The 127,620-nt window shown below is 41.2% G+C and overlaps 5 protein-coding genes and 1 pseudogene across 5 annotated transcripts; all 6 read right to left on the reverse strand.

Annotated features, from left to right (window-relative positions):
• Nucleotides 1-12,563: 12,563 nt before the first annotated feature.
• LOC139317613 (vomeronasal type-2 receptor 26-like) lies at nt 12,564-22,589 on the reverse strand. The gene is made up of 3 exons (XM_070944701.1): nt 22,220-22,589; nt 15,106-15,192; nt 12,564-13,465 (listed from the first exon to the last, which is right to left on the reverse strand). Exons 1-3 carry the CDS (start codon nt 22,587-22,589, stop codon nt 12,564-12,566), a joined length of 1,359 nt encoding a protein of 452 aa, XP_070800802.1.
• A 19,231-nt stretch (nt 22,590-41,820) lies between these two features.
• On the reverse strand, nt 41,821-44,749 carry LOC139317614 (vomeronasal type-2 receptor 26-like). Its single transcript, XM_070944702.1, has 3 exons — nt 44,711-44,749; nt 43,824-43,950; nt 41,821-42,716 (listed from the first exon to the last, which is right to left on the reverse strand). The coding sequence occupies exons 1-3, from the start codon at nt 44,747-44,749 to the stop codon at nt 41,821-41,823; spliced, it is 1,062 nt and encodes a 353-aa protein (XP_070800803.1).
• Nucleotides 44,750-56,125: 11,376 nt separating this feature from the next.
• On the reverse strand, nt 56,126-57,710 carry LOC139317615 (vomeronasal type-2 receptor 26-like; annotated as a pseudogene).
• Nucleotides 57,711-60,081: 2,371 nt separating this feature from the next.
• LOC139317616 (vomeronasal type-2 receptor 26-like) lies at nt 60,082-71,726 on the reverse strand. Its single transcript, XM_070944703.1, has 6 exons — nt 71,638-71,726; nt 69,037-69,328; nt 65,703-66,563; nt 64,768-64,995; nt 60,653-60,779; nt 60,082-60,158 (listed from the first exon to the last, which is right to left on the reverse strand). The coding sequence occupies exons 1-6, from the start codon at nt 71,724-71,726 to the stop codon at nt 60,082-60,084; spliced, it is 1,674 nt and encodes a 557-aa protein (XP_070800804.1).
• Nucleotides 71,727-75,282: 3,556 nt separating this feature from the next.
• Nucleotides 75,283-106,555, reverse strand: LOC139317617 (vomeronasal type-2 receptor 26-like). The gene is made up of 6 exons (XM_070944704.1): nt 105,719-106,555; nt 105,074-105,301; nt 103,210-103,336; nt 100,338-100,770; nt 87,991-87,995; nt 75,283-75,746 (listed from the first exon to the last, which is right to left on the reverse strand). The coding sequence occupies exons 1-6, from the start codon at nt 106,553-106,555 to the stop codon at nt 75,283-75,285; spliced, it is 2,094 nt and encodes a 697-aa protein (XP_070800805.1).
• Nucleotides 106,556-122,838: 16,283 nt separating this feature from the next.
• LOC139317618 (vomeronasal type-2 receptor 26-like) lies at nt 122,839-124,976 on the reverse strand. Its single transcript, XM_070944705.1, has 2 exons — nt 124,931-124,976; nt 122,839-123,713 (listed from the first exon to the last, which is right to left on the reverse strand). Exons 1-2 carry the CDS (start codon nt 124,974-124,976, stop codon nt 122,839-122,841), a joined length of 921 nt encoding a protein of 306 aa, XP_070800806.1.
• Between the last annotated feature and the right edge of the window lie 2,644 nt (nt 124,977-127,620).

The following is a 127,620-nucleotide window of genomic DNA, read 5'->3' on the forward strand; positions in this document are numbered from 1 at the left end:
GTTGGAGATTTGCCGGGTGGCTACCTGGACTTCGCCTGCACCGTTCATACGGCACTATAAACTGGACAAGTTTGCTTCGACTGAGGCCGCCTTCGGTCGTCAGGTGTTACAACAGGTTGTGGCCAGTGACATGGTTTCGGACCAGCCTGGCCCCTCCCAGACTTGGGGACTGTGAACTGGGGTATGTCCCATACTGGCTGCTGTCTCCACCAAACAATGGAGAAGGGGCGTTGGTCCTACCTGACACGCTCCTTCTCGTTGTGTGGAGACAGCAGCCAGACCCTCCCTTTGCCTGTCTGGTCCTCTTGTGTTTTTTCTTCTTGGGTCTTTTCTTTCTGCCTACCCACATGCCGAGTCTGCCATTATAGTCCTTCATCAAAAGCTGGAGCTGCCCGGCAACAAGGGCAGACTTTAACATGATTGGCTGACTCAGTCCTTCAGCTGATTGGGCGAGTACTACCCATACTGGCTGCTGTCTCCACACAACGAGAAGGAGCGTGTCAGGTAGGACCAACGCCCCTTCTGGAATCTCATTAGGGATTCATTAGGATTGCAACATACTCTGTAAAGAATAAAAGCAACAAGGATTTTATCTCTCCAGACTCATCCTACGTAGAGAAAAGATAATATACAGCAGAGTTTTAATCCATTGGTATTTTTTGTTTCTGGAATCTCATTAGGGACTTGGACTTAATCACTGAGAATTTGATAATGATAGGGCAAATCACTCTATACTCGGGGAACCTTCGGCCAGAATATGCCATATATTTAATATAAATATATAGTATAGTATAGTATAGTATAGTATAGTATAGTATAGTATAGTATAGTATAATATGATACAATACAATATAATATTAATATTTTATATATATATATATATATATATATATATATATATATATATATATATATATATATATATATATATATATATATTGCTCCTGGAAGCACGAAGCCGAGAACACCAGCCTGAAGATGACGAATGAGACTTCGTCGAAACGTCGCCAAGACACTTCCAATTTTACGTGGGAGAAGACCCGAATAACCAAAGACCTTCATACAAACACCCGCGAAAACCTGCGAAAACATATATATATATAATTAATATAATATAATAATATAATATAATATAAATATATTTAATATAAAAATTGCTGCAGTGCCATAACAATCGAAGCCTGCAATTAAACACAAAATACTTGAGATTGAGGTGGAAAAACTCCTTCTCTATTTGCAAAGGTGACATCTCCAAAAGGAGAATGAAGAAATACCAGAACAGTTCACGTTTTCCAATTGAGAGAATATCTAATTCTCTCAATTGGAAAATTCTCTCAATTCTCTAATTCTTCCACCAAATATGAATCATGAAATATGAATCACACACTTCTTTCTTCCTTTTTAAACTATCCCAAATCAAATGTGTTACTCGCAGGGGTGGGTTGTACTTACCTTTACTACTGGTTCGCAACGGGGCCACGCGTGAGCTCTTCTGTGCATGCGCAGAAGCATTTTCATGACATCAGGGTCAGTGGGCAGAGCCTCTTGCCGGTTTTACTACCGGTTCTATAGAACCAGTGTGAACCGGGGGCAACCCACCACTGGTTACTTGATATATAATATGTAAGCAAAAGGTATATTGGTGATTGCATATGGATCTAAGTGTCAGAAAGGAATACCCTGAAAGTAACTGTGTTTGCAAGGCACTGTCAGCCCTGGAGGCCATCTTTTACTTTTGTTTGCTGGATCCGTGTCCCTCCTGGCTTGTTTTGGCCGCCCGGGAGGTGACTGGAGACTGGATCCAGGCAATTGTCAACTCTTCTTTGAGGGAGGGGGTCTTCCCTGCCTCTCTTAAGGAGGTTATGGTTTGACCCCTCCTCAAGAAGCCTGCCCTGGATCCAGACTCACTTAATAACTATCGGCCTGTCTCCAACCTTCACTTTATTGCGAAGGTTGTTGAGACCCTGGTGGCACAACAGCTCCCACAGTTCCTGGAGGAAATGGAGTACCTAGACCCATACCAATCGGGTTTCCGGTGTGGGCACAGCACGGAAACGGCATTGGTCGCTCTGGTGAATGATCTCTGGCGGGCCTGGGATGGAGGTTGTTCCTCCATCCTGGTCCTACTTGACCTCTCAGTGGCTTTTGATACCATCGACCATGGTATCCTACTGCAGCGGCTTGAGGGGTTGGGGGTGGGAGGCACTGTTTTACAGTGGTTCTCCTCCTACCTCTCAGGTCACTCGTAGTTTGTTTGGGCGGGGGGACAGAGGTCCACCCCGAGGCCCCTAACTTGTGGGGTGCCTCAGGGATCGGTTCTCTCCCCCCTACTCTTTAACATTTATATGAAGCCACTGGGTGAGATCATTCATGGTTTCGGGGTGAGGTATCATCAGTACGCCGATGATACTCAATTATACATCTCCACCCCAGACCACCCCGGGTATGCCCTTTCTGTGATGTCCCGATGCCCGGAGGTGGTGCGGGTCTGGATGGGTAGGAACAGACTCAGACTCAACCCTTCCAAGACTGAGTGGCTGTGGTTGCCGGCATCACGCGCTCTAGAGGTCCCATCACTTTTGATGGGGGGGAGGTACTTGCCCCCATTGGAAGGGCCCACAACTTGGGTGTCCTCCTGGATTCCCGGCTGTCTTTAGAAGAACACTTGACGGCCGTGACCATGGGGGCTTTTGCACAGGTATGCCTGGTGCGCCAGTTGCGCCCTTTCCTAGACCGTAATGCCCTTCGCACGGTCACTCATGCCCTGGTTACATCCCGCTTGGATTACTGCAATTCCCTCTACATGGGGCTGCCCTTGAGGTGCACCCGGGAGCTCCAGCTGGTCCAGAATGTGGCCGTACGGGTGGTTACGGGAGCTCCTCGTTACTCCCGTGTAACACCTCTCCTGCGCAAGCTGCACTGGTTACCAGTGGTCCACCAGATTCACTTCAAGGTGCTGGTATTGACCTATAAAGCCCTATGTCAGCGTTTCGCTGGCATAGATATATATATATATAGAGAGAGAGAGAGATAAGCTCTGAACTTCTGCCTGCTAAATCCCTTTGATGTCCGGTTGTTGTGGAAATGAGGGGGGAGACATTCCTGTGAAATGACGAGATAAGTAGTCATTGGAGTGACTTGGAAGATAGCCAATGAGAAGCAGATATTTGGGGATCGGAAAGGGAGGGATTGGGGGGCAAAAGGTCAGTCTTGTCCGCATCGAGTCATGATCCGGTGGCTGTGCTCAATTAAAGAAAAGATTTCCTTAAAGATTGGCAGTTTGGAAAGTCATTTATTTTGAGATAGCATCAAAGTCTGACAGACGGACAAGACTCAACTTTCCAAGCCAAACTGGCAAACCTCCAACCCTCCAGCTCCCTACCAGATGTTTGGACGAATTGGAGGCAAGGTTCTGAAGCCATGGCAGCAAGCCAGCTCTCTACTGAAAGTCTACTTCAAACGGCTGTGAACCAGCCATCCCTCCCTACTCCAGCCAGCTTGGATGCAACGGGGCCACCCCCTCCCCCAGCAAAGCTGCAACCCCCCCTCCCCCCCCACTGCCACAGAATTACCAAGGACAGACGATCATGCTCCAGCCCAAGAGAAGAAAAAATGATGAACCTTGGTGGACTTTGCCAAAATCTGCAGAAGCTGAATTCCCCTTTCCAGACACTAAAGATAAGGGGAAGCCCCTGAGTGAAGGGAGAGGGGCCGGATGTCAGCGTTTGGCTGGCATAGAGATAGAGATAGAGAGCGAGAGAGAGATAAGCTCTGAACTTCTGCCTGCTAAATCCCTTTGATGTCCGGTTGTCATGGAAATGAAGGGGGGAGACATTCCTGGGAAATGATGTGACAAGAAGTCTGAAGAATGACTTGGAAGATAGCCAATGAGAAGCAGATATTTGGGGATCGGAAAGGGAGGGATTGGGGGGCAAAAGGTCAGTCTTGTCCACATCGAGTCATGATCCGGTGGCTGTGTTCAATTAAAGAAAATATTTCCTTAAAGATTGGCAGTTTGGAAATTCATTTATTTTGAGATAGCATCGAAGTCTGACACCCTACATGGCTTAGGCCTGGGGTACTTGCAGGACCATCTCCTGCCTGCTTCCCACCATCCTGTCCGCTCTCACAGTGCCGCTCTCCTCAGGGTACCGTCGACCAGGCAATGCCGTCTGGCAATGCCCAGGGGTAGGGCGTTCTCTGTGGGTGCCTCTACCCTTTGGAACAAACTACCCACCGAGCTCCGGACGGCCCCAGATCTCTGCTCCTTCCGTCGAGGCCTGAAGATTTGGCTATTCCAACAAATGGGTTGATGCTGATTCTTGGGTTTTATTATTTATTGATTTTAATTTGGTTTTAACGGGATTTTATTATTTTATCATTGTATGTTTTTAATCCTGTGTTCGCCGCCCTGAGTCCTTCGGGAGAAGGGCAGCATATAAATACTGCCAAATAAAATAAAAAATAAATACTTTGGATCTTCAGGGCTGCCACACTTAGTGCTTGGGAATCTGGGAGGGGAGATTGCATCGAGTGGTGGAGATATTTAGCCATAATAACATTCCTTTCTCTGAGAGACAAGGACATTCTGGCCTGCAGCTGGAGTGGCGAGACTGGGAGGCATCTCCAGTTGGTACAGTGCATTGATTGGACCATGTGATGGACATGTAGGTGCAAGGGAAGGGACTTGGACTTTCTTTTGGATGGGGAAAATCTGTAAGCTTTCAGATTCATGTTTTCCCAGATGTGCCAATATGACATCACTAATAAAATGGAACTTTGAGGAACTCCAAGCCTCAGAATCTTCTTTCTTTGGGGGTGTTACTTGGAACCCTGACAGGCACTATATGTGCAATTTCATCCTTATCTTAGGAGGCATTAAGAAAAGGTAGAGAAACAGTTTGGTAGTGGGGTTAAGACACCAGGGTAGAATCCAGGAGACTATGACTTCTAGTTGTGCCTTGCGCACAAAGCCAACTGGGTGACCTTGGGGCAGTCACTCTCTCTCAGCCCTAGAAAGGAGGCTATGGCAAATCACTTTTTAAAAAACTTGCCAAAAAACCTGAAGAGACTTTTCATTTACTGAGAAGAATATTAGTTAATTAGTTTACTCTATTGTTATTGCACATGGTACAATGAAATTAAATGCTGTCTTCAGTGTACATTATAACTATAAAAATAAAACACAAATGTACATCCTTTACATTATATATAATTGAAATTGAAAACCCAATATTGCACTATACCATAGAATTCAATATGGTTATTGCTCTGGGATAGAAGCTGTTTTTCAGCCTATTTGTCCTTGTTTTTATTGTCCTGTACCGTCTGCCAGATGGTAATAGTTAAAAAAAAAGAAAAGAAAAGAAAAGAAAAAGGGTGCCCAGGATGAGAGGGATCTTTAAGAATGTTTTGAACTTTCTTAAGGCAGTGGGAGCTATAAAGCTCTTCCAGAGAGGGGAGAGGGCAACCAATGAGCCTCTGGGCAATGACGTTAGCCCTCTGGAGTGCTGTCCTATCTGCTACTGGCAATTGGCAAACCATACACAAATGCAGTAAGTTAAAATACTCTCTATGGTGCAGCGGTAGAAGGTCACCAGCAGTTTTTCATTCAGTTGTTGTTTCCTGAGAAGTCTCAGGTAGTATAATCTCTGCTGGGCCCTTTTGACCAGTGCTGCAATGTGAATGCCCCAGGTCAGGTCCTCTTTTATGATAACACCCAGAAACTTAAAACTGGTCACTTGTTCCACTCGGTCTCCATTGATAAGCAAGGGCTGGAGGTCTGATCTATTCCTTCTATAGTCCACTATAAGCTCCTTGGTCTTATTTGTGCGTAATATAATGTGTAATCCGAGTCAACAACATTAATAAAGTTGCAAGGAACAGAATCATATTGGAGAACAGACATTCTTTTGGGTTAAGTGTTGTTGGAAGAAATATCCATCTGGTTCAGTTCCAAGTGGGGAGAAAGACACTGGAAATGTTATGTCCTTATAAGGACATCCGCCCTGATTGGCTGCTAGCCATCGGGCGGGAAATTTGAATCCCTGTCAAGGGGCGGTGCGTCTGCCGGAGCGAATATAAGGAGGGCTCCGGCAGCGCGCCAGCAGTCTTGTCTTATACCTTTGTAACAAATAAAGTTACTAAATGTATCGAGCTGGTCACGTCTTCATTTCCTGCACCTGATCTAACACTGGCGACGAAGGACTAGAGAAGAGAACCTGAACAAGACTCGTGGCACGATCGCCCACCGAGCTGAAGTCACTAAACCACAGCGAACTCCGCAAGCTCCGATTGCCGCACTGAACCCATTCGACCCATCCCGAGAGAAGTGGAGGTCGTACATGGTCCGATTCCGGCAGTTCCTGCGAGGCAATGGCTACCAGAACCTTGACGATGAGCGGAAAAGAGCCCTCTTCCTGGCTCACTGCGGATCGGACGTCCTGGAGATGGCGATTGACCTCGTGGCACCCAGGGACATTGAGGAGATGTCCTGGAACGACCTGCAGGAAGTCCTACAGGAACACTACGCACCCACAGGCACCCCAATCGCCAACAGGTTCACCTTCCAACAGAGAAACCAGCGGGAAGGTGAATCCATCAAGGAATTCGTGGCAGCGCTTCGCCAAATCGCTGCCAACTGCGAGTTCGACAACGTGGACAATGCCATCCGAGACCGCGTTGTTTTTGGAATGAGAGATGTGGGTCTGCAGAAGAAGTTCCTCAGCCGAAAGAGGATCCCACTCAAAGACGTCCTCGACGAAGCAACAGCGGCTGAAACATCCGAGAAGGCAGCCGCCGCGATGGTAAAAGCTAGAGGGATCCACAAGATCCACAAGTCGGGCCTGACCTCATCAGACGACTCAACCACGCAATCCGAGTCTGATGAGGAAAGGGCCGTCCACAAGGTTTCCCGCCCCCCCAGGTGGGAAAACCCACAGCATGGCGACCGGGGAGAACGATGCGGCAGCTGCAAAGGCGACCACCCCAGGGCAACCTGCAGATGGAGGGACGCAACCTGCCGCCGATGCCTGAAGAGGGGGCACATCGCTGAGGCCTGCAGAGCAGCAGATCCAGCCCCGGAACCGCCCAGACCACGATTCCGCGAGAATCGCAAAGATAACCAGAGGACATCCAAACGGTCCTCGAACCAGCCCAGGCGCGGGGAGGAGGAATATTCCCGTAACAGAACTGTGCACCAGACCACCATCGCACACACAAGCGATGAGGGGACCACCAAGTTCCACGTGACGCTGCTGGCAGAGGGGTCACCGTGCAAGATGGAGGTAGATTCCGGATCCGCCTACTCCATCATGGACTGGCAGCACCTACAGCAGCTGAAGCCATCCTGCAAGAAGACCCAGCTGAAAACCCCGAAGTTGAGGCTTGTGGACTTCAACGGAAACCCCATTGGAATCCTGGGCAGAACCACCATCCACATCAAATACAAGGACTTTAACGGAGAGCTGCCCATCACCATCGTGGAGAACAGCCGACCGAACCTGTTAGGAGTGGAGTGGTTTAAGCCGCTGGGGCTTTCCATCGAGGGCATCCACGAAATCCATAGGGACGAACTCGACACCATCCTCGAAGAGTTCAAAGAAGTCTTCGATGGTAAGCTGGGGAAATTTGTGGGGAGGCCAATTTCCTTTAATCTGGACAAGGGAATCACCCCAATCAGGCTTAAGCCCCGCCGAGTTCCGTTTGCCCTGCGGCCGAAAGTAGACGAACAGCTGGATAAGCTGATCGCCCAGGGCGTTCTGGAACCGATCGATCATGCCTCATGGGAGACCCCCCATTGTGACCCCACTGAAGCATGATGGGTCTGTGCGCATCTGCGCCGACTACCGTTGTACCATCAACAAGGCGTTGGCACAGAGCGCATACCCAGTCCCAGTCGTGCAACATCTGTTGCATTCCCTGGGAACGGGCTCAATTTTCGCGAAACTGGACCTGGCCCAGGCTTACCAGCAACTGCCAGTGGATGAAACAACGGCGGAGGCACAAACAATTGTCACGCACAGGGGGGCATTCAAATGTAACCGCCTCCAATTTGGAGTCAGTGCTGCCCCAGGCATTTTCCAATCTATGATGGAACGCCTTCTCCAAGGCGTTCCAGGGGTGGTGCCTTACTTCGACGATGTGCTCATCTCCGGTGACTCTCGAGCTCAACTCCTTGAAAGACTCAAGCTTGTCCTGCAGCGTTTCAAGGCCAAGGGCTTGAGGGTCAGGCGGGACAAGTGCATCATAGGAGTACAGGAAGTCGAGTTCCTGGGCTATCTCACTGATAGCACTGGCATCCACCCCACCAAATCAAAAGTGGAAGCAATCCATGAAGCTCCAAGCCCAAAAAACAAAACGGAGCTTCAGGCATTCCTTGGGTTGCTCAACTTCTACGCAATTTTTCTAAAACAGAAAGCCACAGTTGCTGAGCCACTCCACCGCCTGCTGGGGAAATCGGCTTCCTGGAAGTGGGGCCAGGAAGAGGAAGCAGCATTCCGGGCCATAAAAGGACTATTGACGTCCAAGAGCGTCCTCATCCAATACAGCGAGACGCTCCCCATCAAGCTGACCTGTGATGCGTCGCCTTACGGGGTGGGGGCAGTTCTCAGCCATGAACTGCCCAACGGCACAGAAGCCCCGATCGCTTACTTCTCGAAGACCATGTCCGGCGCAGAACGGAACTACAGTCAGCTGGACAAAGAAGCCCTGGCCATCGTGGCAAGAGTGAAGCGCTTCCATGAATACCTCTATGGAAGACGTTTCACCATAATCACCGATCACAAGCCACTCCTGGGACTCCTCGCAGGTGACCAACCCACCCCGACCTTCATGTCCCCGCGGATGACGAGATGGGCCATCTTCCTAGCCGGCTACTCCTATAGGCTCGTGCACCAGCCAGGCACAGCCATAGGAAACGCAGACGCACTCAGCAGATGCCCATCGAAGAATCCGGTTGAAGACCCAGCCCCCACGCTCCACCTATTCCACATAGATGACGACGCCAGCTGTCCAGTCTCATCCGCAGATGTGGCCGTCCACACCCAAAAGGATCCCACACTCCGCCAAATGAAGTCTTGGATCCTCAGAGGGTGGCCATCGGAAAAGACAGAAGAGAGGTTCAGCCCGTTCGCCAGGAAGCAGAAGGAGCTGTCCACCATAAAGGGCTGTCTACTATGGGGAGACAGGGTGCTGATCCCAAGCACTCTACAACGGCGGACGCTAGAGACTGCACAAAGGGCATCCGGACATCGTCCGCATGAAGGCCCTGGCACGGAGTTACGTCTGGTGGCCCTCCCTGGACAGAGACATTGAACAATGGGTCTCCAGATGTGACCCGTGCCAAGAAGTTCGCCCAGCGCCGCCGCAATCCGAAGTCGCGAAGTGGGAGACCCCCAGCAACCCCTGGTCGAGGATACACATCGACTTCGCGGGTCCGATGCAAGTGCGACACCTCCTCATCGTGGTAGATGCCTTCTCCAAGTGGCTCGAGGTGGTACCCATGGCATCTACCACAACAGAAGCGACGATCCGAGCCCTCCGCCGCCTTTTCGCCACACATGGACTACCGGACGTGCTGGTCTCCGACAACGGCCCCCAGCTCACATCCCTTGCCATGGAGTCCTTCCTGGCAGGACTGGGCATCCTCCACGCCCTGTCCGCCCCGTACAGGCCGGCCGGAAACGGACAATCTGAACGCATGGTGAGGCTCACCAAAGAGGCACTCACCAAGATGGGCCAGGAAGACTGGCAGGAACGGATAGACAACTTCCTCCTCACCCAGCACATCACGCCGCATGCCACCACCCACAAGAGCCCGGCCGAAATGCTGATGGGCAGAAGGTTGAGGTCACCCTTGGACCGGCTGCACCCCCAATACAGCCCAGAAGTGACCGCAACCGCCAGCCGCCCACTTCGCGCCTTCGGCAAGGGAGATTCAGTTTTCGTGCTGAATTTCAACGGCTCTCCTAAGTGGCTGAAGGGAAAGATTGACAGCACAACCGGCCCCAAATCCTACACCGTGGAGTTGGAAGATGGACAGGTCTGCAGACGTCACATAGACCAACTCCGGAAAAGGTGGGGGGGAGCACACGAAAACCAGCCTGACGAGGGAGGCCTACAACACCCAGACGAGGTAGGCCTCCAACACCCCGGCGAGGTAGGCCTACCACACCCAGACGAGGTAGGCCTACAACACCCCGGCGAGGTAGGCCTACACCACCCCGGCGAGGTAGGCCTACACCACCCCGGCGAGGTAGGCCTACACCACCCCGACAAGGTAGGCCTACCACACCCCAGCGAGGCAGACCACCGCCATCCCGACGAGGCCGGCCCAGCACACTACCAGGCACTGTCACGTCGGCAGTTCAGCAAGGTAGACCGGGGCCAGCCGCACAGGGGATGGCAACACCAACCCAGCGAGGTGGGCACCCGGCACAACAGGGCCAGGGACCACCAACCCAGCCCGCAAGTAGACCGGGACCTGCCCAGAGGAGAAGCATCGCACCCCACCAGTGACGGCAGCCTACGCCAGCCCGGCCAGGGAGACCGCAGTTCCAGGCGAGTAGACCGGGACCCAGCCAAGACGGGCACCCCACTACCCATGGGCGAGGGTGGCACACGACTCCCCGGCGAGGGCGACCCCCGCCCATCTCAGAAGACAGCCAGGAAACAACAACCCGACCCAGATGACCCCAGGCACCAACCAGCGGTAGACCAGGGACTAGGGGGAAGGGAAAGCCGACAACAACCCGGCCAGGGAGACCTGCACCACCCCAGCAGGGGAGACCTCCGCCGCTCCGCAGAGGTAGCCCCTCAACAACATCCCGACCAGGTCGACCACCGCCAACCAGACGGGGTAGACCAACGCCAGCCCAACCGAGGGGACCAACGCCACCCCTGCGAGGTCGAACAGCACGCCGCAAGCCAGAACCACCCGCAGCCAGCGGACCGGACCCGAGGGCACCGAGCGGAACCACCACCCAGACGGCAGCAAGCCGGACCGCAACTGAACCGCAGCGCCTGGGAGACCAGGGAGGAGCAAGCGACAGCCTGGGACTTACCGAGAATCAGACGCTCTTCCCAGGTCGGAACCGAGCAACCGAGACGAGGCGATAGATCCACAGGCCAGGAGGAAGACCACCAGAACCAGCCAGCCAAGGTCTGCGGTCCGGCCGGAGGCGCTGAGGGTGACCCCGCACACTCGACGGCCGAACCAAGCCCAGTTCCGGGGAGGGAACCAGGAGACGCAAGAGCCCCGTCCATCCAGGCCGGAGACAGAGAAGAAGTGAGACTGCGCAGGTCAGCTAGGGTGCCGAGGCGTCCTACGTACCTGCGCGATTACGTGACTTTTGTGGACGAAGTTTAACAGTTCCCGGACTAAGGGGGGAGGAGTGTTATGTCCTTATAAGGACATCCGCCCTGATTGGCTGCTAGCCATCGGGCGGGAAATTTGAATCCCTGTCAAGGGGCGGTGCGTCTGCCGGAGCGAATATAAGGAGGGCTCCGGCAGCGCGCCAGCAGTCTTGTCTTATACCTTTGTAACAAATAAAGTTACTAAATGTATCGAGCTGGTCACGTCTTCATTTCCTGCGCCTGATCTAACAGGAAACATGGAGACTGATTGGAAAGATGGTTTATTGATGGACAGGAACACATGGATTTTGAGGTCCTGGGCATCTGAACACTTGGTTTGATGAGTACATGGAATTTTATACAGTTTGTCCTACAGCACTTTTTATTTAGAGGCTTGTTTTGTGTATTTTGTTATTTGATTTTAATTAGTTTGTCTAGCGAAGGCTAGCAATGACTTGGGGTTTTTAATCTTATTTAACAAATGTAATTAATCCTGTCTTTCTTGGGGTTTTAATCCTGTCTTGAATGGATTAATAAATCTGCATTTCTAAAAGTTGGCCCCTTAGTTTCTACTTGGGGCAGAGAGCTGAGGCTTTGAGTTTCTTGTCATCCAAGAAGCTTCTTCAGTTCTGGCTAAATGTTGGGGAATGAAAAGATTTATTCAAAACTGAAGAACCTTCTTGGATGAGAAGTGAAATGTTTCCAAGGAAAAAAGAACAAGAAAGCCCAGTTGCCTTTTGAAAAGCACCTTTGGGATGATGATGACTTGGATGATTGAGAATCTCCATAAACATTCTCATCTTTTCTCTATTTTCTTCTGTTTAGAAATATAACAAGTGGAACAAAAAGACAAAAAGCAAGCTTAAATTTTATTTCTCCCATTTCTCCTTCACTATTCCCCCCCCCCTTTTTTTTGGCTTGGCATACCTCATTTTCCAACAGTCTCTGTGAAAGGCTTCAATAGCTCTTAGGTTACACACAATACACTTCTCTACTTGTCAAAAAAGCAATCAAATCTGATATATAAGGGAACTATACTATAAGAACTCATGCCAAATGTCACATTATAGACTTGCACATTTTTGGTATAAAAGCAAAAAATCCTAGTTTTGCATCACTTCTGCAAGATTCACATCAAACTATTAATGAAAAAAAAATTAGGTTTCTGTCACAGTTTGGAAAAAGTATAGTGCAGTGGACTAAAAGAATCAGTTTTGCTTCTTTATCAGCTGTTCCTTTCTGTTCAGATTAGGCCTCAGAACAATAATGTAGCATTTAGGGGCAAAGATGCAACCCAGTAATCCAGCTGCAGAAGCCAAAATGGAGAAGATCTCCACAGCCACCATATATTTCCCTTTGGTACTCAAATAGGTGGGAACAAATGATATCCAGACACTACAAAACACCAACATGCTAAAAGTGATAAATTTGGCTTCATTGAAACTATCAGGCAGCTTCCTAGCCAAGAAAGCCACTGTAAAACTGATAACAGTCAAGAAACCCATAAAACCAAGGACAGTATAAAACATTATGGATGAACCTTCATTACATTCCAGAACAATTTCTTCAGATACAGAATATGTGTCTGAATCTGGGAATGGAGGAGAAATTGCCAGCCACACACTGCAAATGATGACTTGTGCCAGAGAGCAAGATAGGACAATAATGTAGGCCAGCCTTTTTCCCACCCATTTCCTCATTTTGGAGCCTGGCTTGGTGGCCACGAAAGCAAGAACAACAATGGTTGTTTTCCCCAATATACAAGAAAGTGCTACAGAGAAACTTATGCTGAAAGCAGTTTGCTGCAAGAGACATTTCACCTGATCTGGTTGCCCAATGAAGAGCAAAGTGCAAAGGAAGGAGAGGAGGAGAGCAATGAGAAGAATGTAGGTGAGGTTACGGTTGTTGGCTTTGACAATGGGAGTGTCCCGCTGTTTAATGAAGATCCCAAGTACTATGGCTGAGAAGAAAGAAAAAAAGACAGCAACACTGGTCAAGGCGATTCCCAATATTTCTTCATATGACAAAAATGTGATCTGTTTTGGAATGCAAGTATTTTGAGCTTTAGTTGGGTATTGACCTTCTGAACACCAGAAACAGTCATCTGCATCTGAAAAAGAAATAATTTCAGTCGTATTTAAAAAGTTTATAAATGTCAGACCCAGCCCAAGAATAACACAGAACAGCCAAACTTCAGTTTTTTTTATTTGTTCACACCACAGAGACAGAACAAGCTTTCAAAATAAAGTCTGAACTCTTTTCATTTATACTTTGGTGTGTTATGAATAATGAAGTCTGGATGTTCACATACCTTTGTAGTCTTTCTGGTAAAGGAGCCTTAAAATGAGACCTAGTCAGTGCTTTTATATTAATTTTGCTCATACACTATAAGGGTATAACTCTCAATGAAAATGAAAAAAAGGAGAAAGTTAGGATATTAACAATTAGGGGGCTGCAGACTAAAACATACAAAAAACAGTTACAGGAATTGGATAGGTTTAGTCTAATAAAAAGAAGAGCTAGGGGTGATATGATAACAGAGTTTCAATATATAAGGGGCTGCCACAAAGAAGAGAGGGTCAACCTTTTCTCTAAAGCACCAGAAGGCTGAATAAGAAGCAATGGATGGAAACTTATCAAGGAGAGATCCAACCTAGAACTAAGGAGAAAGTTACTGACAGTGAGAACAATTAAATCAGTGGACAAGCTTGTCTTCAGGAATTGTGGGTGCTGCATCACTGGAGTTTTTAAAGAAGACATTGGACAGCCATTTGTCTGAAATAGTATAGGGTCTCCTGCTTGAGCAGGGGGTTGGACTAGAAGTCCTCTAAGGTTCTTTCCAACTCTATTATTCTATGTTCTATGCTCTGTATGATTTAAGGCAACTACTTTTTCATGATTAAGAAATTAGACTATATTTTATTCTTTCAAAAATCCTTTGCAGTTTGCCAATACTTTATTTGATAATAAGAGTAGGAGGAAGATTTGTTAATACTAGATTTGATTATGTTTCTTTTCTTATTAGTCCTCTATGTAATAGAGTTGTGTCAGGGTTCCGACGGATGCCCTAATTAAATCATGAGCTTCGAGCCAAGCTTCAAAAGAAATCCAGTTATTTATTAGGAGCTCCGTGTCAGCACATACCCAAATGAAGCCAAATCTGATCTCATGTAATTTAAGGCCTGTTTCCTCCCTCCTTCCAGAGTGTGACATCAATCATATTTGCCAACGGAGCAATTTTGCAGGTTGTAGAGATCACTCCCCTCTGGCTGCTGTAGTTAACCCTGGGAGACAGCCTTGAGAAAGATATGTCTGGAATGTGCTCCTGTCTTTGGCTGCCATGTTGCTTCATCGGTTTCCCATCCCCCTTTGCCTATGACAACTCGAGAGCAGGCCAGGGATACTTTGCGTGTTGACAAGTTCTTGCTTTCCCTTCCACATGTTCATCCCTTAATGGGAAATGTCTCATTTCACAAACTAGGACAACCTTATGAAGAAAAAACCCTGTGTGAGAGCTTATGAATATTCACTGCTGTATTCTGAGGAACCCATGATCAAGTATGCTCCTGAGGAAAGGAGACTTGAGAAGATAATATTAGATAAAAAAAGAATTCTTGCACTCTGCCTACTCCAAACCTTTTTTTTTTCAAATAGTAGTCCCTGTCTATCCCAAATTATGAACAACTTGTTAAACTTGTAATTTGATTCCTGGAAAACGTATTAGGACATTCCTTATATGATATTTCTTACCTGCCTTATTTGAAATCTTCCCTTCTGGACACCGGAGGCAATCATAGCAGCAAAATGGTTTCCCTTCTATTTTGATCCTACTGTAGCCTGAAACACAATGATCATTGCATGCAGAAATGGGTTGCACCTGTTGAAAATTAATAATGGAATATTCAGAAACTATTTCTTAATATTCAGAAATTCCTACATTTCAGATACATGGCTTCCACAGTTTTTCTTATACATTTCAGATTTTTTTTTCAATTTGGATATGACATGAATATATTATTCACTTGGCAAATCCAAAGTTGTACAAATAAATTTTCTATTTCACATCTTTTGAAATAAATATTCATAATAATTTAACAAAGTTGGAAGGGACCTTGGAGGTCTTTTAGTCCAACCCACCGCTTATGCAGGAAACCTTATACCACTTCAGACAAATGGTTATCTAATATCTTCTTAAAAACATCCAGTATTTGAGCATTTACAACTTCTGGAGGCAAGTTGTTCCACTGATTAATTGTTCTAACTGTCAGGAAATTTCTCCTTAGTTTTAAGTTGCTTCTCTCCTTGATTAGTTTACACCCATTGCTTCTTGTTCTACCCTCATGTGATTTGGAGAATAGTTTGACTCCCTCTTCTTTTTGGCAACCCCTGAGATATTGGAACACTGCTATCATGTCTCCCCTAGTCCTTCTTTTCATCAAACTGGACATACCCAATTCCTGCAACCGTTCTTCATATGTTTTAGCCTCCAGTCCCCTAATCTTTGTTGCTCTTCTCTGCACTCTTTCTAGAGTATCAACATCTCTTTTACATTGTGGCGACCAAAATTGGATGCAGGATTCTAAGTGTTGCCTTACCAAGGCATTATAGAGTGGTATTAACACTTCACGTGCTCTTGATTCTATTCTTCTGTTTATGCAGCCTAGAACTATGTTGGCTTTTTTGGCAGTTGCAGCACACTGCTGGTTAATATTTAAGCGATTGTTCACTAGGACACCAAGATCCCTCTCACAGTCACTACTATTGAGCAAGGTACCACATATACTGTACCTGTGCATTTGTTTTTCTTGCCTAAATTCATCTTAATCTAAGAATTCTATCGGAATTCTATTGGAATCAAAAACACTTTTATAGACTGTTATGACTTTCACTACATTTCACTAATATTTTGCATTAATTATACATAATATTATGTTTTTCACAAGAGCAGCACAGTGGCCTAGTGGTAAATACGCTTGTCTCCCACTCATAAGATTGTGAGACCAATCCTAGGTAGCAGCAGATGTTTCTCACCTAGGAGGCAAAGAAAAAACATCTGCTGTGAACTCTGCATGGTGTCAGGAAGGACACTGGGCCAGCAAATACCCAACTCCAGTTGCCCTGACTGTACCCTGAATTAAGGGATTACAGGGTCATAAAAAGGGAGTAATATTTCAATTTTCACTACATTCCTTATTCCTCAAATACAAGAAGACAGATTGAAAACTTACCATGTGATGTGGACATGGGAACTTGCATTTATTTAATATTTATTAAGGATTTACAGATGTAGACCAAAATAGCAATAGCACTTAGAGTTATATACCGTTTCACAGTGCTTTACAGCCCTCTCTAAGCAGTTTACAGAGTCAGCATATTTCCCCCAACAATCTGGGTCCTCATTTTACCGACCTCGGAAGGATGGAAGGCTAAGTCAACTTTGAGCCGGTGAGACCAGAACTGCCAAACTGCTGGCAGCTAGTGATCAGCAGAAGTAGCTTGCAGTACTGCTGTCAGGCCTGGAAGCTATCTTTCTCATTGCATCTTCAGGCCTGCCACATTTACTACTGGGAGAAACTGGGAGGGGGGATTGTATGGAGCATTGGTAATATATAGTCATAATAACATTCCTTTCTCAGAAAGTCAAGAACAACTTGCCCTGCACCTGGAGGGTTGGAACTGGGAGGCATCTCCAGTCGGCACGGAGTTTGGATTGGGTGACGTGATGGACATATGGGTATTGGGCAGGGTCTTGAACTTTCCTTTGGGTGGGGAAAACCTGGAAGCTTTCAGATTCGGGTTTTCCCAGGTGTGCCAATATGACATCTCTAATAAAATAAAATAAAAGGTCTCATATTAAGACCTACCTGGTGGCGATAAAAGTGGCGAAGTATACCTATTTTGCCACTCTTATTGCGTCATCAGATAATCGCCTGGCTGCCCTGTTTAGGGTGACCCGCTCCCTGCTCCACCAGGAAGCGCGGGAGGACCCCTTGGAGGGTAGAGCCGAGGATTTTGTACAGTATCTGTATGACAAAATCGCTCAGATTCGGGAACATCTGGACTCTGACCGGGTAGATTCAGCGGGGAGGACAGAGGCAGGTCTTGTGAGTATTATCTGGGAAGAGTTTGATTCTGTGACGCCCGAAGACGTGGACAGGATACGGGGCAGACTGAGCACAGCCACATGTTTACTGGACCCGTGTCCCTCCTGGTTGGTGCTGGCCTCTCGGGAGGTTACACGAGGCTGGCTCCAGGGGATTATAAATGCTTCCTTGAGTGAGGGTGTCTTCCCTGCTGCCTTGAAAGAGGCGGTGGTGAGGCCTCTCCTCAAGAAACCTTCCCTGGACCCGGCAGTGTTGGCAAATTATCGTCCAGTCTCCAACCTTCGCTTCGTTGCGAATGTTGTTGAGAGTGTGGTAGCGCGACAGCTCCCCCAGTACCTGGATGAATCGTCGTATCTGGATCCGTTCCAGTCGGGCTTCAGGCCTGGGTACAGCACGGAAACGGCATTGGTCGCGTTGGTTGATGATCTTTGGAGGGCTCGGGACAGGGGTTGTTCCTCTGTCCTGGTCCTATTAGACCTCTCAGCGGCTTTTGATACCATCGACCATGGTATCATGCTGCACCGGCTAGAGGAGTTAGGGGTGGGGGGGCGCCGTCCTACGGTGGTTCTCCTCCTTTCTCTCTGACCGGTCGCAGTCTGTGTTGACAGGGGGGCAGAGGTCGACCCCGAGGCCCCTTGTATGTGGGGTGCCACAAGGGTCGGTCCTCTCGCCCCTTCTGTTCAACATTTATGTGAAGCCGCTGGGTGAGAACATCCGTGGTTTTGGGGTGAAGTACCACCAGTACGCTGATGATACTCAGCTGTACATCTCCACCCCGGACCACCCCAATGATGCCCTTGAAGTGATGTCCCGGTGCCTGGAGGCCGTGCGGATCTGGATGGGGAGAAACAGACTCAGGCTCAACCCATCCAAGACCGAGTGGCTGTGGTTTCCGACATCCCGATATAGTCAGTTGGTGCCATCACTGACTATTGGGGGCGAGTCACTGGCCCCCACGGAGAGGGTTCGCAACTTGGGTGTCCTCCTGGACTCACGGCTGTCTTTAGAAGAGCACATGACGGCCGTGGCCAGGGGGACTTTTTATCAGGTCCGCCTGATTCGCCAGTTGCATCCCTTTCTGGATCGGGACTCGTTAAATACAGTCACTCATGCTCTCGTTACTTCCCGCTTGGACTACTGCAATGCTCTGTACATGGGGCTCCCCTTGAGGAGCACCCGGAAGCTCCAGCTGGTCCAGAATGCGGCCGCGCGGGTGGTTATGGGAGCGACGTGGCGCTCCCATGTGACCCCCCTCCTGCGCGAGCTGCACTGGCTCCCGGTGGTCTTCCGGGTGCGCTTCAAGGTTTTGGTTACCACCTTTAGAGCGCTCCATGGCATCGGACCGGGGTATCTACGAGACCGCCTTCTGCTACCAATAGCCTCTCACCGACCAGTACGCTCCCATAGAGAGGGGCTCCTCAGGGTGCCGTCGGCCAAACAGTGTCGACTGGCGGCCCCCAGGGGGAGAGCCTTCTCTGTGGGGGCACCTACCATCTGGAACGAGCTCCCCCCAGAGATACGGAAGATCCCGGACCTGCGCACGTTTCGCCGTGCTCTCAAAACTTTTCTATTTCAGCAAGCTGGCCTTGCCTAACTCCCATCTTTTAAATTTTTAAATTTAAATTTTTTAATTCGTGATTTTATAAATTGGGTGTTTTAATCTGTGTTTCGGCTGAAATATTTAATAATTTTAAGGGATTTTTTAATATTTGTATTATCTGTATTTTATCTTGGCTGTTCACCGCCCTGAGTCGGAAGGAAGGAAAGAAGGATTCCATTTAGAAACTTGAAATGAATAATGATGAATAACATTTGGCAACTTAAAATAAATAATGATGCAACTGGCTCTAATGGTTGCAAAGCCAAGTTAAAAAAAAGTTTGCTCTGTTTTGATCTTTAAATATATAGCCTTAAATATATAGCCCAATCCTCCCATGGGGAGGATTACTCTTTCTCCAGTGATAATGTCCCTCCCCTTCCTTCCTTCCTTCCTTCCTTCCTTCCTTCCTTCCTTCCTTCCTTCCTTCCTTCCTTCCTTCCTTCCTTCCTTCCTCCTGTGTTCCAAATACAACTTCTGCTCAATATCCTCTTTCTCCTCCTTTCCACTGACCTCCTATTTGTTTTCCTTTCTCCTTCTTTGCAGGTTTCTCACAGCTGTGTGAATCAAGTCTTTGTATCACTGATATACATATTTAACAGATTAACAGAGTTGGAAGGGACCTTATAGGTCATCTAGTCGAACCCCCCGCTCAAGCAGGAGACCCTACACCATTTCTGACAAATGGCAGTCCAATCTTTTCTTGAAAGTCTCAAGTGATGAAACTCCCACAACTTCTGAAGGCAAGCTGTTCCATTGGTTGATTGTTCTCACTGTCAGAAAGTTCCTCCTCATTTCTAGGTTGAATCTCTCCTTGGTCAGTTTCCATCCATTATTCCTTGTCTGGCCTTCAGGTGCTTTGGAAAATAGTTTGACCCCCCCTCCTCTCTGTGGCAGTCCCTCAAATATTGGAACATTGCTATCATGTCTCCCCTGGTCCAGTTTAAATAAGGCATCATGTGATTATATATTGAAGATAACAGTCCAGATGCGTTTTGAAAAAGCACCTTTGAGAAACCAGGTAGAACATTTTGATACAATTCTTATTGTTATTCTGTGATCATATTGAAAATAACAGTCAAGATTTTATCAAAGTGTTTTACCTGATGTCTCAAAGAGGCTTTTTCAAAAGGCAACGACACTGGGGTTTTTTTTTCTTTGAGGAAGAGGTTTTGCTGTTCATCCAACTAAACTTCTTCAGTTCTGAAGTGAGAGAAATAAAATTATTCCTGTAAAGAAAAGAGCCTTAGTGACTCCATATTTGAACTTTTCATAACCTAAGCCAGGTGTCAGCAACCTGCTGCTCCAGATCCACATGCGGCTCTTTGGGCCCTCTACTGTGGTTCCCTGTTGGGTGATCCCACCACTAGTTGGCCCCGCCCTTCGCCCTCTTCTTCCAGTCACTCCATGCCTGGCCTGAGAAGGTAAGAGTGATGGGGGGGGTATGGAGAAGTGGCCGGGGCAGAAACAGAGAGAGGGGGAGGGAGAGAGAGAGAGAGAGAGATAGAAAGATACAGAGGGGGAGGAGAGAGGGAGAAGGGGGGAGAGAGAGATATATATATCAAAAGGGTTTTGTGGTTCCCGGTCTTTTTTAACAACCGGTTCTCTGTCCTAATGACCGGCTGGGTACACGTGGCAAGGGGGTCATGTGACTGGTGGAAGTAAGTGACATTGAGTTGGCCATGCCCATCCAGGTTTTGTGGTTCCCAGTATTTTCTTTTCTGTGGGAAATGGGTCCAAATGGCTCTTTGAGTGTTTTAGATTGTAGACAGCTAACCATCTGTGTAAGACATTAAGATAAGGAATTATGTATGACGTTGATTCTGGGACAAATAGAGCTATAAACTTGCTTAGTACATTCCAAGTTAGGTCAGTCTGACCTAAGTCAAATGTCACAGTAGAAGGAAGGAAGGAAGCTGACATGTTCAGATTAATTGTATTGCTATGAAGACATGTGTCATGGGGATTTCTGATTCAGGAAAATGTTGCGGAATAGCTAAAAACCTATGTAACATCCGATAAGTGGGGGTGTATAATTGTTTTGCTGATAGTTTGAAAATGTATTTAAACCATGTATTCAGATTTGTACGATGTTCTCTCTCTTCTTGGAGAACCCTTTTTCAAAAGCTTATGATATATCTTTTAAATAAATATGCTTTTTATTGTTCATGGTCTCCGCATTTCTATATGAGAGGGTTTTTTTCTCACAATTTCTGTTCTGAAGCGAAATCTCTTCCTCAAGAAAAAATACATAGTCCAGTTGCCTTTTGAAAAAGCATCTTTGATGTCAGGCCTGGAAGCCATCTTTTGTATTAGGCCTTCAGACCTGCCACGTTTACTACTGTAGGCAATTGGGAGGGATTGTACAGAGCATAGGTGATATATAGTCATAATAACATTCCTTTCTCAAGAAGTCAAGGCCATCTTGCCCTGCACCTGGAAGGCTGGAACTGGGAGGCATCTCCAGTTGGAACGATGCTTGATTGGACCATGTGATGGACCTGTGGGTGCTGGGCAGGGACATGAACTTTTCTTTGGGTGGGGAAAATCTGGAAACTTTCAGATTCGGGTTTTCCCAGATGTGCCAATATGACATCTCTAATAAAATGTAACTTTGAGGAAATTCAAGCCTCAGAGTTTTCTTTCGTTGGGGGTGTTACTTGGAACCATGACATTAACCCGAATCAACATTTGAGACAACTATGACCTGGATGACTGAGAATCTCCATAGACATTCTATCTGATGGTTCTGGTAGTTTCTGCTTAATATGGAAAAGGAATTCCATATGCGATTTCTGCTCAATGTCCTCTTTTGCTTTCTTCCCACTGACCGCCTCTTCCTTTCTCCTTCTTTGTAGACCTCTCATAACAATAGGGTCATGTTGAAAATAATAGTCAAAATTGCATCAAAATGTTCTATCTGATGTTCTAATGATTCCTGCTTAATATGGAAAGGGAATTCATTCCCCTCTTACCTGCCACACATTCTTATTCAAAATTCCCACTTTGGAACTTTTTCTAGTTGACATCCATTTGTGCTGGGATGAAAGCAAGGTTTGAAAAGCATGTGCCACAGCATGGACAGCATTGTAGACACTGTAACTCTGTCCAGTCATCCTGGTGTCAAATACTGATTGAGGAAGGGTCTCCAGCTGCTCCTCACCTGTGCATTCGTTCACAGCATCCTCCTCTAACATGGCATTAGAGAAAGAACATTGAAATGCACTTTCCCAAAATATCCTGATCAAACTGTCTTCCTCAGCAAGAGTAACTTTTCTCATCTGAAGAAATCTCTTGAATTCTAAGAGATCCTTTGAGGAAACTCGAAAAGACAGAGAACCATGGATGAACTCCATACTCTGATATCTTTGAAAAGGAGCAGATGAGAACTCCATCTGGGCTGGCATTATCCAAATTTTGTCTTTTCTCTTCACTACATTGTATTCAAATTCTGAAATGTAGGGCAACATTCTCAATACTCTTGTTTCCTGGTTTTCACAATAGATGATGACAATGTTGGCCCTGCTCCTCATGGTAACCGTGTAAACTTTTATATAGTGTGTAAGTGTACCTGCAACTTCATTGGAAACGGATCCTTTTGGTAACTCTTCCACAAAGTCAAAGCATATACCTTCCTGAGAAAATAAAGCAAGCCTGTTCTGTCGAAACCCGTCTCGCTTCTCAGTACTTTGGACAATCAGCCCAATCCATACCCACTGGAAATAGAGCAACAGTTGGATCATCCCCTTAATTTGAAGATCTTCACTTGGAAATGTCTGATGCAAGAAAACAGCCTGTGTGCTGACATCTATTGCTGAAGTAGAGCCATAGGTGAGCTGAGAAAATTACATGTGGAATCCAATAGTTATGAAAATCAAATATCAGAACTTATTCAAAACACACTTAGCAGATAGATGTGGTGTGGCAATCAGTGAGAGAGATCTTACTAAGTGAAAAAAAAATAAGTGTAAAACAAAAGACTCTTGCTAAGGATCTCAGGATCTCCATCAGCCGGATCTCCAGCATGGGTTTTCCCTTTGATGCATGCTTGCTATCGGCTGCCATAGTAACAGGGAGGGGAGCATGGCATTGGGGTTTGGGAAGTGTGCTGGTGTGATGAAGGACCACGTGAACTAAAAGGGAGGTTTGCTCTCAAGAATTACTGCGCTGCTGAATGGAGTTGTTTACACCCAGTCAAGGCCAACCGTCCTAGGACGCCAGGTGGATGAAAACACCTAAAGATGTGCTCCACATGACACTATGTGGGATGTGGATTGGACATTTAGCCTAGGTCCCTGGGGGAAGGGATTTGGGGAAACTTTCAATATGTAATTTCACGCCTTTTGGATCAGATCTTGCTTTCCTTGTGCCGCTATCATTTCAAACAGTAAAAGTACCTCTTCTCTACTTCAATGGAGTCTGGGGTTTTCTTTCTTGGGTTTTGAACAGAGGCAGGCCTGACATTAGGGCTTGTTTAGAATCAATTGATATGAAGTAATAACTATCTAAAACATAAAGTGAGGGTTCTGATTTCTCTTTGTACTCTGAAAATAATATTAACAGATATTCTTTTCCTAATTTTTTTTAGATAGGATTTTGTGTGGTCTCTAAGAATTGACACCAATCTGATGGGTCAAAAATCAATAATCATAAAGCAAACAATTAAAAAAAATGCTTTCAGAAGTTAATACATGTGTGGTATTGTGATTATTATGTACACCAGCACCAATTTATGAAGCATTGTAACAAATGTTTCTCAGTGATATATTTTGTATGCAGTTCCAAAGACTAAATCAAGTTACCAGTTGTTTATAATAAAAAAAAAAAGCCAGGGGTTTTTACTCACTAGATATTTGCACTAAGTAAACATCTATTTCACAAGTTGTGAATTAACTCCTATCAATTACCGTTAATGTCGAAATTTGTTAATTTTTTAAAACAAATGTATCCCATAAGAATATATGTATCCCAATACTCCCACAGCATCAAGTTCCGGAATTCGAAATTTAAAAACCTAAATCCTATGTAATCCTAAATCTAAAAACCTAAAATTACTGCTCCTAATTAAAAAAAACCCTAATTTATAGATATTATTAAATAAAAATAAAGTATTTTACAGCTATATTAAAATAGCTGTTACGGGAAGATAAGGAGCTCACTAAAAAGGCTGTCACATGGCAGCCATCTTCTCACCTATCTCGTTAATCGTTTTCACACCACACACCATTCAACTCTGTTATTGTGTTCATGCATCCCAATCATAATTATTGCTTTGATAATGGATAGCTATCATTTGTTTATTCAAATCTGAAAATTTATCAGAGAATTTTACAGTGTTATTTGTTCACATTTCATTTAACAACTTCTGTATACAAATCACAGATGTTTTTCTGTGCATCTTTCTTTGAAAAGTATATCTTACCTGTGGAATCTTGTAAATGCTGAGAATATTTGACATGAACTGAGAAATGAAAGCATTAGGTCCAGCAAGAACAGCTAACACATTGTCCTTGAGATCACACTTGTAGTTTGGGATAAAATTTCTGTCAGATGTAAATGCCTTATTCTCCAATGTGTAAATAGTATATGAACGGGGTATCAGGGGTTAATTTATTCTTCACTCCTTAATGTATTCATAATTCACCACTCCCACATCTAGCTCCTCCCATTGTATATATAAGGAGCTGTCTGCATCTTTTTCCTTGCTTCTATCTGTGAATATTCAGTGAATATAGAATGCCTGCTGTAAATAAAAGAAAATATATTCAAACCTCTAACTCTCACTAATCTTATTGAGTCTGATCCTGAAAATATTGCAACAAGCTGGTAGCAGAGGATGGTTAATTGACTCAATAAAAACTTAAAAATGTCTAAGAAAGATAGGCCCAACACCAGGGCATACAGCAAAGAAATGGAAACAGAACAAGAAATAATCAACGAATCCACAAACGCAATTTCGAGAGAATCCGAAGAATACACCACTGAAGACGAAGAAATTATAGATGAAAATGATGACCAGGAGGAAATCGAAATAGAGAATAACGAACTCAGGTCAGAAATATTAAAACTATTAAAGAGCCAGAAGAACGATGAAAGCCTCATCGCGAACCTCCAAGATATGCTGAAGAACAGCGGAGCAGCGAGAGAGAAAAACATCACTAATGAAAAGTCTAAAGACCCAAAAACAGTGAGTGATATGACTGCAGAAAAAAATATTGTGAAGAAGAAAAACGGTGATCCAGCGTGAAATTTTGAATGGCAGCCATCTTGGTTTCAACAGGCCTCCAAGGTGAGCGAAGCAGAGCCAATCAAAAAGCTCAATTCAAAATTTCTGGCGCGAAAAACGTTATCAGACAACGAAAATGAAAAAGAAGATTCAAACTCCTCAGAAGAATCAGAATCAGAAAGTGAAGGTGATTCAACAAACTACCAAATAAAATCAGCAATGAAAACGCTTTTTGCTGCATTTGGGCCAAAACTAAAAATTACTAAAAAGCTAACGAAGAAGCGAGCGAGCAAGCCAATGCCTCAAGACCTGCCCGCTCCCATCCTGACTACGAGAGCGCCGACGCCCGAACCCAGAGAGCCCTGCCGATACCGCCCCACGCCACAGACCGAAGCAAGCACCAACGCCCTCAGAAGAAAAGGAAGAACAGCCGCCGTCGTCAGGACTCCCAAAATCGAACCAGAGACCGATTCATCTGAGGAGGAGCGGAACGAGCGAGCCGCGGTGAGGAGAACCTTTCACGACGACTCCAAGGAAGAAATGGACAACGCGCATGCGCAAGACTACGCAGATGGCCCGGGAAGACATGAACTGGCGAGGAGACCGTGCAGGCTCGTTGCGAGCATCCCCATGCCGTTTTGTAACTTTCTGCATTTACGAGACCACGGACTACCTCAGGTTGTAAGTAATGGACCTAATAATGTCGGAAATTTACCCAGTGACTTCCCAAAGCTAAGGGTAGATGGCATTAATTTGCAAGAATGGTATCAACAGCTCCAGGTTGTCTTTATGAAGGAAAACTTACTGTTTTTTATCACTAGTCCCCCAAAAAGACCTTGGACTCTAAAAATAGATTGTTTACACCATAGAGCATTTTTCTTATTAATATCTAGTGTGTCTCCTGCAATGTATCACAGCATTAAGCCAAATCTGACTGTTTCAGAAATTATTCAATGCATGTTTAATTTGTTTCACAGTGACAGTGTAGCTACCACCACAAGGATGTCTAAAGATTTCTTTTCATCTAGGATAAAACCAGGGGTTTCCATAAGTGAGCACTTAATATCTTTAAACAAAATAAGAGCTGAGCTGCATTTGAGGGGGGAGGTGATTTCAGACCAAACAATGAAAAGTGTTATTATCAACTCACTTGATCCATCATGGGACAATTATATAACACATTTAGACACAATCAATCTAGGATACTTATCCATAGAAAGTCTATCCAATAAATTAATAGCAGAAGACAATTCAAGAAGGAATCGTTCTAACAATCACATAGAACACAAACCATATAGGAAAGTAGCTTTCCAAGAAAAATATAATGAAACATTTAAATGTCATAACTGTGGATCCAGGGAACACAATAGGAGAGATTGCCCCAAGATTTCAAAAGAAAGACATAGGTCAGAATATAGAAACAAATACAATTATAGACAGTCTTCCATAGATAGACATAGATATAGAAGCCCACCAAATTACAAAGAGAATAGAGGGGGCAGAGATAATTCAAAGGATAGAAAATCTGGTTCACTAAATGGATTAAATAAACAAGACAACACTAACATACAGCAAAATGAGAACAATAATTGGCTTATTGATTCTGGAGCAACTAATCACACCACTAATAACAAAAATATATTGTCTTCATTTATAGAAGATAAATTTGTAATAAAGGTAGCTAACCAAGAAAAGGTTCAAGTATTAGGTAAAGGGAATGTAACCCTGCCTGGTCTAGGAAAAATAGAGGGGGTATTGTTAATACCTGAAATACCTCATAACATACTAAGTGCCATAAAACTAAGTAGAGATTCTGACATTAACATTGTTTTTTCTAAAGGAAAAGCGACTTTGGAGAAGAATAAAATAAATATAGGCACTGTGATGATTAAAGGAGGCCTACCTTATCTGATAACAAAGGAAAAATGGTTGCATAACATTGATTCAAATATGGAAGATTGTATTGAAGTAGATAATGAAAATATTAGCAACAGTGACAATGATGAATGTAAAATATCTCATGATCACATAGATACACACAATAAAAAAAAAACCAAAAATAGGTAAGCCAATTCATGATGAGTGTGCTCACATCTTACATAGGAAGTTAGGACATGCCAGTTTTCCTGTAGTACAAAAAATGACTGAACACGCAGAAGGTGTTAAAATAAAAAATTGTGAAAACTATTTGGAATGCTCAGTATGTAAATCTACAAAACTAAAAACTAGTCCCAGACCAAGAAAATCTACTAGATCAACCAACAAAATTTTTGATTTAGTACACATGGACTTAGTTGGTCCATTAACTCCATCAATCACTTATAGAAAACGTTACTTCTTGACAATAGTAGACGATTATAGCCGCTATGGATTTGTTTATACATTAAAACACAAAGATGAAACCTTTCAAAAATTTAAAGAATTTTACAAACGCATAGAAACACAACACAATATCAAAATAAAACAAATTATGACAGATAGGGGATGTGAATTCATGTCTAAAGAATTCTCCCAATGGTTAAAAGACAAAGGAATGTTACATTACACATCTAGCCCATTTTCTGCATTCCAGAACGGGATTGCGGAGAGGAAGAACTCAACATTACAAACCATGATTAGATGCACATTGGAAGATGCTGGCTTAAGCAAACAATTCTGGTCAGAAGCCTTACATTATTCAAATTACACACAGAATAGAACCTGGTCCAGCATTGTAAATAAGACACCATATGAAGTGATGTATAATAGGAAACCAAAATTAGCACACATGCACATATTTGGAGTCACTGCAGACGTACACATACCTAAGCAATTAAGAAGAAAGGGCGAAAACGTATCCAGAAGACTCAGATTTATGGGTTACGAGACAGGCACTAAAGGATACAGATTCATTGATAATAATAACAAATTTATAGTCTCCAGAACAGCTGTGTTCCATGAACAGGCCAACTGGTCTAAAATACATCTTAATGAAATATTTCCAAATAACAACAAAGATACAAAATCTCATGAGGAAGAGACTATAGAAAAGCAAGATATCAACAAATATAAAAACAAAACCAAAACATGGACAAATAGCCAACACAAAATAAAAACAGATACACTAACAAAAAAGGAAGCAAGATATTTGCATGATAACGATAGTAAACCTAAAAAAACTATTAGAAACACCAGAAATCAAATACCAAATAAATACAAGGATTATATAATGCATATGGATGGTGAGCCAACAACACCTAATACATATGAGGAAGTGTTAAAACTCCCTAGTAAAGAAAAAGAAAAATGGGAATTAGCGATGAAAAAAGAGATGGAAAGTTTACAAGGACTAAATGTATTTACACCTGCAGTTGCACCTAAAGATAAAACAATTATTGGTACCAGGTGGATATATAAAATTAAGAACTTAGAGGGAGGCAATACCCTATACAAAGCTAGACTAGTTGCACAAGGTTATGCACAGAAATATCCGGAGGACTATACTGACACGTATTCCCCCACAGTAAGAACAGAGAGTGTCAAAACAGCTCTAGTGGTAGCATCAGCACTCAATCTTGATGTATTCCAATATGACATACAGACTGCGTATCTACACGCAAAACTAGATAAGGAAATATATGTAAGAGCACCTCACAGTCAATACACAAACAAAAATGAGATTTGGTTGTTAAACAAGAGTTTATACGGGTTAAAACAATCTGGTAAACAATGGTATGATTGTTTAGTAAAAGTACTTAAAACCATGGACTTCAATGCTACCACTGCTGATAACTGTTTCTTTGTCAAAAAGGGTGATGATTACATAGAATTTGTATTGATTTATGTGGATGACATTTTATACATAGGAAAACATAAAGAGAGAAGAGAAACTTTTGTAACTAAGCTAAATGAACATTTCTCGTTAAAATCTCTAGGCAAAGTAAACAAATATCTTGGTGTTCAAATTAATAAGACTAAAAGAGGATTCAAACTTACTCAGAGAGATAAGATCATAGAACTTTTAAATAAATGCAATCTAAATAATGCCAAACCTTGTGATACTCCTATGCAAACTGACTTTCTAAGAAATACTGATGAATCTTCTCCCGAATTCAAAGATAACACATTTTATAGATCAATCATAGGTTCACTTCTTTATATATCTAATTGGACAAGACCAGATATCGCTTTACCACTCAATTTATTATCCAGACATGTCAGCAAGCCAACAATGTATCACTGGGAAGCTGTTAAAAGAATTTTAAGATATCTGAAAAGTACACTAGACTTTTGTTTAATGTTAGAACCTAATGATAATAAAGAACCAAAGCTTACATGTTACGCAGATGCGGACTGGGCTGGAGACACCTCATGTAGAAAAAGCACATCTGGCTATATATTCCTCTTAAATGACTGTCCAGTTTACTGGTACACTGGTAAACAAGAACTAGTGGCCACTTCAACGACAGAAGCAGAATATGTTTGTTTATCCAAAGCTGCAAATAACCTTGTATGGTTTAATGATTTAATTTCAGATGTTTGGAAAAAACCTGCTTTGCCTTTTGTTATGCATGAAGACAACAAAGCAGCCATTGAAATATCTAGATCTGACGCCATTGGACAAAGGTCCAGACACATAGATATAAAATTTAAACATGTGAGACAATTATCTCAGGATGGATTTATTAAAGCAGTGCATTGTGATACTTCAGAACAATTAGCTGACATATTGACAAAGCCTTTACCTTCTAAGCAGCACAAATATTTAACTTCTAAATTGTATGTTTTGTATTGTCCTGAATCTGAATGTCATTGGTGTTGCATAACGAATCGGCATTTAGAGGGGGATTTGTCAGATGTAAATGCCTTATTCTCCAATGTGTAAATAGTATATGAACGGGGTATCAGGGGTTAATTTATTCTTCACTCCTTAATGTATTCATAATTCACCACTCCCACATCTAGCTCCTCCCATTGTATATATAAGGAGCTGTCTGCATCTTTTTCCTTGCTTCTATCTGTGAATATTCAGTGAATATAGAATGCCTGCTGTAAATAAAAGAAAATATATTCAAACCTCTAACTCTCACTAATCTTATTGAGTCTGATCCTGAAAATATTGCAACAATTTCCCTTTGAAGAGAGAAGTTCTATGGAAGCCAGATAGATCCATCTTGCCAAAAAATAGCTATTACAGTCATGTATGCCCAATGTGATATTAGGTAAGAGCTGGAGATTTTCATTGATTTCTTTGATGGCAAATTCCAAGGCCAGGATATGCTGAAAATTCTGAAGATGAATTCTGAAATGGAATTTGTTAACAAATATTATTTCTTTTTTTTTTTATTGAAAAAGTTTTCAAATACAAATTTTCCCCCCTTTTTTTTTCCCCCTCTCCCTCCCCCTCCCTAACCCCCCCTCCCCACCCATCCCCCCTGTGACTTCTTCATAACAAAAAAAAACCTAATTCATAACAGATTACTTACTCCCTCCTCTAAATATTGACCTTTACTTACTAAAAATATTATTAATATTATGACATCCCCCTTTATCCATACATTTCAGAAAAGAGAAAAGAAAGAAAAAAAAAAACATTATACTATAACATTATAGAATAACTTCTCCACTTTAAAACTATACGATAAGTCCTACTTTAACATTTAATCTTCTATATATATTACTATAACATTTCAAAGCGGCCTTCCCCATAAAATCTAGTTTAACATTTATTCCACTCTATCCATTTCCTCCACTCCCCTAAATATATCACTTAAAAATCCCTTTTCTTAGACTAATCAATCTACTAACTAGCTTATTCACCCACTATCATGCAAAATTACCATACACAACATTTCTTAATATCTTTGATTCACTGCCCACACTACTTAAAAATATATGTCTATATTTTCCATTATATCTAAATAAAAAAAAAGAAAAGACAATGACTTTAAATTTATAATCCATATAATATCCTCTTTGAGGTCTTTCCACTGGATTGGTAGAACCAACATCCATAATCGGGTAACATAGCTTGCTGGTGCAACAGTTTATTCAGGGTCTTCAATCATATCTGCCCCCATCAGTAGTAAATATCTTCTTATATGTATAAAGGTAAAAACAACCACCCGAGTGACATTATAATTATATTCCTTATAGTAATAATTGTGGGTTTCATCAGGATTATTGATTCCCATCATCGTAGTGGGTAACAACCCGATCTTCTGCATGCCCCAGCATAATTCTCTTGCCTTGTGATTCAAGATAATTATAATATGTTTATCAACACAAAAAGAAATTCCAAAGTGGATAATTCAAATCCATCAGTTTAAGGCTCTTTTCACGTCCCCAGATTACGGCCATGCAGAGATCTGCCACAATCCTCAGGATGATATTAACCAATACATCGCCTCTTCTATGTTTACACATAATCATTCACATTTTAAAGTCACTGGCTTCACTGTTGCTTGATTTAGAAATTTCTATTTTTATGCAACCTTTTTCTTTTTTTCTTTTCTTTTTGTGGGTTTGGTTTCCATCCTGGTTTCCTTTCTACAAATTGTGTATCATCTGGTCGGTTTTCATTCTGCTTTGTAGATTGGTCTTGTTGGTTTTGTTTTTGTATCTCATGTTTCTTTTTTATCCCTTGTATATCCCCTAATTGGTTTCCATGCTTATCCTTGCCTTGATAAGTCATCACATTAAGGTTAGATGCCACTTCTCTCAAATTTGTAGATAGTCCAGCTGGGGTATCCAATAAATCCAAAGGCAATTCATCTGGTACAGTCTCTGTAATTCGATATTTTACCTTTATTTCCAGCTCCTTCTGCTTATCCTGTATTATACCTGAAGATGTTAAGTTCATTTTCAACCTATTTTGATAAAATTCTTCCGCTCTTTCAACAGTATTTAGCTGATATCTTTCTCCTTGATATCTGAATATAATACCAACTGGGGCGTCCCACCTAAATGGGATATTTCTCTTTTTTAACTCATTCACCAGAAAACCAAATTTCTTCCTTTCCATCAATATCTTAGGTGGGAGTTCCTTGTAAATCCAAATCTTTCTTCCATACAATTGCAAATTAGAATTGAAGGAATTTTGCACGATATTATTCCTAATTTCTTTATCTGTAAAATAAATCACCACATCTCTAGGCAATTGCCTTTGCTTGGCAATCCAGGAGTTTATTCGATAAACTCTGTCAATCCTACAAAACACTTCCTCAGGTTGAACCTTTAGAATCCCAGCTAGAATTTCAGAAGATATTTTCCTTAAATCATCTCTATTATTTTCCTGCAAACCTCTTAATCTTATCGCATATTCTGTGAAATTATATTGTACCATTAAAATCTCTTTTTCAATCTTCTGTTGCAGATTTTCTACATTACCAGACTTTTGATCAGCATCCATTTTAGGTTTTTCTTCTAAGCTATTATCCTGAGTGTTTGTCAAATCATTTTCAATTTTTTGAGTTCTATTGTCCAATTTATCTTGAATTTCTTCCATTTTAGACTCTAGTAAATTAGTATTTGTGTCCAACTGTATCATAAATTCTGAAAAACCATTAGCCACTTTTGAGAATTTTTTTCTCCAAAAAATCAAACTTAGATTTCACCAATTCTTTAATTTCCTGCTTAAATTTTTCAAGTTGCTGATTCACAATCTCCTCCCTTCTTTCAATCTCCTCTAAGAAAAATTCTATTATATTAAAATCAGGTTTCTGAGACTGAAGAGTTAAGACTTGTTCCTTTAAATTGTTGGTGGGGGAATCCCCCCCCCTACTTGTTTATCTGACTTTGTGAGTCTCAGTGCCATGTTTCCGCCCAGGCAGGCTTTGTTAAAAAAAAAAAAAACAAGAAAAAAGACTTCTTTCCAATCAACAACAATATCAAGTCTCCAAGGGAAAAAAAGAGAAAAAGACACAGGAGCGAAGTTTTGTCTACAAATGTAGCCAGTGGTATTTATTCCGCTACATTGTAATAATAGAAAACGGAAGGACTTTCCCTTTCAGCCTCTCCTCCAGCCGACGCCATTTTAAAAGACTTTTTTTCCTCTTTCTTTTCCTCCTCTCTCTTAAGTAATTTTTAAAAAATCAGTAAAATACTTGCGGTTCAGTATTACAGGTCCAGCTCACATTTTCTTTGAGTAATCTGTTAAATTTGCAGGCTTGCTTTTGACGCCTGGCTCTGCATTAGCAGAGGTCTCCCAAAGCCCGGAGCAGCGGCTGGGGATACGGGGCATCTCATCCGCTCCGTCCCAAAAGTAAAGGAAAAACTTTTGGGACTCCGCAGAGAGTTCTACCCACCCCTGCCGGCTCTATCTCCGTTTCCTCATGGAAACAGAGTTTTTTCGAGCCGCCATTCCGTTGTGAAGGCGGCTCTGACAGGCAGTGGAAGCTGACGATCCCAAAGGAACGTCTGGCAGCGACGAACAGCAAACCGGAAGTCCAACAAATATTATTTCTGTTCCAATACTTATGATTCCAAATAGGAACTTTTCTATGCTCTGATTTATTTATTTTTAAATCATATTTAGGAGGTTTGATTCTATTGCCATAAATCAGGAGAAAATCTATACAGAGTTTTAATAAAGCTAAAGTGTTCTCGGAATATAACCTAAGAACAACATAATTTGAGAGATGCTCTTTTGAGCATCATCTGAATGCTCAATTTGAGTTTTCTATCATTGTACATAATTTTTAACAGGCCAATGCTATAGATGAGAAAAATATGAATCAGATGTACCTGAATTTTCCATAGCATGTGGAGAGCTAAATTTTGATGCAAAAATACAGGAAAAGAAAGCTTTCTAAACCTCTAAATGGAAAACATTTTTTAGAAGAGAATGCTTGATTGAAGAGTCCATTCGTTTAATATGTTATAATCTGCCATCACTTGTTCGGGGATATAGTGCAATGCAAAAATGTGTCTAAGTTTAATAGAATTACTTATAATTACCGTATTTTTCATACTATAAGATGCACCAGATCATAAGACACACATTAGCTTTAGAGGAGGAAAACAAGAAAAAAAAATCTGCCTCTGCCTCCCAGCATCCATCTGGTATTCATCCGGCTAGCATCCTTGAAGCAAACAGCAAACAGCCTGGTCAGCTTCAGCACATTATCGCAGCCCCAACATGTGGCTTGTCAGAGCTCTGCTCTGTTGCAGCCACCACCAGTCAACTGAGCTGAGCTGCTGCCGCCACGAGGGAACGCTGGAGCCTTTGCTGTCAACTGGCTGTTGGATCATTCTCCCGAAATACCTATCGCTGCTGCCACCTATCACCGCTACCGATGTTCTCTGCTTATCACCGCCGCCATTCACAATTGCCACCATTCACCGCCACTGCCGTTCACTACACTGACGCCCCTCCCTGAAATATTCACTCTATAAGATGCACAGACATTTCCACCCAGTTTTTTGCGGGGAAGGGAAGTGAGACTTATAATGCGAAAAATATGGCATATTATCCTTCCTTATCTTTTCCACTATCTTACAACTATTTCTTTTCATCATTTTTCCTCTATTAACGCTATTACTAATACTACTGGTTAGCTAATGTTTAAATAATTACAATTCCAAGAAAAGGAATGGCATGTAAATTCAGAATTCCCTTCCTGCACTTTTAAAGCTATTCTCTTCTACTGCCATAGTGTCTACCACCCATTAAAACCAACTCCACTCTTTACTTTTATATATCAAATAACTGGGAAGAATGATCCCAGTTCGCAACACAATAAAAATAATTACGTTAAATCATCCACAATTTCTTTAGATGGCGTCTTTACTAATGTTATCTTGCTGAAAAATATATAAATCTGAGAAGTTATGCCACCAATAACCAGATCTTCTGAATGGTATTTCTTGTGACTAATAAGGAGTGGATTCCCAACAGTACATTTACCAAGAAAAATATAGCATGTGATAGGATGCAATAACATGAGTAGGGTTGCAAGGAATAAAATCATTCTGCAGAATGAGTTTTCCTTTGGTTGCAACATAATCTGCAAAGAATAAAACTGAGGGCATCTTATTTCTCCACTCTCTCCCTACACGGAAATGAGATAATATATAGTATAGCTTTAATTCATTGCCATGATCTATTTCTTGAATCCCTTTTGGGACTTGGAGTTAATAATGGAGAAGTTGATAATGATAGGGCAAATCATCCCATGCTTGAGGGACCTTCGGCATGATGTGTCTGAAGAATATGCCATATTTTATATTGATTTTTTTAAAAAATAAAAATGTCTGTCAATTTTGCAATTCCATGACAATTGAAGTTGGTAACTAAAGGCAAAGTTTTGAGATGTGGGGGGGGACTTAGAAAAGGTCAGCTCCTTCTCTAATTTGCAAAAGGAGAATAAAAAAATACTACAATGTTCCAATTTTTTTTCCAGTTGAAAGAATGTCTAATTACAAATGGAAATGTCCACCATGAATTATGAATCACATATTTCTTTTTTTTTTAAGCTATTCCAAATCAAATATGTTACTCAATAAGTAATATGTAAGCAGGTTGTTGGTGCATGGAAACATAAAATGGCAATTCTAAAGAATATACTTATTTCTCTGAAAGACATACAATAGTGGCCAAAATTGTGGAAACCTTTTGGGGAAAGTGTATTTTCTAAAACTAGCTAATAACACCACTTTTTTTTTTGGAGTAGTACCATAAAATTATATATCAATGGAAAGATAATTCAATCAAGAATGTAATGCAATAACTTTTATGAAGGATTTGCTATTAGAATAGCACTTACAGTATAAAGAAGAAAAGTGAAACACATAGAAAAAATGTGATATACCAAAATTATCATCATGTCAGTTAATAGTTGGGTAACCTTTAGCATGAATTACGGCCTTACAACGTCTTCCCATGGAGTGAACCAAGTCTTTTAGTTCTGCAGCTGTTATAATATGAAACCAAGATTGAATGATTGCTTCTAGTAACTGGGTTTTATTGCTGGGTCGCTTCTGACTAACAAGTTTCTTTAGTCGGCTCCATAGATTTTCAGTTGGGTTAAGGTCTGGGCTATCCCCAGGTCATTCCAGCAGTGGAATATGATTATTTATTTATTTATTTCATTTGTCAAACATGTACAAGATAACAGGTATAAGTATAAACATGGAGATGAACATAGGACATGAGTACAAAAAATGGGGACAGACGGACAGGTAGGCATGCTGGTAGGCATGCTGGTGCGCTTATGCATGCCCCCTTTATGGACCTCTTAGGAATGGGGTGAGGTCCACGGTAGACAGTTTAATATTGAAGCTGTGGGGGTTTGAGGATGTAACAACAGAGTCAGATAGAGCATTCCAGGCATTGACCACTCTATTGCTGAAGTTGTATTTTCTGCAATCGAGTTTGGAGCGGTTTACTTTGAGTTTATATTGATTGTTTGCGTGAGTATTATTGAGGTTGAAGCTGAAATAGTCATTATCTTGAAACTGCCCCCCCAAAAAAGGTGGTGTTATTCGCCATCAGACCTCAAAAATACACTTTTCCCAAAAGGTTTCCACAATTTTGGCCACTACTGTAGATATAACATTCTAACAAGTTCCACTTTATTATGGGATCCCCAATCGAGTCGACTCAGATTGATATCCCGCCTTTATGATTTTTGTTATTTTTATTTGATTTTATTTGATTTGATTTGTATACTGCCCTTCTCCAGCAGGACTCAGGGCGGTGAACAGCCGAGATAAAACAGAGCATACAAAATTTAAAAAACAGTTTAAAAGGTAATTAAATAATTTTGGCCCAAAATTTAAAACAACCCAATTAAAACCAATTTCAAATTAAAACTGAAACGGATGGGATCAAGCCAGCCCAGCTAGGTGAAATAAGTGAGTTTTCAGGGCCCGACGAAAAGTCTGGAGGTCTGGTATTGTGCGTATCTCTAGGGAGAGGTCGTTCCAGAGGGCGGGTGCCGCCACAGAGAAGACTCTCCCCCTGGGGGTCGCCAGCCAACATTGTCTGGCAGATGGCACCCTGAGGAGGCCCTCTCTGTGTGAGCGTACTGGCCGGTGGGAGGCTATTTGCAGCAGAAGGCAGTCTCGTAGATACCCCGGCCCTAAGCCATGGAGCGCTTTAAAGGTGGTCACCAACACCTTGAAGTGCACTCGGAAGACCACTGGGAGCCAGTGCAGCTTGCGCAGGAGAGGTGTCACATGGGAGCGCCCCGTCGCTCCCATAATCCCCCGCACAGCCGCATTCTGGACCAGCTGGAGCCTCCAGGTGCACCCCAAGGGGAGACCCATGTAGAGAGCATTGCAGTAGTCCAGGCGGGAAGTGACGAGTGCCTGAGTGACCGTGCGTGGGGAGTCCCGATCCAGAAAGGGATGCAACTGGCGTATCAGGCGGACCTGATAAAAAGCCCCCCTGGCCACGGCCGTCATATGCTCTTCTAAAGACAGCCATGCATCCAGGAGGACACCCAAGTTGCGAGCCCTCTCCATGGGGGCCAGTGATTCGCCCCCAATAACCAGCGATGGCACCAGCTGGCTATATCGGGACGCCGGAAGCCACAGCCACTTGGCCTTGGAAGGGTTGAGTCAGAGCCTGTTTCTCCCCATCCAGGCCCACATGGCCTCCAGGCACTGGAACATCACTTCAAGGGCATCATTGGGGTGGCCTGTGATGGAGATGTACAGCTGGGTGTCATCAGTGTACTGATGGAACTCCACCCCAAAGCCATGGATGATCTCACCCAGCGGCTTTACATAAATGTTGAACAGAAGGGGCGAGAGGACCGACCCTTGCAGTATCCCACAAACAAGGCGCCTCGAGGTCGACCGCTGCCCCCCTGTCAACACAGATTGCGACTGGTCAGAGAGGTAGGAGGAGAACCACCGCAAAATGGTGCCCCCCACCCCCAACCCCTCCAATCGGCGCAACATGATACCATAGTAGATGGTATCAAAAGCCACTGAAAGATCTAATAGGACCAGGATAGAGGAGCAACCCCTATCCTGAGCTCTCCAGAGATCATCCACCAACGCGACCAATGCCGTTTCCATGCTGTGCCCAGGCCTGAAGCCGGACTGGAGCGGATCTAGATAGACAGCTTCATCCAGGTACTGTGGCAGCTACTGCGCCACCACACTCTCAACAACCTTCGCAATAAAACGAAGGTTGGAGACTGGATGATAGTTAGCCAAAACATGCTGTTTTGGATCCAGAGAGGGCTTCTTGAGGAGGGGCCTCACCACCGTTTCTTTCAAGGCAGCCGGCAGGACACCCTCACTCAAAGAAGCGTTAATAATCCTCTGGAGCCAGCCTCGTGTAACCTCCCGGGAAGCCAGCACCAACCAGGAGGGACACGGGTCCAATAAATATGTTCAGCCATCCCAGAATCCTGTCCATGTCCTCAGGAGCCACAGGATCAAATTCCTCCCAGATAACACTCTCAAGACCTGCCTCAATCATCCCATCCGGACTTACCCAGTCAGAGGCCAGACCTTCCTGAATTTGAGTGATTTTATCATATAGATACTGCACAAAATCCTCAGCTCGACCCTGCAAGGGGTCATCTCGCGCTCCCAGATGGAGGAGGGAGCGGGTCACCCTAAACAGGGCAGCTAGGTGGTTATCTCATGACGTAATAAGAGTGGAAAAATAGCTAGATTTTGCCGCTTTTATCGCCACTAGGTAGGTCTTAATGTGAGACCTCACCAGTGTTCGGTCAGATTCGGAATGGCTGATCCTCCACCCGCTCTCCAGGTGTCTTTTCCGGCGCTTCATCTCCCTCAGCTCCTCGGAGAACCAAGGAGCTAGTTGAGTTCGGTGCCAGGTCAGAGGCCGCAAAGGCACAATGCGGTCCAAGGCCCCGGCAGCTGCACTGTCCCAGGCGGACACCAAGTCCTCAGCCGAGTCATGAGCCAGAGTCTCAGGAATTGGCCCAAGCTCCATCTGGAACCTATCAGGATCCATCAGGCACCTGGGGCGGAACCACCTAATCGGTTCCGCCTCCCTGCGGCGGGGTGTAGCGGTTAGAAAGTCTAGTCGAAGGAGTGAGTGGTCAGACCATGACAAGGGTTCGATGACTATATCCCCTATATCAAGGCCACTCGACCACTGACCAGAGATGAAAACTAAGTCCAGAGTGTGCCCGCCTATGTGAGTGGGGCCATGAATTAACTGAGTCAGGTCCATGGCCATCATGGAAGCCATGAACTCCTGGCCCACCTCAGACATTTCACCGATGGATGGCAGGTTAAAATCCCCCATGACCAAAAGCCTGGGGGTATCAACCACCACCCCGGCTATGACGTTGAGCAGCTCGGGCAGGGCCTTTGCCACATGGCAGGGAGCCAGGTACGTGATCAACAGGCCCATCTGCACCCCACGACCCCACTTCACAAAAAGGGACTCACATCTGGCTATCTGTGGTACAGAGGTCTCCCTCAGATCCAGACCTTCCTTTATAATAACCGACACCCCCCCACCCCTGCCCTGAGCTCTCGACTGATGGAATGCACTGAAGCCTGGTGGGCATATATCCACGAGGGGAACTCCCCCCTCCTGGCCCAACGAGGTCTCCGTAATGCCTGCCAGGTCCGCTCCCCCCTCCTGAATAAGATCGTGAATGAGGGGGGCTTTATTAACAACGGACCTGGCATTGCACAACATCAGCCAAAGGCTCTGGCCCTGAGGATCTGAGCAGCCTGCCTCAGTGAACACATGTAATATGCTTTCTTCCTCCTATTTTCCCCACAACAACAACCTTATATGGTGGGCTGGGCTGATAGAGAGTAATTGGTGACCCAGCTGGCCTTTATACCTGAGATGACACTGTAATTTATAGTCTCATAGTTTCTAGCCTGGTGCCTAAAACACTATACCAAGCTGTTCTATTTCATTCCATTCTCAAAATGAAATGACTTTCATATTCTCCCATCTAAGTTGAAACATCTTTTTGGATCTTTTTTTTCTTCAGGTGTTCTAAAATGAAATCATATAATCACTAGAACTATACCCAAATTAATTTGGTTGATATAAATATTAGTTACCAGTAGCTTTATTTTGAGCAGACTTATTAGTATTTCTTAATGTGTTTAATCCATAAATAACTCTTCAGTGGCAAGCTTCCTACAGAAAAGCTTATATACATTGAAAGAAGTCCAAAAAACCAAAATCCTAAATAGACCCTTCAATATGATGATTTTGATTGAACAGTCTGATAAAATATCTGAATGTACTGTACCAAATAATTAACGACAAGGCCGAGTTCATTTAATCCAGTGGTTCCCAGCATAGGGCCCACGCCCCACAGGGAGGCAATTTGATTTTTAATGGGGGCAATTGAAACCTTGCTTAAACCAAGTTAATGATGTTTTAGACTTCCTCCACATGAGTAGGAGTTAATTTTTGGAATAGTAAGAATTATATGTCAGGGGGTGGGGGGACAGGAGTGAAATCCAGCAGGTTCTGACAGGTTCTGGAGAACCGGTAGTGGAAATTTTGACCAGTTCAGAGAACTGGTAAATACCACCTCTGGCTGGCCCCAGAGTGGGGTGGGAATGGAGATTTTGCAGTATCCTTCCCCTGCCATGCCCACCAAGTCACACCATGCCCACCAAGCCATGCCCACAGAACCGGTAGTAAAAAAATTTGGATTTCACCACTGGGGGGGGGCATCAGGATTTTAGGCATGCTTAGGTGGGACATGGCCCAAAAAAAGTTTGGGAACCACTGATTTAACCTGAACGGGACAAAATGGAATAGATACAGTATTTTTCAATTGATTGAAGATAGTATGCAAATGTATTATAAAGTCTTGGTGAATATCAATTCAGAGTGCATTTCTGTAGTAAATGGTACATTAGACCTGGATATCATTAGAAAGAAAGAAAAAGCATGGCGGCAATTGAAACCTTGTTTAAACCAAGTTAATGGTGTTTTACACTTCCTCTGCGTGAGCAGGAGTTAATTTTTGGAATAGTAAGAATTATATGTCGGGGGGTGGGGGGACAGGGGTGAAATCCAGCAGGTTCTGACCAGTTCTGGAGAACTGGCAAATACCACCTCTGGCTGGCCCCAGAGTGGGGTGAGAATGCAGTAAGTTTATTGTGCAGAATATTTTTTTAGTCTATAAACATGATTTTCCTGCAGCCTATTCTGTTTGTCACGTGTTTTTTTTTTTAATACAATAACTACTTAACAAATTTTCATGGGTGGTCAAATTCTGTTTAAGATTTTAGTACCTTAGCATCTGTTCCTTTCAATTGTCATTGCCTAAAAAGACTAGAAACCCAAATAATTAATAATGAATTTATGGCCTTTTTCTTCGTGGAAGATACATCATTTGAAGTTTTTTTCTGGCACCGTGCCAACATTTCAACAAATTTTTCTCTTGAGAGAATAGGGACAGATCTTTCAGATTAATGTTACTAAATTCAGGAATTACAGTAGAAAACTAGGATGAAATTTATGTGTTATAGTTAATTGTAACATTTGAGCCTTTCTTCCAGAAGTGAATGAAGCTCTATTGCAGTGAATATACAGCAATATGAACTCCATACAGTATAATCCATACAGTATAAGCCAATTATCTTTTTATCAGCTGTTCCTTTTTGTTTAAATCAGGTCTCAGGAAAATAATGTAGCATTTAGGGGAAAAGATGCAACATAATAAGCCAGCTGCAGAAGCCAAAATGGAGAAGATCTCCACAGCTACTGTATATTTGCCTTTGGTGCTCAGATAGGCTGGAACAAATGATATCCAGACACTACAAAAGACCAACATGCTAAAGGTGATGAATTTGGCTCCGTTAAAGCTATCAGGTAGCTTCCTAGCAAGGAAAGCCACTGTAAAACTGATAGCAGTCAATACTCCCAAAAAGCCAAGAACGGTATAAAACATAGTGGCTGAACCTTCATTACACTGCAGGACAATTTCTTCAGGCATTGAGTGCATATCAGAATCAGCAAATGGGGGGAAAATTGTAAGCCATAAAATACAAATTGTAATTTGTACCAAGGAGCAACCAAGGACAATAGTGATAGCCAGTCTTTTTCCTACCCATTTCCTTATTTGAGATCCGGGCTTGGTGGCCATGAAAGCAAGAATAACAATGGTTGTTTTGCCCAACATACAAGAAAGGGCTACAGAGAAGATAATGCTAAAGGCAGTTTGTCGCATGAGACATTTCACTTGGTCAGGTTGCCCAATGAAAAGCAAAGTGCAAAGGAAGGAGAGCAGGAGAGCAATGAGAAGAACGTAGGTGAGGTTCCTGTTGTTGGCTTTGACAATGGGCGTGTGCTGGTGTTTAATGAAGATTCGCAGGACCACAGCTGAGATGACAGAAAAGAAGAGAGCAATACTTGTCAAGGTAATTCCCAAGGGTTCTTTGTAAGACAAAAATATGATCCGTTTCAGAATGCAAAGGTTTTGAGCTTTGTTTGGGAATTGATTGTCTGAACATTTGAAACAGTCACCTGCATCTGAAAAACAAAATACTTGTGCTTCAAGTATAACAATTATTTGACTTCGATGGGCTGAAAATTAGTTGATGAGATTTTATTAGTTTCTAAATACTTTATAACAAGTATTTATTATGGAACATCTTACAGAAAGATGAAGTCTGTATGTGAATGTACCAATGCATAAGTCTGTTCTTGCTGTCTCTTTCTGTCTCTCTATCTCTGTCTCTGTCTCTGTCTCTGTCTCTCTGTCTCTCTCCTTGCATGTATATGAATGGTGGTGTTTGGACTGGTCTTTATATTTATATGTATTGGCCAATAAGCAGACATACATTTTTCTCATAACAGTGATGCAGCTATTTTATCCTAGATAAAAATCAGTCTTTGGCAAAGTCTAAGGCTGCTAGCAGCATGATGTAATGGAGGAAAAAATGTGCATTAGCTATTCTAAAAAAACAAACAAAAACAATTGTATTCACTAAGTACTGTGAGTCACTGTGGACGGTGTGGTTTTTCTCAGCTGCTATATGTTTTAATTTTGGTGATTGGAATGTAATTGTTTTTATTCTATTTATTATTGTTCGCTGTATAGAGTCACATGTCGAGATGAGTGGTTGCACAAATTCTTTAAGCAAAATCATCACTGGCTAAAAACTTATTTTCTCTTTCTAAAGTTCAGGAGAACATGTAGATTGATGGAATGTTATCATAGAAAAGAGAATCCACTGTTAGCTCCTTCATTACATCTTTTATTTTTTTTCTGGAAGTACACTACTATTGAGTACATCCAATATATGAATCGTTTTGTGGAAGACAATTTTTTAACAGACCTGGGGGGGAGATGGTTTCACATGCAATCTAGATTCCTTGCATGTAGAGATGAAACTTCATTTGCTTGCCTGCCCCTCATCTCCAGTTGAGTGGCCTGGTTCCTAATTGGCAACAGACTGGTACCAGTCCATGGGCCAAGAGTTGGGCCCCCCTGCTTTAAAGTTTCATAGACAGATAGTAATTCTAGATCAACAGCACAATCTCACTTCAGAGTTAAGAAGAACACACAGTGCTAATTTCAAGATTAGTGCTTGGGTCACAATACATACATACAGATCTACAACTGACATCCCTTACCTGTCTTGTTTGAGATCTTCCCTTTTGCGCAAGGAAGGCAATCATAGCAACAAAATGGTCTACCTTCTATTTTAAACTTGCTGTAATCTGAATTGCAATTATCATTGAACGCAGAAAGGGGCAGCATCTGATAAATGAAACCAGAATGTTCTTATTATTGCTGTTATTTCATAGATCTGTATTTCTCTCTAAATGTACTAGTATAAAGTAAATTCTTGAGCACAAAATAAAAAAGTACAACTTTTCTGAAACATGTTTAGTATGTACGGTATTTCTAACAAACAAATCTATTACATATCTATTTAAGGAAATAAAATCAAAGTATTATTGTGTCTGTGACGCTGAGCTTGTCGATTGAAAGGTTGGCAGTTCAGCAGTTCGAATCCCTAGTGCAGCATAACGGAGTGAGCTCCCGTGACTTGTCCCAGCTTCTGCCAACCTAACAGTTCGAAAGCATGTAAAAAATGCAAGTAGAAAAATAGGGATCACCTTTGGTGGGAAGGTAACAGTGTTCCGTGTGCCATTGGTGTTGAGTCATGCCGCCCACATGACCATGGAGATGTCTTCAGACAGTGCTGGGTCTTCGGCTTTGAAACAGAGATTAGCACCGCCCCCTAGAGTCGGAAACGACTAGCACATATGTGCGAATCGTTTCCTTTACCTTTATGGAACATCCGTGAACATTAATGAATGTGGGTAGTTTGAAGTTGTGTCAAAGCCTAACCATGAAGGCTGAGTTCTCTTCTATATTCAGGCTGATTTAATCATTGTGACCCAGATGGATCATATCTCTGTAGCTTGTAAGGAGAAATCAAATCTTGCTGATACTTTGAACTTTGCCTGTACTGGGTGAACCTGTAGTGGAAATCACAGGTGGGCCTGCCCACCTGCTCTATGCTGTCCACATTTTTGCCGGGCTCTTGCATGGAAGGTACATGCACAAGCAAAGCGCATGCACAGAAGTCCTGGGCGTATGCGTGGAGCGGCGGCGCACACTCACATTTTTGTTGCTGGGTGAACCGGTAGGTAAATTATGTCAATCCCACCTCTGAGCAGAAATTACCTTGTTAAACTCATCTGGCCAAGTGATGTTCTCTACAGAAATGGTGAACAGCTTATCTTGAGAAGTTGTGGAATCTACCCTTCCAACTTTGACATTGAGAAAAGTCTGGTTTGGGAATGTGATCCAGTTGATGATATCAAATCCAGTTCTTAATTCCCCATTTTCATTAAAATAAATTTTATCTCCAACACTGTTGTTAAATGAGAGTTTTTTCAGATAGTGATGCAGCTAAATAGAAGAATTGATAGGGATAAATATACCTTATACTACTAATACTTTACATTACTAGGTTTCACACTTTGGATCAGTTTACTTATTCAATACATACTGAATCAAGTCTAATAATTGATTAGCTATAGATCATCAAGTCATACCTGGGATTAGCTATAGATCGTCAAATCAGATCTGATTTCATTTACAAATACGTACTCCATATTCTTGCCACTACTTACATATCATTGTAAAGATAAATGCAATTCTTAAAATTATAAGAACACTAAAAAAGGAAGAGACCTAAATATCACCATTCCAATATTCTCATTATGTCCCCAGATAAGTAAGATATACACTACCTGCCAGACCTCTTGATTCACAGTCAGTAGTCTGGCTGCCCTAACTTTATATTTGAATCTGGGTGAAAGCATGGCTCGCAACGCATTTGCCACAGCATAAACTGCATTATAGATGCTGTAACTTTGCCCAGTCATAGTGGTATCAAAGATAGCATTAGGAAGACTCTCCAACTTCTCTTCTCCAGTGCACATTATTCCAATGTCCTCATCCAACCTGGGGAAGGAACATAAAAATGCCTGTTCCCAAAACAACCTTGTTAAATGGTCTTCCTTTTCTGAAGTTGGCTTTCTCATTTGGACAAAATTTTTGAACCCAGAGATCTCTTTGGAGGACACTGCCAAAGATATCGCCCCATGGAAGAAATCCATCCCTCGCATTCTTTGAAAGGAAAGTGAGGTGAACTCCATCTGGGCTGTCATTATCCAAACTTTATCTTTTCTCTTGATTGGGATCTCTTCAAAATCTGACGCATAGGGGAACATTCTAAAAATGACTGTGACCTGGTTTTCGCAATGTAAGATGACAACATTGGAAGTGCTGTTCATGATAACCACGTACATTTTAATCAATTCACGAAATGTAACTAAAATGTTGTCAGAAAATGTCTCCATGGCCACCTGTTCCATGAATTCAAAGCACACACCTTTCTGGGGAAACGTAGTGACGGCATTCTGTACAAATCTCTCCCCGCTCTCGGTACGTTGAAAAACCAGCCCAATCCATTTCCATTTTAAATACAAGAGCAGACTGAGAATTCCCTTAATCTCAATGCTCTGATCTGGGAAAACTTGATGAAAGAATGCAGCATGTACATTGTCTTCTTTTTGGGGGGCAGGTCCATAGAGGAGCTAGAAAAATGAATTAAACAGATGGATGTCCAAAATGCAATACTCATGTTTTTCCTACCCTATTTCCCTGAAAATAAGACCCAACCGGAAAATAAGCCCTAGCATGATTTTTTAGGATCCTTGTAATATAAGCCCTACCCTAAAAATAAGCCCCAGTTAACATCATCAGCCAGACAGATGTAAGTAGCACCGTATTTCCACAAAAATAAGACCTAACCAGAAAATAAGCCCTAATGCAACTTTTGGAGCAAAAAATAATATAAGACCCGGTCTTATTTTTGAGGGAGCACAGTAAATATTTATGAGTTACAGTATTTGCAATTAAACATTATCATATCCCCAGCCCAGAACTGAGGGATAAACATCTTTTTTAAAGAAATGTATAAACGTGAACATTATTACAAAGCCATAGATCTAGATTTAAGAAATAAGTTCTTGATTCTTGATTCAGGAAAGGTTCTAATGAAAGTGCATCACACTATCTCCTTCATCTGGTTTCCTGCTTATATGTCCCAGCAAAGAAAGTGAACCAATCAAGGGATGGCAATATAAAGATCAATAAAATATCATTGTTTTTTGTTCCCGTAAGCCATATGCCTCAAATGATAAAGTAAAATACAAATCAATTTGGTGTTTCATATACAGTTTTGAATAATTTTCAGTCCTTAAAGCCAGATCATTCATCTTGGTGGAAATTGTGATCCTACAAGTTCTGTACAGTGACAGTTTCCTGTTCTGGTTCTGACCAAGAGACTATAAATATTCCATATCCATTTATTGCTGCACCCATCTTACTAAAATACCTGCCTGTTAGTTTCCATAATGTCTGATATAAGAGTCAATAGCATATATATATATATTGGAAAATATATTCTCTCCTGCTCTACCATTTAACAGGAAGCACCTACCAAAATCCCTTTTGTGACTAATGAAACTCCTAGACCAGGGGTGTCAAACTCAAGGCCTTGGGGCCGGATCCGGCCTACAGGGTGCTTAAATCTGGCCCACCCTGGAAACAGCAAAGGACTGGCGCCTCTGCCAGTGAAAACGGAGCTTGGGAGGGCCACACGCAGGTCCTCCTGAACTCTGTTTTCACTGGCAGAGGGTTGCAGGAGGCTGTTGCAGCCGAAAGCGGAGCTCAGGAGCCTGTTTTCTCTGGCAGAGCACTCGGGCCACCACAGGCACCCTGACACGAATGACATCATATGAGTGACATCGAGCTGATCTTGCCCACCTTGGCCATGCCCACTCCGGTTCCCCAAGGTCAAACACAACCCTGATGTGGCCCTCAATGAATTTGACACCCCTGTCCTAGACTGTTTCATGCCAAAACACTGAGCTTTGTGCATTTTGGTCCTGAGGCTTTTATTTCTCAGGGAAATAACATTCATGCTTGAGTTCAGTCATTCTTCAGCAGTTCAGAAACCTGTGGCCATCATTAGTTTCATTGTCCTGTGTCAGATAATAACTGACTACACTCCCCAGACAGAATTTTGACCTTTTGTTCTTTGCACTGTTTATCATGATCTGTGATTGGTGAAATCAAACAATGTCTCTTTTGTCGTATATTTGCTACTACCTAGCCACATTGTACAGTAGTGGCCAAAATTGTGGAAACCTTTTGGGAAAAATGTATTTTTGAGGTTTGATGGTTAATAACACCACTTTTATTAGAGTTTCAGGATAATCATATTCCACTGCTGGAATAGCCTGGGAATAGCCCAGACCTTAACCCAATTGAAAATCTATGGAGCTGACTAAAGAAACTTGTCGGTCAGAAGTGACCCAGCAATAAAACCCAGTTAATAGAAGCCATCATTCAATTTGGTTTCACTTTATAACAGCTGCAGAACTAAAAGACTTGGTTCACTCCATGGGAAGACGTCGTAAGGCCTTAATTCATGCTAAAGGTTACCCAACTAAGTATTAACTGGCATGATAATTTTTATATATCTCGTTTTCTCTATGGTGATAATTTTTGTATATCTCATTTTTTTCTATGGTGATACTTTTTGTATATCTCGTTTTTTCTACGTGTTTCACTTTTCTTCTTTATACTGTAACTGCTATTCTAATAGCAAATCCTTCATAAAAGCTATTGCATTTCATTCTTGATTAAATTATCTTTCCATTGATGTATAATTTTATGGTACTACTCCAAAAAAAGTGGTATTATTAGCTAGTTTTAGAAAATACACTTTTCCCAAAAGGTTTCCACAATTTTGGCCACTACTGCACTTCTTGGAACCATTCCCTTCCTGCTTGAGTGCCAGGCCAGTTTTCCAGCCATACCACTTCTGGACTAAGCGGAATTACAAAACTTTCTAGCGGGTAGGCTTCCTTATATAGTAGTCCTGGTTACTGCATTGATCAGTGGATCCAGGCTCTCCATCATTTGGTTCCCAAGTGACCTTAGCTTTTTTGCTAAGTCCATGGATCTCCTTGGTTTCTTGAAGAACTGCAAACACTAAAATGTGTTGACTGGCATCTCTAAAAGTAAATAGCGTACATCTATAAGTGAGTATGGCCAAAAGCATGACAGAGTACATCGAGCTTGACTAGGTGGCTCAGTGGCTAAGACACTGAGCTTGTTGATCAGAAAGGTCCGCATTTTGGTGGTTCAAATCCCTAGTACAGGTCTCCTGCATGAGCAGGGGGTTGGACTAGATGACCTCCAAGGTCCCTTCCAACTCTGTTACTGCTACTGAATCTCCATAATGTAGCAGTGAAGAAGAAGAAAAGATTTTTCACTGTCTATGGAATCTCTAAAGGATAATTGAATGACTAAATTAAGCTCCTGAATCCTTTATACTATCAATATTAAAATATGGTGAGAACAAGTTAAAATGGCCCCAATTTGTATATCAGTGAACTCATATATGAACCATGAAATTAATGGTATAATATGAATTAGCTCAAACACATGCACAGAATAAATAAATTAAAATACCCACATCTTTTGACAAGCCTACAAGTTTGCCTCCTCATTCCTGGTTTGAAATTGGTGCAATTTCCAAATCAGAGAAGTTAGTATAAAAGAAGAAAAAAAAAATAGTTTCCTTCCTTCCTCTTCTTCTCTCTCTTAAGCAGAATTTACCTGTGGCATCTTGTAAATATTCAGAATGTTTGCCATGAAGGAACAGATGTGAGAGTTAGATCCTGCAATAACAGATGTTGCCTTGTCCTTTGCATCACACTTATAGTTAGGGATCAATCTGCCCTGTGTGGAAAGAAGCTCCATTGAAGCAAAGGTGGCTCCTCTTGCCATGAAATAGCTATCCGCAACGAGAATCCCCAGAGTTATGTTAGGTAACATGACAGTCTTTTCATTGATCTCCTTTACAGTGAAGATCAGAGCTAGAACATGTTGGTAATTCTGAAGGAAAAACCTGCAGTAAAAGGTATATTTTAAGACATGCTGCTTTGGTCATGATGGGAGTTCTCACACAGTTTATAAGTTAACTAAAGACAATTAGATATTTCAGACAATTAATTAGACAATTAGAGATATTTCACGAGAAGAGTACTCCACTCCTCTACTCACAACAGAATCCCTTATGCCACCAGGCTTGAAATTTTGGGCTTGGACACACTGGAACTATGCTGCCTGTGGTCTGATCTAAGCATAGTACACAAAATTGTCTGCTACAATGTCTTACCTGCCAACGACTTCTTCAGCTTCAACCTCAATAATACAAGGGCAAACAATCAATACAAACTCAAGGTAAACCTCTCCAAACTCGATTGCAGAAAATATGACTTCAGCAACAGAGTGATCAACGCCTGAAATGCTCTACCTGACTCCATTGTTACATCCTCAAACCCTCACAGCTTCAACCTTAAACTGTCTACCATGGACCTCACCCCATTCCTAAGAGGTCTGAAAAGGGGGCGTGCATAAGTGCGCCAGCGTGCCTACCAATCCTGTCTTACTGTCCCCGTTTATTTGTATTCATTTCCTTTGTTCATGTCCATGTTCATATTTATACCTACTATCTTGTACATGTTTGACAAACTAATAAAATAAATAAATAAATAACAGTAAAAAGGTGAAAATTTCCCTATCAGTCGTGTCCGATGTTAGGGTGTGGTGAACATCTCTGTTTCTTGGCCAAGGGAGCCAGCATTATTCAAATATATTTTCCATGGTCATGTAGCTAGCTTGGCACATAGAATGCTGTTATCTTCCCACTGAAGTGATAGCTATTTATCTATTCACATTTGCATGCTTTTGAAAGGCTAGGTGGGCAGGAGCTGGGGCAAGTAACAGGAGCTCACCGTTGAGCGGAGCTCAGGTATCGAACTCAGGCTGGCTGTCAGCTCTCCAGCTGACAAACTCAGTGACTTTAACCACTGAGCCATTGGGGTCAGACTTGATCTGTTTACTTTTTGAATATTATCATATAATTTTCAAACTACTTAATTGAGATACATGCAAGATGCACAAGTATGAAAATGGATACATTAATTCTGCAGCAAATAGAATTCATTCATTCAATAAATAAATCTATCTTTTATTACAGTCACAGACCAGAATTAAAGATTAAAATATTGAAATAAAATAAAGCCAAACAGAATGAAGCATAAGTAAATACTGTATTACATTTAGTGCTGAGATCATTGATCGCTAGCCAAAGTCTGCCTAATTTTACAGACATTACAACAAAATTTAGCTTCATTCAAATAAACTTTATCATGTTATCATACTGATAATATTAACAGCTGTACTTTAAAGAGAATTTCAGAATTTCCTGGCCTATTTGGAGAAGTGGAATTGAAATGTTTTCAAATGTATTTTAGGACTTCTCATTATTTCTATGACATTGAAAGTTGGTCTAATGAAAAGAATGGAGAATGCTGTACAAATGGAGGTAACTATTAGAATCCCATTCATCTATTATGAATAGTTTTCTCTAAGAATGCATTAATTGATGAAAGCGATATTCATCAATAATGTTAGTATTCCTTGTGCAGTTAGTAGACCTACTTCTATTTTTTATTTTTACAGCTCCTCATTCACTTTCTTCCATGAGGTTGATCCATGTAAGAATGCAGACGTAGCATTTTTCTGCACCTGTTTCAAATAGCCACATTATTTGCCAATTGTTCATATGACAGCTGCAGGGAACAGATATTCAAGATCTTTTGATTCTTTTAAACAGACACAGAGACGTGCTAGTTTCTTATTTTGCAATCATTACAATGATTGCATATTGATTTTCAGTTACTTGTAAACAGTGACCAAATAAAATGCATCTTTAATGATCCACAGGAAATGAAATAGCAAAAAAATATGGAAATCTTTGACTTTCAAAATTAGAATCAATTAAACGAAAAACCATTGTGCTAAATTTAGGTCTCCTACATGGAAAATTTTAAGGCTTTGGGAGCGATCTCAGTGGGCAGCTGCATGCATGAAAAAAAATAACTGCACTAATTGATAAGAAATAAAATATGCTGCTGATGATAATAATACCAATAACATTTGGCTAACTGTAATAACCAACCAGATTAATAATAATGCAGTAATAGCATGGCAGTTGGGAGCTAGCCTTCCTTTGAGTTGGGTACTCCATTATCTAACAAAGTTATTATCATAGTACAGAAAGATTTTAACTCTTTTTTTTTGTTAAATATAGATAGATACACATATGCATGCCACATTTAAGAGCAACATGTCTGTACATGAAATCATTAATCAGTTCTTCAGATGGATGCCTTGTAAAGTTCATTGTTTCAAACATTATGTAGGATTGAGGCATAATGCCACCAATGATGAGATCTCCTGAATGATAGTATTTATGCTTCATAAGATGAAGCTTGCCCATAGAACATGTTGTGTTCATAGCAGAAATATGGCAAACAATATCTGGCAATAGTGCTGTCATCACAGTCATGAACAGTAGCATCCTTTAAAAGAAAATATACACCAGGTACCGATTCCTTGTGTACAAGCTAAGCAAAAGAACTCATTGATTAGAACAGCCCAATATATTCTTGTTGTCTTGTTGGATCAGAAGTTAGAATGATCGATGTGAAGAATCACATTGCCAGTTTCATCTCTCTATTCCCAACCATGAAGGGAGCAATGGAGTCCCCTTTAATCTTAGTTAATTGTTGTTATTTTCTATAAGAACTATTCAGGGACTTGAGAAATGTTCAAGTAATTTGCACTCTTGGTAGCTACAGGGGAAATAAACACGACACTTATTGTTATGATCAGAAAAACAAGTGGAAAATAAATAATGAAATAAAATATTTCATTGACCTATGACATAGCAAGAAAAACTTGGAGAGGTAGAATTAGAATTAGAAGTAAAATCAGAAATGTTCAGTGTGAAGAATCAGATTGCCAATCCCTCTATTGCTAGCCACAATGGGACCAATGGAGTTCCCTTTAATCTTAGTTAAATTCACATTTGCATGCTTTTGAATGGCTAGTTTCAAAAGGAATCCAATTATTTATTAGGAGCAGCATGCCAGCATCTACTCGCATGAGGTTTGCTCTGCCCTCGCTTAAGTTATGGCCCACCTTTGACCCTGTTCCTTCCCTCCTTTCAGTCTGTATCATAAATCACATTCTCCAACGAGGCACTCCCGCGTGCTGTAGAGACACGCCTCACACCCTGGCTTTGGTAATCTGAGATTCACCGTTGGAAGAATGTATGCGTCAGGGATGGGTTCTACTTATCTTTACTACCGGTTCACAACAGGAGCATGCATGTATGCTTTTGCGCATGTGCAAATTGTCCATGATGACGTTTGGGCAGGTGGGCGGAGCCTCCCGCTGCTTTTATTACTGGTTCACAAGAACTGGACCGAACCGGGAGCAACCCACCACTGGTATGCATGGAATGTACTCCCCCCTTGAGTCTAATGGCAACTCAAGAGCAGACTAGAAATGCTTTTGCGTGTTGACAATGATTAGAAAAACAAGTAGAAAATACAGTATATTGATCATATCTAAGAAACAGCAAGAAAAATTTAAACCTACAATAAAACACAGAACAGAAAAAGAATTCAGTTGTGAAGTTCTATACTTAAAAACATTTTATAACATTCCTTTTTGCTAGAGTGCTTGTTTTTCTTTATTTAAAATTATTTATAAATGTGTATTATTATTCACAATGTAATATTCATATTACATATTATTTAGAAATATTTATAAAATATAAATCATGTATTTCTAATTATGGTTCACTCATGTCCATTATGAGATGTGTGCTGCAACTTTATTAACACTTTTTGGTGACCAACATCAGCTATCACATCATCCAACCTGTACATTTATCTGGTATTAATATTGTATGCTCCTACAAAACAATAAGGAATAGAAACAAGTTTCTCCACACTTGGAATACTGCATCCATTTTTGGTCACCACAATATAAAAAAGATGTTGAGACTCTAGAAAGAGTGCAGAGAAGAGCAACAAAGATGAGTAGGGGACTGGAGGTTAAAACATATAAAGAACCGTTGGTGGAATTGGGTATGTCTCATTTGATGAAAAGAAGGACTAGGGGTGACATGATAGCAGTGTTCCAATATCTCAGGGGCTGCCACAAAGAAGAGGGAGTCAAGATATTCTCCAAAGCACCTGAAGACAGGACAAGAAGCAATGGGTGGAAACTAATCAAGGAGAGAAGCAACTTAGAACTAAGGAGAAATTTCCTGACAGTTAGAACAATTAATCAGTGGAACAATTTGCCTCCAGAAGTTACGAATGCTCCAACACTGGAGGTTTTTAAGAAGAGATTGGATAACCATTTGCCTGAAGTGGTATAGGGTTTCCTGACAAAGCAGGGGGTTGGACTAGAAGACCTCCAAGATATCTTCCAACTCTGTTATTCTAATTCTAATTCTAGATTCTGCAATGGTTTCTTTCTTCAATATAATTCACTGTGAGTGGCAGTGTCAGGCCAAAACCCCAAAATGGCACATGGTGATTCTTTCAAGCAGAATTCTTTATTGTTTTCATACCTATAGATAAAATATTTCCTGTTTGAGGACTGTACTATCTCCATCAAGCATATATTCTGAGAAACTACCCTCTTTCTCTCAAACATAATATCTGGATTGAGTTCCCCCTTATTCCTCTGGACAATATCCCCTACCTCTTGGGAATTCATCTCTTTACTGAATTTCAGTCACAGGCAGGAATTTCTTGTAATCTTGCTTTCCACCAAAATTTCCTACTAACAAGGCCAATTCCCCTACAAGTGCTCAGAGAACAGAATAATTTCTGGAACATAGTGATTATACTCCATTGCCCATCTTCTGACAATACCAACCCTTTCTAAATATTTTAGTCTTTCTACTTTTGTTTTTGGAAATTTTTCTCAATTTTCTCCTGGTTCAGAAGTATTATTATTTTGGACTTCCGGTGGAATTTCCCATCAGAAACTTTTCGTTTTGGATTTAATGGAAAAAGATTTGGAGAAAAAAATTAGAGCTTTGATCTTATATATGTTGACAGCAGTAAGACTACTGTACATACAAAAATGGAAGGACATTTTGATTCCCACCATGAATGAATAGCTACAGAAGCTGATGGAGCTGGCAGAAATGACTAAATTGACCATTTTGATTAACAAAAAGAATTTAAATACTTTTGTTGCCACATGGAGACTGCTTCTGAACTTTGTGCTTGAGGTAGAAAAAGAATGTACTTTGACTGTATGTTTTACTGATTAGATTGATATGTGTTTATAGATATGGCTAGTTTATATTATTATGGAAAAGCAAAAAGTTGTGGTTTGATGTCAATGCTTTATTTTACTGCAATAGAGGGAGTTGGAAGTCAATGGTTCTTTTTCTTTTCTTCAGCCCTTCCTCACTTGACTTTCCCCTCTCTCTCCCCACTGTCTTCCTATTTAGTTTTGTTTTTTATTCTGTAACCTAATAAAATGTTTAAACACTCCAAGAAGTATTCTTACTTCATGCACCAGGTGTATGGAATTTCTGTACAGATTTTTAATGACATTCTAATTCCAGAGTCAAGAGACACCATAATATAATGAGTTTTGCATTTTCTGGTGCAGTGGGGGGAAGGTTGTTTACAGATTACAGATTAACAGAGTTGGAAGGGACCATGTAGGTCATGTAGTCCAACCCCCCCACTCAAGCAGGAGACCCTACACCATTTCTGACAGATGGTAGTCCAGTCTCTTCTTGAAAGCTTCCAGTGATGAAATTCCCACAACTTCTAGAGGCAAGCTGTTCCACTGGTTCATTGTTCTCACTGTCAGAAAATTTCTCCTTATTTCCAGGTTGAACCCCCTCCTCAGTGTAGCAGCCCCTCAAATATTGGAACACTGCTATCATGTCTTCCCTGGTCCTTCTCTTCACAAGACTAGCCATTCCCAGTTCCTGCAACTGTTCATTGTATGGTTTAGCATCCAGTCCCCTAATCAGCTTGGTTGCTCTTCTCTGCACTCTTTCTAGAGTCTCAACATCTTTTTATAGAGTGGTGACCAAAACTGGATGTGATATTTTAGGTGTGGTCTTACTAAGGCTTTATAGAGTGGTATTAGTACTTCACTTGATCTTGATTGTATCTCTGAGTTAATGCAGTTTAGGATTGCATTGGCTTTTTTGGCTGCTGCCGCACACTGTTGGCTCATATTTAATTGGTTGTCCATTAAGACTCCAAGATCCTTCTCACAGTTACTGCTATTAAACCTGGTTTCACCCAGACTATATGTGTACTTTTGTTTTTTCTTGTCTAAATGTAAGACTTTACTTTTCTCTACATTGAATTTCATTTTGTTAGATAGTGATCAACTGAATCAATGACAAACTGAACTCCATATTCATTATTCATTTTTTTACTAATTGCCTCTTTGTATTCAAATCAGGCCTTAAAATAATGATATAGCATTTGGGGGAAAAGATGCAGCCCAGTAATCCAGCTGCAGAAGCCAAAATGGAGAAGATCTCCACAGCCACCATGTATTTGCCCTTCGCACTCAGATAGGTTGGAACAAAAGATATCCAGACACTACAAAAGACCAACATGCTAAAGGTGATAAATTTAGCTTCATTAAAGCTGTCAGGCAACTTCCTGGCTAAGAAGGCTACTGTGAAGCTGACAGAAGTCAAGAACCCCAGAAAACTAAGAACCGTTACGCACGGTCACTCATGCCCTCGTCACCTCCCGTCTGGACTATTGTAACGCTCTCTACATGGGGCTCCCCTTGAGGAGCACTCGGAGGCTCCAACTGGTGCAGAGTGCGGCCGCGCGGGGTGGTGATGGGAGCGACGTGGCGCTCCCATGTAACGCCTCTCCTGCGCGAGCTGCACTGGCTCCCGGTGGTCTTCCGAGTGCGCTTCAAGGTTTTGGTTATCACCTTTAGAGCGCTCCATGGCTTAGGACCTGGTTATCTACGGGACCGCCTGCTACCACCAATAGCCTCCCACCGACCAGTACGCTCCCATAGAGAGGGGCTCCCCCGGGTGCCGTCGGCCAAACAATGTCGACTGGCGGCCCCCAGGGGGAGAGCCTTCTCTGTGGGGGCACCTACTATCTGGAACGAGCTCCCCCCAGAGATACGGAGGATCCCGGATCTGCGTACCTTCCGTCGCACGCTTAAGACGTTCCTATTCCAGCAAGCCGGCCTGACCTAAACTTCTCCTCTTTTAAATGGGAATTTTAAATTTGGTTTTAAATTATTGGGGTTTTAAATATGGTTCAGCCAAATTTATTTAATTTGTTTTATCTCTATTTTAAATTTTGTATTTATATGTTTTATTTTATGGCTGTTCACCGCCCTGAGTCCTTCGGGAGTAGGGCGGTATACAAATTTAATAAAATGAAAAATGAAATGAAAATGAACAATATAAAACATTGTGGTTGAACCTTCATTACATTTGAATACAATTTCTTCAGCCATGGAGTGCATGTCAGAATCTGGGAATGGGGGAGAATTTGCCAACCATATTATACAAATAGTAAATTGTGCTAGAGAGCAAGATAAGACAATAGTGTTAGCCAGTCTTTTCCCCACCCTTTCCTCATTTTGGAGCTTGGCTTGGTGGCTATGAAAGCAAGAATAACAATTGTTGTTTTGCCCAATATGCAAGATAAAGCGACCGAGAAGATAATGCCAAAAGCAGTTTGTCGCATTAGACATTTCACCTGATCTGGTTGCCCAATGAAGAGCAAACTGCAAAGGAAAGAGAGCAGGAGAACAATGAGAAGAATGTAGGTGAGGTTACGGTTGTTGGCTTTGACAATGGGAGTGTCTTGGTGTTTAATGAAGATGCCCAGCACCAAAGCTGTGATAAAAGAAAAGAAAAGACTAATGGAGGCTAAGGTGATTCCCAGTGGCTCATTGTAAGACAAGAAAGTTGCTCTTTTTAGAATACAGAGATTTTGAGCCTTGTTTGGATATTGGTCTTCTGAACATCAACTGCATCTGGAAAATAAAAGCATCACAGTCAGTTTTTAGAAATAGATAATCGAACGGAGAGTTACTGGAATTCATTTATTCCTCATGTAGTAATGCCTTTTTATATTTAGTGCCATTCTATAAGTATGCCAAATCTATCTACCTACCTATCTATCTATCTTCTATCTTCTATCATCTATCATCTATCTATCATCTATCAATCAATCTGTCATCTGCCTTCTATCTATCAGGAGAGGGAGAGAGAGAGAAACAGAGACAGAGAAAGCACTTTGTGGTGAGGTCTCTCCTTATTACAAAATCTAATAATACTCAGAATATTTTATCATTTAGAACTCACACCAACTGAATAGCAAAAAAATTGTTTTGATTTAGGTGGAGGAGGAAAATATATATTATATGCTATACTATTCCACTGGAATTAGCTCTTAAAATGAACAGCTACATCCCAATTTTATCCTAGTCCTCTTTTTCACACACACACACATCAGAGAGAGAGAGACTGAGTGAGTGAGTGAGTGAGTGTGGGGGTGGGGGAGAGGGAGAGGGAGAGGGAAAGGGAAAATACCTCAACCTAGAAAGGAAAAATGTTCTGGATTAATCAGAAGATATAACCTGGAACAATATAGAGCAGGGGTGTCAAATTTGCATTGTCATGGCGGTATTATGTGACATATTGGGACTTTTTCCCCCTTCACTAAACCAGGTGGGGTGGGCCCAGCACATGATGCATCTGGCCTGCAGGCTGCGAGTTTGACAGCCCTGATATAGAGTAACCCAGATTGGATATTTATTTATGGATGTTATGAAATATCCATTCATCTTTCATATTTATTAAAACAGTACATAGAATGTAATGTTTTATATTTATTATGAATTTGTTATATTTATTATTAAATATAATATGTTTAATTTTTATACAGCAATATCATTGCAGGATCCAATTGGTCACTGGGACCAGAGATTTAGTTTTCCAAGCTTTGGGGCTCATGCTGGAATCCATCCTTAGGAAACCTCTCTCTCTCCAACCCTGCTCAATGATTCTTCAGCATATAGGCCAACAAAGACATCCAAGATGACAGTCACACAATATTTCAGCTAACTTAAACAAAGCAATTGTATAACCTCCCGGCTGGACTATTGTAATGCTCTCTACATGGGGCTCCCCTTGAAGAGCACTCGGAGGCTCCAACTGGTCCAGAATGCGGCCGCATGGGTGGTTATGGGCGCAACTCGTTGTGCCTGCGTGACACCCCTCCTGCGCGAGCTGCACTGGCTCCCAGTGGTCTTCCGGGTGCGATTCAAGGTGTTGGTCACCACCTTTAAAGCACTCCATGGCATAGGACCCGGGTACCTTCGAGACCGTCTTCTGCCACCAATAGCCTCCCACCGACCAGTCCGCTCCCACAGAGAGGGTCTCCTCAGGGTGCCATCAGCCAAGTTATGTCGGCTGGCGACACCCAGGGGGAGGGCCTTCTCTGTGGGAGCCCCAGCCCTGTGGAATGAACTGCCCCCGGAAATACGTAAGATCTCCGACCTCCGGGTGTTTCGCTGCGCACTGAAGACCCTGTTGTTCTGCCAGGCTGGGCTATCAACATAATAATTTTAAATTGGGGTATTTTAAATTTTTGGGGTTTTAAACCGGCCAAATCTATTTTATTATTTTAATTTTTAATCATTGTTGTGTCTTGTGTTTTTAAATTGGCTGTACACCGCCCTGAGTCCTTCAGGAGAAGGGCGGTATAGAAATAAAATTATTATTATTATCATCATTATTATTATTATTATTATTATTATTATTGTTGTTGTTGTTGTTGTTGTTGTTGTTGTTGTTGTTGAAAAGAAATGGTGGAAAATGAGAGGAACAGGCACTGCCCCAGCGAGATTTTACGTGCTCCCCAAGATTCACAAAATAGGGTGTTGTGGCCTGCCAGCGGCCAGCGAAGCTGGTGGCAGACTCAGGCAGTGAGGATGTTGGGGAGGAACATGAGCCAGTCCTGGAGTCTGGGGAAGGCTGTGATGAGTGCTCTGCATCGGAGGCAGAGATGGGGCAAGGGCCATCCGACAACTGCCTTTGGAGTTGGATATCAGTGTGGCAGAAGTTATCAGAACAGCTGGAGCCTGTTCCCGATGTGCGCATGTACAGAGCTGCCAGGAGAAGGGAATAACTAAGGAACAAGGGCCGACTCAGGAGTAAAGGCACAGGTGGATGGTGAATGGCCCCTCCCATAGGGAATAAAGAGGAGCGAAAGGGGAGTGGAGTTTGCAGGAGACAATTAGTTCATTTCAGTAGTGTGAAGATCTGTCTATGACTCTCAGAGACTCCTTGCCAAGTCTTTTTTTGTACAGCATTGCATTTGGAAGATATCAGCCTGGCAGCTCTCCAACAGTGATAAGGTCTGTGATTGTAAATTCACCCATATCAACTGTTTGCCAGGACTTTGCTGGATGTGAATGAGAGGAATTCACATTAGCTTAATAAAAAGGGGTTTTGTCGGGACAAGGAATCTGCTCCGTGCTTTTGTGAAGCCTAGGTCAGAACATAGGGGTCCTTCTCAGACCTATTGCAGCTCCAAAGGAGCTGCAGTACCTACCTACAACCTAGCTAAATGGCTGGTACAACCCTTAAGCTACCTGACTCCACCCTTGAACAGCATGGTAATATCCACCATACAATTTTTAATCTGGAGAGAGAGAGAAGTTCCCTAAGGATGGGCTCTAGTATGAGTCTGAAAGCTTGGAAGACTCAGTGACTGACCCAGATTGGATCCTGCAACATTATCCTGGGATGTCACACATGTATTTGTCATCATTCATGAGCAATATCTTTGGTTCAGCCACCACATTAGAAATCTGTTGTAGAAAGTTTTTTTAAAAAAAATAGAATTTTGAATCACAGTTAAGGAGACTGAATGGTCCTGCACAAGACAACTCTTACCCATCTGGTTTGAAATTTTCCCTTTTGCACATCGAAAGCAATCATAACAGCAAAATGGCTTCCCTTCTATTTTCATCTTTCTGTATCCTGGATAGCGATTGTTGTTGCACACAGAAAGAGGTGGAACCTGTTAAGATGTATAAAGCAGGATTTATTGAAAGTCATCAGGGTGTTTTTTTTTTTTTCATAAACATTCTATTTCAGAGTGGGTTTTACTTTTAAATAATGAACATGGGAAGTAGATGCCCTGAAAACTCCTGATGTTTTAGACCAATTATAGCAATAGCACTTAGACTTATATACTGCTTCACAGTGCTTTTACAGACCTCTCTAAGTGGTTTACAGAGACAGAATATTGCCTCCAACAATCTGGGTCCTCATTTTACCCACCTCAGAAGGATAGAAGTCTGAGTCAACCTTGAGCCTGGTGAAATTCTAACTGCCAAATTGCAGGCAGCTGGCAGGCAGCAGTAGTAGCCTGCAGTACTGCACTCTAACCACTGTGACACTGTGGCTCAATTATATTAATTATTTTATTATATTAAATCAATGGAAATATTGTAGAGAATACGACAGCTATAAAAACCAAAGGTAAAAAAAGAAGAATTGGACATGAAATTAGCACGGGGTGAAATCCAGCAGATTCTGACAGGTTCTGGAGAACCGGTAACGGAAATTTTGAGCAGTTCGGAGAACTGGCAGTGGAAATTTTGAGTAGTTTGGAGAAGAAGCAAATACCACCTCTGGCTGGCCCCAGAGTGGGGGGGAATGGAGATTTTGCAGTATCCTTCCCCAGGAGTGGGGAGGGAATGGGGCTTTTGCAGTATCCTTCCCCTGCCACGTCCATCAAGCAACACCACACCCACCAAGCCACGCCCACCGAACTGGTAGTAAAAAAAATTTCGATTTCACCACTGAATTAGCATTTTTTTGCTAGGTGAAACTCAAGATCTAGAAGAACTTGTTTGCCTTCTATAAATTATAGAGAGGAATGAACTTTTAGAAATAGAGAGGAATGAACTTTTACCCCTGCATTTCAATTCCCTTTTTTAATTTTTGAGAAAGTAATGGTCAAGTGTTCTCATTGAATCAGGGTTAACACGATAGAAAATGTCCCCAGGAAAAGAGATGCCATCTTGCTTCCTACTACATTTTTCACAAAATGTTTCAGCAACAGTAAACAACTTTTGTAAAAATTATTCCCCCTTTAAAATTAAAAGTAACTTCAAATTGCATATATTCTGCAAATCCAGCTTGAATAAAATCAAAGGACTATTGGGAAATAAACCATGGATTTTCCAAACGTACCATCTCGTTTTTTTATTTATTTTTTATTTTATTTTATTTTGAATTTGTATACCGCCCTTCTCCCTGAGGACTCAGGGCGGTGAACAGCCAAGTAAAAACATCAAGTACAAATATTAAAATACAATTAAAAATATATATAAATTTGGCCCCATTAATTAAAAACGATAAACAAAACAATTACAAACACTTAAAAAAAATTAGGCCAGCCCGGCTTGCTGGAAAAGGAAGGTTTTAAGGGCACAGCGGAAGGCACTGAGGTCTTGGATTCTCCTTATCTCTGGGGGCAATTGATTCCAGAGGGTAGGTGCCCCCACAGAGAAGGCCCTCCCCCTGGGGGTCACCAGCCTGCACTGTTTGGCTGATGGCACCCCGAGGAGGCCCTCTCTGTGGGAGCGCACGGGTCGATGGGAGGTCGTCGGTGGCAGCAGGCGGTCTTGAAGATAGCTAGGCCCTATGCCATGGAGCGCTTTAAAGGTGATAACCAACACCTTGAAGCGCACCCGGAAGACCACCGGGAGCCAGTGCAGCTCACGCAGGAGCAGTGTTACATGGGAGCGCCATGCTCCTCCTGTCACTACCCGTGCTGCTGCGTTCTGGATCAGTTGGAGCCTCCGGGTGCTCTTCAAGGGGAGCCCCATGTAGAGAGTGTTGCAGTAGTCAAGGCGAGAGGTGACGAGGGCATGAGTGACTGTGCACAGGGAATCCCGATCAAGAAAGGGCCGCAACTGGCGAATCAGGCGAACCTGACAAAAGGTCCCCCTGGTTACAGCCGTCAGATGTTCCTCCAAGGACAGCTGCGTATCCAGGAGGACTCCCAGATTGCGAGCTCTCTCTGTGGGGGCCAACGACTCGCCCCCAATAGTCAGTGATGGAGTCAACTGACTATATCGGGATGCCGGGAGCCACAGCCACTCAGTCTTGGAAGGGTTGAGCTTGAGCCTGTTCCTCCCCATCCAGATCTGCACAGCCTCCAGGCACTGGGACATCACTTCAAGGGCATCGTTGGGGTGGCCTGGGGTGGAGATGTACAGCTGGGTGTCATCAGTGTACTGGTGGTATCTCACCCCAAAGCCACGGATGATCTTGCCCAGCGGCTTCACATAAATGTTGAACAGGAGGGGTGAGAGGACCAACCCCTGAGGCACTCCACATATAAGAGGCCTCGAGGTCGACCTCTGCCCCCCTGCCAACACGAACTGCGACCGGTCGGAGAGAAAGGAGGAGAACCACCGTAACACGGTGCCCCCCATCCCCAACTCTTCCAACCGGTGCAGCATGATATCATGGTCGATGGTATCAAAAGCCGCTGAGAGATCTAACAGGACCAGAACAGAGGAGCAACCCCTGTCCTGAGCCCTCCAGAGATCATCAACCAACGTTATTATGGAAATCTCCTAATACATATACACATACTGTATATACATATACAGAATGTTCTTTCTGTGCCAACTCAGGAAGCTCAAACTGCCCAAGGAGCTGCTGATCCAGTTCTACAGAGGAATTATTGAGTCTGTCATCTGCACCTCTATAACTGTCTGGTTTGGTTCTGCAACTCAACAAAACAGACACAGACTTCAGAGGATAATTAGAACTGCAGAAAAAACAATTGCTACCAACCTGCCTTCCATTGAGGACCTGTATACTGCATGAGTCAAAAAGAGGGCTGTGAAAATATTTACAGACCCCTCGCATCCTGGACATAAACTGTTTCAACTCCTACCCTCAAAACGACGGTATAGAGCACTGCACACCAGAACAACTAGAAACAAGAACATTTTTTTCCTGAATGCCGTCACTCTGCTAAACAAATAATTCCCTCAACACTGTCAAACTATTTACTAAGTCTGCATTACTATTACAGGCTGAGGCAAAGAGGCAGTCCCAGAACCAGCAAAATCTGGGGGCTGGGCAGGGGACAGAATGTATCTGCCCTCAGTGTGGAAGGGATTGCCACTCTCGAATTGGCTTTTTTAGTCACACTAGGTGCTGTTTTAGGACCTCTTTCCAGAGCACGATACCATAGTCTCTTGAGACTGAAGGATGCCAATGACTACTATTAATCTTCTCATCTTTTCATTGTTCCCATTACTCATCTCCTCCCACTTATGAATATGACTGTAACCTTGTTGCCGGTATCCTTACGATTTATATTGATATTGTTTCCTGATTGCTTATTTGTACCCTATGACTATCATTAAGTGTTGTACCTTATGATTCTTGATGAACATATCTTTTCTTTTATGTACACTGACAGCATATGCACCAAGACAAATTCCTTGTGTGTCCAATCACACTTGGCCAATAAAGAATTCTGTTCTACATACAGTAAGATTAAAATTGCTGCGCTATGTTCAAACTTTGTGTATTATATCATAATAATACACTTATTAGTATTAATATTAGTATTAGTATTACACTTATTAGTATTAGTACTAATACACTTATTAGTATTAGTATTAATATTAGTATTAGTATTAAATTACTTTAATGCACTTTCAAATGTGTGGTTTTCTTTAATCATGGCAATTTTGAAATGCCATCAGGAAAAGACTTTCGGGGTTGCATTAAGTATTGCTAATATTTGATATAAATAAATTATTTTAATTTTAGTATAAAGACATTTAAGTCTTTATAGCCTTTGAAAGTCCACAGTATTTCAGTCATAAATGTTACATCTCAAATCTTTGAAAACACCTGTACAATTTTCAGTCTGACATTTGAAGACATGATCTTTTCAAATCTATAATTCTGAAAGCAAGAGGGGAAGTTAAGGAATGTGCACCATTCGAAATCTGAGCAAGAAATACCTGGTTAAATGTGGCGGGCCAGGTGATGTCCTGTGCAGAAAGGGTGATTAGCTTGTCTGGAGAAGCTGTTGGGTCAATCTTTCCAACTTTGACTTTAATAAAGGTTTTGTTTGGGAAGGTGACCCAATTGATAATGTCAAATCCAGTCACTAGATCCCCATTTTCATTAAAAAAGATGTTCTGTCCTGCAGTGTTATTAAATGAGATAGTTCTCAAATAGTGATGGAGCTAAACAGAAGCAAAGGTTGACAATTAATAGGGAAGGAAGCAGTGGTGAAATTCAAATTTTTTTACTACTTGTTCTGTGGTCATGGCTTGGTGGGTGTGGTGTGGCTTGGTGGGCATGGCAGGGGAAGGATACTGCAAAATCTCCATTTCCACCCCACTCTGGGACCAGCCAGAGATGGTATTTGCCAGTTCCCCAAACTACTCAAAATTTCCCCTACCGGTTCTCCAGAACCTGTCAGAACCTGTTGGATTTCACCCCAGGAAGGAAGGAAGGAAGGAAGGAAGGAAGGAAGGAAGGAAGGAAGGAAGGAAGGAAGGAAGGAAGGAAGGAAGGTTAAAACATTAAAATTTGTAAAAGTAAATATTTATAATAATACACTGAAAACTGCCAATAATATCTTCTCTTACAAGATATAAAGAAATAAAGACTGAAAGAATGAATGAACAAAAGGAGGGAGGGAGGGAAGGAAGGAAGGGAAGAAGATAAAACTTCTTCTTAATGTTTTCCTCCTTCTTAGAATTGCTGTAGCATTGTTATCTATTCACAATTACACAGATTCCTCCAAGTCATGAAAGGTTGAGAAAAGTGGAGTGACAGGAGACCTAAAATCATCACTCAGGCATTCTCATTTGCCATACCCACACTAGTACATCTCACTGCCTTAGAGAAAAGAGCAATGGGAAATGTTCATTCATTCTCTTATTACCTGCCATGCTTTTTGAATGAAAAATTTTGGTCTTCCAACTTCTGCCCTTGTTCTGTGTTTGGACTTAGGGGAAAGCATGGCTTGTAAAGCATGTGCCACAGCATAGACAGCATTATAGATGCTGTAACTCTGTCCAGTCATGGTGGTGTCAAACACAGACTTAGGAAGATGTTTGAGCTTCTCTTCTCCAGTGCACAGCTTCCCAGAGTCTTTATCTAACTTATCTTTAGGAAAAGAGCATTCAAAAACCTGTTCCCAAAATACTTTCATTAAATGGTCTTGCATTTCTGAAGTTGGGTTTCTTGTCTGAAGGAAATTATTGAATCCAGAGATCTCCTTGGAAGAAATTGCAAAAGATAAAACACCATGGAAAAAGTCAATAGCACACATTCTTTGAAAGGGAAGGGATGTATACTCCATCTGACCTGGCATTATCCAAACTTTGTCTTTTCTTTTAACCGGCATCTCTTCAAATACTGGAAAATAGGGCAGCATTCTAAAAATCACAGTGACCTGGTTTTCACAATATAGGATAATAACGTTGGCTGTGCTATTCATGATAATAATGTACATGTCAGTAAAATCTTTAAATGCACCACCAATATTATTAGAAAATCTTTCTTTGGCCATCTGTTCCATGAACTCAAAGCAGATACCTTTCTGGGGAAACAAAGACATAGAGTTTTGCATGAATCTGTCTCCATTTTCATTACGTTGTACAATCAGTCCAACCCACATCCACCTTAAGTACAACAGCAATTGGAGAATACCCATAATCTGTTGGTCACCATTTGGGAAGAAACGATGCAAAAAAGCAGTTTTTGTCTTGTCCTCTATCACAGGCGAAGATCCATATATTAGCTAAACAGAGAAACAAAAGGAATATGGCTTTCCAAACTGAAATATTCATTATCTTTGAAAAATCTGTTATTTATTCATCCATCATTACCAAGTTCTAATCATGTTTTTAAAAAATGATGTACAGAATTTTCATTCAAGAGCTGTATGTCAACTCGCAAAGCATCCCTGGCTTGCTCTTGAGTTGCCATGGACCAGGGGGGATGGGAAACCGGCGAAATGGCACAGCAGCCAAAGACAGATGCACATTCTACACTTATCTCTCTCAAGGCTGTAGCCCAGGGTTACCTACAGCAGCCGAAGGGGACTGACCTCTACAACCCGTGAAATTGCTCCATTGGCAAATGTGATTGATGAGACACCCTAGGTGGAGGGAGGAAACAGGGTTATAATTGGAGCATAAATTATGTAGGGGCAGAGCTGGCTTCACTTGGGAATGTGCTGACATGAAGCTCCTAATAAATAATTGGATTTCTTTTAAAGCTTGGCTCGAGACTCATGATTTAATTAGAGCATCCATAGGAAACAGCACAAAAATTGAACAATGAAGTTGTGGTGAGATGGGATAAGATAAACAACGCAAGAACATTGCTTTGTGTTCAATATATACACAGCCCCTCCTGTATTTTTTTTAGTTCTCATGTCATAATCTTTATGCATCCTGATATGGATATATACCAATATCCATGCAAATAGGGATATAGATTGCTATAATGGAAAGGGCACTCTGCACGAATCTATGCAGCATATGAATGAATGAATTTCCTCCTTTTCATTTCAATTATTTCACATTCTGGTAATATATCTGCCTCTTACTTTCCAGATTATATTGTCTGAATCCCAGCAAGCACACTGTGAATCAAATATTTTCCCTCAACATTTTCAAACAGGAGCATAAAATATTAAATTTCATAGCAACAAACATTGTGTGATGTAAAATATTCAGATGCTAAATCTTTGGATCATTTTTCCCATTTTCAATATTTGGCAGAGGCAAAAATAGTGTCTTACACATTAGAGAGACTTAAGTCACTAATTTCAGGCAAAAAATATAGAAGAAGAAGAAGAAGAAGGAGAAGGAGAAGGAGAAGGAGAAGGAGAAGGAGAAGGAGAAGGAGAAGGAGAAGGAGAAGGAGAAGGAGAAGGAGAAGGAGAAGGAGGAGAAGGAGAAGAAGAAGAGGAGGAGGAGGAGGAGGAGGAGGAGGAAGAAGAAGAAGAGGAGGAGGAGGAGGAGGAGGAGGAGGAGGAGGAGGAGGAGGAGGAGGAGGAGGAGGAGGAGGAGACCATAATATTCTGATAAAGTTTGCTAAATACCAACAATCATTAACAAGAATATCTAATAAACAATGTACTAAGTTAACTAGCTATTTGTCTTTCAGTTCTACTCTTTTTCTTAAGTGCCTATGTGCTTTTCACAAGCCAGCAAAATAGCTGTGTTTGGATGTGGTATAAAGGAATTAATGATAACTTAATACAACATTTTGCCTCTTATGCAGTTTTCTTCTATTTTTTTGTTATTTGAAATACTATGGAGCATTTGTGGAGAGGGAGGGAGGGAGGGAAGAAGGAAGGGAAGAAGAAGGCAGGCAGGGAGGCAGGCGGGCAGGAAGGAAGAAAAAGGGAGGGAGGAAGGGAGGGAGGGAGGGAGGAAGGAAGGAAGGAAGGAAGGAAGGAAGGAAGGAAGGAAGGAAGGAAGGAAGGTTATTCTGCAATATAAAACTCAAGATAACTATTCCCAAATAATAATATAATAAATGGACTTTGATTAGGTCCATGATTCCTTAATATTATTATTACAACATGGTTAAAAAATGTGCTGACGAAAATGTACTGGAATTTTTTATCCTGTCTATTTATAAATAAGTCAAGAAATTACGGTATATTCATTGGTTTGGTATTAATTGGTATTAATTCAAATTAAGGAGTAATTCAAATAAAGTACCTAAAAATAACCATATCATATGGCCATCACATATTTTGTTCATCTCTATTTAGATTACCCCTTTATTTCCAAATCACAAATTAACGCACTGTAAGCCGCCCTGAGTCTCCGGAGAAGGGCGGCATATAAATCAAAATTAAAAAAAAAAAAAAATTGTAATATAAAAGAATTACTTGATGATTTCTTGTTGCTTTATAAGCCTAGGTTTGTAAATGTAACAGAGGAGGGTGTGGGAAGCAACTATAACCTTACGTTAAAAGTTAACATTAATATTCATGATTGGGATTTCCTGGTCTGGACTACCCCAAAAAGGTTGTCATCAATTTTGCCAGCCTGGAAGTGTTTCCCCCTGTCCCAGTTGCCTTTGCATTCCAGAGAATGAGGAAAAGTGTCAATTCTAAAATGCTTTCTCAAATTACACTTCTGGTTTGGGCTCAAATTTATTTTATTACCCCATTGTCTAGGTTGCATTTCTTTCTCTTTTCTCAAGGTTACTCTCACAGCCCATTAGATTTATTTAAGAAGAAATCTCACCTGGGGCATCTTGTAGACATTCAAAATGTTGGCTATGAAGGGACAGATGTGAGAGGTAGGTCCCATAATGACAGATACTGCCCAGTCCTTGGCATCACACTTATAATTGGGGATGAATCTGCTCCTTGTTGAGAGAAGCTCCATTGAAGCCAAGTAGGTCCATCTCGCCATGAAATAACTGTTAGAAATGTGCATACCCAGAGTCACGTTGGGTAAAATGTGATTGTTTTCATTGATCTCCTTTACAGCAAAAACCAAGGCCAGGATATGTTGATAGTTCTGTAGGAAAAATCTGCAATGAGAGATATATATCTAAATCATATTTCATTTCCTAAAGAGTATGACATTACGTATACTTAGATGCGGTGCTTCAATGGCTAAGACACTGAGCTTGTCGATCGAAAGGTTGGCAGTTCACTGTTTGAATCCCTAATGCTGCGTAATGGAGTGAGCTCCCATTATTTGTCCCAGCTTCTGCCAACCTAGCAGTTTGAAAACATGTAAGAAATGCAAGTAGAAAAATAGGGACCACCTTTGGTGGGAAGGTAACAGCGTTCCGTGCACCTTTGGTGTTGAGTCATGCCGGCCACATCACTACGGAGACGTCTTCAGACAGTGCTGACTCTTTGGCTTTGAAACGGAGATGAGCACCACCCACTAGAGTTGGGAACAACTAGCAGATATGTGAGAGGGGAACCTTTACTTTTTTATACTTTATTTATAATTCAGCTAAACACTGCACAGAAAACCTGATTGTATAGTACAATTCAGGAAATCATGTAAATACCTTAGCGCTCAGAAACTGTTTCCGTTGCTACAGATGCACTGAATTGTATGAATAATTTGTAAATTGCACGACCACCAAATGTATAACATTCTAATGGAAGAATATGAAATCAAATGAAATATTTGAATAATAATTGAAATATTCTGCAACAATAATTCAGAGGGAAAATGTTCTTGGGAAAAACATAAAAGTATAATTCTTCAGTGGATGAAGGTGGCTGTTATGATTCTTTCAACGATTATAAACAATTTTCAGTAGGAAACAGATGAATTGCTCAAAGGAACATTGCTAATTATTAATCACACACACACACACACACACACACACACACACACACAAGATACTGAGACTAGAAAGAGTACACAGAAGATGATTAGGGGACTGGAGGCTAAAACATATGAAGAATAGTTGTAGGAATTGGTTTTGTCTAGTTTAATGAACCGAAAGACACGATAATAGTGTTCCAATATCTAAGAGGCTGCCACAAAGAAGAGAGGGTCAACCTATTCTCCAAAACATTTGAAGGCAGAACAAAAAGTAATGGATGGAAACTAATCAAGGAGAAAAGCAACCTAGAACTAAGGAGAAATTTCCTGACAGTGAGAACAATTAATCAGTGGAACGATTTCTCTTCAGAAGTTGTGGGTGCTCCATCACTGGAGGTTTTCAAGAAGAGATTGGACAACCAATTGTCTGAAATGGTAAAGGTTCTTTTTGTTTTTGTTTTTGCCTGAACAGAGGGTTGGACTAGAAGACCTCCAAGGTCCCCTCCAAGTCTGTCATTCTGTTAATAATCATATTGTCATCTATCTGTAAGACACACTTCTAGTTCTGTATCTTTAGCTTTTCCATCTTTCCCTAGGGTGTTCCCCCCCCCCCTTTTGGGAGTTTGTGTATGTATGAAGAATGTGTTCTGAAGCATGCTTGAGGGTAAATGTTGTATATAAATCTTTTTCTTTGATCATAATAGACCTTCAGAGGGCTCCCTTACTTAGGAAAAGAAGTAACTGTTTCATTAGGGTAGACAGACCCTTTTTGCTCCATGCTTTGCTGAAGCACCTGTTTAGAAATCAGATTAGACACAAGAACAGTTTTTTCCCGAACGCCATCACTCTGCTAAACAAATAATTCCCTCAACACTATCAAAGTAGTCACTAAAGCTGCATTACTATTACTATTACTATTAGTCTTCTTATTGTTTGTATCACCCATCTCCTCCCATTTATGACTGCATGACAGTAACTTTGTTGCCTGTATCCTTACGATTTATTTTGATATTGATAGTTTCCTGATTGCTTATTTGTACCCTATGACTATCATTAAGTGTTGTACCTTATGATTCTTGATGAGTGTATCTTGTCTTTTTATGTACACTGAGAGCATATGTACACAATTCCTTGTGTGTCCAATCACACTTAGCCAATAAAGAATTCTATTCTATTCTAAATTCAAAGATCTACATAGCACCATAGTTTCCTAATATTCAGTGCAGCCATTAAATTGTGAAATGATGACATTAAATTGGCAAAAAACCAAACAGTGATTCAATAGACAAGCATGGATGATTCATTCCATGGTGAGTAAGTAAATGAGAAAAGCTCAATATGGAATTTTAATAAAAAACATCCAGGTGAGATTTGTCATAAGAGATTTTTATAGCAATCTATATTAGAATAAAGGAACTAACTGGCAAAAAAACCAGCTGAAATAATTTGTGCTGCAAGTAATACCAATAATTAATTCAGTCCAGACATTGCATTAGGAAAAAATATCTGATTTGAGATATGCTACAGTTAAGAAGAGAAAGTCTTTACATGAGCTCATCAACCAGTTCTTCAGAGGGATGCCTTCTGAAATGCACTGGATCAGATATCATGTAGAACTGAGAAAGTATCCCAGCCATTATGAAATCCCCAGACAAAAAATACTTGTGCTGGATAAGGGGAGATTTCCCCACAGCACATGCATTAATCTGAGGAGTAAAGCATGTAACCCCTGGCAGTAATACTGTTATGACCGCAATGAAAAATACCATCTTCTTCCAGAATACCTGTGTCACCACATACAGTATGAACTAGTTCTGTCTGCAGCAATGAAACCTTGCAAAAAAAAAGAACCTCTCTCACTAATTAGAATAGCTTCCATATATATCCTTTCTCAAAGAGCAGATCGTTACATTTCTAGCTTTCTGGCCCCACAATTAATAACACTTTTCATTCTTGACCTGTTCTTTGGGGTTGCTTTTGGACATCCCCAAGGATTTGAGAAGAAGCTACATAACTAAGACTCCCTAGGTAATTATAGGGGAAATCAATGGATGTTCCGTGAATCTTGTTGGAGTCTTTGAGGGTTATTTTATCTGTAATTTAATTATTTCATAACATTTGTTTTTTAACCTTCCTAATGGGAAAAGGTCTGCAAGCTGCTCAGAATCCTTTGGGATGGGCACCGTGTATTGTGCCAAGTAAATAAGCAAAAAAAGAAATATCATTGGAGACAAGTTACGTTTACAATGTGGATCAATTTCAGAACAGAAAGTGCTAAAATCTACCAAAACCATATTTTTAACACTATATTTTCTGCAAAGTAAAAATATTGCTTGCTTCTTTTTTATCATTTCAAATGTTTTTGGTCTATATCCTCATGTCCTCATAGTGACATGATATGGGCCATAATTTCCTGGCTTGGTGACTGACATGAGCCTCCTCTGGTCAGACTAATCAACTTGCCCGCCATTTTATTTTTTTAAAGTGCAATTTGTATTGTTCTAGATATACACATAACTGCCCATGTCACTATGTTTTGCATCAGCTGAAGTTTCTGGATATTTTTCAAGGGCACATGTAAAGCATGTTACAATTAGCTAATCGGAAAATGACTACAGCATCAGTGACCATGAGCAGAGTCTCCCATTTAGGAATGAGCATAACTGGCATACAGTAGGAAGTTGTGCAAAGATCCTCCTAACCATGATTGCATCTGAGCTTGAAGGATTACTGCCTGGACTTTTCAGTGTGTGAATGCCAGTAATTCACAGGATCTAAATAAAGAGGGATTTTTCATGACAAGGAGTCTGTTTCTTGGTTCAGCTAAGGCTGACTCAGAACAGACATCTTCAACAACTACTATGAGGTCCACAAACAGGGCAAGAATGACTGGTGCCCAGCTATAAGTGCAGCCAGCATGGCCAGGGTAACTATTGTGGCCCATCTAATAACCAGTCACATATCATGGTGATTTTCAGAGAAATATCTATCTGTGGCTTTTGTTGAAAAATACAAATTGCATAACATTGCAAAGGTCTGAAACATGACAGTAAGTTGTACACTTTATACCATTTTTCTTTCTAAGAAATTCTCGGGGGCTGCCACAAAGAAGAGGGAGTCAAGCAGGAGTGGGTTCTACTTATCTTTACTACTGGTTCGCAGCGGGGCCGCGCGCATGAGTAAAGCAAGCGCAGAAGCGTTTTGGTGACGTTGGGGTTGGTGGGCGGAGCCTTCTGCCGGTTTTACTACCGGTTCTATAGAACCGGTGCGAACCAGGGGCAACCCACCACTGGAGTCAAGATATTCTCCAAAGCACCTGAGGGTAGGACAAAAAGCAATGGGTGGAAACTGATCAAGGATAGAAGCAACATAGAACTAAGAAGAAATTTCCTGACAGTAAGAACAATTAATCAGTGGAGCAACTTGCCTGCAAAAGTTGTGAATGCTCCAACACTGGAATTTTTAAAGAAGATATTGGATAACCATTTGTCTGAAATGATAACAGTTTTTTTGCCTGAACAAAGGGTTGGACTAGAAGACCTCCAAGGTCCCTTCCAAGTCTGTTATTCTTTTAATAATCATATTGTCTTCTATGTGTAAGACACACTTCTAGTTCTATATCTTTAGCTTTTCTACCTTTCCCTAGGGTGTGGTTTTTTCCCCCTTTAGGGAGTTTGTGTATGTATGAAGAATCTGTTCTGAAGCATGCTTGAGGGCAAATGTTATATATAAATATTTTTCTTTGATCATAATAGACCTTCAGATAAAGTTTCCCTTGTCTAAGAAAAGAAGTAACTGTTTCATTAGGGTAGACAGACCTCCAAGGCAGTGGTGGGTTTCAAAAATTTTTACTACCGGTTCTGTGGGTGTGTCTTGCTGGGCGTGACATGGCTTGGTAGGCGTGGCTTGGTGGGTGTGGCAGAGGAAGGATACTGTAAAATCTCCATTCCCTCCCCACTCTGGGGCTAGCCAGAGGTGGTATTTGCAGGTTCTCCAAACTACTCAAAATTTCCGCTACCAGTTTTCCAGAACTGGTCAGAGCCTGCTGAAACCCACTTCTGCTCCAAGGTCCCAACTCTGTTATTCTATTCTAAATTGAGCCAGGCATCTCCATGTTTCTATACCCTTGACAATTCATTCTAAGAGGATTTCAGACTTTGATTTAGAAGAGGAAGTCTGCTTGAGATAAAGGAGGTATCTTCTTGGGAGAAACCCAAAGGTGGTTTTTCAAAAGGCAACTGGACTTTTCTTTTTATTTTTTTTTCAAGTTTGATTGGATTTTTATTTTTAAATATACATCAGTATCAATACATGAACAGTGTGGCCCCCATTCATTTTAATAGCAAATAGCAATAATAATAATAATAATAATAATAATAATAATAATAATAATAATAATAATAATAATAATAATAATAATAATAGTGTGTTGTCCCGATTGTAATTGGAGCCCTTGGAGCAATACCCAAAGGGCTACCCCGCTATTTAGAAATTCTAAATTTGGTGGACTTACTTACCACCTTACTCGGAACAGCTTACATCCTCCGATGATACCTTAACAGTTCCTAGGTCCTTGGTTAGGACTCGAGCTGCTGAGCTATTAACCAGCCTCAAAGGCTGTGAATCTCACTAAAGATTAACCAATAATAATAATAGCAATATTTGTTACATTAATCAAATTTATATAATCCTAGTATTAATATACATGTTTGTTTTAGAGTAAATTATTCAATATTTCAATGTTCCATTTTAATGTTTCAATATTTCAATGTTCCATTTTAATGCCAATGATATTATTAAGCATACATAGTAATACCATCTTTCAACCTCTAATCTTTCCATCTAATTATTACTTATATTCTATTATATAAAAATTATATCTGCTAATATTCCCCCTATTTCCAGAGGTGGGATTCAGCTGGTTCTGTCCAGTTTGGGTGACCCGGTAGTAGCGACTGCTGGAAGCAGAGAATATCTGCAATTGAGTGGAGAAACCAGAGAACACCCTGTCTCTCTCTCTCCCTCCCTCTCTCTCTTTCACTTCCCCTCTCTCCCCCCCTCCCTCTCTCTCTCCCCCTGTCACTGTCTCTGTCTCTATACACACAACATGTAGTCCTTACAACTGGTTACCTAGTGGCCATTCAATGTTCCAGTGGCAGATTTACAAGAATGTATAATTTACAGAGCCACAATTCATTTGTCTCTTTTTATTAACTGTCCCTTTGTATTCAAATCAGGTCTCATAATAATGATATAACATTTGGGAAAAAAGATGCAGCTCAGCAATCCAGCTGCTGATGCCAAAATGGAGAAGATTTCCACAGCTACCATGTATTTTCCCTTTGTACTCAAGTAGGTTGGAACAAATGATATCCAGACACTGCAAAAGACCAACATGTTGAAGGTGATAAATTTGGCTTCATTAAAGCTATCTGGTAATCTCCTGGCTAGAAAGGCCACTGTGAAGCTGATAGAAGCCAAGAACCCCATAAAGCCAAGGACAAGGTAAAACATGATAGCTGAACCTTCATTACATTCTAGGACAATTTCTTCAGTCATGGAGTGCATGTCTGAATCTGGGAATGGGGGGAAAATTGCCAGCCACACAATACAAATGGTAATTTGCACCATAGAGCAAGACAAAACAATAGTGTTGGCTAGCCATTTCCCTACCCATTGCCTCATTTTTGAACCGGGCTTGGTGGCCATGAAAGCAAGAACCACTACAATCGTTTTCCCCAATATGCAAGAAAGAGCTACAGAGAAGATGATGCCAAAAGCAACTTGTCGCAAGAGACATTTCACTTGTCAGGTTGCCCAATGAAGAGTAAAGTGCAAAGGAATGAGAGCAGGAGAACAATGAGAAGAATGTAGGCAAGATTCCTGTTGTTGGCTTTGACGATGGGGGTGTTCTGCTTTTTAATGAAGATTCCAAGCACCAAAGCTGAGATGAAAGAAAAGGAGAGACTAACAGTGACCAAGGTGATTCCCACTGGCTCACTGTAAGACAAGAATATTATTTCTCTTGGAATGCAATGATTTTGAGCCTCGCTTGGAAATTGATCTTCGGAACAGTGAAGACACTCATCTGCATCTGAAAAACAAAACACTGTTGTATATGTATATCAAAAATGTATGAATTAAACCAGTGGTTCTTAAAGTATCATCCAAGGACTCCTGAATATATGACATGAAATTTATATGATCAATATTAATATTATTAATGAGCCACGGTGGCGCAGTAGTAGTTATGTTGTGGATTTAATAAGACAAACACAACTTTTGGGTTAATCAGAGACAGATTTTATATATTGCGCAATAGGTTCAAGGCTCTGTACATGAAGCGTTGAACAAAGACAGGAATTAGGTACAATGGTTTTATACCCTTCTAGACAAAGGATTCTGTTAGGTCAGCAATTCATATGGTCATATACATTTATCAATTTTAGTTGACATTTCCTAATTACAGAGTTTCTTTGCAAAACAGTCATAATTCTTTTTGTAGATTACTGAAGCATATCTTTTATCTTTTGTTGAAACAACAAAGTGGACATCCCTGTCGCTTTAACCTCAAGGTGTAAATCACGTAGACTGTTCTTATCTGTGACAACTGAGAGGCCTTGAAGTAAGCATCCTTGCAAAGAAATATCCCTGCCTGTGTTCTGAATATAATTGCAAGCAATTTCTCTCTTACAATATTAAGAACAAAGAGGGCCCTTCAGTGACTATCTAACTGGACCCGTGTTTTTATTTATTTTATTTTATTTGTTACCTGTCCCACCATACTCCCCCCTCTGAGAGTTTGTCTTAAGCATAAACTCTCACAACTTACTTATAAGTATAACTACTGAGTATAAAAAGTTCCAATAAACAATTCTATGATATAAAAATGCTAACAAAATATAAGAATTAAAGGCATATAAAAGATTATATATGATTGTTTCCATTCTTCTAAGTCTTAGGAAGATTCTCTCCATCTTTCCATTGGTCCCATTTCCACATATGGATCTACAGCAGGATCTGTAAGTCCTTCCATAGGGTAGGAACCAAGTTGATTAAGAAAATGTTCTATCAAAGCTAGTTCCTTTTCAACTTGAATCTTCTTTACTGCTCTTATTGATAGATGTTTCAGCATAGGGATTGCACAAGGAATAAAAGCTAGGCCGGCCACAGCCATATTAATTCACCCGGATCCAGGCAACCAAGAAAACCACATGTCAGAAGCTTGTAACCTCTGACTTATCTTGGAAGCCCTATCCTGCAATTCCTTGGCAATTTCTCTGACCACACCTGATTTGTTACATGTTCCTGTCCAGTTTGTTGGTAAACACAAATATGCGTCCTTTCCACATAAGAAGATTTATGGAAAAGGCATGCACTCAGTAGTTCCTTGCATTAGTCCAGACCCCTAAGTCCCTGCCACAAACATTCCTGCCAGTGGTTGCAATGGGACTTCCAGTGAGAGGTCCTTCTGTTTATCTCTGAGAATTGGTCCTTCAAAAAACATATCGAGAGGTAGTATTTCCAGGTGGAAAAAGGATACACAAATCTAATTTGGACTTCAAGTTGAACCAGAGTGGAAATTCTGAAGGTTGAAATGGTCTTGGACAGATTCCATCCACCCCACTTTCCCTTCTTAAAGTTTATTTCTGGTAGCCTTTGTTCTAACCCAGAGTTGTGGTTTGACAGGAACAGCATGATAAGATGTAGGGCTAGCAGATAAACATAACCAGCATTTCTGACCTAGGGTAGGGTTATACTGTTTAACAAGATCTTGACTTTATTCCAAAATCTGTGATATATAATCTCCTCTATGTAATTGTTGTAGAGGCCCATTTTCCTTATCTACTCCCCCCTCAGCTGGGTATGTCAAGATAGGAACCTTAGGTGGTGGAGTTGTCTTAGGTCTAAGGTAACGACCTCGTGCATATACAATGCATTTTTGGCGTGAGTGAACTTGACCTAAAGTGTAGTCATCTAGGGAATCAATGTTCCCTACATGGTTACTTGAGAATGCAAGAGCAAATAATGTACAAAGCCATAGGCAAAACATAATCACTGTGGTGTGTAGCTCACAACGTCAGGGTCAGGGAGAGAGTTAGTGGTGCGTGTGGTTTGGGATATAGCAGTAGCAAGAAAAATCCTAGGTCTACCACAAAAACGTTCCTTATATATGTAAAACAAAATTACTAGTAAGATTAGAAAAACAAATACCCACAAAACGTACTCCCAAACTTCTAATAACATTAGCATGTGTAAGAAAGTGTTATATTAAAGCTAATAATATGTATATGTACAATGTGAAGGCAGTTGTCCTCTTTACAAATCTTCCGCCGTGCATTGAGAATCAGCTTCCGGAGTGATTCAGCAAGGCTGATGATCACCTGGTATCAGTCTCATCCAGTGGATCCAGGATCATCCTCCTAAGATCTTAAAAACACAATTACAAAACCAATACATCTGGGCGAGTGCGCAAAGGAATCTGAGCAGTTGTAGTCCTTTTCAGTTGGGAAACAGCATAGGCAACCACTGAATCCTAAGAAAGAAAAAAATACAAAAATAGTCCAGATGATGAAGAACGCTATTCCCACTGGTGGCTGGATCCTTTGGATCATCAACTTCACTGTATTTCCTTGATGAGATTGAGCCCGTTCACTTGGGGTCTAACTTCCGTCCAGTTTGGATTAACATCCAATCATTGTGGTGGAATTTGTAGACTGGAAACTTCAAAGGTGGTGTTTGGGCTAATAGTCCTTGTTTCCTAAAAACTTCAAAATATCTGGACAGGTTATACACATATTGTTTCAATACTTTTTCTCTGGTTTCCAAGGAAGTAATGCATATGCTTCCTGTAGTGAAAACTACTCCAAACAACAGTTCATATGATGATAATCTGTCTAGGTTAGGTAAAACTCTTGACACCACTGTTGCTGTAGCATTACTGCAGATAAAAGCTGCAACCCACATTTGTTTATAATTGATGTTACTAAAGGATATATCCCAATACAATCATAGCTTAGTTTAAAAGTTCATGTACAATAGCTTGAAGTCCCCAATGACTCCACCCATATTTTGCCAAATGATGTCCAGAGACTAAGGGTTACAATGCATTAAGCAATAGCCGTCATAAAGTCAGCTTATTGCCCCCCACAAACTGGGTCCTCAATTCACCTACCTTAGAAAGGATGGAAGGCTGAGTCAACCTTGAGCCTGGTGAGATTCGAATTTACAGTAATTGCAGACAGCTGGTGTTAAATTACAATGCATTTATCCACTGGGCTATCCAGGCTCCCTGTCCATAGAGCTTAATTTAATGAATACAATTCAAAGGTTTGAGCAGACCAATTTCGAGGCAATTTGTCTCCAGGGGGTGTCCCTCCAAATCAGGTCTTGTTTTTGTATGTAAGCCAATTATTTCAACACCATAATGTTCTCATCCAAGGTGATCCATTGATCTGGTGTTGGTTAAGAACTGTGCTTGATTCAAATTGAGAACTGCAGGTAAAATCAAATCTGTCTGCTGCATTAAAATTGTTTCATTTTTGTTTAGAATCTTGAATCAGATAACCACCACTGAAGGATAGTTCTGACTTGATGTGGGGTGTTTACAATGAGGGCTCCCTCAAAAGGTCAATTTCCTACTTTCTGAGCCAACACCCCTCGTGCAATTCAATTTGTGTGTGTGTGTGTGTGTGTGTGTGTGTGTGTCTACAAAGAGACCGAATGGCTTTTCCAAATTTGACAAACCCAATACAGGAGCCCTGGTTAAAGCCTGTTTCAAATTTTCAAGGCTTCCTCTTTCATGTCCCTCCCATTTCAAACTCCAAGATCCAGATTCAATTAATTTTGCATAGAATTGTCTTAATTCTTGCTTGTTTATAGATGGAGGCGGAGATGCTACCCCTCCTTTCTATCAGGAGTGATTTTTATTTTTTTTTCTCCTGTGGGTGGGGGGGAAGTCTTTCCCTTTAAAGATTGCTGAAAGGCAGAGCTTTCCCCGTCCTGAATTCAAAACTCCTGGAATCAGTTTTATTGTTCCTAGTAAGGCAAGCAAGAAACAAACAAACACATCTTTTATTCTTCCTTTTGTTGTGGAAATAAGGTGGCGTCTCAGTTTCTTAATGGCCCATTGGTAAAGGTGGGGGCTGAACTCTGCCTGAGTTTCTGCCTATTTTCTTTAGGGGAATTTTCTTGTGCTTTTAATATTGAGCTTCTCAAATCTTCCAACACTCCCTTCACTGATTAAGTGTATTCAAATGCTTTGTTCACTTAATCTGATCTCTGTCAACGAAAAACACCACTTCTCTTCTTTGGATCGGGCAATTTTTAACGCTGTCTTCCCTGCCCAGATCACCACTTCTTCCCTACTTCTTAGCACTTCCACATTTCAATCTGCCAACTTCCATAACTTTCCAAAAACAAATCACATACCTTCTCCTTTCCATCAATTCTACTTTCTCTAACTCCTTCTTATACAATTCTCCTACCGCTGTCAGCACAAGTCTGTGTAGACCAGTGGTTCTCAACCTTCCTAAGGCCGCGACCCTTTAATACAGTTCCTCATGGTGTGGTGACCCCCAACCATAAAATTGTTCCTAAGACCATTGAAAATATGTATTTTCCGATGGTCCTAGGTGACCCCTGTGAAAGGGTCGTTCGACCCCCAAAGGGGTCCCGACCCACAGGTTGAGAACCACTGGTGTAGACAAACTTGAAAGCAACTTTCTGACTTCCCTTAAAACTTCCTCTCTTCCTTCAACTACCGTATATCCCTCTATAAACAAATGAGCTCCTCAGCACCAATTATCTAATCTCCCCGCAAACTGAAGTGAACAAAAACAAGCATACTCTCGAGGCAGAATCCAACATTTTAGACAAAAATGCCACTGAATCTCTCCCACCACACATCGCAATTTCCAACTCATCTCTGTGACAATTCCCAAAAAGGGCAGTAACTTGTGCTACTGACAAACAAACATATAAACAACAAACAAACATACAAACGAACAAACGTGCCATCTGTTAAGGATGCAGAATGCACGCAGACATAAAAACATTTAAGAAAGACAGCTTCAAAAATAAAACAATAGTAAAATGCAAGTCAGATTAAAAAAATCTTTCAAAATAATTTCTTTGAGATAGAATAAAAATAAGAATAAAAATAATTTTATTTCTATACCACCCTTCTCCTGAAGGACTCAAGGCGGTGTTCAGCCTATTTTGTTTAAAAAAAAAACAAGGCAAACACCAATTTAAAATAATTAAAAATATTAAATGGATTCGGCTCAATTTAAAACCTCAGAAATTTAAAACATCCGATTTAAAATTATGTTGCTAACCCAGCCTGGCGAAACAACAGGATTCTGAGTACAGGTTTAATGAAGCGTTTTTAAACCTCCAAAAATTTCCAGAAAAAATAAAATCAAAATTGTATTCAGAGCAGAAAAGTTTTCATATGCAAATTAAAGAGACCTAGCAGCAACAGCATTAGCCGATCACCCACTTCCCCCTCCTTTCTCTGCTCAGCAGAGAGACATGCTGTCCGCAGCCCACCCTTTTCTTGCTTCTTTCTTCCAAAGGAAGGGGGGGGGAAATACAGGGAAAAAAATATTTAAAGTACATAGAATTCTCATCTTCCTTTCGCCTCTCCTTTCAACAACACAACCCTCTGCATTTCTTTCTAATTTCTCACATTCTCAACACACCGGCATTCACATTTGCACTGCAATCAACTTCTTGTTTAAACCAATTTCACATACAAAAAATCCCACTTCATGCAAACCAACCATTACAATAATCTCAAATATCTCTCACAGCCTCAAGCACAAATCATCTCACTTTGCTGGCAGCCACACATATCACAATCAATTAAATTCCATTCAAATTTACACACTATCATTATATATATACATATATATTTAACAGAAATCACACCAAATTGATCAAATCATATCTGTTTTCCCATTTAGACAGGCTTCACCTTTTTAACTGCCTGCTAAACCCTGGGAGGGAAGAACAGTAAACTCTGGCTGTTTAAGAATGTCAGTTTATCAGAAAATTTATAACACTGCAATTAGTTCTTCTCTTACCACACATAAGATTACACACAATACTTAGTACTTAATTTCAATACTTAAATACTTAATTCCAGAGACTTCAGGACGCCAACTGGTCTCCTAGGGGATTGATCAAATCCCACTCTTCCACCCCTTTAAAGGGTAGGTACCTCTAAACAGAGAGACTTTAACTCTCTGATTTATACTTACCTGTTTTCTTTCTTTCTTTCTTTCTTTCTTTTTTTTATGTATGTTGAGTCTCTGTATCTGATCAACCTTCAAGTATTCTTGACTGGCCTGTCTTTGTCAGCGGGTTTACGGCACCTCCTCACTGAATCTCCATGGACTTCAAAGGAGTCCTAATGGCCGGCCAGTGGATTTTCCTTGGGGAGGCGTCGATTCCCGCTGAGGCAGGCTGTCTGGTAGAACAAAAGTTCTCTGCCTTGTAGTCCCATCTGGGGTGCCATAAATGTTGTGGATTTAATAAGACAAACACAACTTTTGGGTTAATCAGAGACAGATTTTATATATTGCGCAATAGGTTCAAGGCTCTGTACATGAAGCGTTGAACAAAGACAGGAATTAGGTACAATGGTTTTATACCCTTCTAGACAAAGGATTCTGTTAGGTCAGCAATTCATATGGTCATATACATTTATCAATTTTAGTTGACATTTCCTAATTACAGAGTTTCTTTGCAAAACAGTCATAATTCTTTTTGTAGATTACTGAAGCATATCTTTTATCTTTTGTTGAAACAACAAAGTGGACATCCCTGTCGCTTTAACCTCAAGGTGTAAATCACGTAGACTGTTCTTATCTGTGACAACTGAGGGGCCTTGAAGTAAGCATCCTTGCAAAGAAATATCCCTGCCTGTGTTCTGAATATAATTGCAAGCAATTTCTCTCTTACAATATTAAGAACAAAGAGGGCCCTTCAGTGACTATCTAACTGGACCCGTGTTTTTATTTATTTTATTTTATTTGTTACCTGTCCCACCATAGTTAGAGTGCAGTATTGCAGTCTACTTCTGCTGACTACTGACTGCCTGCAATTTGGCAGTTCAAATCTCACCAGACCAGTGCTGGTATTCATCTGGTTCAGTCCGGTTCAGGCAAACTGGTAGTGGTGACCTGCGGGTGGTCCCGCCCATCTGCCCTGGCGCTATGCCATCCTATTTAGCCACATTTTCTAAGCCGTGCACATGCATGCAAGTCATGTGTGCAAGCAAAGCACATGCATGGAAGGCCGTGTGCATGTGTGGAAGTGCACCCGTGCACACTCACATTTTCAGTACGTGGTGAACCGGTGGAAAAATTATGTGAAACCCACCTCTGCACTCCCCAGGTGAGTAAAATGAGGATCTAATTTGTTGGGGGCAATATGCTGACTCTGTAAACTGTAAACTGCTTTGAAAGGGCTGTAAAGCAATGTGAAGTGGCATATAAGTCTAAGTGCTATTGCTATTTATATTGCCTCCTTATCATCATTGTTGCAAACCAGGTTTAAAGGTAAAGGTAAAGGTTCCCCTCGCACATATGTGCTAGTCGTTTCCGAATCTAGGGGGGGGTGGTCATCTCTGTTTCAAAGCCGAAGAACCAGCGCTGTCCGAAGACATCTCCGTGGTCATGTGGCCGCCAGCATGACTAAATGCCAAAGGCGCACAGAACACTGTTACCTTCCCACCAAAGGTGGCCCCTATTTTTCTACTTGCATTTTTTACATGCTTTCAAACTGCTAGGTTGGCAAAAGCTGGGACAAGTAATGGGAGCTCACCCCATTACGCGGCACTAGGGATTCAAACTGCTGAACTGCCGACCTTTCGATCGACAAACTCAGCGTCTTAGTGAATGAGTCACCACATCCCTATACCAGGTTTAGGTAAATTACTCTAAACTATAAAGGCAAAATCCATTTCATTCTGAAGTTCTCACATATCACATTGAACTTATTAACTATACAACTCCGAAATACGAATTGGACAATCTTATATTATTGTAATTTCAAGAAAGGAATATTTACAATTCATTTCATTTTTACCTGCCATGACTCTTGATTTAGAGTCTGGAGTTCCCAAGCATTTCCTCTTTTCCTGGGTTTGGATGAAAGCATGGCATGCAGAGCATGGGCCACAGCATAGATAGCATTGTACAGGTGAAACTCGAAAAATTAGAATATTGTGCAAAAGTTCATTTATTTCAATAATGCAACTTAAAAGGTGAAACTAATATATGAGATTGACTCATTACATGCAAAGCGAGATAGTTCAAGCCTTGATTTGTCATACTTTTGATGATTATGGCTTACACCTCCATTATTCCTCCTATCGTTGAATCACCTACAACATCTTCTCTTACACCAAATGACTCCAATCAACAATCCGACGTTCAATTACCTATCTCTGCTGACAGTAACTCATTTCAGCCTTCTATTACTGTAAACTGTAATGATTTAAATATTGAAACTAATAATTCTTTGTCTTTATCTACTAATGTAAATTTATCTTTAGAAATTGAAACTGTTTTGCAACATTTTAAACAACATGGCCCATTACCTTTATCACCAAACTTCAAAAAATTACAAACCTCAGGTAATAATTTCCATACTTGGGAACAAGAAACTCATTCTTTTAAGAGAAGGCACATTTCTTATAATTGAATCTCCCCCTAATAAACTTTGGTTATCTGACTTAACTTTTCTTCACAATAGTGTTTATGCCACTCTTATGTCAACTTTAGAAAGTGATATTGTTCATTCTATACCTACAGGTTTTATTGCACAAGAAGTATGGCAATACTTACAAAAACATTACAACAAACCCTCGCCTGCAACTATCACTACTCTTGCCGGTAACTTTTATAGCACCATATATAAACCTGGCACATCTATGGCCAAACATCTTTTCCACCTCAAATCCATGCGAAAACAACTGATTCAACGCAATCATCCCATACCTGAAACTGCCATGATTGGTATCATTTTCAATTCTATTAAACACATCCCTGGTTGGTCAGGATTCATTAATAGTCTCCACACCTTACCCCCCCCCCCCCACATGTACACTGTCGCTGAAATCAAATCCAAATTAATAGATGAAGATAGAAGACTCTATCATACTGATAGATACCCTACTTCTTTTGACCACCCTTTTTACCCTAAACATGATTCCCATCATTCAAATTCTTCACACAAACCCTTCTACCAAAACTGGCAGAAACACCCCTCTCAATATTAAAATAATTTTAATTATTGTAACTATAGAGGACATTATCATACCTACAACTCCCATCCTCCACACGGTGACAACACCACCCACACTCATGATACAAGGGGATACACCCCTACAGACAAGTCTAACAAAAGAAATCATACTATCAAAGAACATACTGAACCTAAAAGATCCATGCCCACTGAATTTTACATTAGAAAGGGTCCCACACACAAAGATTATAAAGACAGAAGGGGACAACATACTGAACAATCTATATATTCTAACTCCGAATCCCAAACATTTGGCATCTTTCCCAACACCCAACAATACCTATGTGACACCACGCACCTATGGGTCATCGATTCTGGAAGCATACACCATACCACCAATAACAAATCTATATTATATGATATGATATTTCAATTTTCTATTACAGCAGCAAATGGTACTTCCAATATAGTTGAATACGAAGGATCTATCTTTATACCTGGTATAGGGGACATTAGTCAAGTGCTCTATACACCTACCTTTGGCCACAATATTTTGAGTACTTCAAAATTAGGTAAAATTGGTTTTAAAGTATCTCTTGATGATCAACACGGTTTTATAAAATCCAAGCATGATAACACTATTGTTGCTAATATTTCTGTCATTAATGATTTACCTTTTCTTATTCCAGATTCCTTTACATCATCCTCACCCATGACTCAAATACCTCAGTCCTCGAGACCTGACCCTGACAATCATCCTGACCATCCCGACCAATCATCCTGACACCCACCACGAAGGTACCACACCTCACCATACCAATACACATGACACTTCCGACTCACATAACGACCAACACACCACACCACACCTCTCTCCAACTTCACCCACATCACAAAACCAACGAACCTCGAAAACAAAAATTCAAATTCATATAGGTGAACCTTTACACGATAATTGTGCCCATTTATTACACAGACGTTTAGCACATGCCAATACTGTTGCTGTAAACAATACTAAAAATTTCTCCCAAGGCATATGTACTAAGGATTGCCTTATCCAACTTGACTGTGAGATTTGTAAAGCTGCAAAATCAAAGGCAGCCCCAATTCCCCACACCAGCACCAGATGATCAAAACACATATACGAATTAGTACACATTGACATTGTAGGCCCTTTTCCACCTTCTTTGGGCAAATGCAAATATTTTTTGAACTTAGTCGATGATTTCAGTCATTTCGGACATATCTATACCCTTACTGAAAAATCTCAAGCCTTTCAAAAAATAAAAAAAATTTTACACTCTCGTTCAAAACCAACACAACATCAAATTAAAGAAAATTCAAACAGATTGTGGAGCCGAATTCACATCTGTACAATTTCAAAACTGGATTGACTCCAAAGGCATTATACACTACAAAACATCTCCTTTTACCCCTGAGCAGAATGGGATTTGTGAAAGAAAAAATGGAATATTACAGACCATGATGCGCAGCGTCATGTTAGATGCTGATGTACCCCCTAGCTATTGGGCAGAAGCCCTTGCATATGTCAATTACACTTTTAACCACACATGGAATAACTATTCCATGTGCGGTTAAAAGTAAAAGTATTAATAAATATACCATATACAAGAAAATAAACTATTTTCTTGTATATGGCACTCAACCACACCTCACACATCTTCGTGTTTTTGGCTGCTATGCATACGTCAATATCCCCAAACCACTCAGATGGAAGGGGAATGAGGTGTCCAAAAAATTACGTTTCGTAGGATATGCACCAGGTTCGAAAGCATATCGATTCATAAAAAACAACAACACAGTAATAACTTCCCATTCAGCCACATTCATAGAAAACCACAACTGGACCAAAATACACTCAAATGACTCATACGTATTAACCCAAGAAACAAATACATCAGATACACCACAGAGAATTCAACATGTACAAACAACAACACCAAAAGTTACACCACAAACAAACAACACAGATACACAACTACCAATCAGAAAATCCAAACGAATTACACAAGGCATCCCACCTAAAAGATTTGACGTGAACAATGTGACACAGACAAACCAAATACCCATCACTCCAAAAAATTTTAAACACATGCTCCAATTACTGGAATCAGAACAATTAAAATGGTGGGATGCTATGTCCAAAGAAATGGACTGTTTAATAAATTTAAAAGTATTCACGAAAACAACACCTCCACAACACAAACACCCGATTGGCACTTGATGGGTTTACAAAATTAAAACACTCCCTGACAACACATATCTATACAAAGCACACCTCGTAGCCCAAGGTTTTGCCCAACGCTTTCCCGAAGATTACGATGAAATTTACTCCCCCACAGTAAAATCAGAAAGCGTAAAAACGGCACTGACTTCAGCCATTGTCTCAAATCAAGAAGTCTACCAATTTGATGTCCAAACCGCATACCTCCATGCACCATTAGAGGAGGAAATTTATGTCAATGGGGCACCAGGATTCCAAGTTGAATTCGGCAAAACATGGAGGCTACACAAAGGGTTATACGGCTTAAAACAATCGGGCAAACTCTGGTTTGACTGTCTTACCAAAACTGGAAAATCAATGGGGTATACTCAAATTCGATCTGACCAGTGCGTAATGACAAAATCTTATGAAGGGGGAAAAGAAATTATTTTAATCTATGTTGATGATTTGATTTATATCGGGCCCAACATACAATCCAGCGAACAATTTGCAAACAAATTAAGAGAACATGTTAATTTAAAGACCTTAGGTCATATAGACCAATATCTGGGCGTACAAATTTTTAAAACTGATAGAGGTTCTTGCTTCTCACAAAAGGATAAGATTGAAGACCTGTTACAAAGATGTGGCATGGAAGACTGCAAACCCACACATACACCCATGCGCACTGACTATAATAAAATTGCTTATCTAGACGGTAACAAGCATCACGATAAAACTCAATATCAATCCATCATAGGATCACTCCTTTATATCAGCAGATGGAGTAGACCCAATATATCATTAAGTACAAATCTCTTATCTAGACAAGTAGATGAGCCTAAAGAACAACATTGGGTTGCTATGAAAAGGTTACTCAGATATTTGCATAATACAAAAGATATGATCTTATTATTAGAATCTGATGAAGGGGTCACCCCAGAACTTATCTGTTATTCAGATGCCGATTGGGCAGGGGATGAAAAATCAAGAAAAAGCACATCAGGCTTTATATACTTCCTAAATGGTTGTCCCATAGACTGGCTCGTTTGTCGCCAAAACGTCATTGCTAATTCCACGGCCGAAGCTGAATATGCCAGTGCTTCTGATGCTTGCACACTTCTCACATGGATCTACGAATTAGTTTCAGATATTTGGACACAACCTTCACTACCTATCACTCTCCACGAGGACAATGAGTCCGTCATAGCCTCTTCGGTCAGGGATGATGTCACCTTCAGATCTCGCCATATTGATATACGTTATAAAAATGTGAAAGACCTAGTTTAAAAGGGTTTTGTTGAATTCGTTCATCGCGATACCAAGGACCAAATTGCCGATTTCTTAACTAAACCTGTACCTTGTGAAACACATTGGAACCCCTGCAAATCAGTTGGACTGTACTTATAATTTATTTTTTCTTATACTTGTGTTTATTATTATTTTTGAACACTGTTCCATCACACTTGGCAATAGAAGGGGTCTGTCAGATATTGCCTGCATATGATGCACCAGAGACTAGAAGGGGTTAAGTCTTTACAGACATCACATGTGACTATATCAGCCAATGAACTCTCTTATTGGACTCTTACCTAGAAACCACTTGGATATCTTCCCCTTTTTTTCTCTCTCTCTCATCTATCTCTCAGCGAGACAACACGTGAACTTCTCTCTCCTCTCAACATCTGAGTCATACAGTTAGGGTAAAAATGCAACAGGACACCCTGTTCATTATTGTATGCATGTATATATTTGTAAATAATAAAACAACCTTTTGAACCTGAAGCTATATTGACCAAATAACTTCCTCATAGAACCAAATGAGCACGACCATCAATATATATCTGATATTCTCTATGCCTAGATGTATTGCATCTGCCCAGAAATGCACAACAAATATTAGAGGCATATTGCAGGATTGGGTTGTAACTATCTCAATGTTGTCAGTAAACCATGGGAGTTTTTACAGATTTCAAGCAGCTGTGCTTGAACAGAATTGAGTTGATAAGCATCTACATAGTACATTCTGAAAGATTCTAATCAAAGCATGTTTTACATAGTGGTGGGATTCAAATAATTTAATAACTGGTTTTCTGCCCTAATGACTGTCTGGGTGGATGTGGCCATGGTGGGCATGGCCAGGGGATGTGATAGGCAGCACTTGGCCTCCTGCACACCATGGGAGTGAAAAAGGGTCGTGGGGGGACGCATCACCCCTGTGCCCCATTTTGGGCCTAGGAGGCCTCTCTGAAGCCTCCTGGGAGCAAAAATGGGCCGCATGGGTGTGCACTCGGTTTTGGGCCTAGGAGGCCTCTCTGAAGCCTACTGGGAGCAAAAATGGTCCACAGGGGGTGCACCACACCCTCCCGTACCCCATTTTGGGCCTAGTAGGCCTCCCTGTGTCACAAGTAAATGCCTTATTCTCAAATGGGGAAAATGTACATACACAGGGTATCAGGGGTTAATTTATTCTTCCTTCCTTAATATATTCATATGTAACCACTCCCATCCTTTACTCCGCCTCATTGATATAAAAGGGGATGTATGCACCTCCTTCCTTGCTTCTATCTACGATCATTCAGAGAATATAGAATGCCTAATGTAAATAAATAGTGCTTTGTTTAAATACTCTGTTCCTGAATCATTTATTGAGTCTGATCCTCAAAAATATGCAACAATCTGGTAGCAGAGGATGGTTGGACTGACTCAATAAAAATTAGATATGCCTAAGAGAGAAAACTCCAGAAACAAAAGAGAAAGACCCAACACCAGGGCACATAATAAAGAGATGGAAACGGATCAAGAAATGATTGATGAATCTACAACTATAATAACAAAAGAATCTGAAGACTGCGCTACAGACAACGAAGAGATAATCGATGAAACTGATGACCAAGAAGAAAACGAGATAGAAAACAACGAACTCAGATCAGAGATACTGAGACTATTGAAAAGCCAAAAAGATGACGAAAATCTCATCGCGAACCTCCAAGACATCATAAAAAACAGCGGAGCAGCGAGAGAAAAACACATCGTAACAGATGAATCTAAAGAACTAAAAATGGTGAGCGAATTGCCTATAGATAAGAATATAATGAAAAGGAAGACTAACGGTCCCGCACAAAATTTTGAATGGCAGCCATCTTGGTTTCAACAGACCACTAAGATGAGCGAAGCAGAGCCAATCAGAAAACAGAATTCAAAATGTCTGGCGCGAAAAGCCCTACATAGTGTAAAAAGTAAAAAAGAAAAAATCTACTCTTCAGAAGAATCTGATACAGACATCAAAGAAACTTCAATCGAACTACAAATAGAATCAGCAATGAAAACTCTCTTTGCAACATTCGGCCCGAATTTAAAAATCACAAAAGAACCAACAAAAGCTGGCGATCAAAGAATAAAGAAAAGGCAAGCAAGCAAGCAAACGTCTCGGAATCTACCCGCTTCTATCCAAACGGCGAGAACACCTACGCCTGAGCCCAGAGAACCCTGTAAATACTCCCCCACGCCACAGACGATTCCAGGGGCCAGAGACCTCAACAAGAACAACTTCAGCGAAAAGAAGCAAGCGCCAGTCGTCACCTGGACACCCAAGATCGAGCCGGAGACCGAGTCATCGGAGGAAGAACACTACGAGGGAGCTACAGCAACGAGAACCTCTCCCGACAGCTTCAGAAGCGAAATGAGCAACGCGCATGTGCAAACACACGCAGACAACTACGGAGGACATGAAGAACAGAGAGAACCATTCAGACTCGTTGCAAGCATACCTACACCATTCTGCAACTATCAACATTTACAAGATCATGGACAACCTCCAGTTGTAAGTAATGGAACAAATAATATTGGGAACTTGCCCAATGATTTCCCAAAACTGAGAATAGATGGTATTAATTTACAGGAATGGTGTCAACAACTTCAGGTTGTTTTTCTAAAAGAGAACTTATTATTTTTTATAACTAACCCCCCCAAAAGGCCTTGGACTCTAAAATTGGACTGTCTGCACCACAGAGCATTCTACTTATTAATATCTAGTATATCTCCTGCTATGTATCATAGTATTAAGCATAACTTGACTGTCTCAGAGATTATTCACTGCATGTTTAAATTGTTTCATAGTGAAAGTGTAGCAACCACTACAAGAATGTCTAAAGATTTCTTCTCAGCTAGGATAAAACCTGGGGTTACTGTAAGTGAACATTTGATATCTCTAAACAAAATCAGAGCAGAGCTACATTTAAGGGGAGAGATAATTTCAGATCAAACAATGAAAAGTGTCATCATTAATTCATTAGACCCATCGTGGGATAATTACATATCACATTTAGACACAATTAATTTGGGATACTTATCCATAGAAAATTTATCGAATAAGCTAATAGCTGAAGATAATTTAAGAAGAAGCCGCTGTAATACACACATAGAACATAGACAAAGTAAGAGAGTGGTATTTCAAGAAAAATATCGAGAATCAATTGAATGTTATAATTGTGGATCCAAAGAACATTGTAGAAGAGATTGTCCTAAATTTCTTAGAGGAAGACAAAAACATGACTATAGAAGCAGATATCATAACAGACAATCGTCTATTGACAGACATAGATATAGAAACTCACCTAATTTTAGAGAGCATAGAGGGGGCAGAGATAATTCAAGAGATAGAAAGTCTGGATCATTAAATGGATTAGATAAACATAATATAACTAACACACAGGATTCAAGGGATAATGCTTGGCTCATTGATTCTGGGGCAACTAATCACACAACACATGACAAAAAAATACTATCTTCCTTTATAGAAGATAAATTTGTAATTAAGGTAGCCAATCAAGAAAAGGTCCAAGTTATTGGAAGAGGAAATGTAAACTTACCCGGTCTAGGGAAAATAGAGGGGGTATTATTAATACCAGAAATACCTCATAACATACTTAGTGCAATAAAACTAAGTAGAGATTCTGACATAAATATAGTATTCTCAAAAGGAAAAGCAACACTAGAGAAAAACAAAACAAATTTGGGTAGTGTGGTTATCAAAGGGGGTCTACCATATTTAGTCACAGAAGAAAAATGGCTACACAATATTGATTCAAACATGGAAGATGACACTAACATAGAGAATGAAGACAATAGCAATAGTGATAATGAGGAACATGAAACAAATCACAATCACAAAAACACATCTATTAATGACACACTCAATAACAAAAAACCTACGATTGGAAAACCAATCCACGATGAATGTGCACACATATTACATAGAAAGTTGGGACATGCTAGTTTTCCTGTAGTACAAAAAATGATTGAACATGCTGAAGGTGTTAAAATAAAAAATTGTAAAAATTATTTGGAATGCTCAGTATGTAAGTCCTCAAAACTCAGAACTAATCCCAAGCCAAAAAAGGCAAGATCAACTAATCACATTTTTGATCTGGTACATATGGATCTAGTTGGTCCATTAACCCCATCAATCACATATAGAAAACGATATTTTCTAACTATTGTAGATGACTATAGTCGTTATGGATTTGTCTATACTTTGAAACACAAAGATGAAACATTTCAAAAATTTAAAGAGTTTTACAAATGTGTAGAAACACAACATAATATTAAAATAAAACAAATCATGACAGACAGGGGATCTGAATTCATGTCAAAAGAATTCTCCCAATGGCTAAAAAACAAAGGAATGCTACACTTCACATCTAGCCCTTTCTCTGCATTCCAAAATGGAGTGGTAGAAAGAAAGAACTCGACACTACAAACCATGATTAGATGTACATTAGAAGATGCTGGCTTAGGAAAACAATTCTGGTCAGAAGCATTACTATATTCCAATTATACTCAAAACAGAACTTGGTCCAGCATCGTAAACAAAACGCCATATGAACTAATGTATAATAGAAAACCCAAAATAACACACATGCACATTTTTGGAGTCACAGCGGATGTACACATACCAAAACAACTGAGGCGTAAAGGAGAAAACGTATCCAGAAGACTTAGATTCATGGGATACGAAACAGGCACAAAAGGGTACAGATTTATTGATAATAACAACAGATTCATAATTTCTAGAACAGCTGTATTTCATGAACAGGCCAATTGGTCTAAAATACATCTTAATGAGATATTCCCAACTACAAAAACAGACACTGAACATCAAGACAAAATAGATAGAGAAGAACTCAATCACAATGCACATGAAAACAAAAATAAAACATGGACAAATAGTCACCCCAGAATAAAAACAGATTCATTAACAAAAAAGGAGGCAAGATATCTACACGATAACGATAGCAAACCAAAAAAAACAATCAGATGTAACAGAAATCAGGTGCCAAGTAAATATAAGGATTACATAATGCACTTGAATAATGAAACATCAACACCTAACACATACGAGGAAGTATTAAAGCTCCCCATTGAAGAAAGAAAAAAATGGGAATCAGCTATGGCCAAAGAGATGGACAGTTTGCGAGAGTTAAGTGTATTTACACCTACTCCTGCACCTAAGGACAAAACTATTATAGGCACCAGGTGGATATTCAAAATTAAAAATCTGGAAGAAGGTAACACATTATATAAAGCTAGATTAGTTGCACAAGGTTATACTCAAAAATATCCTGAGGATTACACAGACACATACTCTCCCACAGTAAGGACTGAGAGTGTTAAAACAGCTTTAGTCATAGCATCTGCACTTAATCTTGATGTCTTTCAATATGACATACAGACAGCATATTTACACGCAAAGCTCGATAAAGAGATATATGTAAGAGCACCTCATAGCCAATACACAAACAAAAATGAAACTTGGTTATTGAATAAAAGTTTGTACGGACTAAAACAATCTGGCAAACGTTGGTATGAATGTTTAGTCAACGTACTCAAAACTATGAATTTCAATGCCACAACTGCTGACAATTGTTTCTTTGTTAAAAAGGAAGGTGACTCATTAGAATTTGTGTTAATTTATGTGGATGACATGTTATATATAGGTAAACATAAAGAGAAAAGAGATACATTTGTAACAAAACTAAATGAACATTTTTCTTTAAAAATATTAGGAAAAGTAAACAAATATCTTGGAGTTCAAATCAGTAAAACTAAAAAAGGATTTAAACTTTCTCAAAAAGATAAAATTATAGAACTCCTGAACAAATGTAATTTGAATGATGCCAAAACTTGTGATACTCCAATGCAAGCTGATTTCTTAAGAAACATGGATGAATCATCCCCTGAATTTAAAGATAATACACTTTACAGATCAGTTATTGGTTCCCTTTTGTATATATCTAATTGGACTAGACCTGATATTGCTTTACCCCTCAATCTGTTATCCAGATATGTTGGTAAACCTTTAATGTATCACTGGGAAGCCATTAAACGAATATTAAGGTATTTGAAGCACACCTTAGACTTCTGCCTACTACTGGAACCCAATAATATTAAAGAGCCCATCCTCACTTGTTACGCTGATGCGGATTGGGCAGGTGATACTAAATGCAGAAAAAGTACCTCAGGTTATATATTCTTCCTTAATAATTGTCCAGTCTACTGGTATACTGGAAAACAAGATTTAGTAGCCACATCAACAACCGAGGCAGAATATGTTTGTTTGTCTAAAGCCTCCAATAATCTAGTATGGTTTAATGATTTATTATCAGATGTTTGGAAAAATCCTTCATTACCATTTATCATACATGAAGATAACAAAGCTGCTATTGAGATATCTAGATCTGATGCCATTGGTCAAAGGTCCAGACATATAGATATCAAATTCAAACATGTAAGGCAATTATCTCAAGATGGTTTCATTAAGGCCATTCATTGCGAAACTTCAGAACAAATAGCTGATATATTGACTAAGCCTTTGCAATCTAAACAACATAAATATTTAACTTCAAAACTACAAGTCTTATATTGTTCTGAATCTGAATGTAATTATTGTTGTATATCGAATCGGCATTTAGAGGGGGATTTGTCACAAGTAAATGCCTTATTCTCAAATGGGGAAAATGTAAATACACAGGGTATCAGGGGTTAATTTATTCTTCCTTCCTTAATATATTCAAATGTAACCACTCCCATCCTTTACTCCGCCTCATTGATATAAAAGGGGATGTATGCACCTCCTTCCTTGCTTCTATCTACGATCATTCAGAGAATATAGAATGCCTAATGTAAATAAATAGTGCTTTGTTTAAATACTCTGTTCCTGAATCATTTATTGAGTCTGATCCTCAAAAATACGCAACACCCTGCACTTACCTGAATGCCAAAATGGGGCATGTGGGGACTCCTGGAAGGGGTGGGGCAGGGAAGGGCAGAGCCAGCCAGCAATTTAACTACCAGTTCACCTGAACTGGCCCAAACTGGCTGAATCCTACCACTGGTTTTACAACTCTGAGAAGAAACTGTGGAAGTTTCAAGACTAAGACTAGAGCTGTGGTAGCAGAATGGTTAGAATGCAGTATTGCAAGCTAATTCTGCCAACTGCCAGCAGTTCAATCCTGATCAGTTCAACGTTGACTCAGGCTTCCATCCTTCCGACGTTGGAGGTTGGTTTTGGGGGGCTGACTCTGTAAACTGCTTAGAGAAGGTTGTAAAGCACTATGAAGCAGTATATAAGTTTTGTAGCAATAACATCTGAGAGTAATTGCTATTGCTATATTTAAAAGGGAAAACATTGTTTTAGAAGAAAGAGGAAGAATTACAGAAATAAATTAAATTGGTCAAATAGAAGAATTTTGAATATGCAAGTAAACCAGAAAAACATATAGCTTCTCAACTTAAAAAGAGAAAGAAACACAAACAATATCAGCAATAAAGAAAGGAAACAATTTTTGTTATATTAAAAATTGGTAATAATAGAAGAATTGATTGTTTTATTGAAGGAACTTGAGATCAGCATTGATGAAGCTGCTTTGAATAATTATTTTGAAAAGTAGGATGTCAGAGAACACAGTGACCAACATAGACAAATATTAAGCACACCCATAACTATTCAAGAAATGAAAAGGTTTTCTATGTTGGAGACAATTCTAATAAGAAAAATGGTACGGTATGGTATTGAGTTCCTCTTTGAAGGAGAAGGACAGTACAGAAATGTGATAAATAAAGAAAGAAAGTATGGTTTTCAGAGATTCATTCAACTGTTTAAAGAAGCAGCAAGAATTATTCAGTGAAGCCAGAATATATCACAGCTGATGTATTTACAAATTGCTGGAAGGATAAAACTTGATCAAAAGAGTGAAGAAGGGACACTGAGAAAAATGACATAATCTGAATGCTTGTATCAATTAATTTTAATTTAATTTTATTAATTTTATTTATGGCCAAAAGGCTCCAAAGCAAGTTACAGTCAATCTAAGCCTGACATAGGAAAAGACAATTCAACAACTAAAATATTTAATAAATATTACATAATAGATTTTAAACTCCAGTTTATTGATTATTTATTTAAAGCTGTGTTTTTAAAAGCCATAGTTAAAAATCTAGCTGTTGCAACTGTAATCTTAGGATTTTCATCTGCAAGTAAAATTTGCACACTCAAAAATATTTCTTCCTGATTTACATATTAAAATTAGCCAGATAACTTCCTGTCAAAGACTGTTATAAAATTTGCAATATCCTCTATTTCTCCTAAATTTGACATGGAGTAGAAAATAATAATAACCATTTGTAAACTGCTCAGAGTTAAGTAGGAGCTGAATGGCATATAAACTCAATATATTATTAATGTTGCTATTGTTGATATTGCATGAAAAGATGGATGTAAATCTTTAAAGAACCAATCACTAATCGTGTATGTTCACAACAGAGGTTTAATCTAATTCAAGCAACAATACTTACAAATACATAATATGGCTGCCAAATTTTGTAATTGTCTATCAACACTTCACTTAGCTTTACTATTCAATTTAAACAATATTTTGTTCACTAACATTCCAAAACCATAGTTAATATTGACATGAACATGATGTACAAATACAGTCAAACCAATATCTTCTAGGCAAATATATAATTAAATCTCTCTCTCTCTTTTCCCCCCTTTTGCTTTCCCTTTCCCTTTCTCTTTCTCTCTTCTTCCGGATGAATGCAACAATGAATTGGATTCAACAAGATTGCTATCACTATCAGGCTAAAGTCATAATCATTAATTAAAAAAGAATCAGAGAACATTCATTTGATGCAACAACTTCAGCAGGGTAGAATGAGATGCTATCCAAGGCTCATGAATAAGAGTGACATCATAATTAAACAAGCTGACAAAGATATCACGAATAAGGCAATTATATGAGAGAACCTGTGAAGCAATTCTCCACCATCTTCTTCTAACATTTTTCCTCAGTTCCTACAACATATCATCTAAGGCAGAGGTATCACACTCAAGGCCCAGGGGCTTAGATCTGGCCCAAGGGGTTGGCCTGGAAACAGTGAAGGACTGGCCCGTGGTGCCTCTGCCAGAGAAAATGGAGTTCATGAGGGCCCTCCTGAGCTCCATTTTTGCTGACAGAGGGTTGCAGGAGCCTGTCACACGTGAAAACAGAGCTCAGGAGCCCGTTTTCACTGGCAGAGCACTCAGGCCACCACAGGTGCCCCCGACATGAGTGATGTTGAGCTGGCCATGCCCACCCTGGCCATGCCCACCGTGGGTCCCCAAGGTAAAACACAACCTTGATGCGGCCCTCAATGAAATCAAGTTTGACACCCCTGATGTAAGGTTTTCATGCCTAAAGAGCAACAAGAACAGACAGTTTCCTAATTTCTAGCCCAGCACTTTACCTGCTAAAAGTAGCTCTCACATTTAAAGAATTGGGGCAGGGGATATTGGTATGGATTCTTCTCTATATTTAATAGAATGATTGTGGAGAATATTGGGAGTGTTTTTCTTTAGTGGAGTGGGGTATTATGAAGTTCAATTGCTGCAAGACATGGAGCATTTCATTTTGAGATTTGAGTACATTATAACATTAACAATTGATTTTCATGCACCATTATCTTCTTGATTATCTATTTCCTAATACTCTGATCAGAGCTCAGAGCAATTATCTAACATTTGAAAAAAGCTGTCTAAGTTCTGAATTGAACTTGGAAAACATTGTCTGAGATACTTTTTTGTATGTCATCTTGTGCTAAAGGAGGGACGATTGCAGAACCCCAAACTTAAGAAAACAAAACTTTATGCTGAAAGTTACCAACTTGACTACATTCCAGGGGTCTGATATAAAAACCAGTTTCATTTCTTTATTAGTTGCTCCTTCTTATTCAGATCAGGTCTTAGAATAATGATATAGCATTTAGGCACAAAGATGCAATTTAGTAATCCAGCTGAAGAAGCCAAAATGGAGAAGATCTCCACAGCCACCATGTACTTCCCCTTGGTGCTCAGATAGGTGGGAACAAATGATATCCAGACACTGCAAAAGACCAACATGCTGAAGGTGATAAATTTGGCTTCATTGAAGCTGTCAGGTAAATTCCTAGCTAGGAAGGCCACAGTGAAACTGATAGCAGTCAAGAACCCCAGAAAGCCAAGCACTGTATAAAACATAATGATTGAACCTTCATTACTTCATTCATCTGTACGCTGATGACACCCAGCTGTACATCTCCACCCCAGACCACCCCAACGATGCCCTTGAAGTGATGTCCCGGTGCCTGGAGGCGGTGCGGGTCTGGATGGGGGGGAACAGGCTCCGACTCAATCCCTCCAAGACTGAGTGGCTGTGGCTGCCGGCGTCCCGATATAGTCAGCTGGTGCCATCGCTGACTATTGGGGGCGAGACATTGGCCCCCACGGAGAGGGCGCGTAACTTGGGTGTCCTCCTGGATGCACGGCTGTCCTTAGAAGAGCATTTGACGGCCGTGGCCAGGGGGGCTTTCTATCAGGTTCGCCTGATACGCCAGTTGCGCCCCTTTCTGGATCGGGACTCCCTATGCACGGTCACTCATGCCCTCGTTACTTCCCGCCTTGACTACTGCAATGCTCTCTACATGGGGCTCCCCTTGAGGAGCACTCGGAGGCTCCAACTGGTGCAGAATGCGGCCGCGCGGGTACTTATGGGGGCGGCATGGCGCTCCCACGTGACACCTCTCCTGCGCGAGCTGCATTGGCTTCCAGTGGTCTTCCGAGTGCGCTTCAAGGTGTTGGTTCTCATCTTCAAAGCGCTCCATGGCTTAGGACCCAGTTATTTACGAGACCACCTTCTGCCTCCGATAACCTCCCACCGGTCAACACGCTCCCACAGAGAGGGTCTCCTCAGGGTGCCGTCTGTCAGGCAATGTCGGCTGGCGACCCCCCAGGGAAGAGCCTTCTCTGTGGGGGCACCCGCCCTCTGGAATGAGCTGCCCCCAGGGATACGACTAATCCCGGACCTCCGGACCTTCCGCCGGGCCCTGAAGACTTTTTTATTTCAGCAAGCCGGGCTGGGTTAAAAAAAATTTTTAATTGGGTGAATTTTATGGGTAACGGGGTTTTAAATTGGAGAAGCCTAAGATAATTTAATTTTGTTTTAATGTATTTTAATATTTGTATTGTGTGTTTTTAATTTTGGCTGTTCACCGCCCCGAGTCCTTCGGGAGAGGGGGCGGTATAAAAATTTAATAAATAAATAAATAAATAAATAAATTACATTGTAGAACAATTTCTTCAGCCATGGAGTGCATGTCAAAATCTGGGAAGGGAGGAGAAATTGTAAGCCACACTACACAAATGCAGAATTGTGTCAGAGAGCAAGATAGGACAATAGAGATAGCCAGCCTTTTCCCTACCCATTTTCTCATTTTGGATCCGGGTTTGGTGGCCATGAAAGCAAGGACCACTATGATTGTTTTCCCCAATATACAAGAAAGAGCTACAGAGAAGATGATGCCAAAAGCAGTTTGTCTCAAGAGACATTTCACTTGGTCAGGTTGCCCAATGAAGAGCAAAGTGCAAAGGAATGAGAGGTGGAGAGCACTGAGAAGGCAATAAGTGAGGTTCTTGTTGTTGGCTTTGACAATAGGAGTTTCCTGGTTTTTAATGAAGATCCCCAGAATTACAGCTGAGACTAAAGAAAAGAGGATGGCATTCACTACCAAAGAAATCCCCAGAGGTTCTTGATAAGTCAAGTAATTTATGGTTTTTTGAAGGCACCTATCCTGACCTTTGTTTGGATATTGATCCTCTGGACATGTGAGACAATCATCCAAGTCTGGAGGGGGTGGGGAATGAAACAAAAATAAAATCATTCCTTTGAGCATCAATCATTACTCACAGATTAGATCTACTAAGTTACTATGACTTACATAAGGATTCTGTTTGCTTTCTTCTTAAAGTAATTCATAATGAAAATTATAATGTGCTTGTCAGGTGCAAAGAACCAGGTACAAATTCAAAGGGTTCTAATTTATTTATTTATTGCTCAAACTTTGCACAATTATCTTTTCAACAAATGGTTTGCACCTGGGTAAGGCTAGATAAGGTTCAATGGCATTCAAAGGTACAAATTCAAAGGGTTCTAATTTATTTATTTATTGCTCAAACTTTGCACAATTATCTTTTCAACAAATGGTTTGCACCTGGGTAAGGCTAGATAAGGTTCAATGGCATTCAAGGGGTGTTGGACCTTACCTTGTTGTGACTATGTAGAGACTCTAAACAGACTCCTCATTTGATTCCTGCCCTGGCAATGTCAGTTTCTCTTCTACAGTGCTACTGTGGAGTTGTTGGTAATCTCTGAGCTTAGTTTGTTATATAGAGATAAACCACTTTTATTCATCTTTAAAAAAACAACAAGAAAGCTAAAAAGAAACAAAAAGATAATGAAAAATTGGCAAGCCAACAACAAAACTCAGAGAACACCAAGGACTGCACAGTTCAAATCTGAGCTACCTATATTCTCTTCTACTGTGCTACAGTAGATTTTATCAATGGTTAGAGATAAGAGGTAGAAGTGAGATGAAGAAAAATTATTGTTATGTGTATGTAAAATATGAATGTTGTCTATAATTATAAGCATGCCAGTACATTTACCCTGTTTCGCCTAAAATAAGATATCCCTTGATAATAAGCCCAATAGGGCTTTTGAGGACATGCACTAAAATACCCCCTGTTATTTTCTTTTTTTGTAAAATGAAATGCCTGGAAAATACACTGTCTTCAAAACATTTATATATAAATAAATAAAAAAAAACTGGACTATAAAAAAATATTTTGTTACAGTGTTCAATTTCAATATGCCCTGATTTTTATACCATTCTCTAACCTTAGTGAATTCTCAATTAGGTTATTGGACTCACTCTACACAAAGACCATTAGGAAAGAGCAACAGGTCCACAATGCATGTCTCACTTGAGTTATAGTACATTACTTCTGCATGAGCTGCCCTAGCTCCCAGGTAATTTCTGGTTGCAATTCGAGGTCCTGATTATCACCTTTAAAGCCCTGCATGCCACCAAGCCAAGTGATTGGTGAAACCAACCTCACTTCAAGGCTATCTGCCAATCACAGTACGTCAGCTAATTGGGCACACCCCTAGACTCCTCCATCATCTAATGACATCTTGGAGTTGTATCTTCTCTGTAGTTTTCCCATGCCTATGCAATACTTTAAGGAGGTGCGGTGGTTCAGTGGCTAAGACACTGAGCTTGTCAATCGAAAAGTCGGCAGTTCAAATCCCTAGTGCCGCGTAATGGGGTGAGCTCCCGTTACTTGTCCTAGCTTCTGCCAACCTAGCAGTTTGAAAGCATGTAAAAAATGCAAGTAGAAAATTAGGGACCACCTTTGGTGGGAAGGTAACAGCATTCCATGCGCCTTTGGCATTTAGTCATGCCGGCCACATGACCACGGAGACATCTTCAGACAGTGCTGGCTCTTCGGCTTTGAAACAGAGATGTGCATTGCCTCCTAGAGTTGGGAATGACTATGTGCAAGGGGAACCTTTACCTTTATGAAATACTTTCTCACAGTGAATAGCAAGATGGGCAGCATATAAATAAATAAATAAACAAATCTGACTTTCAAGAGATCCCTGTCCTTTCAGTCGTGCAGTAACCTGGGAGTATTTGGCTAGTCTTTAAAGTGTTGGGCTAGGATGGGAGTTAAATCAGGAGTCTGAGTCATCCAGTGTTTGGTGGTGAGGATGGTTTGGTTTTCATTTGTGTTTTTATGGGTTGGGGTAAACCACCTACAATCATTATATGAGGTAGTGGGCCATGTAAGTTCTATAATGCAATCAGTCAATATCTCTAGGTGAAATAGAATGCAAAAATAAATAGAAACCAGTGGGAAAACATAATTGCCAAGTTACCATTACTTCCACAAAGAAAATACAAAGAATGCATTTCAGATAGTCTTCCAACAAATTTTAGTTTCTGGAAACACTGTTTATAATTTTCCAGGAAACATAAGAAGGACAATCCAGATCTATGCAATCTATTGATCTTCCTAGTTAGAGTTAACTGCATGGTTTTATGATCGAACATATTACTGAACTATGAACATTCAGTTCAAATATCTCATTGCTGAACTATTCAATATGATACGAAGCTCAAGAATTTCAGCAACCATAATACTGATGAAAAATTTAGTCCCTATTTATATTTATTAAACCATTGATATATCTATATATATGGACATATCCTTTGCTTACCCAGATGGTCTGCTATCTTCCCTTTAGGACAGCGTCTACAGTCATAGCAGCAAGATAATTTCCCTTCCACTTTTATCTTGCTATGGCCAAGACGACATTTCTTGTTACAGATGGAAAGAGGTAATGTCTGTTTACAAATAAAATAAGGAGTCTTTCAAGTGAAGAATTTATGTTTCATGATAGTTCTTTTCATCAGTCATGATACAATGAGGATCATAAGTGGTTGCATAAAATCTACTCCTACTTGCTGGCTCCCTGTCTTGAGCCATATTGTACCACCAGCCCTAGGAAGGCAGGAAGCCTTAGTGAAGGAGTACAACAAAATTATGAGAAACCCACTTCTTCCTGTGCATGCTGATCTTCCTCATCTATCAATTGGCACACTTAAATCCAGGAAGTCCTTTCTGGCACTCGCTCAACAGCTGTCTAACAATTCTGACATCAACAAACAGTGGAAAGCCAAATGGGCTGCTTAATGCCCAGATACAGGCAGTTATGTAGATGATCCTACACAAAAAGTGCCAGGTTTTGACCTTCCTTGCCAGCATTGTTCAACTCTGAACAGGATCCGTACCCAACATGGTGTCTGCTAAGACTCATCGTTTAGGTGGGGTCTTGTCTCTACCCCTCAGTGCGACTGTGGTGCTACTCGACAAAATATCCACCACATTGTGTCCAGATGTCCATCAAGAGTTTACACCAGCCCAATGTCTGATTTTTTTTCAATATAGATCACCCTGTCCTTGAATGGCTGGGTGGACTGGACATTAACATTTGAACTACTATAAGTCCATGTATTTGCCATAAGCTAAATAAAAATAAACCATCAGTTAGACATACCCACGCTCTATATCTAACTCAAAGTTTGTTGTTTGGTTTTCTAGATTTATTTCTGTTTAAATTTTCCTCTGAATCCCTCAACTGCTCCTTATGACACATCTATTAAATTCATGGATTGATTGATTGAGTCAAACCTTGTATTCTGAAGATCTGTTCTGAAGAATCAGAACCAGTAGTGGGTGGTGGGAGAGCTTTTAATTCTCAAATCCTTGGAACATACTTTCCTTGGCTTTTGATTTTTTTTTAATTGGGGTCCTACATTTGCTATAGCTCTTTTAAAACTGGGTTGAATTTTCCATTTTCCATATACATCTCTTATTGAAAGATTTATGAACATTTCATAGGGAAAAAATTTCAATTTTTAAAACTGAGATATTTTTAATTTGACTGCTTATAGCTGAATGATGTTTGTTCATTTGCACATTGAAAACAAAGGTCATATTTAATTATGTACAGGTAATTCTAACCATTTCCTCACATTCTTGTTTCCAAAAGATCTTTACATTGAAATATATCCACCAAATATTAAAAGAGTTCCTTTTTATCTACAAATTTAAGAATTTGTGGGAGTATGGTTTTATGAAATTATTACACTGAACCAGGCTATAATGTTGTTTCTAAATCAATATTACACATCCTTCCCCATGAATTTTATAACTAGTATGCAATCATATGGCACTGCACTAGATAGATAGATAGATAGATAGATAGATAGATAGATAGATAAATAGATAAATAGATAAATAGATAAATAGATAGATGATAGTTGATGGATGGATGGATGGATGGATAGATAGATAGATAGATAGATAGATAGATAGATAGATAGATAGATAGATAGATAGATAGTGTCAGAGAGATAGACAGAATATATTTGAAATATTTTTCCAAAACAGAGATTTGGTAGGCTCTTCCATCTATTTGAGACTGCTGAGTAGCTTGATCCAAATGTTTATTTTTTAAGCATTGATTGATATATGTCAGTCACTAAATGGTTTCCTAAGGAGTGAAAAATGAGATATACCTGGTTAAATATAAGGGGCCAAACAGCATCTTTGGCAGAAATGGTGAGAAATTTGTCTGGGGAAGCCATGGGGTCGATCTTTCCAACTTGGACTCTCTGAAAGGACTTGTTTGGGAATGTGACCCAATTGAGAATATCAAATCCAGTTACTAATTCCCCATTGTGGCCAAAAGAAACTTCTTCACCAGCACTGTTGTTAAAGGAGATTTGTTGCAGAAAATAGTGAAGCTACAGAAAAGACAAAAGGGAAGACGAAAGGGAAGGGAAGGGAAGGGAAGGGAAGGGAAGGGAAGGGAAAGGGAAGGGAAGGAAAGAAAGGAGAGACAACATTATTTAAATGATACCAGCAAATATCAGTTTATTCCTTTTAATTTTGACTATGCTTAAAGAAAATAAGCTGTTAAATTTTGCTTCAGTCTATGCTATTTAAAACAGGAAGGTAAATATGTTCTCCATCACATGCAATTTTTACTCTATTGCCTAACAAAAATATTATACTTGAAAATACTTAAAATGAGAATTCTATCACAAAACTGATGTGAAAAACTGATGTGAAACTGAAAGTGAAAAACCCAACAGGTCATTTACTCTGATCAATTGACATGATCTGATGACCATCCTGAACTCTGCATTGTCCAACATTACCTGCCATGATGATTGGAGGAAGAGCTTCCATCTCCTCTTATCCATTTTTTGACCCCCTTTGAGTTTGGAAGAGCGCATGGCCTTCAGAGCATGTGCCACAGCATAGACTGCATTGTAGGCGCTGTAACTATGTGCATTCATGGTGGTCTCAAAGACAGAATTAGGAAGAGTCTCCGGCTTCTCTTCTCCAGTGCAGATCCTTTCAGCATTCCCATCTGTAATATCACTGGAGAATGAGCATTCAAATGCATCTTTCCAGAAATCCCTAATAAACCCATCGTCTTTTTCTAGGTTTGGGTTTCTGTTCTGAATAAATTGTTGGAACCCTATCACTTCCTTTGAGTGAATTGCAAAGGAAAGAGCACCATGGAGAAAATCAAGGGGAAACTGTCTTTGAATCAGGATGGAGGTGAATTCCATCTGGGCTGTCATGATCCAAATTTTGGATTTTTTCTCCTTGGGAATATCCTCAGAATCTAACAAACAGATCATTATTCTCAAAGTCATGATGGTCCAAATTTCACCTTTCAAGATTACTACACTGACAGTACTCCCCATGATGACTTGATAAACTTTATCTGTCTCTTCAATCATTTCAGCAGCTTCATTACCATACTTCATTTGGTTGATACATTCCATAAAGTCAAAGCAGATTCCTTTCTCAGAAAACTTGGAAAGCCATTGTTGAATGAACCTCTGTTTACTCTCCTCATCCATAAAAACTATCCCAACCCAGGTCCATCCAAACTGTAATAGTAAGTGTAGTATTCCATTAAACTGATGGATCTCATTTGGGAACATCCAAGTGAAAAAACCTGCATCTGCTTCATTATTCATCATGGGAGCTGATCCATATGTGATCTAAATACATGGGGGGGGGGGATAATAGATTTCATCAAAGAAATAATTTGAAATAAAGGATTTTATCAAAGAAATAATTCCAATCTTGGAGCTTAGAGTTATATGATCAGCAATAAAGAACAGTAGAGATGACTATTTCCTTCTGATCTAATAAATTGATCAGCTTCTTTGCTCAAGATTTCAAGCATTTGAGTTATTTCTGAGAAAAAGTATTGTGAGGTGCCTTTGGCAGTGGTGGGATTCAAATAATTTAACAACCAGTTTTCTGCTCTAATGATTTCTTCCAACAACCAGTTCAGCAAACTGCTCAGAAAGTTAACAACCAGTTCTCCCGAAGTGGTGCAAACTGGCTGAATCCCACCACTGGCCTTTGGGATTGTAAATGAGCAGAGAATGGGGTGATGGACAACAGAGGAGAAATAATGGAGAATAGGCAGAAAAGAAGCAATCATTGAAGACCTGATGAAGGAGACCTGATGAAGGAAGTAGGAGGCATATTCCATCTTAAAATAGCTACATTATGTTAATAAACCTTTCCAAATATTATCAGAAGAAGAAGTTAAATTATAGTACTTTAGTTCTATCACACTACTGTCTGAAATGACATCTGAAATTAATATATGAAATGACATCAGGAATAAAGTCCGTATTCTGTATTCTTTGGCTTGATGAAATAAATAATAATTTCTCCTATTTTAATCTACAATATATTTGTATCTCACCTGTGGAAACTTATAGTTGTGCAATATAATTGCCATGTTGAGACAGGTCTTTCTCTGTGGTCCTCCTATCACAGCTACTGCACTGTTCTGGATATCACACTTGTAGTTTGGGATAAATCTGTCTCTTGTAGAGAGAAGTTCCATTGCTAAAAGAAATGTTGTGCTTTCCAGAGAATTGTCAGTAGTGATGTGGAAACCAAGGGTGACATTGGGTAAAATTCTAGTATGTTCATTGATCTCTTTTACAGCAAATTCCACAGCCAAAGTGTGTTGGTAAATATGAATAAGGAACCTTCAGTGGGAATAATAAAACAAATTGGTATATGTCTACGGAAATTCTCAGTGATCCAAGTCATAGTTGCCTCAAAGGTGCTTTTTTTTTTTTTTAAGAAGAAGAAGAAGCTTCTTAGATGAGAAGCTAGATGTCTTCAAAGAAAAACCAGAAAGTCCAGTTGCCTCTTGAAAAGAAAAAGTACTTTTGGGACATTGTTATATGCTTTCTTTAGAATCTAACAGCAGATCCCTTTTCTTGCTTTACACCATACAGAGTACAGAATAACAGAATTGGAAGGTGCCTTGGAGGTCTTCTAGTCCAACCCCCTGCTCAGACAGAAAACACTATACCATGTCAGACAAATGGTTGTCCAATCTCTTCATAAAAACTTTCAGTGTTGGAGCATTCACAACTTCTGGAGGCAATTTGTTTCACTGCTTCATTGTTGTAACTATCAGGAAATTTCTCCTTAGTTCTAGATCTATTGATTGATTCTTGTTGTACTTTCAGGTGCTTTGGAGAAACTTTTTCTTCTTTGTGACAGCCCCTTAGATATTGGAAAACTTCTACCATGTCACCCCTAGTCCTTTTCATTAAACTAGACATACCTAACTCCTGCAACCGTTCTTCATATTTTTTAGCCTCCAGTCCCCTAAACATCTTTGTTGCTCTTCTCTGTACTCTTTCTAGAGTCTCAACAACTTTTTTTGCATTGAGGTGACCAAACTGGGATGCAGTATTCAAAGAGTGGTCTTGGAATCACACCATCAACATCACAATTAATGTTGCTTTTATGAACTCCTGGACTACTATAGTTACCAAATGATAGTCCAAAATGTATGAGTTTCAATAAGGAGTTTCAAATGACCTAACTAGTGTTAGTTAGAAAAAGAAGAATTGCAACCCATGTCTATGATCTCTTTTTAGGTGTCTTAATCTAATGAATATCAGATTTATGGTAAAATTGCTTTTGCAGGATGTAACATTTGCAGGAACATCCCAAAGAAGAGTCAAGTGAAGGGGGAGCAGCAGTTATATGTTATATGTTGTATTTGTTATATGACATATATAACATATATAACATATATGTTATATGTTAGTGACAGAACAATCCACAATTAGCTTAAATTTGAGTTTTGTCTTAATTTCATAGGTTGTAAATCAGTTCAGATATTCCACCAAAGACCTGTGAAAAATTGAAGTAGCTTCTCAAATGCCTCTGAGAGATTTCTGCTTCATTTGTGGATGAAATAAAAGATAAAGTACAAGTTGAATCAAAACTCATGTAGTTTATTTTTAAGTCATCTGCATGGCTTACATAGCAGTTTTCAGCTCATGAAAAGAATGGTGGGGAAGATGGCATAGAAGACTTTGAATTTCTCTGTGAAAGAAAACTCATGTAATTGCATGTATAAAATCAATAAGGTTTGCCTCAATGTAAGCTCCAATGTCAAAGTAAGTCAGCTGGCAGAAGCTTGGCAGCGGCTTCTTCATTTAATTTGATTATTTTGTTATATTATGGACTTCAAATATGTATACATGGTGCTGAACACAAGGTTGTCTTTGTTTGATTCTTATTAAGGTAAAGGTAAAGGTTCCCCTTGCACATATGTGCTAGTCGTTCCTGACTCTAGAGGGTGGTGCTCATCTCTGTTTCAAAGCCGAAGAGCCAGCACTGTCCGAAGATGTCTCCGTGGTCATGTGGCCGGCATGACTAAATGCCAAAGGTGCAGAGAATGCTGTTACCTTCCCACCAAAGGTGGTCCGTATTTTTTCTACTTGCATTTTTTATGTGCTTTCAAACTGCTAGGTTGGCAGAAGCTGGGACAAGTAACGGGAGCTCACCCTGTTACGCGGCACTAGGGATTCGAACTGCTGAACTGCCAACCTTTCGATCGACAAGCTCAGTGTCTTAGCCACCGAGCCACTGCATCCCCTATTGATTCTTATTATTCTTGGCTAACTAAGTAGACCTTATTGGGAAAAGGGTCCATTGAATATCTACTTGGAACAAGTACCTAATCTGTTGTTTAAAGAAATAAATGTAAGATGATTATCAAACAATTTTTTGTAAGTAATATAGAAGATGGGGGAATCCTATTTTAGAGACATCTATACAGCCTTGATCTTCTCAAATAATTTCAAGTCAGTTTTAGCTTATTATGGGGGTCATGGGGGATTTCAACCTGCCGTCCGTGGGTGAGACGTCTGAGGTGGCTCGGGAGTTCATGGCTTCCATGACGGCTATGGATCTGACCCAGCTAATTCATGGCCCTACGCACATGGGGGGAAACACACTGGACTTGATTTTTGTCTCTGGACAGTGGCTGAGTGATCTCGAGATAGGGGACATAGCCATCGAGCCCTTGTCATGGTCGGATCACTCTCTCCTCCGCCTTGATCTTCGAACCGCTGCTCCCCGCCGCAGGGAGGCGGAACCGATAAGATGGTACCGCCCCATGCGCCTGATGGAACCTGATAGGTTCCAGATGGAGCTTGGGCCAATGCCTGAGGTCCTGGCTCACGCCTCGACTGGAGACTTAGTGGCCGCCTGGGATAGGGCGGCCGCTGGAGCTCTGGATCGAGTCGTGCCTTTGCGGCCTCTGACCCGGCGCCGATCTCACCTGGCTCCTTGGTTTACCGAGGAGCTGAGGGAGATGAAGCGCCGGAAAAGACGCCTAGAGAGTAGTTGGAGGGCCAGTCGCACTGAATCTTACCGGACACTGGTAAGATCTCATATTAAGAATTACCTAGTGGCGATAAAAGCAGCGAAATGTACTCATCTTGCTGCTCTTATTGCGTCATCAGATAACCGCCCGGCCGCCCTGTTTAGGGTGACCCGCTCCCTGCTCCACCAGGAAGCGAGGGAGGACCCCTTGGAGGGAAGAGCCGAGGACTTTGTTCAGTATCTGTATGACAAAATCACTCAGATTCGGGAAGATCTGGACTCCGACTGGGTAGATCCAGTGGGGATGACGGAGGCAGGTCCTGAGAATGTTATCTGGGATGAGTTTGACTCTGTGACCCCTGAGGACGTGGACAGGATTCTGGGTAGACTGAATGCGACCACATGTTTGTTGGACCCGTGCCCCTCCTGGTTAGTGCTGGCTTCCCGGGAGGTGACACGAGGCTGGCTCCAGGGGATTATAAATGCTTCATTGAGTGAGGGTGTCTTTCCCGCCGCCTTGAAAGAGGCGGTGGTGAGACCTCTCCTCAAGAGGCCTTCCCTGGATCCGGCAATATTGGCTAATTATCGTCCAGTCTCCAACCTTCGCTTTGTTGCGAAGGTTGTTGAGAGTGTGGTGGCACGACAGTTTCCCCGGTACCTGGATGAAACGACGTATCTAGATCCGTTCCAGTCGGGCTTCAGGCCTGGGTACAGCACGGAAACGGCATTGGTCGCGTTGGTGGATGATCTCTGGAGGGCTCGGGACAGAGGTTGTTCCTCTGTCCTGGTCCTATTAGATCTCTCAGCGGCTTTTGATACCATCGACCATGGTATCATGCTGCACCGGTTGGAAGAGTTGGGGGTGGGAGGCACCGTACTACGGTGGTTCTCCTCCTTTCTCTCCGACCGGTCGCAGTCTGTGTTGACAGGGGGGCAGAGGTCGACCCCGAGGCCCCTTATATGTGGGGTGCCACAAGGATCGGTCCTCTCGCCCCTTTTGTTCAACATTTATGTGAAGCCGCTGGGTGAGATCATCTGTGGTTTTGGGGTGGAGTACCATCAGTACGCTGACGACACCCAGCTGTACATCTCCACCCCAGACCACCCCAACGATGCCCTTGAAGTGATGTCCCGGTGCCTGGAGGCCGTACGGATCTGGATGGGGAGAAACAGGCTCAGACTCAACCCATCCAAGACCGAGTGGCTGTGGTTTCCGACGTCCCGATATAGTCAGCTGGTGCCATCGCTGACTATTGGGGGCGAAGCATTGGCCCCCACGGAGAGGGCTCGCAACTTGGGTGTCCTCCTGGATTCACGGCTGTCTTTAGAAGAGCACTTGACGGCCGTGACCGGGAGGATTTTTCATCAGGTTCGCCTGATCCGCCAGTTGCGTCCCTTTCTGGATCGGGACTCGTTACGCACGGTCACTCATGCCCTCGTCACCTCCCGTCTGGACTACTGTAATGCTCTCTACATGGGGCTCCCCTTGAGGAGCACTCGGAGGCTCCAACTGGCGCAGAGTGCAGCCGCGCGGGTGGTGATGGGAGCGACGTGGCGCTCCCATGTAACGCCCCTCCTGCGCGAGCTGCACTGGCTCCCGGTGGTCTTCCGAGTGCGCTTCAAGGTTTTGGTTATCACCTTTAGAGCGCTCCATGGCTTAGGACCTGGTTATTTACGGGACCGCCTGCTACCACCAATAGCCTCCCACTGACCAGTACGCTCCCATAGAGAGGGGCTCCTCCGGGTGCCGTCGGCCAAACAATGTCGACTGGCGGCCCCCAGGGGGAGAGCCTTCTCTGTGGGGGCACCTACTATCTGGAACGAGCTCCCCCCCGAGATACGGAGGATTCCGGATCTGCGTACCTTCCGTCGCACGCTTAAGACGTTCCTATTCCAGCAAGCCGGCCTGACCTAAACTTCTCCGCTTTTAAATGGGAATTTTAAATTTGGTTTTAAATTATTGGGGTTTTAAATATGGTTCAGCCAAATTTATTTAATTTGTTTTATCTCTATTTTAAATTTTAAATTTTGTACTTTCATGTTTTATTTTTATGGCTGTTCACCGCCCTGAGTCCTTCGGGAGTAGGGCGGTATACAAATTCAATAAATACAAATAAATACAAATTATGGAACTATGTCATCTTCATTCACCATAATGTCTGTACTACCTTGATGGAGTGAGTGTAGATTACTTTGAATTTCACAGAGGCATTTCATTCCTTATCCATGGTATCTTTGTGGATCACCTTCAGAGACCTTCCACTATAATTATTCCAATCCTTCTTCTTTGTCCATATTCAGAAAAATTGGGCAAAATATGATAACAGGTCGTTGCTTCATTCTTTTTATCTGCGCATGTCCAAGATGGAGAATCCAGCCTGAGATGCTCCCGGTAGATGGGGTGATTCCTGGCAATTTCGGGAGGTTCCTGGGGCGATTGTCCACCATGGCCCCCAGTCCTAGAGAGAGGAATCTTCCCCCGACCCATTGAGGGGCTTTTTGCCCTCCGGAACATCGGGGCGAGGGAAAAAAACGGCTGCTGAAGGCTCCGCGGGGTGACGTTGGTAGCGATTTGACTGGCGGCGCTTTTCTCGGCCTCCGGCATGGACTGACGGCGGCGGCAGCTCTGCGGTGCGGCGGCGGCAATGCGGTGGCTCCCCTGGATTCCTGGCCTCTCCGGGGCTTTCTGAGGCTCCTGGGGACCCTGGAGTATGGTGGGAGCCATGGTGGAAGCGGCGCCGGCGCTGGCAGTGGGTGCAGGGCGGTCGGCGGCCGCTGGACGATGGCGGAGGCGAGGGAGCGGCAGCTGGCTGCTACCGAAGAGGACGCTATGGTGAGAGGCTGCTGGCTTCTATTTTGAAACCCCGGACCTGCTAGGGGGCAGCCTATTTCTGCTGTCCCACTTTGCTGCAGGAATCCGGAGGCCCCATTGGAGACTGGGGCTGTAGACTGGGGGTAAAAAATGCTGGAAGACCTGGAAGATCTGGGGAGTGGGAGTGGTTGGAAGACGGCCGAGGGTTGGCCTTGGGCTGCCTCAGGCCATTCCCCCCCCCTTTTTTTGTTGGCCTGTATAGGCCTTATCATGGTCACCACCCCAGCTACTTTCTGCCTTGCAAGCCATCTCCCTTCATTGCTTTCCATGTGTCATCTGTTCCCCGGGTTTACTATTCTGCCTTCTAGACTGGCTCTATTCCACCTATGCCCTTGATGGTGTGGAGAATGGACAATTCTGATATGGATTCTGAGGGAGTCTGGTTCAACTGCTGTTTCCCTACCAGAGTGGATAGACTATTGAATCTCTCCATAGCCAACTCCATCGGCTAGCCATCGTGAGAGGATGGCCTGGAGAGAGCACCTTCTGAGTTTTGTTGAAAAGGCACGAGACTTCTTCCACTGTCGTGAGAGGACAGTGGAGCCCAGTTTTTCCCATGCCTTGAGTTGCTGCCTCTCCATGCCCTAGGACGATTAGACTATTCTATGGAACCTCAGCCAGAGGATGCTTCACCCTTCCCAGTTCTTGATGCACTCAGCCGCCGAACTCCTTGCGCTGCGAGACTCCCCCCTCTCGCAGGCCTGGCCCTCCATGCTATCGAGGGCCTATCTTGATGACGGATTTTGGAATCCCGAGAGATGGCATGCTGCGAAGAGGGGGTTGAGGGTTTTTTTATTTAAATTTTTAAAGAAAATTTTAAGGGGACCCGGGAGGAAGGGAGGGGGTTGTGAAAGTGAACCTGGGGGGGTCCAGATAGCTACTGAGTGGGGTGACAGGCTGATTGGCTGCAGCAGAGGGGTCAGGAAAGAAAATTTATCCGGGGAGCAGGGGGATAACAAGAAGGGCAATATAATTGAAATAATGAGTGGGAGGGGCAGGTATGACGGGTGCAGGGGACCATATCATGTGCCGGGGGTGCGCATACGCTGTTTATGAGCAATTGCGCACTCCGGTCCCCAATGCGCGCCTCGTGGCCTGGGTTGTGCAGAGTCTCAGGCCCAGGGTCCACGGCTGATGTTATGTAATGCCAGGTCGGTTGTCAATAAAGCCCCCCTCATCTGTGATCTTATATTGGAGGGGGGTGCGGACCTGGCAGGTATTACGGAGACCTGGTTGGGCCAAGAGGGGGGGGTCCCCCTCGTTGAAATGTGCCCACCAGGTTTTTGTACATTTCATCAGCCAAGGGCCCAGGGGAGGGGTGGGGGAGTGGCGGTGATTATTAGGGAGAGTCTTTGTCCGAGGGAGACCACTGTTCCTCAGATAGCCGGATGTGAGTCCCTCTTTGTGAAGTGGGGCCGTGGGGTGCAGATGGGTTTGCTGACTGCGTACCTGGCTCCCTGCCACGTGGCAGCGACCCTACCCGAGCTACTCGACGTCATCGCCGGGGTGGCGGTGGATACCCCCAGACTTGTTGTCATGGGGGATTTCAACCTTCCATCCGCGGGTGAGACGTCAGAGGTGGCTCGGGAGTTCATGGCTTCCATGACGGCCATGGACCTGACCCAGTTAGTTCAAGGCCCCACTCACATAGGAGGACACACTCTGGACTTGATTTTCATCTCTGGTCAGTGGTTGAATGATCTTGGTAGAGGGGACTTAGACATTAAACCCTTGTCATGGACAGATCATTCGCTCCTTCACTTGGACTTTCCTACCGCTTCCCCCTGCCGCAGGGAGACGGAACCGACTAAATGGTTCCGTCCCAGGCGCCTGATGGATCCTGAAAGGTTCCTGACGGAGCTTGGGCCGTTTCCTGAGACTCTGACACACGACTCGACTGAAGAGCTGGTGGCCGCCTGGGAGAGTGCGGCCGCCGGAGCTTTGGATCGTGTCGTGCCTTTGCGGCCTCTGACCCGATGCCGATCTCAATTGGCTCCTTGGTTCTCTGAGGAGCTGAGAGAGATGAAGCGTCGGAAAAGACGCCTAGAGAGCATTTGGAGGACTAGTCATTCTGATTCCAACCGGACACAGGTGAGGTCTTATATCAAGACCTACCTAGTGGCGATAAAAGCGGCAAAATCTAACCATTTTTCCACTCTTATCGCATCTGCAGAGAACCGCCCAGCCGCCCTGTTTAGGGTGACCCACTCCCTTCTTCGGGGGGGAGTGCGGGAGGATCCCTTGCAGGGTCGAGCTGTGGACTTTGTGCAATTCCTGCATGATAAAGTCGCTCGGATTCGGGATGGCTTGGACTCCGATTGGATGAGTCCACGGGAGGAGACCGGGGCAGGTCTTGAGAATGTTAACTGGGAGGAGTTTTATCCTGTGACTCCCGAGGATGTGGACAGGGTTCTGGGTAGGATTAGTGCCGCCACATGTTTATTGGACCTGTGTCCCTCCTGGTTGGTACTGGCCTCCCGGGAAGTTACACGAGGCTGGCTCCAGGGGATTATAACTGCTTCTCTGAGTGAGGGTGCCTTTCCTGCCGCCTTGAAAGAGGCGGTGGTGAGGCCCCTCCTCAAGAAGCCTTCCCTGGACCCGGCTGAATTAGTTAACTATCGTCCGGTCTCCAACCTTCGTTTTGTGGCGAAGGTTGTTGAGAGTGTGGTGGCACGACAACTGCCCGGGCACCTGGATGAAGCTATCTATCTAGACCCGTACCAGTCGGGCTTCAGGCAGGGGCACAGCACAGAAACGGCATTGGTCGCGTTGGTGGATGATCTCTGGAGGTCCCGGGACAGGGATTGCTCCTCTGTCCTAGTCCTATTAGATCTCTCAGCGGCTTTTGATACCATCGATCATGGTATCATGCTGCAGCGGTTGAAGGGGTTAGGAGTAGGGGGCACCGTTTTGCGGTGGTTCTCTTCCTTCCTCTCCGGCCGCTCGCAGTTCGTGTTGGCAGGGGGGCAGAGGTTGACCTCGAGGCATCTCGCATGGGGAGTGCCACAAGGGTCGGTCCTCTCGCCTCTTCTGTTCAACATTTATGTGAAGCCGCTGGGTGAGATCATCCGTGGTTTTGGGGTGAAGTGTCACCTGTACGCTGATGATACTCAGCTGTACATCTCCACCCCAGACCACCCCAACGATGCCCTTGATGTGATGTCTCGCTGCCTGGAGGCCGTGCGGGTCTGGATGGGGAGGAACAGGCTCAGACTCAACCCTTCCAAGACCGAGTGGCTGTGGCTACCGGCGTCCCGATATAGTCAGCAGGTGCCATCGCTGACTACTGGGGGTGAATCTTTGCCCCCCACAGAGAGGGCTCGCAATCTGGGTGTCCTCCTGGACGCACGGCTGTCTTTAGAAGAGCATATGACGGCCGTGGCCAGGGGGGCCTTTTATCAGGTTCGCCTGATCCGCCAGTTGTAGCCCTTTCTGGACCGGGACGCCTTGCGCACGGTCACTCATGCCCTTGTCACCTCCCGGCTGGACTATTGTAATGCTCTCTACATGGGGCTCCCCTTGAAGAGCACTCGGAGGCTCCAGCTGGTCCAGAATGCGGCCACGCGGGTGGTTATGGGCGCACCTCGTTGTGCCCGCGTGACACCCCTCCTGCGTGAGCTGCACTGGCTCCCAGTGGTCTTCCGGGTGCGATTCAAGGTATTGGTTACCACCTTTAAAGCGCTCCATGGCACAGGACCCGGGTACCTTCGAGACCGTCTTCTGCCACCAATAGCCTCCCACCGACCAGTCCGTTCCCACAGAGAGGGTCTCCTCAGGGTGCCATCAGCCAAGTTATGTTGGCTGGCGACACCCAGGGGGAGGGCCTTTTCTGTGGGAGCCCCAACCCTGTGGAATGAACTGCCCCCGGAAATACGTAAGATCTCCGACCTCCGGGTGTTCCGCTGCGCACTGAAGACCCTGTTGTTCCGCCAGGCAGGGCTGTCAATATAATAATTTTAAATTGGGGTATTTTAATTTTTGGGGTTTTAAATCGGCCAAATCTATTTAATTATTTTAATTTTTAATTATTGTTGTGTCTTGTGTTTTTAAATTGGCTGTACACCGCCCTGAGTCCTTCGGGAGAAGGGCGGTATAGAAATAAAATTATTATTATTATTATTATTATTATTATTATTATTATTATTATTATTAGTATTATTATTATTATTATTATTATTATTATTATTATTATTATTATTATTATTATTAGAAGGAACTAAATATGACAATTGCTAACATCAGTAGAATAAGCAATAGAATAGCACCAATGTGAAAGAAGGAACATACAACTAAAATATATCATCTATAAGATACCCTTGAAGATGAGGGTTGAAGGCAATGATGAAAATACTTACAGATACTGATCAAGCAATTCATGAGAAGGAAGACTTTGAAAAGTGATCTCAGATGAAAAAAAAATGATCTGATAAATGATGGCAGAAATGATGAGATCTCCAGGCTGATAATATTTGTGAACACTTGGAAGAGGAATACTACTGATGTTGCAGACGGGCAGAAGATAAATGGGTATCACCTTAGGAAAAATCTCTAAAACCACTGCAATAAAGATCAACATCTCAATGTAAAATGTAGCTGTTTAAAACACTCAGCAGTAATTTTTATCCTACCATTCAGGTTTTGAGGACCGGGATCTCCATTCACCAGCCACTCCTTAATAGAACATAAAATGTAGCCAATAAGCATTCAAGTTGAAATACAGGACTCCTTCATTATGCCTCTACCTCCATCCCTGTTTTTCTGAGCTGATATTAAGGAATGGGTTTTAATCTGGCTGTTAGGATTCTCTTGAGAAGTAAAGAAGGGTTAATCACTATATTTAATGCAATAGGTTCAGGGCATGATTTCCTTAAAGTAGTAGTTTCTTCACAACATGTCAAAAGTTAGCATGTTTAGCCATTCTCAGTAAACACCGCTTAACTTCGATGAACTTTGCAACCTAATTTTTTTTCATTTTACTTCCAAAGTTAAAATACTAACTCTGAAAGAAAATAAGAACAAAGCAAAAGTAAAAACCACACCCACCCAGCCACATGCCCACCTGGCCATGCCCACCCAGTCACATGCCCACCCAGCCATGCCCACCCAGTCACATGGCCACCTAGCCATGCCCACCTAACCACGCCCACAGAACCTGTTGTTAAATTATTTGAATCCCACCACTGGCTGAAACCTAGGCTGAAAGACTTGGATAGGCTGGATAAAAATTGAGCAAATTTTGTGAAATAGAAAGACTGAAGAGTTGTGCTTTAAGCATAACATATTCAGAATGTACTTTGTACTTGCTTCGTGACTCATAGATACCCAAATAGCTGAAGATTTTAAGCTGTTTTACGTTATTTCCACCCACACATCTTAGAGGGCCTCACAGGTAGCTTTAATTTAGTTCCAGAATAACATTTTTGGACATTTCTTTGCAGTAATAAATAAGTACAAAGAACCCTGTTTCAAATCAGTCTGTATATATAAAAGAAGTACTAGGTCATCAGCTTAGAAGAGAATTGAAACATGCTTAACTTTCCAATTTTGGAGGATGACTAGCTGGATTAATCAATTTTGCTACAAGATGATCAATAAACAGATTAAATAAAGGTGCCAGAAGACAACCTTATCTGAGACCTATTCTTATGGGAATTTCCATTGCATAATGTTAATGTCTATTTCATCACACTTTTGGCCATACCTGTAGATTAGAAAAAATATCTATCATCTATCTATCTATCTATCTATCTATCTATCTATCTATCTATCTATCATCTATCTATCTATCTATCTATCTATCTATCTATCTATCTATCTATCTATCTATCTATCTATCTATCTAGGAATTATTCCAAATCCTCCATAATTTAGGTCTGGATACTAGTTGACAGATATAGCTGAGATCAATAAAGAGAGTATAAGGACCTGAACATGTTCTAAAGGTGTATTTTTCTATTAATGGAGCATGGTCCAAACAGGAATAGCTTGCTTCAAAACTGACCAGTTCCTCAGCTAAAATATTCTCAGTTGTAATCTAATTTAGGTGTTTATTGTACAGATGTCCAGCATAGCATTTGCCATTCAAAAAAGATGTTGAAACTTTGGAAAAAGTGCAGGGAAGAACAACTAGGATGATTAAAGGCCTGGAGACTAAAACCTATTAAGAATGGTTATAGCAACTGGGTATGGCTAATCTAGAGAAAAGAAGCAGTAGCAATAGCAGTATTCCAGTATTTGAGAGGCTGCCACAAAGAAGCGGGTGGTCATCTTATTTTCCAAAGCACTAGAGGGCAGGACAAGAAAGAATGGATGGAAACTAATCAAGGAGAGAAGCAACTTGGAATTTAAGAGAAACTTCCTAACAGTGAAAACAATTAATCAGTGGAACGACTTGCGTCCACTAGTTGTGGGGGCTCCAACAATGCAGGTTTTTAAGAAGAGACTGGACAGCTACTTGTCTCAAATTGTATAGGGTCTCCTGCTTGAGCAAGGATTTCGACTAGAAGTACTAGACTGCATCAAAAGAGGGATAGTGTTACTATCACTTTATGCCATACTAGTAGGACCTCACTTGGAATACTGCATCCAGTTTTGGTCACCATGGTACCAAAAAGATGTTGAGAATGCAGAAAAGAAAAACAAAGATGATTAGGAGACTGTAGGCTTAAACATGCAGGAATTGGTAATGTCTAGTCTAATGAAGAGAGGGACTAGGGCAGGGGTGAAATGCTACCGTTTCGCTCCAGTTCGGGCAAACCGGAAGTGATAAAAACTACCGGTTCGAGTGAACCGGTAGTTTAAAAAAGCTACTGGTTCCTCTGAACTGGTATTTCCGACGATCAGCTGTGCAGCGGGGTTTAGCTTTGCTAGAAAGTAGGAAATCCTGCTTTCTAGCAAAGCTAAACTGCGCTGCATAGTTGATCACACCCCCAACCCCACTGTTCTACTTGCCTTCTCAAGCTTCCTTTTGGTGCATACTGCATGTGCGTGGACGCACAGCACACACCAAAGGAGGCTTGGGAAGGTAAGTAGAACAGTGGGGTGGATCAGCTGTGCAGCGCAGTTTAGCTTTGCTAGAAAGCAGGAAATCCTGCTTTCTAGCATTGCATGCTACAGCTAATCCCCACAGCTAATTGCTTCTACTTACCTTCCCATGCATCCTTTTGATGCATACTATGCATGTGCACACACATACAGAGTGTGCGTTTGGCACTCAGTGCGCATGTGCAGCCAGTGAACTGGTAGCAAAATGGTTCAGATTTCACCACTGGACTAGGAGTAACATAATAGCAGTCTTCCAAATATTTCAATGGCTGTCACACAGAAGAGAGGGTCAACCTAGTCTCCAAAGCACCAAAAGACAAGATAAGAAGTAATGATGGAAGCTTAACAAAGAGAGATCCAACCTAGAATTAGGGAGAATTTTTCTGATAGTAGGAATAATTTATCAGTGTAATGGCTTGCCTCCAGAAATTGTGGATTCTCCACTATTGAAGAGATTGTGACAGCCATTTGTCCGGAATGATATAGGGAGGTTGAACTTGAAAGCTTCCAAGGTCCGTTCCAACTATGTTATTATGTAATTCTGTAAGTGGATGGGATACTAGTTACCTTGTTAAATCTGTACTCCCTTTATGAAGTACAAAAATCACCAGGATTAGATCCTAGTCAGAAAGCATCTTACCTGCTATCAATACAGGTAAAAAAGGGACAGCAAAACATGGACCAACCAGTGTAAATCCTGATGTTCCTCCCTATTGATGAAATTTCTTCCTCATGCTTTGGTAAATTTGAACTAGTCAAGTAGAGTAATCTGAATGCATGATTCCCTTCAATAGTTCCCTTGTCCTATTATGAGTACTGCTGGAAATTAAAAGAATATGTAGCCCTCAATATGTAAGTCACTAACTACCCATGTTTTCTGACATATAACCTTTCAACTTTTGACTCTTCTGGATGCAAGACATTCATTGCTTTTACCATTGAGAAGCAATGGTAAACAGATTGATTACCTCTTCTTTGTGGCAATCCCTTAGATATTGGAACACTGCTATCATGTCATCATTAGTTCCTCTTTTATTAAAATAGATAAATTCAAATAGAAATGTCATTCATCATTAATTAAACAACAAATTAATCAAAATAATTGAATTAAATTTGGATCTCACTCTTTAAAGGTGTCTCTCTCTTTAATTACTCTAAAATGAAATAATAAGCTAAAGTATTGGCGGTGTTTGAATTTTGGCTGATGTGCATATTTATCACCACTATGTTTATTTTGGGTGCACAGCTATTGTAATATTATTAGCATTTTGTATGCTATTTCTAGGGGACGCAGTGGCTCAGTGGCTATGATGCTGAGCTTGTTGATAGAAAGCGCCCGTTACTTGCCCCAGCTTCTGCCAACTAGCAGTTCAAAAGTGTGTAAAAATGGAAGTAGAAAAATAGGGAACACCTTTGGTGGGAAGGTAACAGCGTTCCATGCGCCTTTGGCATTTAGTCATGTCAGCCACATGACCACGGAGATGTCCTCTGACAGCACTGGCTCTTCGGCTTTGAAACGGAGATGAGCACCGCCCCCTAGAGTCAGGAACGATTAGCACGTATGTGTGAGGGAACCTTTACCTTTACCTTTTATGCTATTTCTATAGGACATCTTGATTCCTTCAGTTTTCACTACTATTCTCCATTTGATGGTAAGGGTGGCACAGTTGTCGAATCCAAAGTCCATTGTTTATATGGACAGTGTTGACCAATCGTAACTTTCATATTTCAACAGCTGCTCACGCAAATGGTTTGAAGCCAAAACTTTACCCTATCAAGATGAGATAGATGAGGTCTTCTCTATGCCTAGATGTATTGCATCTGCCCAGAAATGCACAACAAATATTAGAGGCATATTTCAGGATTGGGTGGTAACTATCTCAATGTTATCAGTAAACCATGGGAGTTTTTACAGATTTCAAGCAGCAGTGCCATTATTCAAAACTGAGTTGATAAGTATCTACATAGTATATTCTGAAAGGTTCCGATCAAAGCATGTTTTACAAATCTGAGAAGAAATTTACTAAGTAAACTTACTTACTAAAACCTGCTATGTTTGAAAATAATAAGCAATGCATTAAAACTCTTCTGTAGGTGTTTCGTTGGTCAGTTTTCCAACTCAAAGGTTAAATGTATAATTCAGGTTTTGTTGAACAAGGGCTTTAAGGGAAACAGAAGCTTCTATTAGTAATTTCCATTCCAATTACTGAGATCTTCGGGAACTGAAATGTATTATTTGGATTACATTAGAGACTGAAATATTTTTCATCGATGAGAAATTTTCTCCAATCCACTTAGTAGAGGAATAATGAAAAATTCCTCAAATATTATTTCCAATGCCATGCCCACTAAATACTGTAACTGCTGAAAAATTCCATATTTTTAAAATCTGAGATGCAGTATTTGTTCCACTTAGAAAATTCTTCCTAAGAGAACCAGAATTAGTGTTAATTGATAGAATTTTGTCATAGATTTGTTCATATGAATTTTTCTCTTCAATATATGTGAGAGATTTTTGATAGAAATTTGTGTTGAAATGATTATTATATGTTTAACTATATGGTACTAAATCAACAATTCTGGCACGAAATGAATCCCACATTTATTGTTGCAATCAGGGAAACACTTAATGCACCACACCAATAAACAAAGTCTGAATCATTTCTTTATTAACTGTCCCTACGTATTCAAATCAGGTCTAAAAATAATAATATAGCATTTGGGGAAAAAGATGCAGCCCAGTAACCCAGCTGCCGAAGCCAAAATTGAGAAGATCTCCACAGCCACCATATATTTTCCCTTTGTACTCAAGTAGGTTGGAACAAACGATATCCAAACACTACAAAAGACCAACATACTGAAGGTGATAAATTTGGCTTCATTAAAGCTGTCAGGTAACTTCCTGGCTAGAAAGGCCACTGTGAAGCTGGTAGAAGCCAAGAACCCCATAAAGCTAAGGACAAGGTAAAACAAGATGGCTGAACCTTCATTACATTCCAAGACAATTTCTTCAGTCATGGAGTGCATGTCTAAATCTGGGAATGGGGGAGAAATTATCAACCATACTATACAAATGGTGAATTGTGCTATGGAGCAAGATAGGATAATACCTTTGGCCAACCTGTTCCCCACCCATTTCCTCATTTTGGAGCCTGGCTTAGTGGCCATGAAAGCAATAACAACAATGGTTGTTTTCCCCAAAATGCAAGAAAGGGCCACGGAGAAGATGATGCCAAAAGCAGTTTGTCGCAACAGACATTTCATTTGGTCAGGTTTCCCAATGAAGAGTAAGCTGCAAAGAAAGGAAAGGAGGAGGGCAATGAGAAGAATATAGGTAAGATTTCTGTTGTTGGCTTTGACTATGGGTGTGTCCTGTTCTTTAATGAAGATACACAGAATCAAAGTTGTGATGAAGGAAAAGAAGAGACTTACAGTGGCCAAGGTGATTCCCAGTGGCTCACTGTAAGACAGGAAGGTTGTTGTTTTCAGAATACAGAGATTTTGAGTCTTGTTTGGATATTGATCTTCTGAACATTGGAAACAATCAACTGCATCTGGAACAAGAAAGTATTAAGATCCATTTCTAGAAATAGTAATATAGGGGAACAGATAGTTAATTGATAGAAGAGCTGATTAATGAGATGTATTAAAAATGTCTGTTTAATGTACAGTATATTTAGTGCAGGGGTAAAATCTACTTACCTTCTCTACCGGTTCAGAAGGGCACGTGCGTGCATGGACCCTCGGCACATATGCAAACCTTTCAGTGCATGCGCAGAGGGTAAAAAAAACTGGTTTTTTACCCTTCCTGGTTACTTCCTGTTTTAACCAGGAAGTAACAATGACCGGGCGGGTGGGCAGAGCCTCACGCTGCTGTCGCTACTGGTTCTCTGAGCCACCCACTGTCATCTCTACCAGTTTGGCTGAACCGGTAGCATTTCACCCCTGATTTAGTGCCATGCTGTAAGTATACTAGGATATCTCTTTTATTCATATTCTCCACCTTCCCCTTCTTCCTCTCCCTCCCTTCAATCTCTCACTCTCTTCTATCTTTCTTGGGAAAATCCCTCATCCTACAACAGAAAAAGGTTTTCATTAGGCTTATCTTTTCATAGTTTTGTTCTGCATTAATCAGAAGCAATAATGTGCAACAACCCGAATAGGTCATTTATTTTCAGATTCTCTGAAATATTCCTTTTATTTTTAAATTTATGAACAATGTCATTCATTCAGTCATGACATTAAAAGCCCCCTTAGGAGTTTTGAATATTAGCATTTTGAATCACAGTTACTGTAAGGGGTCTGAACAGTTTTCCGCAAAGCAGCTCTTACTTATCTGGTTTGAAATTTTCCCTTTTGCACATGGAATGCAGTCATAACAGCAAAACGGCTTCCCTTCTATTTTCCTCTTCCTGGTCCCTGAATAGCAATTGTCATTGCATACAGAAAGAGGTTGAACCTATCAAGAAGTGAAAACAGGATTTATTAAAAATCACAAGCTTTCTATCAGAAAATTCAATTTCAGGGTGAATTTTACTTTTAAATAATAGGGTATAAGTGTCACAAAAATCAGTTGATTTTGAGCAATTGTAATAAATCAGTGGAACTACTGCAAAAAAATGGAAACTAGAATCAAAACTGGAGATAGGAATACTAAAAATTGGAGATCCAGGAAGATAGCATCATTTGGCTAGGTGAATGTAAAGATCCAGAAGAATTTATTTTCCATGCATAAATTAGCCGGAAATAGAGATGAATTACCTTCCCCCACCCCAAGTTTCAATTCTTTTCTCTAAATGCCTTTGGCATTTAGTCATGCCAGCCACATGACCACAGAGATGTCTTCAGACAGTGCTGGCTCTTTGGCTTTGAAATGGAGATGAGCACCGCCCCCTAGAGTCTGAAACGACTAGCACATATGTGCGAGGGGAACCATTACCTTTATACAAAGATTTCAGTCTTTGTATTTTAAGTTTTCTGGTCATTTCAGGTAACCTTCAAGTTGCAACAGTTCACTTCAACATTTCAAAGTTACAAAAGCACTGAAAAAAGTGAGTTATGACCGTTTTTCACACTTATGACCATTGAAGCATCCACATGGTCAGCTGATCAAAATTAATATGCTTGGCAATTGGCTCATATATATTATGGATGCAGTGTCCTGGGATCATGTGATCTTTCGGAACTTCTTAACAAGCAAAGTTAAAGGGAAGTCAGATAATTTAACAAGTATGTTACTAACTTAATAATTACAGTAATTCAGTTAACAACTGTACCAAGAAAAGTCATAAAATTGAGCAAAACCTAATAAGTGTCTTGCTTAGCAACAGAAATTTTTGGGCTCAATTGTGGTCTATTTCTTCACTTTTGCAGTTTTCAACTTGATAGCTTGAAGGATTAGATCAATTCAAATCAATAATTCTGGAAGCAAAAAGGGATGGGGAAGAACACACAGTTTGAAATCTGAGCAGGCTATACTTGGTTAAACATGGTGGGCCAGATGATGTCTTGTGCAGAAATGGTGAATAGCTTATCCGGAGAAGCTGTTGGGTCGATCTTTCCAACTTTGACTTTAACAAAGGTCTGGTTTGGGAAGGTGACCCAGTTGATAATGTCAAATCCAGTCTCTAAATCCCCATTTTCATTAAAGGAAATTTTCTCTCCTGCCGTGTTATTAAATGAAATGGTTCTCAAATAGTGATGGAGCTAAACAGAAGAAGAGGTAGAGAAGAAGAAGAGGTGTTAAGTGCTGAGAATACATATAGAAACTACAGATTAATTAATTTTGGAAGATTTATATGATATAGGCTCTAGACACTATTATTGATTATTGACAAAAATACTACCAAAAGTAACAAAATTGAAAAACAAAAAGACTGCTTAATTGTAAGAAACTCGGGGAGAACCTATTAAAAAGAATTAACATGACAAGTACTGGTATAACCACCATAACTAAAACAACCAAAAAAATAACGCCAACCCAGTCATCCTCTACGGCAGCGGTTCTCAACCTGGGGGTCACGACCCCTTTGGGGGTCGAACGGCCATTTCACAGGGGTCACCAAAGCCCTCTCTCCCCCCCCCCCCACGCTTTCACTCAACCTCACTCTCTGCTCTGTTGGATTGCCGGCCGTTCGTTTACCCCCTCCACTCCCAATCTATTGCTGCCTCCGATGGCTAGAGGAAAAAAAACTGTTTAAATTCTTGCTGCGGGGCTTCAAAGGGCCGCCCTATAGCCAGTGGTGCAGCCGAACCGTTTGTTAAATTGCTGGCTTGCCCCGCCCCTCCGCACCACTATTTATTGCCAATAAATAGTGGTGGGCGAGGGGCGGGGGAGCCAGCAATTTAACAAATGGTTCGGTGTTTTTTTGTAATTTTATTGGCCCACGGAGCTTCAGCATAGGCTAATTAGCCCTTGCTTAGATCCGCTCCCGACTCCCAGCTGATTTGCTCTCAACTGTTTTGCTCAGAGCTCTGCTGCTTGCTTGGAAAGAGTGCAGATTTTTTCCCCCCTACCTATACTGAAAAACGAAAGAGAAAGTAAAGCAGGCTGTTGGCTTTGCACGTTGGAAAATTAGGCAGGCAGATTTCTTTTTCCTCACCAAAAAAGGTAGGTGCAAACAACGGGAAATTTAGGGAAAAAGAGGAGATTTTAAAACACAAAAGAAAAAAAGCTCTATTTAACTAGGGAATTGTAATAATTGAGATACTATTAATTGTATATTGTGTTGAAAGCAGAAATGGTTAAGTTGTGGTTTGGAGGAATATATGGGGGAAATTATTTGGTTTATTATTATTGGTAAATATAATTAATTGATTTGTAAGAAATTGGATTGCATGGAAATAATTGGAATATTCATGTTCATATTGATTAATATACAAAAAAGGTAGTTATATAACTAATTGATTTATATTAAAATGTTGAATTCATATTAAACAACTGTAATATTACATAATTAACCAATGTGAGGATGGATATAAAAATAGATGACAATGGGAAGGGGTATAATATAGAATAGAAGGGAAAAATTGAATTTGATTAAGATTAGAGATGAGGATGAAGGGTAATATTGGTTTTTTACAAAAATAGATGAGGAATAAATATGGCAAAAAGGAAATATAGAAATTGTAAATTTAATTGAAATGACTAAACACTGTTTAAATTTATGAACCGGCCAAATACTCTGTTCAAAGAAAATACATTGTATGTTTGTATGTGTGTTTCTAATTATTGTTATTTATTCATATTTGTTCTCTTTTATTCTTTAAAGTTTAACAATTCATTCTTTATCTTAATATCTTTATATTTGTTTGGGGCTGGCTTTCTTCCCTTTCATCTTTTTTATTGTACAGCAATCTTTCTCCTCAAACCTACCACCTCTGTCTTTTCTTACTTACTTACTTTCTCTTCCCCCCCTCTTCTTCTTCTCCCTACTTCCTCTTTCTCCTTCTCCTCCTCTC

This window comes from Pituophis catenifer, unplaced genomic scaffold, assembly GCF_029215685.1.
Source record: "Pituophis catenifer annectens isolate HBS135680 unplaced genomic scaffold, rPitCat1.0.hap2 SCAF_5, whole genome shotgun sequence".
Classification (NCBI taxonomy): domain Eukaryota; kingdom Metazoa; phylum Chordata; class Lepidosauria; order Squamata; family Colubridae; genus Pituophis; species Pituophis catenifer.

What these genes read in the sequence shown, in the direction of transcription:
- LOC139317613 (XM_070944701.1), bottom strand. Translation starts at nt 22,589, where the DNA reads ATGAGGAGCAGGGCCAACATTGTCATCATCTATTGTGAAAACCAGGAA. An exon ending in TGCTGTGAACGAATGCACAG is followed by an intron (nt 15,193 to 22,219) that starts GTGAGGAGCAGC and finishes ATTGTGTTTCAG; the next exon opens with GCTACAGTAGGATCAAAATA. An exon ending in GAAGATTTCAAATAAGGCAG is followed by an intron (nt 13,466 to 15,105) that starts GTAAGAAATATC and finishes TTTCTTTTTCAG; the next exon opens with ATGCAGATGACTGTTTCTGG.
- LOC139317618 (XM_070944705.1), bottom strand. Translation starts at nt 124,976, where the DNA reads ATGACTAAATGCCAAAGGCATTTAGAGAAAAGAATTGAAACTTGGG. An exon ending in GAAAAGAATTGAAACTTGGG is followed by an intron (nt 123,714 to 124,930) that starts GTGGGGGAAGGT and finishes TTCTTGTTCCAG; the next exon opens with ATGCAGTTGATTGTTTCCAA.
- LOC139317616 (XM_070944703.1), bottom strand. Translation starts at nt 71,726, where the DNA reads ATGGCTGGGATACTTTCTCAGTTCTACATGATATCTGATCCAGTGCAT. An exon ending in TCATTCAAAAAGCATGGCAG is followed by an intron (nt 64,996 to 65,702) that starts GTAATAAGAGAA and finishes GCTTCTGTTTAG; the next exon opens with CTCCATCACTATTTGAGAAC. An exon ending in GAAAATTTCAAACCAGATGG is followed by an intron (nt 60,159 to 60,652) that starts GTAAGAGTTGTC and finishes ATTCACATCCAG; the next exon opens with CAAAGTCCTGGCAAACAGTT.
- LOC139317617 (XM_070944704.1), bottom strand. Translation starts at nt 106,555, where the DNA reads ATGAATAATGAAGCAGATGCAGGTTTTTTCACTTGGATGTTCCCAAAT. An exon ending in GGCCCCTTATATTTAACCAG is followed by an intron (nt 103,337 to 105,073) that starts GTATATCTCATT and finishes ATTTGTAAACAG; the next exon opens with ACATTACCTCTTTCCATCTG. An exon ending in GAAGATAGCAGACCATCTGG is followed by an intron (nt 100,771 to 103,209) that starts GTAAGCAAAGGA and finishes CACCCCCTCCAG; the next exon opens with ACTTGGATGATTGTCTCACA.
- LOC139317614 (XM_070944702.1), bottom strand. Translation starts at nt 44,749, where the DNA reads ATGCAAGAGCCCGGCAAAAATGTGGACAGCATAGAGCAG. An exon ending in ATGTGGACAGCATAGAGCAG is followed by an intron (nt 43,951 to 44,710) that starts GTGGGCAGGCCC and finishes TTCATTTATCAG; the next exon opens with ATGCTGCCCCTTTCTGCGTT. An exon ending in GAAGATCTCAAACAAGACAG is followed by an intron (nt 42,717 to 43,823) that starts GTAAGGGATGTC and finishes TTTGTTTTTCAG; the next exon opens with ATGCAGGTGACTGTTTCAAA.